This window comes from Ranitomeya imitator, chromosome 2 (genome assembly GCF_032444005.1).
Source record: "Ranitomeya imitator isolate aRanImi1 chromosome 2, aRanImi1.pri, whole genome shotgun sequence".
Classification (NCBI taxonomy): domain Eukaryota; kingdom Metazoa; phylum Chordata; class Amphibia; order Anura; family Dendrobatidae; genus Ranitomeya; species Ranitomeya imitator.
In genome coordinates this window covers 63,070,765-63,210,834 of record NC_091283.1, presented here as the reverse complement: position 1 = coordinate 63,210,834, position 140,070 = coordinate 63,070,765, and the positions used below count along the sequence as shown (strand labels likewise).

General features: G+C 47.1%; 5 protein-coding genes across 8 annotated transcripts; 4 read left to right on the top strand and 1 right to left on the bottom strand.

Moving 5' to 3' along the window:
• Nucleotides 1-1,993: 1,993 nt before the first annotated feature.
• Nucleotides 1,994-36,679, top strand: LOC138661904 (SLAIN motif-containing protein-like). Of its 3 annotated transcripts, none has more exons than XM_069746861.1 (9): nucleotides 2,002-2,169; nucleotides 19,401-20,009; nucleotides 21,252-21,391; nucleotides 22,258-22,407; nucleotides 24,001-24,141; nucleotides 26,655-26,972; nucleotides 27,327-27,464; nucleotides 28,867-29,167; nucleotides 34,470-36,679. In XM_069746861.1, the coding sequence occupies exons 2-9, from the start codon at nucleotides 19,414-19,416 to the stop codon at nucleotides 34,516-34,518; spliced, it is 1,833 nt and encodes a 610-aa protein (XP_069602962.1). In that variant the 5' UTR covers nucleotides 2,002-2,169; nucleotides 19,401-19,413; the 3' UTR covers nucleotides 34,519-36,679. The 3 variants fall into 3 exon arrangements, with proteins under 3 accessions (XP_069602963.1, XP_069602962.1, XP_069602961.1); XM_069746860.1 differs by having other exon boundaries at nucleotides 34,455-36,679; XM_069746862.1 differs by lacking the exon at nucleotides 22,258-22,407 and having other exon boundaries at nucleotides 1,994-2,169; nucleotides 34,455-36,679.
• Nucleotides 36,680-40,229: 3,550 nt separating this feature from the next.
• Nucleotides 40,230-65,006, bottom strand: VAMP7 (vesicle associated membrane protein 7). Of its 2 annotated transcripts, XR_011317981.1 has the most exons (9): nucleotides 64,887-65,006; nucleotides 56,722-56,869; nucleotides 55,231-55,288; nucleotides 53,549-53,686; nucleotides 50,563-50,653; nucleotides 48,570-48,637; nucleotides 47,203-47,295; nucleotides 43,616-44,177; nucleotides 40,230-43,455 (listed from the first exon to the last, which is right to left on the bottom strand). XR_011317981.1 is itself a non-coding variant. In XM_069746863.1 (8 exons), exons 2-8 carry the CDS (start codon nucleotides 56,865-56,867, stop codon nucleotides 44,112-44,114), a joined length of 660 nt encoding a protein of 219 aa, XP_069602964.1. In that variant the 5' UTR covers nucleotides 56,868-56,869; nucleotides 64,887-65,006; the 3' UTR covers nucleotides 43,511-44,111. The 2 variants fall into 2 exon arrangements, 1 of the variants encoding a protein (XP_069602964.1); XM_069746863.1 differs by lacking the exon at nucleotides 40,230-43,455 and having other exon boundaries at nucleotides 43,511-44,177.
• Nucleotides 65,007-78,595: 13,589 nt separating this feature from the next.
• Nucleotides 78,596-81,362, top strand: LOC138661903 (uncharacterized). Its single transcript, XM_069746859.1, has 2 exons — nucleotides 78,596-78,933; nucleotides 79,719-81,362. The coding sequence occupies exons 1-2, from the start codon at nucleotides 78,693-78,695 to the stop codon at nucleotides 81,221-81,223; spliced, it is 1,746 nt and encodes a 581-aa protein (XP_069602960.1). The 5' UTR covers nucleotides 78,596-78,692; the 3' UTR covers nucleotides 81,224-81,362.
• A 13,074-nt stretch (nucleotides 81,363-94,436) lies between these two features.
• LOC138661902 (uncharacterized) lies at nucleotides 94,437-97,204 on the top strand. Its single transcript, XM_069746858.1, has 2 exons — nucleotides 94,437-94,775; nucleotides 95,561-97,204. Exons 1-2 carry the CDS (start codon nucleotides 94,535-94,537, stop codon nucleotides 97,063-97,065), a joined length of 1,746 nt encoding a protein of 581 aa, XP_069602959.1. The 5' UTR covers nucleotides 94,437-94,534; the 3' UTR covers nucleotides 97,066-97,204.
• Nucleotides 97,205-103,057: 5,853 nt separating this feature from the next.
• Nucleotides 103,058-130,336, top strand: LOC138661901 (DNA-directed RNA polymerases I and III subunit RPAC2-like). The gene is made up of 5 exons (XM_069746856.1): nucleotides 103,058-103,146; nucleotides 104,201-104,298; nucleotides 119,060-119,136; nucleotides 121,357-121,439; nucleotides 130,193-130,336. Exons 1-5 carry the CDS (start codon nucleotides 103,108-103,110, stop codon nucleotides 130,238-130,240), a joined length of 345 nt encoding a protein of 114 aa, XP_069602957.1. The 5' UTR covers nucleotides 103,058-103,107; the 3' UTR covers nucleotides 130,241-130,336.
• The last annotated feature ends 9,734 nt before the right edge of the window (nucleotides 130,337-140,070 follow it).

The window sequence follows — 140,070 nt, the reverse complement described above, 5'->3', positions numbered from 1 at the left end:
TCGCTCAGGCCCCCGACACTTGCTATATTCTCCTGTCCCCCGTTCCAGTGCTGCGTGCCGCTCCGTGTTCCGGCTCCTCTGGCTGTGACTGTTCAGTCAGAGGGCGGCGCCGGCGCGCATTAAGCACGTCATCGCGCCCTCTGAACTGTGAACGTCACAGGCAGAGGACCCGGGAGACGGAGCCGCACGCAGCGCTGGAACGGGGGACAGGTGAATATACTTACCCTCCTGGCACGTCCCTGCCTCTCCGGTGGAGATCGCGGTGTGCGTTCAGTGTTTACGCATATCGCGATCTCCTGGGAGCGTTACTCTGTGGGGACCAGACTGCGCCGGCGCTTACTCAGTCTATAAAGGCTTCGGACAGAGTGACGCTCCCAGCGTTATATTATAGATATTTCATACAGCGCTAGATAGCTTAAAAGCCGGTAATTCAATTGTCGGCTTTTGCTTTCTCCTTCACAAACCCGACATGATATGAGACATGGTTTACATACAGTAAACCATCTCATATCCCTTTTTTTTGCATATTCCACACTACTAATGTTAGTAGTGTGTTTGTGCAAAATTTGGGCGCTCTAGCTATTAAATTAAAGGGTTAAATCACGGAAAAAATGGGCGTGGGCTCCCGCACAATTTTCTCCGCCAGAATGGTAAAGCCAGTGACTGAGGGCAGATATTAATAGCCTGGAGAGGGTCCATGGTTATTGTCCCCCCCGGCTAAAAACATCTGCCCCCAGCCACCCCAGAAAAGGCACATCTGGAAGATGCGCCTATTCTGGCACTTGGCCACTCTCTTCCCATTCCCGTGTAGCGGTGGGATATGGGGTAATGAAGGGTTAATGCCACCTTGCTATTGTAAGGTGACATTAAGCCAGATTAATAATGGAGAGGCGTCAATTATGACACCTATCCATTATTAATCCAATAGTATGAAATGGTTAAAAAACACACACACATTATTACAAAGTCTTTTAATGAAATAAATACACAGGTTGTTGTAATATTTTATTAGACTGGTAATCCACCTGAAGACCCTCGTTCTGTAAAAAAGGTAAAATAAAAAAACAACAATATCCCATACCTTCCGTCGTTCTGTCACGTCCAACGATGTAAATCCATCTGAAGGGGGTAACTAATTTTACAAGCAGAAGCTCTGCTAATGCAGCTGTGTTCCTGCCAGTAAAACCCCCGGGAATGATTGGAATGTAGGTCAATGACCTGTAGTTACCTTCAGTTGCAGTGATGCGCCCTCTGCTGGATGTCCCCATATGACCTCGAGCCTGGGAAAATATTCTGAAAAGTTCCCAGGCTCGAGTTCACATGAGGACATCCAGCAGAGGGCGCATCTAGCGCTGTATGATATATTAATATATACATATATGTGTCTCACTATATATATATAGACAGTATATATGTTTTTATGATTTTTTGAGAACATGGATCCATTGTATATCCGTATGTCGGTTTTGCAAGCCTGCGAGAAAATCTCGCAGTACGGATGCCATACGGATTACATACGGAGGCTGCCATGCGCAAAATACGCTGACACACCCTGCCTACGGAGGAGCTACGGACCACTATTTTAGGGACTTTTCTGCGTATTACGGACCGTATTTTTATACGCTGAGTGTGACGCCGGCCTTAGACTTTTCTTCCTCATGGAACGTCCTGTATGCAAATCACCAGTGTGCAGCGCGAGCAGAACGGCGGTCACACTGCACAGCACCGGCGGCCAGGGATCAGCAGCGGGAACCCCCGCCAGGCACCTGCTCCCTGCGCACTGGCCACACCCCAAACACAACGCCCCGCCCCCTCTTGTTTGTGGCTGTGATAACAATCGTCCCCCCTCCCCATTCCTCCAGAGCTCCGCCCAGCTCATTACACATCTAGAGCATTCCTACAAGGCCCGCCCCTCCGCTCCGCTGTGATTGGCGGGTTTCCGGCAGGCCTCGTTGTGTTCCTAGTAACCCCGCCCCCTCAGACCGTTCAGTTCACTGAGGATCCTGCCGCTGTGTGAAGAGGAGTGCGCGGCCCCGAGAGATGCTGCAGCCGTGCTGAGCGCGAGGTGAGAGGGAGCGCGCCCGGTGACAGGTGGAGGCCGGAGCGGCGGCGGCGGCGGCTGCTGCACAGGAGGGGGCCGCCCGGCGGAGATGAGCGGAGCACGGACAGGTAGGATGGAAGAGGGGGGATGTGGAGAGCGCCGCTGGGGGCGGACGGCGGGCTGAGCCGCGAGCTTTTGTTTCCATGTGTAGAGCCGGCAGTGTTATCTTCCGGAGCCAGGCCGCCAGCCCCGCCATTGTCTGCATCCGCCGGCACCGAGAGAGGGAGGCGGCTGTGCTGTTATCTGTCCACCGTATGTATGTGTGTACTGAGCACTGCACCCCCCCCCACCTATATACTGTGTACACTGCACCCCCCACCTATATACACTGTGTACACTGCACCCCCCACCTATATATACTGTGTACACTGCACCCCCCACCTACATACACTGTGTACACTGCACCCCCACTGTGTGCACTGCACCCCCCACCTATATACACTGTGTACACTGCACCCCCCACCTATATACACTGTGTGCACTGCACCCCCCACCTACATACACTGTGTACACTGCACCCCCACTGTGTGCACTGCACCCCCCACCTATATACACTGTGTGCACTGCACCCCCCACCTATATACACTGTGTACACTGCACCCCCCACCTATATATACTGTGTACACTGCACCCCCCACCTATATACACTGTGTGCACTGCACCCCCCACCTACATACACTGTGTACACTGCACCCCCACTGTGTGCACTGCACCCCCCACCTATATACACTGTGTACACTGCACCCCCACCTATATATACTGTGTACACTGCACCCCCACCTATATACACTGTGTACACTGCACCCCCCACCTATATACACTGTGTGCACTGCACCCCCCACCTATATACACTGTGTGCACTGCACCCCCACCTATATACACTGTGTGCACTGCACCCCCACCTATATACACTGTGTGCACTGCACCCCCACCTATATACACTGTGTGCACTGCACCCCCCACCTATATACACTGTGTGCACTGCACCCCCACCTATATACACTGTGTACACTGCACCCCCACCTATATACACTGTGTGCACTGCACCCCCACCTATATACACTGTGTGCACTGCACCCCCCACCTATATACACTGTGTGCACTGCACCCCCCACCTATATACACTGTGTGCACTGCACCCCCCACCTATATACACTGTGTGCACTGCACCCCCCACCTATATACACTGTGTGCACTGCACCCCCCACCTATATACACTGTGTGCACTGCACCCCCCACCTATATACACTGTGTGCACTGCACCCCCCACCTATATACACTGTGTGCACTGCACCCCCCACCTATATACACTGTGTGCACTGCACCCCCCACCTATATATACTGTGTGCACTGCACCCCCCACCTATATACACTGTGTACACTGCACCCCCACCTATATACACTGTGTACACTGCACCCCCACCTATATATACTGTGTACACTGCACCCCCACCTATATACACTGTGTACACTGCACCCCCCACCTATATACACTGTGTGCACTGCACCCCCCACCTATATACACTGTGTGCACTGCACCCCCACCTATATACACTGTGTGCACTGCACCCCCACCTATATACACTGTGTGCACTGCACCCCCCACCTATATACACTGTGTGCACTGCACCCCCCACCTATATACACTGTGTGCACTGCACCCCCCACCTATATACACTGTGTGCACTGCACCCCCCACCTATATACACTGTGTGCACTGCACCCCCCACCTATATACACTGTGTGCACTGCACCCCCCACCTATATACACTGTGTGCACTGCACCCCCCACCTATATACACTGTGTGCACTGCACCCCCCACCTATATACACTGTGTGCACTGCACCCCCCACCTATATACACTGTGTGCACTGCACCCCCCACCTATATACACTGTGTGCACTGCACCCCCACCTATATACACTGTGTGCACTGCACCCCCACCTATATACACTGTGTGCACTGCACCCCCACCTATATACACTGTGTGCACTGCACCCCCCACCTATATACACTGTGTGCACTGCACCCCCCACCTATATACACTGTGTGCACTGCACCCCCCACCTATATACACTGTGTGCACTGCACCCCCCACCTATATACACTGTGTGCACTGCACCCCCCACCTATATACACTGTGTGCACTGCACCCCCCACCTATATACACTGTGTGCACTGCACCCCCCACCTATATACACTGTGTGCACTGCACCCCCCACCTATATACACTGTGTGCACTGCACCCCCCACCTATATACACTGTGTGCACTGCACCCCCCACCTATATACACTGTGTGCACTGCACCCCCCACCTATATACACTGTGTGCACTGCACCCCCCACCTATATACACTGTGTGCACTGCACCCCCCACCTATATACACTGTGTGCACTGCACCCCCCACCTATATACACTGTGTGCACTGCACCCCCCACCTATATACACTGTGTGCACTGCACCCCCACCTATATACACTGTGTGCACTGCACCCCCACCTATATACACTGTGTGCACTGCACCCCCCACCTATATACACTGTGTGCACTGCACCCCCCACCTATATACACTGTGTGCACTGCACCCCCCACCTATATACACTGTGTGCACTGCACCCCCCACCTATATACACTGTGTGCACTGCACCCCCCACCTATATACACTGTGTGCACTGCACCCCCCACCTATATACACTGTGTGCACTGCACCCCCCACCTATATACACTGTGTGCACTGCACCCCCCACCTATATACACTGTGTGCACTGCACCCCCCACCTATATACACTGTGTGCACTGCACCCCCCACCTATATACACTGTGTGCACTGCACCCCCCACCTATATACACTGTGTGCACTGCACCCCCCACCTATATACACTGTGTGCACTGCACCCCCCACCTATATACACTGTGTGCACTGCACCCCCCACCTATATACACTGTGTGCACTGCACCCCCCACCTATATACACTGTGTGCACTGCACCCCCCACCTATATACACTGTGTGCACTGCACCCCCCACCTATATACACTGTGTGCACTGCACCCCCCACCTATATACACTGTGTGCACTGCACCCCCCACCTATATACACTGTGTGCACTGCACCCCCCACCTATATACACTGTGTGCACTGCACCCCCCACCTATATACACTGTGTGCACTGCACCCCCCACCTATATACACTGTGTGCACTGCACCCCCCACCTATATACACTGTGTGCACTGCACCCCCCACCTATATACACTGTGTGCACTGCACCCCCCACCTATATACACTGTGTGCACTGCACCCCCCACCTATATACACTGTGTGCACTGCACCCCCCACCTATATATATATATATATTATTATTATTATTTATTGTTATAGCGCCATTTATTCCATGGCGCTTTACATGTGAGGAGGGGTACACATAATAAAAACAAGTACAATAAAATCTTAAACAATACAAGTCATAACTGGTACAGGAGGAGAGAGGACCCTGCCCGCGAAGGCTCACAATCTACAAGGGATGGGTGAGGATACAGTAGGCGAGGGTAGAGCTGGTCGTGCAGCGGTTTGGTCGATCGGTGGTTACTGCAGGTTGTAGGCTTGTCGGAAGAGATGAGTCTTCAGGTTCTTTTTGAAGGTTTTGATGGTAGGTGAGAGTCTGATGTGTTGTGGTAGAGGGTTCCAGAGTAGGGGGGATGCACGAGAGAAATCTTGTGTGCGATTGTGGGAAGAGGAGATAAGAGGGGAGTAGAGAAGGAGATCTTGTGAGGATCGGAGGTTGCGTGCAGGAAAGTACCGGGAGACGAGGTCACAGATGTATGGAGGAGACAGGTTGTGGATGGCTTTGTATGTCATGGTTAAGCTTTTGTACTGGAGTCTCTGGGTGATGCGGAGCCAGGGAAGGGATTGACAGAGGGGAGAGGCCGGGGAATAGCGGGGGGACAGGTGGATTAGTCGGGCAGCAGAGTTTAGAATAGATTGGAGGGGTGCGAGAGTGTTGGAGGGGAGGGCACAGAGCAGGAGGTTGCAGTAGTCAACGGGAGGGAGATGATGAGGGCATGGACTAGGGTCTTTGCAGATTCTTGGTTGAGGAATGAACGGATTTGTGAAATATTTTTGAGTTGAAGAAGTCGGCAGGAAGTGGAAAGGGCTTGGATATGTGGTTTGAAGGAGGGATCAGCATCAAGGATTACCCCGAGGCAGCGAGCTTGTGGGACTGGGGAGACTGGGCAGCCATTTACTGTAATGGAGAGAGATATATATATATATATATATATATATATATATATATATATATATATATATATATATATATATATATATAGCACAGCACCCCCCACCTATATATACTGTGTACACTGCACCCCCCACCTATATACACTGTACCCCCCACCTATATATACTGTGTACACTGCACCCCCACTGTGCACAGCACCCCCTACCTATATATACTGTGTACACTGCACCCCCACCTATATATACTGTGTACACTGCACCCCCACATATACTGTGTACAGTGCTCCCCCACACCGGCACCAAGAGAGGGAGGCGGCTGTGCTGTTATCTGTCCACCGTATGTATGTGTGTACTGAGCACTGCACCCCCCCCCACCTATATACACTGTGTGCACTGCACCCCCCCACCTATATATACTGTGTACACTGCACCCCCACTGTGTACACTGCACCCCCACCTATATATACTGTGTACAGTGCTCCCCCCACCTATATATACTGTGTACAGTGCTCCCCCACCTATATATACTGTGTACACTGCACCCCCCACCTATATATACTGTGTACAGTGCCCCCCCACCTGTATATACTCTGTACACTGCACCCGCCACATATATATATATATACTGTGTGCACTGCACCCCCCACCTATATATACTGTGTACACTGCACCCCCACCTATATACACTGTGTGCGCGCTGCACCCCCCACCTATATACACTGTGTGCGCGCTGCACCCCCCACCTATATACACTGTGTGCGCGCGCTGCACCCCCCACCTATATACACTGTGTGCGCTGCACCCCCCACCTATATACACTGTGCGCTGCACCCCCCACCTATATACACTGTGTACGCTGCACCCCCCCACCTATATACACTGTGTACGCTGCACCCCCCCACCTATATACACTGTACGCTGCACCCCCCACCTATGTACACTGTGTACGCTGCACCCCCCCACCTATGTACACTGTGTACGCTGCACCCCCCCACCTGTGTACACTGTGTACGCTGCACCCCCCCACCTGTGTACACTGTGTACGCTGCACCCCCCCACCTGTGTACACTGTGTACGCTGCACCCCCCCACCTGTGTACACTGTGTACGCTGCACCCCCCCACCTGTGTACACTGTGTACGCTGCACCCCCCCACCTGTGTACACTGTGTACGCTGCACCCCCCCACCTGTGTACACTGTGTACGCTGCACCCCCCCACCTGTGTACACTGTGTACGCTGCACCCCCCCACCTGTGTACACTGTGTACGCTGCACCCCCCCACCTGTGTACACTGTGTACGCTGCACCCCCCCACCTGTGTACACTGTGTACGCTGCACCCCCCCCACCTGTGTACACTGTGTACGCTGCACCCCCCCACCTGTGTACACTGTGTACGCTGCACCCCCCCACCTGTGTACACTGTGTACGCTGCACCCCCCCACCTGTGTACACTGTGTACGCTGCACCCCCCCACCTGTGTACACTGTGTACGCTGCACCCCCCCACCTGTGTACACTGTGTACGCTGCACCCCCCCACCTGTGTACACTGTGTACGCCGCACCCCCCACTTGTGTACGCCGCACCCCCCACTTGTGCACGCCGCGCCCCCCACCTGTGCACGCTGCGCCCCCCACCTGTGCACGCTGCGCCCCCCACCTGTGCACGCTGCGCCCCCCACCTGTGCACGCTGCGCCCCCCACCTGTGCACGCTGCGCCCCCCACCTGTGCACGCTGCGCCCCCCACCTGTGCACGCTGCGCCCCCCACCTGTGCACGCTGCGCCCCCCACCTGTGCACGCTGCGCCCCCCACCTGTGCACGCTGCGCCCCCCACCTGTGCACGCTGCGCCCCCCACCTGTGCACGCTGCGCCCCCCACCTGTGCACGCTGCGCCCCCCACCTGTGCACGCTGCGCCCCCCACCTGTGCACGCTGCGCCCCCCACCTGTGCACGCTGCGCCCCCCACCTGTGCACGCTGCGCCCCCCACCTGTGCACGCTGCGCCCCCCACCTGTGCACGCTGCGCCCCCCACCTGTGCACGCTGCGCCCCCCACCTGTGCACGCTGCGCCCCCCACCTGTGCACGCTGCGCCCCCCACCTGTGCACGCTGCGCCCCCCACCTGTGCACGCTGCGCCCCCCACCTGTGCACGCTGCGCCCCCCACCTGTGCACGCTGCGCCCCCCACCTGTGCACGCTGCGCCCCCCACCTGTGCACGCTGCGCCCCCCACCTGTGCACGCTGCGCCCCCCACCTGTGCACGCTGCGCCCCCCACCTGTGCACGCTGCGCCCCCCACCTGTGCACGCTGCGCCCCCCACCTGTGCACGCTGCGCCCCCCACCTGTGCACGCTGCGCCCCCCACCTGTGCACGCTGCGCCCCCCACCTGTGCACGCTGCGCCCCCCACCTGTGCACGCTGCGCCCCCCACCTGTGCACGCTGCGCCCCCCACCTGTGCACGCTGCGCCCCCCACCTGTGCACGCTGCGCCCCCCACCTGTGCACGCTGCGCCCCCCACCTGTGCACGCTGCGCCCCCCACCTGTGCACGCTGCGCCCCCCACCTGTGCACGCTGCGCCCCCCACCTGTGCACGCTGCGCCCCCCACCTGTGCACGCTGCGCCCCCCACCTGTGCACGCTGCGCCCCCCACCTGTGCACGCTGCGCCCCCCACCTGTGCACGCTGCGCCCCCCACCTGTGCACGCTGCGCCCCCCACCTGTGCACGCTGCGCCCCCCACCTGTGCACGCTGCGCCCCCCACCTGTGCACGCTGCGCCCCCCACCTGTGCACGCTGCGCCCCCCACCTGTGCACGCTGCGCCCCCCACCTGTGCACGCTGCGCCCCCCACCTGTGCACGCTGCGCCCCCCACCTGTGCACGCTGCGCCCCCCACCTGTGCACGCTGCGCCCCCCACCTGTGCACGCTGCGCCCCCCCACCTGTGCACGCTGCGCCCCCCCACCTGTGCACGCTGCGCCCCCCCACCTGTGCACGCTGCGCCCCCCCACCTGTGCACGCTGCGCCCCCCCACCTGTGCACGCTGCGCCCCCCCACCTGTGCACGCTGCGCCCCCCCACCTGTGCACGCTGCGCCCCCCCACCTGTGCACGCTGCGCCCCCCCACCTGTGCACGCTGCGCCCCCCCACCTGTGCACGCTGCGCCCCCCCACCTGTGCACGCTGCGCCCCCCCACCTGTGCACGCTGCGCCCCCCCACCTGTGCACGCTGCGCCCCCCCCACCTGTGCACGCTGCGCACGCTGCGCCCCCCCCACCTGTGCACGCTGCGCACGCTGCGCCCCCCCCCACCTGTGCACGCTGCGCACGCTGCGCCCCCCCCACCTGTGCACGCTGCGCACGCTGCGCCCCCCCCCACCTGTGCACGCTGCGCACGCTGCGCCCCCCCCACCTGTGCACGCTGCGCACGCTGCGCCCCCCCCCACCTGTGCACGCTGCGCACGCTGCGCCCCCCCCCACCTGTGCACGCTGCGCACGCTGCGCCCCCCCCACCTGTGCACGCTGCGCACGCTGCGCCCCCCCCCCACCTGTGCACGCTGCGCACGCTGCGCCCCCCCCACCTGTGCACGCTGCGCCCCCCACCTGTGCACGCTGCGCCCCCCACCTGTGCACGCTGCGCCCCCCACCTGTGCACGCTGCGCCCCCCACCTGTGTACGCTGCGCCCCCCACCTCCCCAATATATACTATGTACACTGCACCTCCCACTGTGTATACTGTACCCCCCAATATATACTGCGTGCACTGCCCCTCCCACTGTGTATACTACACCCCCCCAATGTATACTGCGTGCACTGCACCCCCACTGTGCATACTGTACACCGCCCCAATGTATACTGTGTGCACTGAATCCCTCACTGTGTATACCGTACACCCGAAATATATACTGTGTGCACCGCCCCCCCCACTGTGTACACTGCACCCCCAGCACCACCTATAGGCACTGCACCCCTGCCTATAAATACACACTGCACCCTGCATATATATTACATGGGCACTATACAGTGTACTGCCTGTGATCTCTGTCCTATACAGACGGTATATGACCAGTTCACTGTGTACTACAAGGGCGCTATACAGTGTACTGCCTGTGATCTCCATCCTATACAGACGGTATATGACCAGTGCACTGCGTACTACATGGGCGCTATACAGTGTACTGCCTGTGATCTCCGTCCAATATAGACGGTATATGACCAGTGCACTGCGTACTACATGGGCGCTATACAGTGTACTGCCTGTGATCTCTGTGCTATACAGACTGTATATGACCAGTGCACTGCGTACTACATGGGCGCTATACAGTGTACTGCCTGTGATCTCCGTCCAATATAGACGGTATATGACCAGTGCACTGCGTACTACATGGGCGCTATACAGTGTACTGCCTGTGATCTTGAGAAGCACTGCTCTAGTGACACTATGCCGCTATGGTAGAACAGTACGTGGGTGATTTCCATGTTTGGGCTCCTTGGTGCCTGAAAATCATAGGAAAGGTCTGGTCCTTGCACATTTCCCTTTCTCTCTCCCCGCTGCTCAGGTGGGCTTGGTTTTCAATATCCGCTACATGAAGTGTCGGTGTTTAGGTGGGCGCTTTGTCTTTTTCCTTTGCTCCAGATTGTGACAGGCATTGTCGCTTCTAGACGCCGTGGGCCGAGGTTTGCGTCACTTTCCGCTGTAGTATTATCGTTGTGCACTTCACGTCTGCAGGGAAGGTTTTCTCTCTGGAGGAAGAAGGCGTTGGTGGCAGCGGGCTGCTCTCCGCTCAGCCTTTCCTCCACTCTCACTTTTCCCTTGTGAGTGTTTATATTGTGCATTGGGCGGTTAGTTTCCGTGCTTGCCGAGGGCTGTGTCCGCCCGGACTGCAAACAATGGCGAGCAGATAGATGGTGACAGCAGGCGGGATCCGCTTCATACCTCCTGCTATCTTACTTTACAGTATAATGGCTCCTTATCTGAGTCTTCTAGGTGAACCTTTACCTTAGGGGGGAGGAAGATAGAAAACCCGACCTGGGCCAGATTACGGATTACCAGACACAACCCCTAGTTATCAGCCCATTTACATCATCACACTACTGCTGGCTATATACCAGGTGATCAGCGGTCATTTAATGACCTGTTCATACCAGCCGACCACAAAGATTAATACCATTGCTCTGTCCATCTAGAATATACTTATTCGACAGCACATTCCCCGTTTACACAAGACAATTGTGCTGCTGAGTGAATATTTTAATGTCGGCGTGAGCAACCCAATTGCTTGACGAATGAGCGTTTTACTTGTGACTGTCGGCGTCTTTACCCAAGCCGATGATCGTCCAACAAGTCTTCTAACGAATGCTGCTCATACCTGATCATCGGCTAGTCATGACTGTTTATGGCCGCCGTCAGACGGCTGTAGAAATCAGACAGAGATCGGACTCCATTCACAGACTAGCTGGCTGCTCTCCACGCCCGGGTCAGGAGAGCCACCGGCCAGTCTGAGCACTGCCGTCTGATCTCTTCCGAGTTACTCTGGGCATCCGTTTTCTCTATCGCCTTTCATTGGGGGACACAGGAACCATGGGTGTATGCTGCTGCCACTAGGAGGCTGACACTATGCAAATAAAAAAGTTAGCTCCTCCTCTGCAGTATACACCCTACCGACAGGAAGTAGGATATTCAGTTTAGCTTAGTGTCAGTAGGAGGTGGACACGGGTCTTTCATTAGACCCTTATCTACCTCAATGTGCGTCGTTCCTTTTCAGGTTTTTCCGGAGGGATACAGGGTGATTAGTCACACCTGTAGTCCCACAAAGCGGACTATGAGTACGGCGTGTACTGCCACCCCGTATCCTCATAGATCCCTCACCAGGACCAAGATCCTAGCACACAAGCGTGCTCAGAAGTCCGGTCCTGGCTCCGTCCCCCACCCACTCGCCTTCCAGAGCCTGTCGGTTGGAGGAGACGAGGACGTCCATCACAGCTCCGTGGACGTCTCAATCCCCTCAGGTTAGTAACTGCGTGGGATGTTTAGGTGAGTATTTCCCCTAAATTTTCAGATCTTCCCCTTACTCTCGCAGTGTGGGGGAGTAGAAGTCCCTAAATGCGCGCTGCACTATCTTCTAGGGCGGCGCTGATCCTATTTTAAAAGGGATCCCTGGGGCACCAAGACGAGCAGTAGCTCTGCACTATTGGCTATCCCCTTCATCAGGGCCGCAGTGTCCTCCCCGCGGCCGCACTGCGCAGCGGCCGCAATGTCACCTTTCTGGCGGCGCCGGCACCGCTCTCCCCTGCGGCCGCCCTGCGGGCTTCGGCGGCGCGTTCCTCTTTCCGGCGGCGCCGGCCTCTAATTTAGGTCCCGGCTTCTGCCGGGGCCTACTTCGGCGTCGCGTCCCTCAGCTCCGCCTCACCCTGCGGCCCTGGCAGGTTGCCGCACTGCTCTGCGGCGCACTGTTCCGGGGCCGCAGTCTCTTTTCCAGCGGCGCCGGACTCTAATTTAGGTCCCGGCTTCCGCAGGGGCCTACTTCCGGTACCGCGCTCCTCCACTTCCGGTTTCTTCGGGCGGGCTTTCTCCCGCCCGACAAACTGCCCTGCAATCTCCGCCCACCGGCGCCATCTGGGCTGACTCCGCCCCTTCCTCCACGTCGCTGCTGAGCACAGGGCAGGAGATTTCACTCGTGCCCGCATTTTCTCCTGGGGGCACAGCACATCGTTGCAACAGAGGCCGCAGGGCAGCAGCTCCATCCTTATGTTCCACTGCTGTTCTTCAGGCCTGCAGAAAGTTCCGGACAAGAGTGCCCCAGATGTGTCTACCTGTTCTCCTAGGGGCTATCATTCCAGAGGAGCATCTTCCAGGCCGTGCAGCCTTCCATCTGGACACTGCAGCGTCTGCTGTGAGTACCTCTGCACCGCAGTTTCACTCAATCCCCTGCCCCTCCCTGTTCCCTAATCTTCTGACATTTCCCTCAGGGGCCCGTTCGGTCTAATTTTAAGGGAGGTCGCTCTCGGCCTCCTACCTTTTCCTGTGTCTTAGTGAAACACTTTCAGGGTTCGCCTTGTACCCACAAGCTCCCCTCAGACAGGCCTGCAGCAACCCACATTATGTTCAGCTCCGCCTCAGAGCGAAGTCGCCACCACAGGCTGGGTCTCCCCTCTGTCTATCAGTAGCGGATCTCACTCCGGTTTCCCAGACCCTTGTGTCCGTGCTCAATCGGTTGCCCCTGCAGACTTCCGTAGTAGCCAGCGGGTCGCAAGAAGCTCTGTCCGAGTCTTCCAATACAGGCCGCGTAAGATCCAGACGGGAACGCCGGTCTGAGTTCTCTTCTCGATCCATCTCACGGTCCTTCTCTGTGGTCGAGCTCCCCCTTATCCTTTTCCCCCCCCCCCCCCCCCCCCCGGAGTCAGGCGAGGCTTTCTCTGCCTTCAGAGGATAATTTGGGACCGGAGTCGAACCATATCTTAACATGAGGGATATGGTTCAAAGCCTCATTGGAGCGTCCAATCTGACCTGTGGCATCAAAGATTCCTCTACGGAACCCGCAGATCAGGCGGTTTCGTTTAGATGGTCTAAACTTCCTCCCAAGGGATTCGCTCCCCATCCTGAATCGAGGAGCTTCTGGCCAGAGAGAGAGAGAATTCGACCAGACGTTCTCAAAGAGAAAAGCGTCTTGGAGTCTCATATCTCTTTCCTCTGGATCTCATCGCCAACCGGAATGAGAGGCGATGGAGAACGACCTCTCCCTCTGTGGATCCGCCGACTGCTAGACTTGCCACTAACACAGTCCTCATGCGGCCCGGTGGGGCGACTCTGACAGATTCCATCGATAGGATCATGGAATCCTTCGTGAATTCGGCTCTCGAACCTGCCGCATCATCCCTATGCCCGGCTTTCGCTTCCACTTGGGTTTCGAAGTCGGTATCCGAAGGGGCTAAAACAACTCCATTGGGGCATTCAAGCCGGAGCTCCACCAGACTGGCTGGCGGAAGTTGCCACCCAGATTACTCACGCCGAGGAATAATTTGTTCCCTGCATGTCGCGTCTTCTGCCGCTCAGACACCCAGTAATGTTGCCAGCCGTCGCACTGCTTGGCACACGAGTCATCAAAGAAGTCCCTTACGAGCCTGCCTTCTTCAAGGATCACGTCTTTTCGGTTCCAAGCTGGACCAAATTATTAAGGACGCCACTGGCGGCACCAATTCTCTTCTTAGGCGGCAACTTCGGTCCTTTCGGCCATTTTTTCGTCGTTTCGCGACATCAGATTCCTTTTCGCAACAGAGGCCACAGGCACGTTAAGGAAAGAAGGTATTCTTCGACTCAATCCTTCCTGGTGTTCCCGCTACTCCTAAGGTGGATTCTCCAGGTCCAGGTCTGGAAGTTCCACCTAGGCAGGACCCACGACTAGACCCCAGCCCGTTTCTCAGGCTGGGCAGCCGTCTCCTGTTCCTCAGGGACGTCTGGGTCTCCTCAGTAGAGGACGCTTGGGCCAGGGCACTTGTATCCTCTAGATACAAAATCTTCATTTCTCGGCCCTGGGATCGTTTTCTTCGAATCCCAACTTCCAAGAGACCCCGCTCTGGTCCCGTGTTTCTTTACAGCCATTGTTTCCCTCCTTAAATCCGGGGTAATCGTTCCCGTCCCAGAACAGGAACGGTTCAACGGTTCACAGTCTTCTCTTAGAATCTTTTTGTACTGACAGAGGATGACAAGGTTCGTCCCAGTCCGGATCTCAAATTGCTGAACAGGAAGTTTTGTCGGAGACACTTCAGGATGATATTCCCTCGTTCAGTAATCGCTTCCATGGAGGCTCAGGAACTTCGGTTTCAGGCTCCCAAAAGTCTATCCATCTTTCCCAACACTCTAGCCGTTGCGGGTGGCTCGTCAACAGGAAGAAGTTCAGTCTTGTTCAGTGCCTCGTATCTCCGGGCATGTTCTTCGACATTTGTCGGACCAGAGTCTTCCTTCCCGAAGACAGGATATCCCTCCTTTGTCAGGAAGTTCGCTTGCTCCAGGGTTTTCGGCTCCCCTCCTTTCCGATGGGCCTTAAAGGTCCTAAGGAGGTTGGTTGCAACATCGGAGGCAATTTTCCCTTTGCCCATTTCATTCAAGACTTCTTCAGCAGGCTATTCTATCACAGGGGGACAGGTCTCTCGTCTCCTGCATCGTCCGATCCGGCTTTCTCCCGGGTCAAACGGTTCCTCGACTGGTGGCCGAGGTCGCTTCTCTTATCCCGGAGTAGATCCTTCACAGCATATCCTTCCTTCCAGTTCCCTGGCAGGTGGTGACGACGGACGCCAGCCCGCTCGGCGGAGACGCGGGACTTTGTCACCTGTTCTTTTCAGGGTTGTTTGATCGGCGCAGGAGTCCTCTTTGCCGATCAATGTCCTCGAGTTCCGGATCTTCTTTCTGTCTTTCCTTCACTGGGCAAGGATTCTCAGCAGCCTGCCAATTCGAATCCAGACAGATAATGACACAGCTGTGGCATATGTCTACCACCAGGGGTGGACTCGGCGTTCTCTGGCATCGGCCGAGATTCCAGGATCCTCCTTTAGACAGAGGCAACGGTCCTGGTGAGCTCTGCAGTGCATGTCCCCGGCGTGGACATTTAGGCCGCCGACTTCCTCGGCCGCGAGGGCCTCGCGGCAGGGGAATAGTACTTCAGGAGGTTTCCTATCGGATTGTTCTTCGATGGGGGACTCCAGAGGTGGACCTCATGGCATCCCGATTGAACAGGAAGGTCCCTCGGGTCGGCCCAAGGTTCCGCGACCCTCTCACAGTGGTGTTGACACTCTGGCCATTCCTTGGTCGCAGTTCGTGCTCCCCTATCATTTCCCTCCCCTTCCCTTGCTTTCCAAGCTTTCGAAAAAGATCAAGGCGGGATGGGTGCCGGTCATTCTGATCGTCCCGGATTGGCCCAGGAGGTCTTGGTTTGCAGACATCGTCAATCTCCTCGCGGACTCCCCTGGTGCCTTCCAAACAGACCCGAGCTGCTGTCTCAGGGTCCGATTTGCCACCCGAATTATCGGTCGCTCTGTTTAACGGCGTGGCTGTGGACTCCACAGTTCTAAGAGCGTCCGGCCTTTCGGCCCGGATGAGTCACACTATAATCCAGGCTAGGAAGCCTTCGTCTTCTTCAAGGATCTTCTATCGTACCTGGAAGGCTTACTTTCGTTGATGCGAGGCCAACCGCTTTTCACCTATGTCCTTTTCCCTGCCTTCCATTTGGGTTTCCTTCAGGCAGGACTGGATTTGGGCTTCGCTCTCAGTTCCCTAAAGTGCCAGGTTCCTGCGCTCTTCTTCCCTTTAAGAAGACGTTTTCTTCTTAGCCACAGGTTAAGACTTTCCTTCAAAGAGTAGCCCACGCTGTCCCTCCGTACAGGGCCTCTGTGGATTCATGGGATTTAAAGTATGTGCTGGTTGTTCTAGGGGTTCCCCCCTTTGAGCCTCTCAGGGAGTTTTTCTCTGTCAGCACTATCTCGGAAGGTGGCTTATCTCAGGTCCATCTCTTCGATCCGCCGCGTTTTTGAGTCGGCGGCCATTTCTTGCTGACCTCCTTTCTTGATTTCCACCAGGACAAGGTGGCCCCAGGTCTCCGCCTTCCTTCCTTTCACGAGGTGGTTTTCATCTTTCCACCTCAACGAGGACATCGTTCTACCTTCCTTTTGTCCAGCTCCGACTCATCCTCTGGAGCGATCGTTGAACAGGCTGGACCTCGTCAGGGCAGTGAGGATCTCCCTGGCTAGCACGGCCGCTTTCCGAAAGATGGATTCTCTTTTCGCCATCCCTGATGGCGTGCGTAGAGGCCTGCCGGCTCCCATGGCGACTATTGCTTGCTCGATTAGAACGGCAATTTTGGAAGCTTACCGGGTCAAGAACAGAGTGCCCCCTCCTGAGATAAAGGCTCACTCTACCCGGGTAGTCGGCGCATCCGGTGTGGTACGTCACAGGGCTTTCGCCGACGGCTTTGCAAAGCGGCAACGTGGTCTTCCATCCACACGTTTCACCGAACTAAAAGGTCCATACCTATGCTTCGGCTGACTCCAGCCTGGGCAGAAGGATCCTGCAGGCGGCAGTGGTGAGTCCTCGGACTTGATGGAAGTATGTTTATCCCACCCCAGGGACTGCTTTGGGACGTCCCATGGTTCCTGTGTCCCCCAATGAAAGGCGATAGAGAAAACAGGATTTTTGGTTGCTTACCGTAAAATCTGTTTCTCGGAGCCTCCATTGGGGGACACAGCACCCTCCCAAGTTGAACAGCTCTGTTTACTGTATACGTTTGAGTTCTTTGAACACTCTTTGAGTGTTTGAAACTGTTAATCTGTGGAGCGCCGTGGAATTTGTTGGCGCTATATAAATAAAGTTTATTATTATTATTATATTATTAATCTTTCTCTTTTACACGTTGCTTCTCCTACTGCTTTCTCACTAACTGAATATCCTACTTCCTGTTGGTAGGGTGTATACTGCAGAGGAGGAGCTAACTTTTTTATTTGCATAGTGTCAGCCTCCTAGTGGCAGCAGCATACACCCATGGTTCCTGTGTCCCCCAATGAAGGCTCCGAGAAACAGATTTTACGGTAAGCAACCAAAAATCCTGTTTTTTTTCCCCCTTTACGTTGTCCTAATTTTTTCACATATTTTACTATGGGCTTTTTTTTGTGGGGATGGAAATAAATAAATGCAACAAAACATGATTTTGAAAAGATTAACGTGGACTCTGAAATGCTGTAACTTAGGCTACTTTCACACTAGCGTCGGAATCTCCCAGTTGCAATGCGTCGGGCAGAGATTCTGACGCTAGCGTTTAACGCACTGTACAACGGAGGCAGCGGATGCATTTCTCCGGCGCATCCGCTGCCCCATTGTGAGGTGCGGGGAGGTGGGGGCGGAGTTCCGGCCGCCCATGCGCGGTCGGAAAAAGCGGTCCGTCAGGAGCAAAAAACGTTACATGTAACGTTTTTGGCTCCCGGCGGTCCGCCACAACACGGCGCAACCGTCGCACGACGGTTGCGACGTGTGGCAAAGCGTCGCAATGCGTCGCTAATGTTAATCTATGGGGCAAAAACGCATCCCGCAAACAACTTTGCAGGATGCGTTTTTTGCCATAAACGACGCATTGCGACGTCTGGCAAAAAATTCCAGTGTGAAAGTAGCCTTACTTAAAATCACAAAAAGAGCAGGTATTCTCTCTGGGTCCAGCACTGGTTCCCTGCCACTGCTCTGGTCTCGTGGTTTGGCTGCAGCGGTGACATTATGTCGACAATGTTCGTCACTGCTGTAGGCAATCGATGAGCTCAGTGGCCTGTGTAGTCACCGATGAGACCAGAGCAACAGCGATGACCCAGGGAGGGTAAGTATCTGCTGTGTTTGGTATTTTACAACATTTCAGAAAGTGGACAAGCCTTTTTAAATTAAATTTGAGCTCCGTATTCTGGTGCCATCAGCCCTGAGCAAGAGATTGGCTGCACTGGTCACCTGATATTCCTGCTGCAGCCACATGAACAAACACTGGGTGCAGCAGCAGTAAGCTGTCACTGGAGCTGCAGGGAGCACGCACAGCTGATCCTGGTATTTTCCGTATAGGAAGCCTATTATTTCAGGAAAATAATGATGGACGGTCCTTCTCATTTTTTTGTCTGATGATTGTTAGGATCCCAGTAGGGCTAGGCAATTTTGCCTAAAATGAAAAAAATACAAATTTTTTAGACTTGGTAGTTTGGCCTCCTCCAATCAAAAAGTGATGACATAACTTTTAATGAAGTAACATCCCCTTTACGTCTGTATTTTCCCTTCTCACACATGCCATCTGTCTACACCCCTGTAGGCAATGAGCTTTTCTGCTGTTTGTTCTGTCACCTCTGTTCAGCCCCGGCCCGCCTTATACAAACATGTCTGCCCTGGCTGCAGTATAATGGGCACATAAACTGCGCTGCTATACGTCTGTATACTATAGAGCAGGACTAGTCTTGTGTTATGACCGATGTCTGACTTTATGGTGGTAGAAGTCCGATATACACTGCAATACTTTAGTTTTCCCTCAACTCGTCCTTTACGCCTAAATCTTGTCTTTGCAGAGTCCATTTGACAATGGTGGTCCCTGAAAGTTCCCCTGGCATTCACCATGACCTCATGAGGAGCGACAGTATGATGGAAGGAGAAGGCAAAGCCGACGCTAGTTCCGACCTAAAAGAAGTCCGCAAACTGCACGAATTGGTCCGAAGGCTGGAAATTCAGAACCAGCAGTTACGGGTGAAGAAGACTCTGCAGAGCACCAGCCACGATCCTGGCGTGGATCCGCACCTCTCCGCTCTGCACTGCTCCGGAGTCATGAACAGTATGAACATTCAGCCGGAGATGGGAGATCTGCAGATCATCCCGAACCTGCACAGCAAACTGGAGCAGATCCACTCCGAGAAGGAGAACATCCCCCGCCTGCGGGCGGACTCGCAGTATGACAAGGTGTGCTCCGACTCCAAGCCAACCGCTAAGGAAGGCAATCACTGTGACGCCGACGACAGCTCCTACTTCAGCCTGGACGTCAGCGGGAGAACAGAGGAAAGCGTGGGCAAGATGACGGGGAGGAGATCCAGCGGAGATCTAGTGGCTTTCTTGGATGAAACTGCACTGGATGAGGTGGAGGTCCTAGAGTTGGGCTCGAGCAGTGAAGATGACGAAGACTGCTGGTACGTCCATGTTTATGGGGGGTGTAAGCACTGTCTGACCCTTTAAATATTACAGGTTAGATTAAAGCTCTGAGCAGACAGACTAATATTGTAGCTGGAAATATCCACTAATGCAGAAGCAATTTGCTTCTCTGAAATATTTAAGCCCGCGCCTGCGTCAGCACGGGGATAAACATCCCTCAACCTAGTTTTTTTTTTTTTTTCCTTAGGCTGCAATACATTATATTTTATTTGCTTGTAAACCAGTATTATTGTAGGTTTTTGCTTTTTTATGTCCCCTCTTGTACAGAAAAACCTTTATAATGATTGACTTACTATAGGAAAGGTAAAGACTTAAAAGTCCCTAAAAGCTTAAGTGGGGGCATAAAAAAATGTCCCATTTGTTAGAGAAACAGCGCCACTCTTGCCCCATGGCCTGTTCGGGGTTATTGCAGCTTATTTCTGTTCTTTCCATTGAGACTAGGTCTTCCTTCCAGATACAGCTCATGGATGAGTGGTGGAGTCAAGGGCCAAAAAACAGGTGTTTGCTCAAATTTCATACAACCCCTTTACAGTGGTTGCACCAAGTAAAAGGGATACCTTATTGATCTCTGGGGGTCTGACTATTGGGACCCCCACCAATCACGAGACCCATCTGAATGGAACAGAGGTGCTCACACTCTATATATGTGACTACATAGGTGAATACTCCTTCCTTAACTGTTTTCCTGACCAAGTGCATTTTTGAGGTTTTTCTATGTGTGCTTTTGGCGGTTCTCAATTTTTTTTCTCTTTCAGATATTTAAATTTCCATATATATTCTGATCACCCCATAAGAGACCTGTGGTGTTGGTGGGGTTATTTTAACATATTAATACTTTATTGCTGGTTCCCCTCTAACTGCGGCTGCTATATTAGCCCTAGTTACAGGGAGAATTCAGCTTCCTGTCTGCTTGGCAGAACTGACTGTTTTTTTTTTTTTCTAGGACCCATCAGTGTATAGAATGATCAGGAAGTCAGACATGACAAACCATGTTTGGCTTCTCTGTGGAGAGTCTGGCTTTGTCTGACAACCAGCTTTCCTCTCCCAAAGTTGCACGGTCTCCAGTAAGTAGTTTACTCTGCACTGACATTTTGGAATGTCAGTGCAAAGTAAAGAGTGGACCATCTGGATATTTAAAAGTCTATGGGCGATCAGAACAGTATCTGATGATTTCTTTATCCTTTGCACATTCATTAGACTCATGCCCATTTTATTTTAAGGCTTTACGTGTCGCCAAACAAGCTAGCGAGTGCAGAGCCGAAGCCGGATTCTCCTCTAAAATGGTGCAGACAAGTGTTGGATCACCACAGCCCTGAGACAGAAGCCGCCTGCAGAACACTGATTGGAAAGCTCGACCAAGGTGGGTAAAGTGAATACATCATTTTAGTATTATTTTTTTCCCCATTACAACCCTGATGTGTAGCCAAGGCGCAGGATTAGGGAAGCCGTTTCAGATGCCAAGCCGAGGTTACATTTTATATAGTCTTCCATGAAGATGTAACAACGTGATCCTCAGTGAACCAAGCCAACATTGCCCTAGATGTTAAAGGTATTGTCCACTACTGGACAGCCCCAGCTTAATCACTTCCTGGGCCTCATTTAAAATAAAAATAATGGATATTTGCTCCATTTCAGTGATGTCAGCTCCGCTGTTCCTGGAGGTTCATCTGACGTTGACCACTGCAGCCTATCGGAGGCCGCTGGTCGGGTGCATTCTCTGTTTTGTCAGAACAGTCGTCCGCTCTTGACGGAATATTGATGACTTGTTGGGAACAGCAACACCAACATTGCAGGAATGGCTCCGTTGCGGGAGGCCAGTATCCATTGTTATTTGTGACCCCAAAACCGTGTCTACAAATCGCGATTTTTGGTTTGACGTTTGCCATGTGGCAAGCCTTGTTATAGAGTGCTACTTCCAATAGGTGGCGTTAGAGTTTAAGTCCTCTTGCATATTTCATTTCCCAGAGGAGCACTGTATGGCCTACAAGTCTCTTACACTGACGTCAGGAATGTCCCTCTCCACAAGGAGAGCCATTAGGTCACTGTACACACATGAACTCCATCTATGTAAACCTTCTCTCTTTGCAGTACTATAAGGCAGCGGCAGGTAAGCCTTTTCCCATCCCTCGCATCCTACATTTTCCCGCAGCTGTCTGTTCTGTATCGTGGCGTTGCATTTGTTCTCTTCTTTTATAATACTGTTATGCTTTCAATCTGTCATTGTAGCAAGTAGATGGAAAAGCCTTTACTGCAGCCCGCTGGCATCGCCGAGTGCATATAACGCCAACCATGAGACCAGCTGTTGTAGCAATACACTAAACTCACCAGGGTGCCTGAAATCCACTAACAAAGCACTACTAACCTGTGGCAGCTCAGGTACGGCATGTTGTGAATGGCACCTTTCCTAACATACACGGCCTCCTTGTGTTTGATGTGTGGACAGATCCGACGGCCATCATTAGACGTGTTCTTCTCCTTAGGCTTCACACCGTACAATGTAGATAATAACACTGGCAGCAAATGTAATAAAAGCAGGCAGCCGTGAGGTCTGTGCTTATGGGGCATGACCTCTGAGGTTCGGTCACATGCTGGTGGGCACCGAAACAAAGCCCACCATAGACGTATGGTAGACAGTGCACTGCCAGTGCTGGGCAGGGGGATCAGCCGGTGAGAATGGTCTCGTCCTGTATGTTATTGCATTTGCTGCATCTTGGGTTGATTCCAGACATCTGTATGATCATGGTCCTAGTACAGCCCGTGACTTCAGGACTAACACTGGGTCTCCTGACCCAAAAATAAAGCCTAAATATGCTTATGAGGCTGTGGCGTTTGGACCAGGAAACCTGCTGTCAATCCTGAAGTCATGGTCCATGATGTTTGGACCGTGATATACAAGAGTCTCAATTTTGCTTCACAAAGCTGAAATGTACAGTAAAGAATACCTTTTAGTTTTTTTGTTTTTTTTTTCCCCTCTCCTTTCCCCCCTCCTTGTTTTCCCCCACTCCCTTTTTGTCCCCCTCTCCTTTTTTTTTTTTTTTTTTTTTCACTTTTGTGCAAAAAATAGTATTTCCTTTTTTGCTCCGATATCACAAGGCTTTTTGTACATATTCATATACGGTACTCGCTCTTCCATTAAATCTGTCAAGCGTAAATGGAGAAGGGGGATGCAGCTGCAGTTTGTTTGTGACGATGCCTACTGTGGCACAGTTGGGAAGGGGGGAGTCAAGGCTGATTGATCTGAGCCTGCAGTGACATTTGAATCACACAATGAAGCCCATAAGATGGAAAACTACACTTGCTAAAACCAGTCGAGGGAGGGAAAAAAAATCTACAAATTGGGGTAAAAAAAAATATGTAAAGGCCAGGGATACATAAAGGCTGTCACGTGAACAGAACACTGCAGACCACCAGAGTATTACACAGGTATATTTTTTACTGCATTCTTTGCCTTTTCAAAAATCATAAACAACTTTTTTTTTTATATTCCTGGCACAAAGTGAGCTTAACCTCAAACCTAAAAAAGGACGGACCCTTGAGGCAGGTTATGTGATTTCAGCTGATCCCGTAGGTGTCACTTGATTTCCCGGTGTGGAGACTTTGGCGTCATCCGGCAGGCACCACCCCCGGCATACCCTGCTCGGCACAGGGTGTCGCAGCCTTTTGTGAGCTGTAGATTGTCAGCAGCTGGAGTGCCCGTGTTTGCCGATCTCTGCTGTACTGTGTATATTCGGTTGTGGTTTATTGCAGTTATCGGATCTAGCGGGCACGTGTTTGTCATTGAGACTTTGATCTCTTCTGGTATCGCAGTAATGGTCACGATTATCATGTCCCGTGGCTGCAGGTGCACTGCGTAGTGATGCCAGCCCTCCTCCGTACAAGCGTCCATCTCTTATGGTGGTCTCTGCCATGTCGGCTCTTACCAGATCCCCTTCCCCAGACTTATGTCCTGACCGTCTTTTTTTCCTCCAGGTTACATGAGCATCCATTCTGCCCTCAGCTCTCAGTCCTCTGTGGACAGTGAATTAAGCACATCCGATGACTCCATATCCATGGGATACAAGCTCCAAGATCTGACTGATGTCCAGGTGATGGCCAGACTTCAGGAGGAAAGTAAGTCCCATAGCCATGGTATGACGCAGTGTGTGGCCTTTAGGCCGCCATGACACATCGGTCAGCCTCGGGATTAATGTCATTGATTGCCCAGAAGCTGAACACTAATCGCACTTTATTCTGCAACGATGCTCCACTAACAATCCGATCACGGCAGGTAAGTATCAGCTCGATATCGTTGTAGGACCTGTATGGTGTGGTCTCCCCCCACCCTGGGGCTCTTCAGCTGTTGCGATGGTCGATGCACGACGGGAGGTGTTGTTTTGTAATAGCTGAACTCACATTTTTTTTATGCATTTTTGCTTTTATTCAAACCTCGTTTTGCAGTGTCTGTCGGAGCTAGACTACAGAAGGATTTCCCCATGTAAACCTCCGATTTCTGCCACTGCCCGGCCATAGAGCAGCATCCATCACCCATAGGCCTCCATTGTCAGAGTTTACTGTATGCCGCCTCATGCAGCAACAGATAGCGCCGTGCCATACAGTAAGAAAGCTCTGCCGATGGCGGCCTAAAGGGACAATAATGTGTATATGCTGATGTGCCCAGGGATCGTGCTGTTCTCACCGCCATCAGTTACTACTTGGTTACAGACGGAAGGTTTTCATAACACTGCGGCCAATTTCCGTTCTTGCGTTTCCATTACCTTCCTAGAGCCATAACTCTTAATATTCTGTCTGCAGACATATGAGAGCTTGTTTTTTGCGGGACGAGTTCTACTCTTGAATGACGCCATTCATTTTGCCACATAGTGTACTCAAAATGGAAAACTGCGGTGAAATTGTGAATAAACAAAACACAATTCTGACACTGTTTTTACAGTGTACAAATTGTGGTAAAAAGAGCCATGTGATACGATTACAGCGATGCCCTACTTTCTCACGATACCCAACATGTCCAAGTTTTTTTTGGGGGGAGGGAGTGGGGGTTTGTGGTGAAAAAAGAAAACGTAAGTTTGCGGAAAACATTTTTCTGGGGGGCTTTGCCGCCATTTTCTGAGACCCGTAACATTTTTATTTTCCCGCCAATAGAGCTGTGTGATGGCTTAATTTTTGCGGGTTTTTATTATACCGTGACTTTTTGATTGCTTCTTACAGCCTTTTTTTTTTTTTGTGGAATTGCAGCAACCAAACAAAACAACCCTCATAATTTTGGAGTTCTTTAATTATTTTTTTTTCCCCTTTTTATAGTGTTTACCGATCAGGCTAATTGTTATATTTTTAGGAGACTTTTCGAAACACGGCGATACCATTTATTTATTTTATATATCTTTATTTTCAATGGGGTGAAAAGGCGGGTGACCGGAGAGAGTTTGTTTTTTCTTTTGAATTTTTTTTTCTGGCTTTTCACGGTTAGCCCCTTTAGGGGCCTTGAAGATGCAGTTGTCTGAATAATTGCAGGTGGAGCATCACTCCATCCGCCATTATTAGCCACAGGTGCTGTCATACACAGCCATCACCTGCCCCATACTCCTGCTTCCGACATGTGCTGTACCTGTACTGCATATGTCGTAAAGGGCCCATCCCAACATGGTGCCCCTCAGTTAGAAAGGGCTAGTGCTTAATTCTAAAACTCTGGGCAAAACAGTCAATGAAAAAGACCTGGGTGTATGGGTGGATGACAAACTCATATTCAGTGGCCAGTGTCAGGCAGCTGCTACAAAGGCAAATAAAATAATGGGATGCATTAAAAGAGGCATAGATGCTCATGAGGAGAACATAATTTTACCTCTATACAAGTCACTAGTGCGACCACACTTAGAATACTGTGCACAGTTCTGGTCTCCGGTGTATAAGAAAGACATAGCTGAACTGGAGCGGGTGCAGAGAAGAGCGACCAAGGTTATTAGAGGACTGGGGGGTCTGCAATACCAAGATAGGTTATTACACTTGGGGCTATTTAGTTTGGAAAAACGAAGACTAAGGGGTGATCTCATTTTAATGTATAAATATATGAGGGGACAGTACAAAGACCTTTCTGATGATCTTTTTAATCATAGACCTGACACAGGGACAAGGGGGCATCCTCTGCGTTTGGAGGAAAGAAGGTTTAGGCATAGTTACAGACGCGGATTCTTTACTGTAAGAGCAGTGAGACTATGGAACTCTCTGCCGTATGATGTTGTAATGAGTGATTCATTACTTAAATTTAAGAGGGGACTGGATACCTTTCTGGAAAAGTATAATGTTGCAGGGTATATACACTAGATTCCTTGATAGGGCGTTGATCCAGGGAACTAGTCTGATTGCCGTATGTGGAGTCGGGAAGGAATTTTTTCCCCAATGTGGAGCTTATTCTTTGCCACATGGTTTTTTTTTGCCTTCCTCTGGATCAACATGTTAGGGCATGTTAGGTTAGGCTATGGGTTGAAATAGATGGACTTATAGTCTTCCTTCAACCTTAATAACTATGTAACTAGTCACCCAGGGATCATACTTTGTCTGAATCGGCAGCAACACAACTGTCCGTATAATAGCAGTACATGGGGCTTTGCTGACGTGCAGATTCTCCGCAGGTCTCCGGCAGGACTACGCTTCCAGCTCGGCCTCGGTTTCCCGCCGCAGTTCTAGCGCCTCCCTCAACTCTCTCAGAAGAGGAACCTTCAGTGACCAAGAATTCGACACCTACAGCCTGGAGGACGACGACGACTGCGATTGTTCTCTGTCCTATCGCAGTGCCCACCGCTATTCCCCATCGCCCCTCAGTTCGCCACGTTGCCAGTCGCCTTCAGCCACAGGTGACGGCAGCAGATCCGCAGTGTCCCGCATCCGACCTCCTCGCAGATCTATGCAAAATCAGGCACAGGAGCGGATGAAATACCCCAGTTATGAAGGTAAGACCATATCGGTTCTTTGCTACATGGGGGGCTGCCTCTTACATAGGGGGTCACAACATTTTGAAACTTTTTTTTTTGAGATTGTACATATCTGTGAGCATCTTTTGACCACCGAATCAGAAATATTGTTTGTCTGCTCAGGTTTGCCAATATATTATCCTGGCCGCTGTAACCAATAATTATAGTGGGGTTGTTATATATGGGTTTAACCTGACCATACTAGATGCACATCGCATGCTCCCCAGCAGCTACAAATCACTACGTGGACACCAATACTACCCCATATGTGTAAGGAATATAAGAATGTTATTTCTATTTCATTAATTAATCATTTTATTACATTTTTTCCAGATGACCTGAGACACAGCATGCCTAATCTTGCAAAAACAAGTCTTCGTTCCTTGGAAGCCGTGAGAAGCAGTCGCAGTTTGGAGTCGGATCTCCAGGGCCCGAGCAGCCGACTAACCAGGATGCAGCCGTCTACAGGCAGTATGTACCGAGAATGGATTGTGTAGGGCGATCGATGTGTATAATGCAGTCACACACCTGCAGGGATCACTAGAGGTAGAGAACAGTGATGAGCAAAGTGTTCGGATATGGCATTCTCTGAGAACACTCGGGTGCTTAGTGTCTACGGCGTGCTCGAAAAATGTATTAGTCCCCACGACTGCATGTCTCACAGCATGTGCATGTGTTTTGCCTGCTGAGACATGCAGCCGCACACACAGAAGACTCGGCACACAAGCATCCTCGGGGAACACCTTATCCGAGCACTTTGCTCATCAGTTTTAAAGAGCAGTTACTGTAGACTCCCTGCAGCAAGGAGTGACTGGCATTTTTCGGGAACAAGAACAGTACCTAGACCCGTTCACATGAATGGGGGGCCCGAACATCCAGTGTTTGCCACGCTGTCTTGTACATCACAGCGTGGCAAACACTGCTTCTGATCGGCGGTAAGATTAATACCCCTGGTCAGAGCCACGGCTCCCACGCTGTCTGACAGCACGAGCCAGCAGCTGTGATCAGAGGTATAGCAAAAGCAGGCAGTGGCTGATGGGGGGAGTACTCATCTGCCTGTGCTATAAATATATTTTGAAAAAAAGTCATGGGTTCTCCTGTATTTTTGATAACCAGCCAAGCAAAACTGACAGCTGTGGGCTGCAACCCTGAGCTGTCAGCTTTAACAAGGCTGGTTATCAAGAACCTTAAGGGTCCCCACGCTGTTTAATTTTAAATAATAAAAAAAAAACAGCATGGAGTCTCCAACCCCCGACCACCTCGTTTTTGACAACCAGCCAAGCTAAAGCAGATACCTGGGGGCTGGTATTCTCAGGCTGGCAATGGAACCATGGATATTGCCCCCTCCCGAGCCTAAAAATAGCAGTCCTCAAATTGAGGACTTTATTCTCGCTGTATGTTTATTTACCATAGAACTCTAGGATGAGTAATGGATAGGTGTCTTATAGACGCCTCTCCATTACTATCCCTTGGGTTTGATGTCACCGGACAATACAAAGCTGACATCAACCCCTCAAATATGAACCCCACTTGCCACCGTGCAATGCGCCAGAACAGATGATAGGGCTGGGTGCTGAACCCAAACTCTAACACTGACTTCCTGGTGAAGTTCAGAATCCGTGCCCGATCAGTAGGTGTTCGGTATGGACCCCAAACTTTACGGTGTGGGTTTGTCCATATCTACTCACAACTGATTCTTTTTTTTTTCTCCTCCATATTTTTAACAAAATGCTCGTGCTGAGCCTTAGGGGGATGATTTATGACAAGCAGCAATTATACTTATTGTAGCCCCTGAAAAAGCTGTTCAAATAGCAAAAGTTTAGCCGTGTGTTGCTTTAGGTTTTAGCACAGATTTGCTTTATTTTCATTGTAGGTGTCGCACAGAATAAGATGCGGTACAGTTCGGGCTCCAGCCATCCTGCTGGTGTCCGTCCGCCCATGAAAACGGGTTTAAGCACAAGCTCCCTCATGAACTCCAGGCAGCCAATGAAATCCTCCGGATATAACGGATCAGGCGGGATCCGTAAGATGTCTTCACCTGGTTTAGCCCCGGTCATTCCTGGGGCCTCAAGAACCAGTAACCTCCCGCCATCTGTGAAACACTCAGGGGTAAAATCTCAGTCAACGTCAGGAAACACTGCTCCGAAAAGCAAGATGGCGCAGCCTTCCAGGAGGTGAGCTTTGGATCAGACGACCTTCTATGTTGGTTGTTGTCCTGTTTGGTGGGCAACATGCCCCTAATACTGAGCTGAGGCACAGAAACTAGACCGCAGCTTACACAGGCCAATGTAAAGATAAATACAGGAATTTAAAGGGTTATTCCCATCTCCCAAGATCCTATCCCAATATGTAGTAGGTGTAATAACATTAGCAAATACCTCCAATTAGGAATGTAGTATAGTTCTTCTGATTTGCTGTCGCTTACTCCATGTGCAGGACATTGCAGTAGCTTGTGTATCCATGGTTACGACCATCTAGTGACTGTTAGTTTTTAGTAGCCATGGATACTCAAGGTACTGCACATGGGGTAAACAGAGAAGGTTATCAGAAGAACTAGACTACATTACTAAATTAAGGTATTTGCTACTATTATTTGTTATATCTACATATTGGGATAGCATCTTGGAGATGGGAATACCCTTTTAAGTGCAGCTTATATAGGCTTTTACACTGACAGCCATACAAGTCTGGCAGTATCTGCTGGAACACTACTACTCCCCCATACTGTTGGGGCATGCTGGGATCTGTAGTGTACTAGAAGAAGAGGGGACGGGAAGAAAAACATTAGACTCGAACAAAGACGACCCAGGAAAACATACTCAGAAGGGAGGTAAGAACATTTCTAAAACAATCCACAGTGAGGAGATTGGAACAAAACAAAATCCTCTAAACTGCATGCTCGCAAACGCCAGAAGCCTGACAAACAAGATGGAAGAACTAGAAGCAGAAATATCTACAGGTAACTTTGACATAGTGGGAATAACCGAGACATGGTTAGATGAAAGCTATGACTGGGCAGTTAACTTACAGGGTTACAGTCTGTTTAGAAAGGATCGTAAAAATCGGAGAGGAGGAGGGGTTTGTCTCTATGTAAAGTCTTGTCTAAAGTCCACTTTAAGGGAGGATATTAGCGAAGGGAATGAGGATGTCGAGTCCATATGGGTTGAAATTCATGGAGGGAAAAATGGTAACAAAATTCTCATTGGGGTCTGTTACAAACCCCCAAATATAACAGAAACCATGGAAAGTCTACTTCTAAAGCAGATAGATGAAGCTGCAACCCATAATGAGGTCCTGGTTATGGGGGACTTTAACTACCCGGATATTAACTGGGAAACAGAAACCTGTGAAACCCATAAAGGCAACAGGTTTCTGCTAATAACCAAGAAAAATTATCTTTCACAATTGGTGCAGAATCCAACCAGAGGAGCAGCACTTTTAGACCTAATACTATCTAATAGACCTGACAGAATAACAAATCTGCAGGTGGTTGGGCATTTAGGAAATAGCGACCACAATATTGTGCAGTTTCACCTGTCTTTCACTAGGGGGACTTGTCAGGGAGTCACAAAAACATTGAACTTTAGGAAGGCAAAGTTTGAACAGCTTAGAGATGCCCTTAATCTGGTAGACTGGGACAATATCCTCAGAAATGAGAATACAGATAATAAATGGGAAATGTTTAAGAACATCCTAAATAGGCAGTGTAAGCGGTTTACAGGTCCTTCTCAAAAAATTAGCATATAGTGTAAAATTTCATTATTTACCATAATGTAATGATTACAATTAAACTTTCATATATTATAGATTCATTATCCACCAACTGAAATTTGTCAGGTCTTTTATTGTTTTAATACTGATGATTTTGGCATACAACTCCTGATAACCCAAAAAACCTGTCTCAATAAATTAGCATATTTCACCCATCCAATCAAATAAAAGTGTTTTTTAATAACAAACAAAAAAACCATCAAATAATAATGTTCAGTTATGCACTCAATACTTGGTCGGGAATCCTTTGGCAGAAATGACTGCTTCAATGCGGCGTGGGATGGAGGCAATCAGCCTGTGACACTGCTGAGATGTTATGGAGGCCCAGGATGCTTCAATAGCGGCCTTAAGCTCATCCAGAGTGTTGGGTCTTGCGTCTCTCAACTTTCTCTTCACAATATTCCACAGATTCTCTATGGGGTTCAGGTCAGGAGAGTTGGCAGGCCAATTGAGCACAGTAATACCATGGTCAGTAAACCATTTACCAGTGGTTTTGGCACTGTGAGCAGGTGCCAGGTCGTGCTGAAAAATGAAATCTTCATCTCCATAAAGCATTTCAGCCGATGGAAGCATGAAGTGCTCCAAAATCTCCTGATAGCTAGCTGCATTGACCCTGCCCTTGATGAAACACAGTGGACCAACACCAGCAGCTGACATGGCACCCCACACCATCACTGACTGTGGGTACTTGACACTGGACTTCAGGCATTTTGGCATTTCCTTCTCCCCAGTCTTCCTCCAGACTCTGGCACCTTGATTTCCGAATGACATGCAAAATTTGCTTTCATCAGAAAAAAGTACTTGGGACCACTTAGCAACAGTCCAGTGCTGCTTCTCTGTAGCTCAAAAGTGGCTTTACCTGGGGAATGCGGCACCTGTAGCCCATTTCCTGCACACGCCTGTGCACGGTGGCTATGGATGTTTCCACACCAGACTTAGTCCACTGCTTCCTCAGGTTCCCCAAGGTCTGGAATCGGTCCTTCTCCACAATCTTCCTCAGGGTCCGGTCTCCTCTTCTCGTTGTACAGCGTTTTCTGCCACATTGTTTCCTTCCAACAGACTTACCATTGAGGTGCCTTGATACAGCACTCTGGGAACAGCCTATTTGTTGAGAAATTTCTTTCTGGGTCTTACCCTCTTGCTTGAGGGTGTCAATGATGGCCTTCTTGACATCTGTCAGGTCGCTAGTCTTACCCATGATGGGGGTTTTGAGTAATGAACCAGGCAGGGAGTTTATAAAAGCCTCAGGTATCTTTTGCATGTGTTTAGAGTTAATTAGTTGATTCAGAAGATTAGGGTAATAGGTCGTTTAGAGAACCTTTTCTTGATATGCTAATTTATTGAGACAGGTTTTTTGGGTTATCAGGAGTTGTATGCCAAAATCATCAGTATTAAAACAATAAAAGACCTGACAAATTTCAGTTGGTGGATAATGATTCTATAATATATGAAAGTTTAATTGTAATCATTACATTATGGGAAATAATGAAATTTAACACTATATGCTAATTTTTTGAGAAGGACCTGTATACCTTGTGGGAATAAAAGGACTAGAAATAGGAAAAACCCAATGTGGCTAAACAAAGAAGTAAGACAGGCAATTAACAGTAAAAAGAAAGCATTTGCACTACTAAAGCAGGATGGCACCATTGAAGCTCTAAAAAACTATAGGGAGAAAAATACTTTATCTAAAAAACTAATTAAAGCTGCCAAAAAGGAAACAGAGAAGCACATTGCTAAGGAGAGTAAAACTAATCCCAAACTGTTCTTCAACTATATCAATAGTAAAAGAATAAAAACTGAAAATGTAGGCCCCTTAAAAAATAGTGAGGAAAGAATGGTTGTAGATGACGAGGAAAAAGCTAACATATTAAACACCTTCTTCTCCACGGTATTCACGGTGGAAAATGAAATGCTAGGTGAAATCCCAAGAAACAATGAAAACCCTATATTAAGGGTCACCAATCTAACCCAAGAAGAGGTGCGAAACCGGCTAAATAAGATTAAAATAGATAAATCTCCGGGTCCGGATGGCATACACCCACGAGTACTAAGAGAACTAAGTAATGTAATAGATAAACCATTATTTCTTATTTTTAGTGACTCTATAGCGACAGGGTCTGTTCCGCAGGACTGGCGCATAGCAAATGTGGTGCCAATATTCAAAAAGGGCTCTAAAAGTGAACCTGGAAATTATAGGCCAGTAAGTCTAACCTCTATTGTTGGTAAAATATTTGAAGGGTTTCTGAGGGATGTTATTCTGGATTATCTCAATGAGAATAACTGTTTAACTCCATATCAGCATGGGTTTATGAGAAATCGCTCCTGTCAAACCAATCTAATCAGTTTTTATGAAGAGGTAAGCTATAGACTGGACCACGGTGAGTCATTGGACGTGGTATATCTCGATTTTTCCAAAGCGTTTGATACCGTGCCGCACAAGAGGTTGGTACACAAAATGAGAATGCTTGGTCTGGGGGAAAATGTGTGTAAATGGGTTAGTAACTGGCTTAGTGATAGAAAGCAGAGGGTGGTTATAAATGGTATAGTCTCTAACTGGGTCGCTGTGACCAGTGGGGTACCGCAGGGGTCAGTATTGGGACCTGTTCTCTTCAACATATTCATTAATGATCTGGTAGAAGGTTTACACAGTAAAATATCGATATTTGCAGATGATACAAAACTATGTAAAGCAGTTAATACAAGAGAAGATAGTATTCTGCTACAGATGGATCTGGATAAGTTGGAAACTTGGGCTGAAAGGTGGCAGATGAGGTTTAACAATGATAAATGTAAGGTTATACACATGGGAAGAGGGAATCAATATCACCATTACACACTGAACGGGAAACCACTGGGTAAATCTGACAGGGAGAAGGACTTGGGGATCCTAGTTAATGATAAACTTACCTGGAGCAGCCAGTGCCAGGCAGCAGCTGCCAAGGCAAACAGGATCATGGGGTGCATTAAAAGAGGTCTGGATACACATGATGAGAGCATTATACTGCCTCTGTACAAATCCCTAGTTAGACCGCACATGGAGTACTGTGTCCAGTTTTGGGCACCGGTGCTCAGGAAGGATATAATGGAACTAGAGAGAGTACAAAGGAGGGCAACAAAATTAATAAAGGGGATGGGAGAACTACAATACCCAGATAGATTAGCGAAATTAGGATTATTTAGTCTAGAAAAAAGACGACTGAGGGGCGATCTAATAACCATGTATAAGTATATAAGGGGACAATACAAATATCTCGCTGAGGATCTGTTTATACCAAGGAAGGTGACGGGCACAAGGGGGCATTCTTTGCGTCTGGAGGAGAGAAGGTTTTTCCACCAACATAGAAGAGGATTCTTTACTGTTAGGGCAGTGAGAATCTGGAATTGCTTGCCTGAGGAGGTGGTGATGGCAAACTCAGTCGAGGGGTTCAAGAGAGGCCTGGATGTCTTCCTGGAGCAGAACAATATTGTATCATACAATTATTAGGTTCTGTAGAAGGACGTAGATCTGGGTATTTATTATGATGGAATATAGGCTGAACTGGATGGACAAATGTCTTTTTTCGGCCTTACTAACTATGTTACTATGTTCCTGAAGTGCCGCAGAGATTGGACATGACAATCCCAAGAACTGATGTAAAGTGAAGGTAAACCTAAACTCCTCAATCCCGTCTTCTCTCGTTAATGCAGATCCCTTAATTCCAGAACGAATCCCCGGGACGATGACGACTCGTGGAAAGAAGGATGCTATTAACTCACCCCAAAGATGAGGCCCCTTTTTTTTGCTTATTCCCGTTCAGACTGGTCCAGCGGGCTGGACCGTAATATTTTAAAGGGGGTGGGGGAGGAAGAATACAAGGGGCGACCCTTGCCTGTTTCCAGGATCTGAAGACCCATTTTGTGTTTTTTGCTGTAGTTTACGTTTCGGATTTTCAGCTCTCGCTCTTCGGACATGCTGCAGGTTTTGTTTGTTGCTTGTTGTAAACTCTGAATTCTGTCACTGTACCGAGCCACTGGGTTTCAGAAGGCCAAAAAAAAAAATAATCTAGGTTTGTGTCATTGGACATTTTTGCACTATTGTTAAAGCTCCGTCTACTCATGTTGAAGGCGCAGACATTTTGAAGAGACGAAATATATATTTTGTGCAAATCTTTCCGGTTGCCCCATAAGTTTATAGTGTACAGGGCTGCACAATACTCGTGCTTCCGGCATGAGCAGAATTTTATTTGGCCACCATTATGTTGGGGGAGATTGGGATCGGACATGTTGAATTTGATCGCCTGGTCCTGTTTGTTCTCCATGGAGATGAGCCTCTGCCAGACCCCCGCTCCTCTGAGAACACATGGCGAGGTGGTCCTGTACATGGGGGTCTGCTGACCATATTTGGGTGACTGTGAGCCCACCTTAAAGGGAATTGGTCATCTGATTTATGGGAAGCATGAATCAGAGACTGGCTGCAGCGCTCCTGGTGATTGACAGGTCAATGCTTGTTACTTTGCATTTGCTCCTAAATAAATGTGGTTTTTTTTTTGGCAACTTAAAAAAACCCCACCACACTATAGATGAAAGGGTGGTCTGGTCTCCCAAGAAAAGTCTACAATTACTATGTGACTGTGTGCCAATCCTCATGATTCTGCACTGTCACAAGTGCCCTGTATTCCCTGTGCAGGTGGGTGGCCATATATATGCAATTTCTATTCTCGCGGTCACATGCTAACTAGTCGTCTGCGCTTCCCCCCACCCCCTCCTCAATGCTTTTCTATTAAATTGATAAGACTAGTCTGCAGGTGACCGCAAGTATGGAAATGGCGATGCATTCAGAAATACTAGGAAATCCTGACCATGTGCACATCCAAAGTCACGGTTTGACAATGAGTCACATAGATTGATGGCAGACCCTTCTTCTGACCCGATGTAAATCCAGTGCCTGAGATCATATGTTGCTGGTGCTTCATTCCCAGTGCCGGTGCCTCGTTCAGACCTCCTGGGGAAAAAAAAGGCAAACTGATTTCCATCATTGATATGGATCCAAATGTCTCCCACTTTTGGTCTTTGTGCCGGTTTTTATTATTGTGGTAAGCAATTTTTTTTTTTTTGCATACATGAGACAGGAAAAAAAATAAAAATTGATCTGGAAATCAAGCCGATAGACTTGAATGGCTGAATTTGGGAAACAGAACACTTATGTGAAACATGGAGGTCTGAATGGCCGCTTCTCACTTGTGGAGCCATGGCTTGGATACATGGTGACTAGAGTTGAGCTATAAGATCCTTGGCTCTGGTGCAGTACCATGGCTGCCCACGACACTGAACTTCCCCGCCGCCTCTTCTGATTAGTGGGCCCATGTGATATAATCAGGAGAGGTGCCGGCAGCCATGGACTGCGGCGGTGGCCGATGCACCGGGGTCCTGCAGATGGTTTTGCCGATCTCGGACAAGCACTGCACTAATTGCAGTCATTTAGTAAGTGCTTTACATTTTAGCTACCCCTTTTAATTTCAGCCCAAAATGGCACCGTTCCCCATGTGTAGACACGGAGCGCACGGTCAGATCCTGCCGTGACTTGGACATTTTCTAATATTTGCTCATTCAAAGGACTTGAAACATTTTGTATTTTTTTTTTTTATAAACTTTTTTTTTTGTTTCATCTGCAAGTTTTTAACGTCGTGGACTTGAAGCGGTTTAAATGTGTGAATATGTGTATATAGATAGATCTATTCCGAGATGAAGAAGCCACTGGATCCCCTTCCCCGCCACAAGGACCGGCCTAGTAATCACAGACGACAATGACGGTGCACAATATTTGTGTGGTTCTATAACGTGGATTTAGTTGCATTGTGTAGAAGAGACTGTTTTGTGGAACGTCACCTTCTGATTTCCTGCTTGACAACCTCTCAGTAAATGGAGAAACGTAACATTGCATTGTGCCCTTATTTCTGACTTGTCATGGCGGCTTTATTTTTTTGGTAGTGGGGGGGTGATTACATGGGATTATCTGCAGACTTATTTTCATTAGCTTAAAGCCTCAGATATGAAGAAATTTGCAGATTGCTAAACTTGGCCCTGCTACATGTACTATTTGGGTTGTAAAAAAAATTGTCAGGACTACATTCCAGTTGATGCTCAATTAAAAAAAAAAAAACTGCATTCACTCCTTGTTCAACCTGGGCCTTTAGTTTTTCTACTGCAGCACTCCAAGTCACCACTAGAGGGAGCATTGTGCATTGAAGGCTCAGTATGCAGTGGCTCTAGAGGAGCAAGAAGCCAAGCTATTAAAGGGGGTGGTCCAGTTATAAAAAAAATGCTGTTTAAGGGTATGTGCACACGTTGCAGATTCTCTGCGGATCCACAGCTTTTTTTTTTTGCAGTGCAGAAACGCTGCAGATCCGCAATTGATTAAGGCTATGTGCACACGTTCAGGATTTCTCGCAGAAAATTCCTGAGGGAAAAAAACGGACATTTTCTGCAAGAAAACTGCATGCGTTTTTGCCGCCTTTTTTTCCGGACACTTTCCAATGCATTTTGTAGTAGGAAATCTGCAAAAAAACCGCAAAATTAATGAACATGCTGCGGTTTTTACCGCGATGCGTTTTTTTTTCACATTAAAAAACGCATCATGTGCACAAAACATGCAGAATTCATTCTAAATGATGGGATGCTTATTGTATGTGGGTTTTTTTTTTTTGCAGTTTGATAGCGTTTTTATCGGGAAAAACCACGAAAAAAACGCAATGTGTGCACACAGCCTTACAGTACAATGTAAATCAGTGAGAAAAATGCTGTGCACACTTTGCGGAAAACCCGCTGCAGTTTAAAAGTAGCATGTCACTTCTTTTTTTGTGAATCTGCAGCCTTTTTGTACCCATTCCATTATAGAAAACCGCAGGAGTAAAAAATGCAGCAAATCCGCACAAAGAAATTGCGGAACCGCACAAAAAAGCGACAAATCCACAGGTGCGTTTTCTGCCAGGAGAGGCAGAATCTGCACCAGAAATTCCTAAGCCTAATCAGCAACGTGTGCACCTAGCCTTAAAGTATCATTAGTGACTGGAGTTGCTGGCTTAGGCTATTTCACACTGTTTTGCTGGGCTGCAGACTTCCTCTGGGAAGCCCTGCCCATGGCCACACCTCTGCTGCTCAGCTCCGCCCACTTCCACATGCAGCCTGGTACCTATCTTCAACATTAGGTACGCAGGTCGTGAGGATGCCTCTACATGCGTCGATTTGACGCTGCAGGAAAAAAAAAATCGAACCAGCTGCGTTTTACGCAGGTCGCCGCATCGTCAAAACGACGCATGCGGAGGCATCCACATACATCCGCATGACCTGCGTACCTAATGTTGAAAATAGGTGCCAGGCTGCATGCAGAAGTGGGTGGAGCTGAACAGCTGTAGGCGGGGCTTCAGAGGAAGTCCGCAGCTCAGCAAAATGCTAGTGTTTTGGCTATTGACTAGTAAGAGATTGGTAGAAACTTGGCTGAATTCTTCCAGCAGATCGGACTGAGCTGTAATATCAGAGTCAGTGCCAGAGTTGGAGTCAGTAAGCCAAATCCACAGCACTGGTACCTACTGAGCATGTACATAACGTGCAGCACAGATTCATCTCATCTACGACTCCACAGCACTGGTCACTACTGAGCATGTACATAAAGTACAGCACAGATTCATCTCATCTACGACTCCACAGTACTGGTCACTACTGAGCATGTCCATAAAGTGCAGCACAGATTCATCTCCACAGCACTGGTCACTACTGAGCATGTACATAAAGTGCAGCACAGATTCATCTCATCTACGACTCCACAGCACTGGTCACTACTGAGCATGTACATAAAGTACAGCACAGATTCATCTCCACAGCACTGGTCACTACTGAGCATGTACATAAAGTACAGCACAGATTCATCTCCACTGACTCCACAGCACTGGTCACTACTGAGCATGTACATAAAGTACAGCACAGATTCATCTCATCTACGACTCCACAGTACTGGTCACTACTGAGCATGTCCATAAAGTACAGCACAGATTCATCTCCACAGCACTGGTCACTACTGAGCATGTACATAAAGTGCAGCACAGATTCATCTCCACAGCACTGGTCACTACTGAGCATGTACATAAAGTGCAGCACAGATTCATCTCCACAGCACTGGTCACTACGGAGCATGTACATAAAGTACAGCACAGATTCATCTCCACAGCACTGGTCACTACTGAGCATGTACATAAAGTGCAGCACAGATTCATCTCCACTGACTCCACAGCACTGGTCACTACTGAGCATGTGCATAAAGTGCAGCACATATTCATGTCAGCTAAAAGCCAAGATCCTTAGATCAGGAAGAGAACATAGGACATTTCATAACTTTCCCAATTGAAAACATTTACAGCACATCCTGCATTGTACCCAATTATATATTTTCGGTCCATTTTATTCTGATCCCAATGTCTCTATTGCTACTTTACTGCAAGTGTCAGTACTTGTCAGAATGCCAGTAAGTTTCCAGCCTGGACAAGCCCCTCACACAAAAACAAAACACAAAAACCTTGTCATGGGGTCCTGATGAGTAACGTGCATCAGTTCGCCATCCATTGGGGATACATCACATGAATAGGTTTCTCCGCTTTGCTTTTGAGAAGAGGTAATTTGTCTTCTTCCAGTGAAAGGATTGTGGGTTGTATGAGAAGAAATAAGGTTGATTGTTTTTGCTCATGGAACAGCGCCACTCCTGGCCATATTTGATATTACAGCTCAGTTGACTATTCATTTTTATGCTTTTAAGAGAGTGCTCTCAGTGGGCAAAACAAAATGGGAGTCTTGGGGGTGTGATACCTTTTAATGGCTAACAAAATATAGTGAACGATGTTACAAAGCAAGCTTTACTTCTCTGCATCAGGCTGATATGAGGAAACCCAGTTATATACAGTAAGGAGCACAGGCAAGGTGCAAGAATATTACTAGATGGACTATTCACTCTATGCCAGGATGTTGTTGGTAAAGCTGCAGAATTGTGATTGCAGCTCTGGAGTGTAATAAAGGCGGTAACTCCAGACCAATACACCGTCATATCCCAGCAGGTCACTGATCATTATAGTTTGAAGCTTCACCTGACTGTCACCATTTTCCATAGTATGCCCCGGTATTACAACGCAGGGGGCATGAGCAGGGTGTGCACCACTGACGGTCAACAGTGTGACTGCACCCTTAGGCTATGTGCACACGTTCAGGATTTCTTGCAGAAATTTCCTGTGCAAAACCGGACAATTTCTGCAAGAAATCCGCATGCTATTTTACCGTGTTTTTTGGCGGATTTTTCCGGAGGTTCCCAAAGCAATAATATAGTGGGAAATCCGCAAAATTAATGACCATGCTGCGTTTACCGCGATGCGTTTTTTTCATGGAAAAAAAAACACATGTGCACAAATTGCAGAATGTATTCTAAATGATGGGATGCATAATGTATGCGTTTTCACGTTTTTATATAAAAAAAAAACCCACGAAAAATCTGCAACGTGTGCACACAGCCTTAATGGGAGTGTTACAAAAAAAAAAAAAAACACAAAACATAATATTGGGGAATTGCCCTACTGTATAGTATACGTATGTAGGGAAAGCGTATACTTTGCTTTTGACCTCAATACTTTTGCCAATTGTCAGGCTATAGAAGGGCTGCAGTGATTTTTTTTTTTTTTTTGTAACTTTATTTTTAGCAATTTAAGATGTTTAACAATTACAAAATGCATACATAAAGCAAACAAACCATGAAAGGAGAGGGCTGTTCTAACAGAGAACATTGTAAAACAATCCAAATAAATCAACATTTCAATCCCAGCGGGGTAATCATCATCTGTAACCGGCCTAGCAGCAAACAAAACGGCCTCCGGGGGACAAAGGAAAGGAGAAAAAAAGAAAAAAAACAAACATTTCCAGCTAGAGTCGTCATCTTGCAGCTCTTTCTGGCACCACTGCCGCCATTACTGCGTCCACAGAGCGTGCATCATGGAGCGACAACTTCTGAAGCTACGAGACCCCTGGTGGTCAGTCAGGGCATTGCAGTCAGTCAATCTATGGGCCATGAAACCTGCAATCACTTGTCAGAATGTCCAAGCGGACGTAGTACCGGGTTTCACAATACAAACTGCCAACATTAAATAGATCTTAGTAATTATACCAGCCTCATAAGGTCCAAGAAAATCCATATCTGAATTGCTGTATAAGAGCGCAATCAGACGGCCGTATTACTCGCACGAAGATTGCGTCGCCGTCCTCCGACTGGCCATCGGCTCTCCTGTCCTGAGAGTGACAGTGTTTTTCTATGCAGGTGAGGTCAGGAGAGCCGATGGCCAGTCCTAGGATTGTGACCAGATCAATATTGACTGCGCCCTTATCCTAATAAGAGGAGCAGATGTGTCGAAATTACACCTGGAGCGCGAGCGAGCTGGCGTCATAAAATGCTCCTCTTATTATCAGGATTATACAAACATTGAGATACTGAGAAAATCAATAAGTACACTAGCCTCATCCAGTCTCAAGAGAGCAACTTAATATATGCGGTTTGGTAAAGTGGATGTGTTACCAGATTACACAACACAACCTGCATACATTATTAAATACATCACACAGTGAGCACAACGGCCTCATCCGGTCTAAGATCTATGTAATATATGCTGTGAAATCTAGTAACACATCCACTTAACCACACTGCATACAATATTAAATCGATCTTTTAAAAGCAGATGAGGCTGGTGTACTTACTAAAACTCCATATCCCACTGGCTGTATAATGCTGACAATAAGATGAACCTAGAGAGTAATTCTCGTCTGATCAGGATGATACAGCCATTCAGATATGGATTCTTAGCAAGTACACCATCCTCATATGGTCTAAACAGATCGATTTCATATTGTACACAGTGGATGTGTTACCAGATTTCACAATACAAACTGTATGCATTAAGACGACCTTAGGCCTGATAAGTTTGTTGTACTTACTAAGATAATCCATAGCTGACTGACCGTACGATCCGGATAATAAGATGAGCATTTTAGGAGTCTGGCTCGCTTACTGTTTAGGTCTAGCCTGGACTCCTGTTATTATCAGGAATACACAGACATTCAGATAAGGTTTTCGTAGTAAGTACACCAGCCTCATCAGATCCAAGAACTGTTTAATAATGTATGAACGTGTTAGAAAAGGTCAAATCTGGTGACATTTGATTTAAAATGTGTTCTCTGACATTTATTGATGTCTGTACCAGGACCCCCAACAATTAGCAGTACGGTGGGGCCTGATGGCTGCTGCGGCCCTTCATAATTTATCCAGGTGGGTACTGCAGCCCCACTTACCGGCATAGGTAACATTGCAGCAGCGGGCACAGACCAGGATACACCATCAATTACAAATCTTCAGATCGGGGGATGGGGGGGGGGGGGGAAGTTTTGTAAACTAGAAAAGTTGAAATGTGCAAAAAAAAAAACAAAACACAACGAGATAAAGCAAGATGGAGGCCGCGTAGTCTATATATCTGTTATATACAGGGTTACTTACAGCGATAAATCGTCTGAATAAAGCAGAACAACATCTGTACAGAATCTGAGGAGAACATGGGACAAGAGGTGAAGTCCGATAGCAACAAACCGGACCAAGAGTGGGAAGGGGGCATTGGGAGGCTTACTGCGGATTTCTAGTAACAAGATTGTGGATGGCCCAACCATGCCAGATTCAGGGCCTGTGACCATGGCACTGCAGACATGGAGGCACCATAATCACCTCAAGAAGAAAGGCCATGGTTTTCCAAAAATCTGTTAATGACGCCTCCCTACCACACAAGGGTCATTATTATAAAATGTGCACTGCATGGTACCCAAGGCGAGCGATTGGCCAACGTCTGCCCCCGTATAGAGGAGGTCTACCCAAGGCGAGCGAACGGCCGACGTCTGCCCCCCGTATAGAGGAGATCTACCCAAGGCGAGCGAACGGCCGATGTCTGCCCCCGTATAGAGGAGGTCTACCCAAGGCGAGCGAACGGCCGACGTCTGCCCCCGTATAGAGGAGGTCTACCCAAGGCGAGCGAACGGCCGACATCTGCCCCCCGTATAGAGGAGGTCTACCCAAGGCGGGCGAACGGCCGACATCTGCCCCCCGTATAGAGGAGGTCTACCCAAGGCGAGCGAACGGCCGACGTCTGCCCCCGTATAGAGGAGGTCTACCCAAGGCGAGCGAACGGCCGACATCTGCCCCCCGTATAGAGGAGGTCTACCCAAGGCGAGCGAACGGCCGACGTCTGCCCCCGTATAGAGGAGGTCTACCCAAGGCGAGCGAACGGCCGACATCTGCCCCCCGTATAGAGGAGGTCTACCCAAGGTGAGTGAATGGCCGACATCTGCCCCCGTATAGAGAAGGTCTACTTGTTGTGAATTGATTTGCAGGGCCCAGTCCATTGGCCATGTTGATCATGGACAGCATCCCTGCGAATCACCTCCTACCTCCCAGCATCCGCGGCTCTTCTTCTGATCATCCAGCAAGGATGACTTGGCAAAAGGTGGGCAGAGATGGGGATGCCATTGCTCCTGCCCGGTGGCCACTGGACCAGGTCCTACAAGTCAATTACCAGCTGCGTGCACGAGTCCTAGAATTTTTGGGTGATAACCAACGTGGAGGGGGTCGTCTTCCAGCGTTCCTGAATTCCTGGGGGGGGGGGGGGGGGAAAAAAAAAAATAAAAAAAAAAATAAAAATAAAAAATCGGTGTACAAACACAGGACTGACCATTTTACTTCTCAGACGTGGGAGGGAAGATGTGGCTGTAATCATTACCGGATGACCCGAGCACATGGACACATCATCCACCTTCACTTCACACTGGAGGCCGGAGGTGAGGAATAACTGGAGATGGAGCAAAGTGATAAGGTCATGGAAACAATAGTGGGTTTGCCCAATGAAGACTGAGGGGTGTGGATGGCATCAATATGGCGTAACAAGCATTGCCAGGGCAGCAAAAATTAAAAATGATGGAAACACTCGGCAAAAGGTTAAAACATGAATCCGTCCTATACATAGTATGCGAGGAAAGAAATGGTGTAATGCCAGAGACGACATGTCTCCCGTCACCACAGGTAGATGCCCGGCTGGACGGGACGGCGGGACCTATAAGGCATAGAGATACATTGTCCGGTATGGATGGAGGGACGACAGATCGAGGAGAACTTCCGACACCTCGGTGTCTGGGGAGGAAAAGGCTTTTCCATCAAGTCTCTTTTCTACAGGACGCTACGTGTGTGAACAGGTCGGACGCTACGTTCCACTTCCTGTTGATGGTCTTCATGCATCAGAGGAGATGGGGGGGTTACTTATTCACACAGGGCCATGTCAGCCCTCCACACACTGCCGACACAATGATATAGATGACGACCTGTGGGCGAGAAATGTGCAACTTACAGGATTAGAGCATCATGGTAGGGAAGAGGACACGTGGCGGCACAAAGTCCCCTAGTCACATTAGGGTACACTGGAGTTTAGCATTTTTTTTTTATCACCGTCTACCTAAAAATATCAGATCACAAGCTCTTATACAGGTCCTTCTCAAAAAATTAGCATATAGTGTTAAATTTCATTATTTACCATAATGTAATGATTACAATTAAACTTTCATATATTATAGATTCATTATCCACCAACTGAAATTTGTCAGGTCTTTTATTGTTTTAATACTGATGATTTTGGCATACAACTCCTGATAACCCAAAAAACCTGTCTCAATAAATTAGCATATTTCACCCATCCAATCAAATAAAAGTGTTTTTTAATAACAAACAAAAAAACCAACAAATAATAATGTTCAGTTATGCACTCAATACTTGGTCGGGAATCCTTTGGCAGAAATGACTGCTTCAATGCGGCGTGGCATGGAGGCAATCAGCCTGTGACACTGCTGAGATGTTATGGAGGCCCAGGATGCTTCAATAGCGGCCTTAAGCTCATCCAGAGTGTTGGGTCTTGCGTCTCTCAACTTTCTCTTCACAATATCCCACAGATTCTCTATGGGGTTCAGGTCAGGAGAGTTGGCAGGCCAATTGAGCACAGTAATACCATGGTCAGTAAACCATTTACCAGTGGTTTTGGCACTGTGAGCAGGTGCCAGGTCGTGCTGAAAAATGAAATCTTCATCTCCATAAAGCATTTCAGCCGATGGAAGCATGAAGTGCTCCAAAATCTCCTGATAGCTAGCTGCATTGACCCTGCCCTTGATGAAACACAGTGGACCAACACCAGCAGCTGACATGGCACCCCACACCATCACTGACTGTGGGTACTTGACACTGGACTTCAGGCATTTTGGCATTTCCTTCTCCCCAGTCTTCCTCCAGACTCTGGCACCTTGATTTCCGAATGACATGCAAAATTTGCTTTCATCAGAAAAAAGTACTTGGGACCACTTAGCAACAGTCCAGTGCTGCTTCTCTGTAGCCCAGGTCAGGCGCCTCTGCCGCTGTTTATGGTTCAAAAGTGGCTTTACCTGGGGAATGCGGCACCTGTAGCCCATTTCCTGCACACGCCTGTGCACGGTGGCTCTGGATGTTTCCACACCAGACTCAGTCCACTGCTTCCTCAGGTTCCCCAAGGTCTGGAATCGGTCCTTCTCCACAATCTTCCTCAGGGTCCGGTCTCCTCTTCTCGTTGTACAGCGTTTTCTGCCACATTGTTTCCTTCCAACAGACTTACCATTGAGGTGCCTTGATACAGCACTCTGGGAACAGCCTATTTGTTGAGAAATTTCTTTCTGGGTCTTACCCTCTTGCTTGAGGGTGTCAATGATGGCCTTCTTGACATCTGTCAGGTCGCTAGTCTTACCCATGATGGGGGTTTTGAGTAATGAACCAGGCAGGGAGTTTATAAAAGCCTCAGGTATCTTTTGCATGTGTTTAGAGTTAATTAGTTGATTCAGAAGATTAGGGTAATAGGTCGTTTAGAGAACCTTTTCTTGATATGCTAATTTATTGAGACAGGTTTTTTGGGTTATCAGGAGTTGTATGCCAAAATCATCAGTATTAAAACAATAAAAGACCTGACAAATTTCAGTTGGTGGATAATGAATCTATAATATATGAAAGTTTAATTGTAATCATTACATTATGGTAAATAATGAAATTTAACACTATATGCTAATTTTTTGAGAAGGACCTGTACTAGACTTCCTGTTCTGCACAGAAGTCTTTTCAGCAGTCATTATCCGCACAGACAGGATTGTACTAAATAAGAAACTTGTATAAACTATAGAGAACTGCGAATCAACCATTACCTATAGGTGATATCACAGCTCACCTCCTCCTGTACAATGACTGATAACACCTCTATATACAGTAGATAACACAGGATCCACCATTCACAATAGGCGATATCACAGCTCACCTCCTCCTCCTGTACAATGACTGATAACACCTCTATGTACAGTAGATATCGCCTATTGTGAATGGTGGATCCAGTGTTATTACAGCTTACCTCCTCCTCAATGCCTGATAACACTGCTATATACAGTAGATAACACAGAATCAACCATTACCTATAGGTGATGTCACAGCTCACCTCCTCCTGTACAATGGCTGATAACAGGATTCACCATAGGTGATGTCACAGCTCACCTCCTCCTGTACAATGACTGATAACACCTCTATATACAGTAGATAACACAGGATTCACAATTCACAATAGGTGATATTACAGCTCACCTCCTCCTCCTGTACAATGGCTGATAACATGATCCATTCATTATAGGATATGTCACAGCTCACCTCCTCCTATACAATGACTGACAACACCTCTATATACAGTAGATAACACAGGATCCACCATTCACAATAGGCGATATCACAGCTCACCTCCTCCTCCTGTACAATAACTGATAACACCTTTATGTACAGTAGATATCACCTATTGTGAATGGTGGATCCAGTGTTATTACAGCTTACCTCCTCCTCAATGCCTGATAACACTGCTATAGACAGTAGATAACACAGAATCCACCATTCACAATAGGTGATGTCACAGCTCACCTCCTCCTCCTGTACAATGACCAATAACACCTATATACAGTAGCTAACACAGTATACACAATGGGTGTTATCAACTCACCTCCTCACTCTCCCTCCACAATGGCTCATATCTGGATTAGAGCATGCTCAGATAACATTTCTACACAAACAAATGGGTTCCAAATCGGTCTATTGCTGCTAATGTCCATGTGAAGAACAGGAAGTAGAGGCCTTAGATCAGGCCTAGTGGTCCGTGTAAAAAATGCCAAATAAAGTTTAAAACTCCCTCCCTCCAAAGGGTCATGTTTTGGGGACATATTCCCTTGAAGGGAGTTTTTTTGGGGATTAGAAAATAACCTAAACATAAAAGGCATTCACAGGATAAAGGGATCGATCCTCGGCACTCACTATTGTCACGATCACAATAATGATGGTCAGCTTCAGATTCTTCATGCACATTGCCCTGGCGAGATTTCTGCTTGTGGTCTTAAAGGTCACAGACTGCAATGATAATTGAAGGGTTAAGAAGCGTGACAGATGGGGGGGGGGAATTTAAAAACAGACATTTTTCTTTACATTGTGCCCCAAGTGCTCTACATACAGATGGATGTGCTACACTACGCTGAGGATTTTTCAGCAGTTTCATTATCACCAGAGGCAGGGTTGCAAGAAAATATAACACTATGTTCACAATAGATCACATAGGATCCACCATTCAGAAAAAGTGGACCCCGACGATCGAACACCACCTATCTTCTGGATAGGCGATTACAGAGTGATTTTATGGATTTCAGTACGGCCACCATCTTGTCATAAATCCACCAGTAAAGTCTGGTGATTACAGACCCTGCCGTCCAATGAGCTCACTGACAGATTCTCTAGACACTCTTTCTGCAGTTCGCTACGTCATGTGATACATAGTCGCTGTAGAATTCTTAAATAGGTTAAAAAAAATGCCATTAAAAAAAAAATGTATCAAATAAAAGGGATTATTCACCTTTGTTTTTTTTTTTATTCTTAAATGTATATTTGGGGCCGAAATCGGTTTTGAAATTAGTTTGATTAAAAACTTAATCACTTGCACCATTACTTGCTGCAAAATAAGGTAACTGAGGACCCGTCAGTGAGCTCCTGCTCAGTCAGACAGGAGTGCTTGTGACTCTTGTCTGTCGTCTTCTGAGCTCCTGTACGGATTTATGACCACAACAAAGTTGAATGTGTAAAGAATCGAGGGGCCTATGAAAGCCAAACAGTGGAACATTTTAATTAAATCAAATAGCAAAAAATGATTTTTTAGCACCAAGCACATAAAAAAAAAATAATAAAATAAAAAAAAGAGAAGTGGATAACCCCCTTTAATAACAAACACCAAAAAGTTGTGGTTAGTGAATCATGTGAAATTATTTGTAAGAGGCTCCAGCAACAATGACTAAAAGAAGCCACTAGATGGCAGCGTTGGGGCACAAAGTGGGCATTTATACCACCATAAGGCCTGGTGTATGCCGTGGTCTGGATGATCTCGGACCGTGGGGTCAGAGGGTACAACATTGGGTGGGGGAGGGGACATGAGCGTATTGCAAAGCTGCTGCGGAGGCGCTGTGATGTCAGGGGTCAATACCTCATTCATTAGAGCAGTAGTTCTGAAGAGGAGGAATAACTACAGGTCCCAGCATGCGCTGAGGGACTGTGGTCTCACATGATGGAAAGCCTCCATGACAGTCACCGTTCCCGCCCCGGGCAGCGCAGACATTCTGGGATTTCCTGGCTGTACTTACCGAGTCCACAAGGTTCTCCGTCTTATCTATCAGTAACTCTAGCCGCTCTCCTCTTTGGGCTACGAGATCTGGAAACCGGAAAGGTGAAATACGTTAATAAGATCGGAGCGGAAAACACATTAAAATGTAATGACACATCCCGGCCACTACTGTTATGGCTGGCAATCAGGCAACACAGCGTGCAGTAATCAGCGCACATACAGAGATCTGGCAATAACCCAAAACAATAGGACGAGCTCTGAGACGTGGAATCTCTGTAGACTGCAGTACCTGATCTATCCTCACACAACTATAAGCAGCAGTGGATTGCGCCTATCAACTACCTATGCAACTCGGCACTGCCTGAGGAGCTGACTAGCCTGAAGATAGAAATACAAGCCTGACTTACCTCAGAGAAATACCCCAAAGGAATAGGCAGCCCCCCACATATAATGACTGTTAGCAAGATGAAAAGACAAACGTAGGAATGAAATAGATTCAGCAAAGTGAGGCCCGATATTCTAGACAGAGCGAGGATAGCAAAGAGAACTATGCAGTCTACAAAAAACCCTAAAACGAAAACCACGCAAAGGGGCAAAAAGACCCACCGTGCCGAACTAACAGCACGGCGGTGCACCCCTCTGCTTCTCAGAGCTTCCAGCAAAAGTTAATAGCAAGCTGGACAGAAAAAACAGAAAACAAACTAGAAGCACTTATCTAGCAGAGCAGCAGGCCCAAGGAAAGATGCAGTAGCTCAGATCCAACACTGGAACATTGACAAGGAGCAAGGAAGACAGACTCAGGTGGAGCTAAATAGCAAGGCAGCCAACGAGCTCACCAAAACACCTGAGGGAGGAAGCCCAGAGACTGCAATACCACTTGTGACCACAGAAGTGAATTCAGCCACAGAATTCACAACACACTACTGCAGAGGCAGCCATTAATCACTGCGGACACGGGCACCCCCTGATGATTACGGGGTGGGGGGGTTACACCTATAGTCCCCATTATCCTCCCCACTATACAGCCCGTATACAGTGCGCCATCGTATAGCGACAGAAGTTATCAGGAAGTGGCCCGTTGTTTAAAGGGAACCTGTCCCCTCCTTTTCCCCTACAGCTGCTGGTAGTCGGAGGCTTCGTGTATGCAGTGAACGCGCACAGATCAGAGCCGACGCCGAGGACGTGCACAGCCTCAGAGTGTGAGCCCCCCGTGGGATTCCCTGGAGAGGGTCGGGGCCATCAGTCGCACTGCGGGGGCACGACTACTGGACATCCAATGCCACCCACACGACTGGAAGCCCGGGATTTACATAGATGACAGTAAAGATTAAAGTCGCCTTTCTCCCCCCCCCCGCTTATATACTGGGAAGATTTTTAAAAAAATTAGCAATCCCCCCCCCATAAAACGATCCTTTTTAAAAAGGAATCTCAAAGGATCAACCCTCCTATTCAGTATATATAGACATGTAGATCAGAGGTTTACAGGTTTAGAACACAGTGGATTTCTCTGGAGTAACATCAAGGTTTCATTTGATTCAGCTTCCTTTGAACTACATGCTCATATAGGCGGCATGGAAAGATTTATCCTACTGACATACAAACACCAAAAAAAAAAAACACATTTAAACACAAACTTAAAGTTATTTTTCTGATGATCGGTTCCTTTGCACTCTGGCAATTTCCCCGTAGCTCTCCCTTAGCCGTCCTCCTGTGCGGAGGGCAGGTAGTAATAGATTTATTGATCGCCGTTCCTCCTGTCCTTTCTCTGGCTAGGAGCCGGACCACCACAAGTCACCTACACAATCGCAGCCTACGAGCCGCACGTGGCCCAGCATTGGGATAGTGACTTGTGGCCGCGCAGAAGACGCGGCTCGGAGAAGGGGAGAAGGACAGACCGAGAAATATAGGACTGCACGCATTTCACACACGACTATGGCAAAGGGATTAGCAGCATTAAAGAGACAACACAACGTTGGCATCATGTACGCCGCTTTCCTGTGCACGGTCTGTACCTATATTCCGGACCATAATGCCCTTCAGCTCGTCCACTTGGGCTTGTGTCTCCGCTACACGGTCTACGCTCTTGGTTTCGGAATGATGTTTCTAAAGAAAAAAGCGACAGGACACATTACACCCCATAACATCCAGCACGGCCATACTGGTCCCCGTCCGGCCGAGCCCCCCGCCTTCCCACTAATTATACATGTAATGTGCAGAAATCAGAAAAGGCAGCAGCCGCACTGTAGAGCTTTAGTAATGGCTCCTGGTGAGGCTTTTTTCCTGCTATGTTTTTTTCTCCAGTAGATCAAATTATTGCATAACCTTTATCTGGGGAACGGGCAGACAACCATTACATGTTCACAACACACACCAATATTTACATCCCGTCCATGTAAGCCCACCTAATCCAACAGAAAATCCCGAAATCCCCCTAAAATTCAATATAACCTGCACCCCTTTCTGGATTGTGGTATTCTCCCATAAACATCAGGACTGTTTGTAGGTATTTAAAGTTAATCTGTCAGTAGGTTTTTGCTATGTAATCTGACAGCAGCCTGATGTAGGGACAGAGACCCCGATTCCAGCGATGTGTCACTTTAAGTTACTGGGTGCAGCAGTTAGGATACAATCACGGTTTTCTTTGCTGCAGATCTAGCAGAGCTCGGAATGCTGAGCTGTGTATAACTCCGCCCACACCGCTGATTGGAGGAATACAAAGCTGCCAATCAGCAGTGGGGACGGGGATGGACCAGGAGGCATGGGACATCTAGTCCTGTAGTGATAATCTCCTGCTGATAAAACACAGATTTTATTGAAACAGCAAAACACAGCCTAGTAAGTGACACATTGCTGGAATCAGGGTCTCTGTCCCTTCATCAGTTTACATAGGAAAAACCTGGAGACAGATTGAGCCTTTGTTAGGTCCCAAGTCCTCCTGTGACTGTGTGCATGTATTAGACTAAGAAATTGCCTGTTAGTTTGCAGCCAGACAATATTCTAGTATGCGTTACTACACTAACACAAATTGTGCCATGGAAAGGAACATTGTTAGGCCATGTTCACACGTTCCTGATTTCCCTGCTGTTTTTTCTGCACTAAAAACCGCAGCTCTTGGTAGAAAACGCAGGTCTTTTTTTTGGTGCGTTTTTTGATGCGTTTTTTTATGCAGTTTTCTATGCAGAGTGTGTGTTTTCTAGGAAGTTTTTTAGGGTTAAAATGGCTGAAAATACCCTACCCCTAACCCTACCCTTAGTGGAAAAAAAAAAAAATTCTTAATTTTTTTATTGTCCCTACCTATGGGGGTGACAATGGGGGGGGGGGGGGGGGGGGAGAAGTCATTTACTATTTTTTTTATTTTGATCACTGAGATATAACCTCTCTCAGTGATCAAAATGCACTTTGGAACGAATCTGCCGGCAGAGTCGGCGGGCGTACTGCGCATGCGCCCGCCATTTTGCAAGATGTCGGCGCCCAGGGAGAAGACGGACGGACGGACACCGGGAGGCCGGGAAAGTATAAGGGGGGGAGATGAGGGCACGGGGGGGGGGGGGGGGGGGGGCATCCACACTGCAGCGATTCTGCACCACAAACCGCAGAGAACCCGCAGATATATTTTTTTCATCTGCGGGTTTTACTGCGGGTTTGACCTCACAATGGAGGTCTATGGGTGCAGAACCGCTGCAGTTCCGCAAAAAGAAGTGACATGGTACTTCTTTTTTACCGCGGCTATTCAGCGCGGCTTTTTTTGCGATTTTCCGCAATGTGGGCACAGCAGTTCCTGTTTTCCATAGGGTACATTGTAATGTACCCTGCATGGAAAACAGCTGCGGACCCACAGCGGGAAAATCGCGGCGGTTCCGCATTAAAAAAAAGGATGGTGTGAACATGGCCTTACAGAAGAGCCACCCTGCCTGATCAGTCGCTCCTCACCCCTTCATCAAAGGGTCTTCCCTGCCCCCACCAGAGCCAGCTGAGCGCCCCCTGTACACAGTGGACTTAGCTCCTGAACCTGCGCCATACACGCACGCCCACCATACATGTATGGGAAAAAAACTAGAGGAATTACTGCACTCCAAAATGGGGGCATTGGAAAATACATCTCCTGCACAAACCCCCCCCCCAAAAAAAAAAAACTAGCCCCTATACAGGTACTGTAAGTTGGCAGAAAAACAAACAAACCACATTATGGCTCTGGAATGCAATGTTGTAAAAACAAATTCCTACAGCTTTTAACCCATTAAATACCTATGGAATAAGGAAGTACAGCCGACAGTTGTCTGTATCATGGTTCTGTACAGAGGAAGTGTTTAATATTGCTTAACTAACAATTCCTAGTTATACATGGGGTATGGTGTCTGCTGAAGGTAACTGCTAGTGATGAGCGAGCTTGCTGGGCTAAGGTGTTATCTAAGCATGCTCGAGTACCAATAGTGTGTTTTATGCTCGAGTCCCCGCGGCTGCATGTCTCATGGCTGTTAGACAGCAGCAACTTATGCAAGGATTGCTCGTTTCTTAAGCAATCCCTGCATGTGCTGCAGCTGCTGAACAGCCATGAGACATTCTGACACAAACATAAAACACACTTAGTACGTGAGCATGCGCAGATAACACCTCATCCGAGAACGTTCACTCATCACTATCAGTATTGCTGCCATTACTGCAGCCAGGAATTAGGCTATATTATGGATTTGCTAGTTAGGAGATTCCCCTCACTACTGTAGAAAACGAGGGGCCTTTTTAGCCCAAAACAGTGAAGTCCTGATTATATATCCAGTGAAAGCAAAGAGCCAGCCTGAGTCTCCAGCGTGGAGCAATGACGGCCGGTGTGTGCAGTGCGGGGTCACACGTGAGTGGCTTCTACAGATTGCGATCATTCAGGCTCCCGTGAGCTCAGAGGTAAAGGCGATAAAGCTCCCCGTAGCCCCAGGTCCACGTTTGCTCATGTCGCAGATTCACCGTTCCACATCCTGCAAGTCTGAACGCGGCCCATTTACTAACCAGCTGTGCAGCGAGGACGCTGGAGAACTCGCTGTTCATGGCGTAGGGGAGCGCGGTCTGCGCCCTGGAGCCGTACGTGGTCTGAAACCTCTTCTTTACTTCATTCAAGAAATTAAAGGCCCGGGAGCGCTCGAAATCCTGAACCGGACAAATATTCATTAAATTATATTATAGCATAGAAATACAATATTTTAACAACCAAATTTTAGTTTTTTTTCCTGTTCGAAAAACCATACCTTTATTTTTTCCACAATTAATATAAATAACCATATATTTATATATCTCCATAAAGGAGGACTTTTTTGCAAAAATTCAAGAATTATATTTTCATAGATCACACGTCTATGGACAAAGATACCAAATGTGCTTATTTTTTTAATTTATTGATGGGAGAAAAAAAAATAATTTGAATTTCAAAACTTAACACTATTATTTACTTCTCCCAGGAGAATTGAACCTGAGAACGTTTGATTGCTTGTACTATATATCGTGATACTTGAGTTCTGCAGCACGTCTCTCCTCCAGACGCACCAGGATGTTGGCAATATGGACCCTTCATCGGGCTCCTGGCTGCCAAAGAAACACATAAGTGTGGGGCTGAAAGGTGTCGGAGCAAATGGCTCCCTTCTGACAGCGGCATTTGAGTGGCGCCGCTTTAATTGACAGGAGCATTTACATGGGCAGTTCAAGCTCTGATCGTTGCTGTAGGAGGCAGGTGCTGGCTGTGTAAGGGTGGTTTCACACTTGCGTTTTTGTCTGCAGCGTTTTTTGCACAAAAAACGCATGCGTTTTTTTCCCTATATTTAACATTGAAAACGCATGCGTTTTTTTGTGTACGCGTTTGGTCGCGTTTTTACTGCATGCGTTCATTTTCAAAAATGCAACTTGTAGTATTTTTGAGAGGCGTTTGGGGGTCAAAAAACACGTTGGAGTCAATGGGAACGCATGCGTTTTTTTGTGCATGCGTTTGCATGCCTTAAAATCACATGCGTTTTTAAAAAAAAAAAAAAAAACACACTGATAAACCACCCCACACCATAAAATTGATAAAGGGATCCTACCCCTAACCCTACCCCTAATCCCTTTAGGGTTAGGGGTAGGATCCCTTTAGGGTTAGGGGTAGGGTTAGGATCCCTTTAGGGTTAGGGGTAGGGTTAGGATCCCTACCCCTAACCCTAGCTCTTTCTGTTTATAGTGGGTTTTTTACTTTATTTTGATGATTGGCAGCTGTCACACATTTATCCGCATGCGTTTAAAAAACGCAAACGCATGAAAAAACGCATGTAAATGTGTCAAAACGCCGCGTTGTTTTCACCACATGCAAAAACGCATGCGTGAAAAAAAACGCAGCGTTTGCACGCGTTTACATGCGTTTTTTCACCATGCGTTTTTTTTTTTTTTTAAAACGCATGCGTTTTGAAACGCAAGTGTGAAACCAGCCTAACACAGCTGTCACCCCACATGTAGACATCAGGCTCAGTTCCTCAGTTCGCTCCTTAAGGCTACATCTGACCATTCCTGTCAGCTCTGGCCGCTGCCATTAGTCACAGGTGCTGGCTGTATAAACACAGCTGGCACCTGTCCCCCCCCCCCCCAGATTTACTATACGGAGCCGCACAGAAGAGGCTCGTCATGCTCACTGTGGATCTAGAAGGTTAACGTCCCTTTTGGAAAGTACTCACGTCATCGGTGATGCAAAGGTAGATAATTCGGTCTTGACAGATGTAATGGAACAGATAACTGTTGGAAAAGGGGAAAAAAAAAAAAAAAAAAGTTTACAAACTTGTCCAAACAAGTAACTATACAAATGGCGCACAGCGCTGAGGACTCCGTCAATCATCCATGAAATCTTCATCTTGTTTTCATTATGGTCGGTTGTATGCTTTATTTTTTTTTATACCCGCATGAACCATGTAATCCATGACTAAAAAAAAATCCCCTCCCCCTCCATTTGTTCTTTGCCTGCAGGGCCAATTACAGAGGGCAATGATCAGGAATCGGATGGGTCTGATGAGGACCACCACATGTATTGAAGCAGCCAAGCATTTGTTTAGGGAGGTAACATTTCCTTGAACATACAAAGGTTGAGCGGCTCTATTCCACAAAAGGTATATAGTGATTGCGCAGATATAAAGTAGTCATCTTCAAGAGGAATTGTCACCATTTTAGACCTGCTGAGGCTGGTGTACTTACTTTGAAAATCCATGTCAGAAAGGCTCTATAATTCTCATAACATGTTCATCCTGATGCAGCTTTTCTGACAGTTTGCAAAGCAAAAGTACACCATCCCATCAGGGCTGAGAGATCTCTAAAATAACTTATGCAGTTTGTATGGTGATAGATTTGCTTATAAATAATGATAAATAATTCAGGCTCCTACGATTCTCTCCCAGTAATATAGGCTGGATGAGAACGGTATCTAGGGTGCTGTGGTGTTCATTAGCTCATATCGGAACAGCTTCTATCCTGCACTTATTTATATCTACATGTGCCTTCCTTCAGGCAGTTTTCTCTGCCCTCACCGAGCCTGTACAGGCTTTCTTCCCTGTCCACTCTTGAGATCTATATACAAGTACATCCTGCTGCCATCTCTAACACAGAAGGGAGCAAGGAGTCATCAGAAGCGCCCACAGATTTATATTATTGAAGACCACTCAGGCGGATAAAGACCCAACAGACCTGCGACAGAAATAACATTGTAGTAAATTTTTTATGAAGCCTACTTCAGGTTACTTAACTTTGCATTTAGGAGGAGGAATAAATAGTAGTAATAATAATAATAATATGAAAGTGCTCAGCAAGCCCAGCTTAGCTGCATTGTCAGTTGGGAGTCTAAGGTGGTCTGAATTCATCCTCACAGGTCATATCCACATAAATTAATGCAATTAATCTGGAATTTGGAGTTTGTAAATTCTTCTGTTCTGAAAGCCACCTACTGCTACCCTCAGAGGTGATGCATAAATGAGCGGCATATATACGGCAGCCCCCTCCTCGGTCACCAGCATCGAGGGGGATTGTACGATAGACTCTGGGACTCAGTCGGTACCAACGTACGCACCACTTGGTGTCCAGTAGATCTCTGCCATTTTGCCAGTGACCGTTCTCCATGTAAAACATAAGTATTGATCACAACATCCATAGGGAATGCCTGGTCACATACTATGGGATCTCACCTGCCATGAGAGTAGGTCAGTTTGTTGTTTTCCGATGGGATCTTGGCCAGGATCTGCTCCGTCACCTCCAGGAAGTTTCCTCCGCACCAGGCATGTTTTGCCAATATGGTGGTTCCCCTCGCAACGACAGCGAACAGGATGGCCATATCTGCAAAGAAGAGAGCGGACATGTCAGAGACCGGTCTGCAGGGGCGGCAAGCTCTGCGCCATGTCACTCGTTACGTAGAGTCGGCTTCTCCAACATCAAGGGCCGATTATCTGCTGGAAGAGGGAAACCGTCAGCTCGGATCCTTCTAGTCTACATCTCCTACCGCTCCTTCATGACAGCGTACAGACGGCAAACCAAGGAACAAAGATCTGAGGGTAACACAAGGGAACATCAGCCATAATATGGTCTCTAATCTTGTCTATGTCACTCACCGCTGATGAGGGTTGGACGATTTGTTGCCCAACATCGATAATTGGGCCCAACCACCAGCTGCCCATATAGTTCACGTTGCTGAACACTCCTTTGGACAACTTGTACCTCTTCTGACCCATTTATACACACTCCTCTAACCAAGAGCCTTCATGTGTTTTTAATGGGGAGAGCAGAGTAATGCGCTGCCAAACGCCTCTGACAGAGGCAAAAAATAAAAATGGTCGGGCATGCAGCTCGATATGCCTGATCCCTCACATCATCTGTTCAGGAGAATCGGAAGGTTCAACTGACCGAACGTATATAGTGACCTTAACGTGTCCATAATTATTATTGCATGCTCCACACACATAAAACTCATTTCTGAAATCCTTGTTAGTGAAAATCAGCAGATGGGACATCTTTGCTTCTGGCCATCAAAGCATGCTGGGAATTGTAGTGTTGGAACAGCTGAAGAGCCACAGGTAGGAGACTACTGAGCTAGAGAAATCTCACACAAATAATGGTCGTCTTTTTCCGTGTATTGTGGTTTCACGTCAGCAAGATTCAGCAGGCGTTCTGATACTTGAGGCACCTTGTACTTTGCCAAGTAAATCTGTAATACCGGGAAACCGTGGGGACGGTGTAAACAGAAGGTGGAAAACCCCTGAAATCATAAAGGGCGACAGAGGGCGGCCCGGCTCCCCCTTTTAGAATGACCTGAATGTTTTTAGCCTAAAGGCACATGGTTGGTGAGGCCTTGTTACAGGTATTAAATTCGGGCCCAAGAGCTTTATATTACAAATCTAACTGAAAAAGATGAAATAACAAAAGAAAAAAATTCCACTTGATAAAGCAAAATAATAGATGGAGGAAGCCCCTAGCGGAGCCCAGACCGCGCCAGAAATAAGGGGTATAGTCAGAGACTCCCTCTGACGCAGAAACCATAGGACTCCCCCGTGTAAAACACAATGGCTTCCCTCCGACAAGATCACGAGTAAATGACTGTTTTGCCTCCAATTCTTCACGGCCCGTTAGACGGCGATTGTTACAAGTCTGTAATCCACTAATGAGTGTAATTACTATGCCAGACGACAGAATATATTACCAGGCCCTGGAACTAGGAATAATCAACTGCTGCTCTGCAGCCAAGATAAGGAGCAGGAGTTCTTATTCAATTTCCGATAATCCAGAACTTCTGATAGTCCGCCACGATTTTTTTTTTTTTTTTTAGAGGATTATTGTCTATTTGGCTCAAATTCACCACCACAACCATGGAGTGCAGTTTATTGTTGCAAATACGGAGACAAAAACACAATGATTTTGTGAAATATTCCAGGTGCTAACCCTACATCCCACATCAGAGGAGAACTTATGAAGACAATCATTTACAATATAGAAGGGGTCCCTTTGAACAAAATCTATATTTTTTTTTTAATACAAATTTTATAGTATATTGATTAAAAAAAATTGGCTCCCGGTTTCTGTATTTCAGCCTTGTACAAAAACCTATCGTTCTGGATTGAAGCTTCTAGAGGGTCTGAACACTTTGGACTAACCCTTCTTCGAAGCCCCACCGAAATAACCCCAGCGTCTCTCGGAGAAGCCCTTTAGACTGATCAGTGGGGGAACCAGTTCTCCAGGAAATCAATATCAAAGCCGCATTTCCTCGCCCCAGATGTAAGACCGTGGATTCGATGAATGCACTTTCCGCGGGCTATGGTTAGAAAGATGATATGATCAGTCTGAGTTCAGAGCTCGCGGATAATTGCCGGCCATTTATCAGGAGAGGAGGGCGCAGAGTTTCCTCGCTGACATTTTGATTTAGGAAAATGCGCTTAATTTCTTCCATTACAGAGGAAGCGAAACGTTACGGCAGGTGGATCAGGAGATCCGATAGTCATTAATAGGAATGATGCCATCATCCGCGTACTGAGGCTCATAAACCCGGTGAGGGAAGGCGAGCGGACGCCACCGGTCCGGGGATCACCCTTATTAATGTGTGGAGTCACCCGGACATTATAGGATAATGGCGGCTCATTATAGGACGTCCGTGCAGGATACAGGGGTGTGCCCTTCGCCTAAACGATCAGTGATCGACTAAAGTCATCTTTAAACAATTTTTCAGGTTTCTTTTCCCTGGCAAAACTTGAAAAATTGCAGAAAACAAAATGTTTTATACAACTTACCACCGATCGGTAGATTTTCCGGTTGGCCGTTATCCTATTTACACAGACAGATGGCGGTATCGATGAACACTGTGTAGTATCGCGTTCTGTGCACACAGGCGGACACTTCTTGGCAGTGAGTCCTGTTTACACAGGACAGTGTGGCACCGAGGACGATGACCCTTCGTGCTCCACAAATGATCATTTCACCAGATGAACGAGCGTTTTGCTTGTTCAGTGGGTGATCAGCGTGAGACAGCCGGGTTAGAAATGCTAAAGAGGGTGCATGCACGAGGGCCAAAGTTCGGTGCAATCTGGATGGTCAGACTCAACCCCCGGCAGAGCCATTTACTATAATGAGGCAGACAGTCGTTTGGTACGACCATGTCAAACTTCTTAGGTGGTCACAAAAGTGTATCTACCATACTATTGTGTTCAACGGCCGTAAGGGGTACAAAGCAACTATCTCTCCTAGCACATGGCCCCGAAGATACACCCAACCTAGTTTTTAAGGGGTTCACACTGAAGCTCTGAAGAGAACCATAAGTGTGATCACCACCATCATGACCACCACCCTATGAGATGACCATACTCAGATGAGCAGCAGTAGTCAAATTTGCCGATTTCTGAAGGACCGGCCAGCCATCCGACTGTATGATGGTGCCCGACCTCCGAACACAAAATGTCCAGGGAAGAAAGGATCGGGAATTTTCATAGGATTATATTTCAATCTGACCGATCCTTTGTTCTACTTGAAGGATCCCATTTACCAAGGCTGCAAGACAATGTTAAATGAGTCATGAGTAAATCTGCCTAGTGCAGTCGGAACGCGTCGACTGGGTCATGTCGACCATGTCAATTTTTCTTCCGCATGCACTATATTTTCTTTGGAAAAAGAAAAATCCAGTCCTGTTGAGCCAGTCTCCAATTTTTTTTCTATTTTCCAAGACAACGTACCATATCGCCAGGGTCATGTCATACAAGGGGTCTGAGAAGATCATGATGATCCCCAGGGCAAAACTGCAAAGTTTCGTTGAGATCTGGAGTCCAATAGGCATTACCACGGTCTTAGGCCATGTTCACATGTACAGTATTTTACATCAGTATTTCTACGCCAAAACCAGGAGCGGGAAAAAAAAACAACAAAAAAACCCCAGGAAATTGAATTTAGAGGTATAATAGAAACACGTCACCACTTCTGCATTTATCACCCACTCCTGGTTTTGGCTTACAAATACTGATGTAAAATACTGACCAAATACTGAACGTGTGAACGTGGCCTGAAGTTCAGTTCCTCCATAAGAAGGCTGCTATCCCAGCCGCTGAGTACAGGGACAGTGGTTCCTCTATCTACTGAGCTAGCTGACAACGCGTTTCACATTTGTGCCGGAACTGCTGATTATTTCAGCTTCCTCCACCAAACCACAGCGTTAGACAGCCCAGAATTCTAGGTTTCAGCCTCCTTTATGGTCGCTGGACTTTCACACAACTTGACCTCATTTGATGGTTAATATTCTACATGGATAATCAGTAAATCACAAAGTGTAAAAAATTACCAGTGACAAATCCCTCCCATCGTCCCTCCACCCCTAACCGTGCCGAGGAGATGCGCGCCTGTCGCCTACTTATGATAATTCACATTTGTTAGAAGAGTCAATAAACCAATCACCGGTGATCTTTTAGTAAAGCTATCATGTAAGTGTACAATTTCTCTACAGCTCCCCCACAGGAGAAATGAGGCATTACACACTGCCAACTCAAAATCAATGTGTTGTGTGCTATGCAGGAGAGGGCTAGTCCTCCAGAACAAGAGACGATCTTTTTTTTAGCTGGGAATAATGTCCTGCTGTATCAATTTAGAACTTTACCAAGCGTGCAGCCACAATCTGATCACTCATGGTGAGCAAATGGTTGCCAGATATTGCCTCATAATTATGAGGCCATGGCCGCAGAATAGCGAGAGGTGACTTTAGCTGCCTCATGACTGAAAGCAGGCGGATCATGGGAGGAAATGAGTTCATTTTCTCCCAGTAGCCGCACTTACAATGCTTCTGGTCACTGTACTTAAACAGTATCTACCTGCAAATTAACCCTATATCTGCAGCTAAAAAGCACATTCCAAGTGTGACAAACAATAATAGACCCCAAAGGTTAACAACCCTTTTAATGATGCAGCTGTATGAATGCAAAACTGATTGCAATAACACATCCCTTTATTATGGGCCATACGGCAGAACACAAGTCTCTATAGAAAACATACAAGTCACCTCACTGCTTTCACTTTTCATTGGACTTTACCATCTGCTATGACCCCGTTGTGCAATGTGTCCCTCTGTGGCTGCCAGACCCTGGCCACAGGCCAAACCTGCAGTATCCCAGCATTGTGCTCCGGGGTGCGACACAATGAGTCCACTAGACGACCACAGCCATCACGTCTACGTCATTCTCCAATATACATCTATTCCTGCTAGCGATAGACGTGCGGAGATCAGCGGCTGTCAAACACGCAATGTGCCGCTCATCTCCCTAGGGATAATGCTCCCCAATAAAACACCCCTCGGGTCTAATGATCACTAAACCAGGGGAAAACAACCTGCAGTACATCCGCCATTATAACACTACAACTCCCAGCATGGAGTAGTCCAAACTGTCATCATACTACAACTCCCAGCATGCCTTAACAGTCTGAGCCGTCCAATCTTTTGGGAAATTACAACTCCCAGAATACCCCGACAGGCTCCTGCTTTAGAGCAATATTAAAAAAAAAAAAAAAAAAAAAAAAGGGTCAGGCGCAACCTTAAAGGAGTTGTCCAAGTTTTAAAGGGTTTTTTCAGCATTGGCTATATCAACACTTTGCTCCCTGCGGCTGCAGCTCGATGCTCCATCTTTCCATGTTTTGTATGAAAGACGACAAACTCTTAAAGAAAATGTCAACCTGTGCAAACAAATCAGATCACATTGTTCCATATCCGGCAGATGCCGAGAATGAAACAATAGACACAGCCGGCATTCAGTGTAACAGCAGCGACCAGAACTTGCTCTGATCGCTGCTGTCAATCACTGCCAGTGGCATTTACATGGACTGGCTGTGATGGTGGGACGCTGACGGGTCACTCCATAGAACAACTCTTCCTCTAAAGACTGCAGTACTGACCAGGCTGAAGTTGGTTTCTTATTTGTTCATATATATATATATATATATATATATATATATATATATATATATATATATATATATATATATATATATATATATATATATATATATATATATATATATACTTAACGAAAAAAAAAAATATAAGCATCACAATAATAACATACAATGCAGCCAGGTGCCCTGATGTGAATACACTTAGCTACAAAAATTATAAAACTGGCACAAAAAAGGGCATCAAAGTGGGCACCGACAGGCGTTAATGAAAAGGTTAAATGACTTTGGGCCACTGATATCACGCTGAAGACATGTAGAACAATGAGCCCCACATCAAAGCAAGGTCTCTCCAGCATGGCCCAAATGCCTTCTGGGCATCAGAACTGGCATCAAAGTGGGCAGACAACTGATGCCAGTTCTGATGCCCAGAACCCATTTGGGCCAGGCTACAGGGACCTGGGTTTGATGCAGAGCATCACTATCTGTGTATTCATAGTGTGAGATCAGTGGCCCAAAGTCATTTAACCCCCTTAAAAACACCAGTTACTTATTCAAATGGCCAAAATCGACTGCCCACTTTGATGCCAGTTCTGATGCCCAGAACCACTTAGGGCCAGGCTGGGGAGACCTTGCTTCTTTGATGTGGGGCGCCCTGTTCTATATGTCTTCAGTGTGATATCAGTGGCCCAAAGTCATTTAACCCTTTCATTAACGCCTTCAGGTGCCCATTTTGATGCCCATTTGTGCCAGTTTTATAATTTTTGTAGCTGTTAAGTGTATTCACACCAGGGCACCTCACTGCATTGTATGTTATTATTGTGATGATTTTTTTTTGTTGAATCTGTAAAAAAAAAAAAAAAAAAGAAAAAATTGCTGAAGAAACCAACTTCAGCCTTGTGCAGTACTGTGGTGTTAGATCGTATAAATGATGAAATGAGAATATTCTCAAGTCCCCCAAGTGGAGTAAAAAAAAAAAAAGAAAAAAGGGGGAGGTGCGCTTTGGGAATAACCAGCTCCATAGCCAGAAAAGTCAAAAAGTGTAATTACGGGTCAGATATATTATGATATGTTTTTACATTTTTTATAAATTATTTTTAACCACTGAAATACAAAACAAAAACCTATAAGGGTATGTGAACACGTAGTTGGAATCTCTGCAGATTTTTACACACCTGTTTTGAGAAATCCGCAGGTAAAAAAAAAAAAACAAAACACTTGTGTTTTACCTGCGGATTTTATGCAGTTTTTGTGCGGATTCCACCTGCGGTTTTACACCTGCCGATTCCTATTATGGAACAGGTGTAAACCGCTGCAGAATAAACAATGCTATGTTTCCGCGCGTTTTTTTCCGCAGCATGTGCACTGCAGATTTTGTTTTCCATAGGTTTATATGGTACTGTAAACTCAGGGAAAACCGCTGCGGATCCGCAGTAAAATCCGCAACATGTGCACATAGCCTCAGAGTTTGGTATCACTGCAGTCAGTCTTATCTGGAGAATCATGTCATCAGGTCATTTGTTACTGCACAATGAATGCTGCTAAAAAACAAACCACAATGATGGAATAGTGTTTTTTTCCCCCACTTGAGGGCCACAGACCGCAGCACGGGGGCCACAGACCGCAGCACGGGGGCCACAGACCGCAGCACGGGGGCCACAGACCGCAGCACGGGGGCCACAGACCGCAGCACGGGGGCACAGCCCAGCAGTACATAATAAAACCCGCCAGCACTGGGGAAATATCACTGATGCAATCTCCTGATTATTTCAAAACTCCCTCCTGAGCAGCGCTCACATGACACAGTGCTGCTGTCCGCACCAACAGAGCCCCCGCCACCACATTCCCACCGTCTGCCCCCCCGCCACATTCCCACCACCTGCCCCCCCACCGCCACCACATTCCCACCGTCTGCCCCCTCACCGCCACCACATTCGCACCGTCTGACCCGCCACCGCATTCCCACCGTCTGCCCCCCCACCGCCACCGCATTCCCACCGTCACCACATTCCCACCGTCTGCCCCCCACCGTCACCACATTCCCACCGTCACCACATTCCCACCGTCACCACATTCCCACCGTCACCACATTCCCACCGTCTGCCCCCCCACCACCTCCACATTCCCACCACCTCCACATTCCCACCGTCTGCCCCCCACCACCTCCACATTCCCACCACCTCCACATTCCCACCGTCTGCCCCCCACCACCTCCACATTCCCACCGTCTTCCCCCCCACCACCACATTCCCACCGTCTGCCCCCCCACCGCCACCACATTCCCACCGTCTGCCCCCCACCACCACATTCCCACCGTCTGCCCCCCACCACCACATTCCCACCGTCTGCCCCCCCACCGCCACCACATTCCCACCGTCTGCCCCCCACCACCACATTCCCACCGTCTGCCCCCCACACAATGGTGTGAGCCGTCCCCCCCGCCCCATACCTGCAATGGCTCAGGCTGTGCGGTGCAGATACACACAGGGCGTTATTACATGCCAGCACTCTCCAGCTGCTTCCGCCTTGCACTGAGCACAGATCACGCTCACTTCCGCAGGTGACTCTTTGTCACAGCGCGGCATCATGGGAAATGTAGTTGCGTCCGCTGATTACGCACAGCGTGCGCGCCCCCTGCCGGTGAGCCGTGTATCTGCAGCGCATTTATACAGCAGCGCTGCACAGAGGAACACAACCTGGACTTAAAGGGGAACTCCTCAGTGACGGAAGGAGCCAAAGATGTGCCCGGGCCTCATGACTGCTGGGTCTGATCATTTTCAGGTCTGGTGATCCTTAGGGTGTGTGCACACAGTGCTTTTTTGCAGAAATTAGTTTTTGCAGGAAAAACGCTGTGTACATTTTCTAGTTTACTCTTTTTTTAATGTATTTTTTGATGCATTCAATAAGGCTACATTCACATTTGCGTTGCGTCAGGCGCAGCCACGGCGACGCATGAGTCATGCGCCCCTATATTTAACATGGGGGGCGCATGGACATGCGTAGTGTTGCGTTTTGTGACGCATGCGTTTTTTTTGCGCAAGCGTCCGGGCGCAGAGGACGCAGCAAGTTGCATTTTTTTTGCGCTATAAAAATGAACGCATGCGTCATAAAACTCGTTTTGCTGCGTTTTGCATGCGTTTTGCGTGCGTTGTGCATTGCGTCGCCGATGCGTCGCCCAACAACGCAAATGTGAACGTAGCCTAAGATGGACAAAAAAGCATCATAGATGTTGAAATAATGGACACGCTGCTGGTTAAAAGAAAAAAGCACCTCGACTCAAAAGACGCGAGGAAAAAAAACCCTCACTGTGTGAAGGAGATTGTGGAACCCTCACTTGTTGCTGTTTGCTTTATTCTGCATGAAAATGCCGGGGACAAAAGCTGCATGTGAACACGGGGAGAGGTGGGAGATCCGGGGAGAGGTGGGAGATCCGGGGAGAGGTGGGAGATCCGGGGAGAGGTGGGAGATCCGACACCGGAAAACACCAATTCTGGAGTCTTCTTGTAATTTTACATCAGCGCTGAATGTGCTCCGGGGTTTTACTTCATTTTGGACGGTGAAAATCAGAGACGGAATCACATTTGTATTTGTAAATGCTTTTATTACATTGCTTTTCATTTTCCTTTCCGTTCTCCTGAGGGTCTGGAGCCGATTATGATCTTTTAATCGCCTGTACTATGTACTGCAGAGCTTCAGTGTCGGGCCCAAGCCGGTGACACAGACTGTCCGCGGGACCCCGACCTCAACCGTCAGTCTCAGGTACGACTGTGAGGCCGCTAAAGGGTTATACAGGGAGAGTATACAGGGATAGTGTACAGGGATAGTATACAGGGATAGTGTACAGGGATAGTGTACAGAGATAGTGTACAGGGATAGTGTACAGGGATAGTGTACAGAGATAGTGTACAGGGATAGTGTACAGGGAGAGTATACAGGGATAGTGTACAGGGAGAGTATACAGGGATAGTATACAGGGAGAGTATACAGGGATAGTGTACAGGGATAGTGTACAGGGATAGTATACAGGGATAGTGTACAGGGAGAGTATACAGGGATAGTGTACAGGGATAGTGTACAGGGATAGTACACAGGGATAGTGTACAGAGATAGTATACAGGGATAGTGTACAGGGAGAGTATACAGGGATAGTGTACAGGGATAGTACACAGGGATAGTGTACGGAGATAGTGTACAGGGATAGTGTACAGGGATAGTGTACAGGGATAGTATACAGGGATAGTACACAGGGATAGTGTACAGGGATAGTGTACAGGGATAGTGTAAAGGGATAGTATACAGGGATAGTGTACAGGGATAGTACACAGTGATAGTGTACAGGGAGAGTATACAGGGATAGTATACAGGGATAGTACACAGGGATGGTGTACAGGGAGGGTATACAGGGATAGTGTACAGGGATAGTGTACAGAGATAGTGTACAGGGATAGTGTACAGGGATAGTACACAGTGATAGTGTACAGGGAGAGTATACAGGGATAGTATACAGGGATAGTGTACAGGGATAGTGTACAGGGATAGTGTACAGGGATAGTATACAGGGATAGTGTACAGGGATAGTATACAGGGATAGTGTGCAGGGATAGTGTACAGGGATAGTGTACAGGGATAGTATACAGGGATAGTGTACAGGGATAGTGTACAGGGATAGTATACAGGGATAGTGTACAGGGATAGTGTACAGGGATAGTGTACAGGGATAGTATACAGGGATAGTGTACAGGGATAGTATACAGGGATAGTGTACAGAGATAGTGTACAGGGATAGTACACAGGGATAGTGTACAGGGATAGTACACAGGGATAGTGTACAGGGATAGTGTACAGGGATAGTGTACAGGGATAGTGTACAGGGATAGTGTACAGGGATAGTATACAGGGATAGTGTACAGGGATAGTGTACAGGGATAGTGTACAGGGATAGTGTACAGGGATAGTATACAGGGATAGTGTACAGGGATAGTATGCAGGGATAGTGTACAGGGATAGTGTACAGGGATAGTGTACAGGGATAGTGTACAGGGATAGTGTACAGGGATAGTGTACAGGGATAGTACACAGGGAGAGTATACAGGTATAGTATTCAGGGATAGTGTACAGAGATAGTGTACAGAGATAGTGTACAGGGTGTTGTGAATTCTGTTGTCGGGCTCCCTCCTTTGGTCATGAATGGTACTTCGGCTGGTTCTGTCCATGGAATTCCTCTGGTGGCTGTGGGTGTTTCTGAGTTTCCTTCCACAGGTGACGAGGTTAATTCGTTAGCTGGCTGCTCTATTTAACTCCACTTAGATCTTTGCTCCATGCCACCTGTCAATGTTCCAGTATTGGTCTTGTTCACTCCTGGATCGTTCTTGTGACCTGTCTTCCCAGCAGAAGCTAAGTTGCCTGCTTGTTTTTCTCTGGTTTACTATTTTTCTGTCCAGCTTGCTATTTTGTTTGTTGTCTTGCTTGATGGAAGCTCTGGGACGCAGAGGGAGCGCCTTTTTGCGCCCTCTGCGTGGTCTTTTGTAGGTTTTTGTGCTGACCGCAAAGCTACCTTTCCTATCCTCGGTCTGTTCAGTAAGTCGGGCCTCACTTTGCTAATTCTATTTCATCTCTGTGTTTGTATTTTCATCTTTACTCACAGTCATTATATGTGGGGGGCTGCCTTTTCCTTTGGGGAATTTCTCTGAGGCAAGGTAGGCTTTATTTTTCTATCTTCAGGGCTAGCTAGTTTCTTAGGCTGTGCCGAGTTGCATAGGGAGCGTTAGGCGCAATCCACGGCTATTTCTAGTGTGCGTGATAGGATTAGGGATTGCGGTCAGCAGAGTTCCCACGTCCCAGAGCTCGTCCTATATTATCAGTAACTATCAGGTCTTTCCGTGTGCTCTTATCCACCAGGTCCATTATTGTCCTGACCACCAGGTCATAACAGTACAGGTGGCCCAAAGTACTAATGCATCTCAATAGAGGGATAAGAGAAGTTCTGAGACCATTTTTTTTTTCTTTGCAGTGTGTTTTGTCTCTCTTTTGCCCTTTACATCTGGGTGGTTCAGAACACAGGTGTTGACATGGACATTCAAGGTCTGTCTTCTTTGATGGATAATCTCACTATAAGTGTACAAAACATTCAAGATTTTGTGGTTCAGAATCCGATGTCAGAGCCTAGGATTCCAATTCCTGATTTGTTTTTTGGTGATAGATCTAAGTTCTTGAATTTCAAAAATAATTGTAAATTGTTTCTTGCCTTGAAACCTCGCTCCTCAGGTGACCCTGTTCAACAAGTGAAAATCATTATTTCTTTGTTACGTGGTGACCCTCAAGACTGGGCATTTTCCCTTGCGCCAGGAGATCCGGCATTGCCTGATGTTGATGCGTTTTTCCTGGCGCTTGGATTGCTTTATGATGAACCTAATTCAGTGGATCAGGCAGAGAAAATCTTGCTGGCTTTGTGTCAGGGTCAGGATGAAGCGGAGGTGTACTGTCAGAAGTTTAGAAAGTGGTCTGTGCTTACTCAGTGGAATGAGTGTGCCCTGGCGGCAATTTTCAGAAAGGGTCTTTCTGAAGCCTTTAAGGATGTCATGGTGGGATTTCCCACGCCTGCTGGTCTGAATGAGTCTATGTCCTTGGCCATTCAGATCGATCGGCGCTTGCGTGAGCGCAAAGCTGTGCACCATCTGGCGGTATTCTCTGAGCATAGGCCTGAGCCTATGCAGTGTGATAGGACTTTGACCAGAGCTGAACGGCAAGAACACAGACGTCTGAATGGACTGTGTTTTTACTGTGGTCAATCCACTCATGCTATCTCCGATTGTCCTAAGCGCACTAAGCGGTTCGCTAGGTCTGCCACCATTGGTACGGTACAGTCTAAATTTCTTTTGTCCGTTACTCTGATTTACTCTCTGTCGTCCTATTCTGTTATGGCATTTGTGGATTCAGGCGCTGCCCTGAATTTGATGGACTTGGAGTTTGCCAGGCGCTGTGGTTTTTTCTTGGAGCCCTTGCAGTATCCTATTCCATTGAGAGGAATTGATGCTACGCCTTTGGCCAAGAATAAGCCTCAGTACTGGACTCAATTTACCATGTGCATGGCTCCTGCACATCAGAAGGATATTCGCTTTTTGGTGTTGCATAATCTGCATGATGTGGTCGTTTTGGAGTTGCCATGGCTACAGGTCCATAATCCAGTGTTGGATTGGAAATCTATGTCTGTGTCCGGCTGGGGTTGTCAGGGGGTACATGGTGATGTTCCATTGTTGTCAATTTCGCCTTCCACTCCTTCTGAAGTCCCTGAGTTTTTATCAGATTACCGGGATGTATTTGAAGAGCCCAAATCCGGTGCCCTACCTCCTCATAGGGATTGCGATAGTGCTATTAATTTGATTCCTGGTAGTAAGTTTCCTAAGGGCCGTCTGTTTAATTTATCTGTGCCAGAGCACGCCGCTATGCGGAGTTATATAAAGGAATCCTTGGAGAAGGGTCATATTCGCCCGTCGTCGTCACCATTGGGAGCGGGGTTCTTTTTTGTGGCCAAGAAGGATGGCTCTTTGAGACCTTGTATTGATTACCGCCTTCTTAATAAGATCACAGTCAAATTTCAGTATCCTTTGCCGCTGCTGTCTGATTTGTTTGCTCGGATTAAGGGGGCTAGTTGGTTCACCAAGATAGATCTTCGAGGGGCGTATAATCTTGTGCGAATTAAACAGGGCGATGAATGGAAAACAGCATTTAATACGCCCGAGGGCCATTTTGAGTACCTGGTTATGCCATTCGGGCTTTCTAATGCTCCATCTGTGTTTCAGTCCTTTATGCATGACATCTTCCGAGAGTACCTGGATAGATTCATGATTGTATATTTGGATGACATTTTGGTCTTTTCGGATGATTGGGAGTCTCATGTGAAGCAGGTCAGAATGGTGTTCCAGGTCCTTCGTGCGAATTCCTTGTTTGTGAAGGGGTCAAAGTGTCTCTTTGGAGTTCAGAAGGTTTCATTTTTGGGTTTCATTTTTTCCCCTTTTACTATCGAGATGGACCCTGTTAAAGTTCAGGCCATTTATGATTGGACTCAGCCGACATCTGTGAATAGCCTGCAGAAGTTCCTGGGCTTTGCTAATTTTTACCGTCGCTTCATCGCTAATTTTTCTAGTATTGCTAAACCGTTGACTGATTTGACCAAGAAAGGTGCTGATGTGGTCAATTGGTCCTCTGCGGCTGTAGAGGCTTTTCAGGAGTTGAAGCGTCGTTTTTCTTCTGCCCCTGTGTTGTGCCAGCCAGATGTTTCGCTCCCGTTTCAGGTTGAGGTTGATGCTTCTGAGATTGGAGCAGGGGCTGTTTTGTCGCAAAGAAGTTCTGATGGCTCAGTGATGAAACCCTGTGCCTTCTTTTCTAGAAAATTCTCGCCTGCTGAGCGCAATTATGATGTTGGCAATCGAGAGTTGTTGGCCATGAAGTGGGCAATCGAGGAGTGGCGACATTGGCTTAAAGAGCTAAACATCGCGTGGTGGTCTTGACGGATCACAAGAATTTGACTTATCTTGAGTCTGCCAAACGGTTGAATCCTAGACAGGCTCGATGGTCGCTCTTTTTCTCCCGTTTTGATTTTGTGGTTTCATACCTTCCGGGATCTAAGAATGTGAAGGCTGATGCCCTGTTAAGGAGTTTTGTGCCTGACTCTCCGAGAGTTCCGGAGCCGGCGGGTATTCTTAAAGAGGGGGTAATTTTGTCTGCCATCTTCCCTGATTTGTGGCGCGTGCTGCAGAAGTTTCAGGCTGATAGACCTGACCGTTGTCCTACGGAGAAACTGTTTGTCCCTGATAGATGGACTAGTAGAGTTATCTCTGAGGTTCATTGTTCGGTGTTGGCTGGTTATCCTGGAATCTTTGGTACCAGAGATTTGGTGGCTAGATCCATTTGGTGGCCTTCTTTGTCACGGGATGTGCGTTCTTTTGTGCAGTCCTGTGGGACTTGTGCTCGGGCTAAGCCCTGCTGTTCTCGTGCCAGTGGGTTGCTTTTGCCCTTGCCGGTCCCGAAGAGGCCCTGGACGCATATTTCCATGGATTTTATTTCTGATCTCCCTGTTTCTCAAAGGATGTCGGTCATTTGGGTGGTTTGTGATCGCTTCTCTAAGATGGTCCATTTGGCACCCTTGTCTAAATTGCCTTCCTCCTCTGATTTGGTGCCATTGTTTTTCCAGCATGTGGTTCTTTTGCATGGCATTCCAGAGAACATCGTCTCGGACAGAGGTTCCCATTTTGTTTCGAGGTTTTGGCGGTCCTTTTGTGCTAAGATGGGCATTGATTTGTCTTTTTCTTCGGCTTTCCATCCTCAGACTAATGGCCAAACCGAACGAACTAATCAGACTTTGGAAACATATCTGAGATGCTTTGTTTCTGCTGATCAGGATGATTGGGTGTCCTTCTTGCCTTTGGCTGAGTTCGCCCTTAATAATCGGGCCAGCTCGGCTACTTTAGTTTCTCCTTTTTTTCTGTAATTCTGGTTTCCATCCTCGTTTCTCTTCAGGGCAGGTTGAGCCTTCGGACTGTCCTGGTGTGGATACGGTGGTGGACAGGTTGCAGCAGATTTGGACTCATGTGGTGGTCAATTTGACATTGTCCCAGGAGAAGGCTCAACGTTTCGCTAACCGCCGGCGCTGTGTTGGTCCCCGACTTCGTGTTGGGGATTTGGTTTGGTTGTCATCTCGTCATGTTCCTATGAAGGTTTCCTCTCCTAAGTTTAAGCCTCGTTTCATTGGTCCGTATAAGATTTCTGAAGTTCTTAATCCTGTGTCATTTCGTTTGGACCTTCCAGCTTCTTTTGCCATCCATAATGTGTTCCATAGGTCGTTGTTGCGGAGATACGTGGCGCCTATGGTTCCCTCCGTTGATCCTCCTGCCCCGGTGTTGGTTGAGGGGGAGTTGGAGTATGTGGTGGAGAAGATTTTGGATTCTCGTGTTTCGAGACGGAAACTCCAGTACCTGGTCAAGTGGAAGGGTTATGGTTAGGAAGATAATTCCTGGGTTTTTGCCTCTGATGTTCATGCTGCCGATCTTGTTCGTGCCTTTCATTTGGCTCATCCTGATCAGCCTGGGGGCTCTGGTGAGGGTTCGGTGACCCCTCCTCAAGGGGGGGGGTACTGTTGTGAATTCTGTTGTCGAACTCCCTCCTGTGGTCGTGAATGGTACTTCGGCGAGTTCTGTCTATGGGCTCCCTCTGGTGGCTGTGAGTGAAGCTGCTGCTTCTGAGGTTCCTTACACAGGTGACGTGGTTTATCCTTTGGTTGGCTGCTCTATTTAACTCCACTCAAATCGTTACTCCATGCCAGCTGTCAATGTTCCTGCATTGGTTCAGTTCGCTCTTGGATCTTTCTGGTGACCTGTCTTCTCCAGCAGAAGCTAAGTTCCTGATAGTTATTATTTGTTCATTGTTTCCTTGTCCAGCTGGTTATCATGATTTTGTCTTGCTAGCTGGAAGCTCTGGGATGCAGAGTGGCACCTCCGCACCGTGAGTCGGTGCGGAGGTCTTTTTGCACACTCTGCGTGGTCTTTTGTAGTTTTTTGTGCTGACCGCAAAGATACCTTTCCTATCCTCTGTCTGTTTAGTAAGTCTGGCCTCCCTTTGCTGAAACGTGTTTCATTTCTGCGTTTGTGACTTTCATCTTTACTCAAAGTCAATATATGTGGGGGGCTGCCTTTTCCTTTGGGGAATTTCTCTGAGGCAAGGTAGGCTTTATTTTCTATCTCTAGGGCTAGCTAACTCTTAGGCTGTGAAGAGGTGTCTAGGGAGAGTCAGGAACGCTCCACAGCTATTTCTAGTTGTTGTGATAGGATTAGGGTCTGCGGTCAGCAGAGCTCCCACATCCCAGAGCTTGTCCTGCGTGAGTTTAACTATCAGGTCGTGCCGGGTGCTCCTAACCACAAGGTCATAACAGATAGTGTACAGGGAGAGTGTACAGGGATAGTATACAGGGATAGTGTACAGGGATAGTATACAGGGATAGTACACAGGGATAGTGTACAGGGATAGTGTACAGGGATAGTATACAGGGATAGTACACAGGGATAGTGTACAGGGATAGTATACAGGGATAGTGTACAGGGATAGTGTACAGGGATAGTATACAGGGAGAGTGTACAGGGATAGTGTACAGGGATAGTGTACAGGGATAGTGTACAGGGATAGTGTACAGGGATAGTGTACAGGGATAGTGTACAGGGATAGTGTACAGGGATAGTACACAGGGATAGTGTACAGGGATAGTGTACAGGGATAGTGTACAGGGAGAGTATACAGGGATAGTGTACAGGGAGAGTGTACAGAGATAGTATACAGGGATAGTGTACAGGGATAGTATACAGGGATAGTACACAGGGGTAGTGTACAGGGATAGTATACAGGGATAGTACACAGGGAGAGTGTAGAGGGATAGTATACAGGGAGAGTATACAGGGAGAGTATACAGGGATAGTGTACAGGGAGAGTGTACAGGGATAGTATACAGGGATAGTATACAGGAATAGTATACAGGGATAGTGTACAGGGATAGTGTACAGAGATAGCGTACAGGGAGAGTATACAGGGATAGTGTACAGGGATAGTGTACAGGGAGAGTATACAGGGAGAGTGTACAGGGATAGTATACAGGGATAGTGTACAGGGATAGTACACAAGGATAGTGTACAGGGATAGTATACAGGGATAGTACACAGGGAGAGTGTACAGGGATAGTATACAGGGAGAGTATACAGGGATAGTGTACAGGGAGAGTGTACAGGGATAGTATACAGGGATAGTGTACAGGGATAGTATACAGGGAGAGTATACAGGGATAGTATACAGGGAGAGTATACAGGGATAGTGTTCAGGGATAGTATACAGGGATAGTACACAGGGATAGTGTACAGGGATAGTGTACAGGGAGAGTATACAGGGATAGTACACAGGGATAGTGTACAGGGATAGTGTACAGGGATAGTACACAGGGATAGGGTACAGGGATAGTACACAGGGATAGTGTACAGGGATAGTGTACAGGGATAGTATACAGGGATAGTATACAGGGATAGGGTACAGGGATAGTACACAGGGATAGTATACAGGGAGAGTATACAGGGATAGTATACAGGGAGAGTATACAGGGATAGTGTTCAGGGATAGTATACAGGGATTGTACACAGGGATAGTATACAGGGATAGTGTACAGGGATAGTGTACAGGGAGAGTATACAGGGATAGTGTACAGGGAGAGTATACAGGGAGAGTGCACAGGGACAGTATACAGGGACAGTATACAGGGATAGTGTACAGGGATAGTATACAGGGATAGTGTACAGGGAGAGTATACAGGGATATTGTACAGGGAGAGTATACAGGGAGAGCGTACAGGGATAGTATACAGGGATAGCGTACAGGGATAGTGTACAGGGATAGTACACAGGGATAGTGTACAGAGATAGTGTACAGGGAGAGTATACAGGGATAGTACACAGGGATAGTGTACAGGGATAGTGTACAGGGATAGTACACAGGGATAGTGTACAGGGATAGTGTACAGGGAGAGTATACAGGGACAGTGTACAGGGATAGTACACAGGGATAGTGTACAGGGATAGTGTACAGGGCGAGTATACAGGGATAGTGTACAGGGATAGTGTACAGGGATAGTGTACAGGGATAGTATACAGGGATAGTACACAGGGAGAGTATACAGGGATAGTATACAGGGATAGTGTACAGGGAGAGTATACAGGGATAGTGTACAGGGATAGTGTACAGGGAGAGTATACAGGGACAGTGTACAGGGATAGTACACAGGGATAGTGTACAGGGATAGTGTACAGGGCGAGTATACAGGGATAGTGTACAGGGATAGTGTACAGGGATAGTGTACAGGGATAGTATACAGGGATAGTACACAGGGAGAGTATACAGGGATAGTATACAGGGATAGTGTACAGGGAGAGTATACAGGGATAGTGTACAGGGATAGTGTACAGGGATAGTGTACAGGGATAGCGTACAGGGAGAGTATACAGGGATAGTGTACAGGGATAGTGTACAGGGAGAGTATACAGGGATAGTGTACAGGGATAGTGTACAGTGAGAGTATACAGGGAGAGTGTACAGGGATAGTGTACAGGGATAGTACACAGGGATAGTGTACAGGGATAGTATACAGGGATAGTACACAGGGAGAGTTTACAGGGATAGTATACAGGGAGAGTATACAGGGATAGTGTACAGGGAGAGTGTACAGGGATAGTATACAGGGATAGTATACAGGGACAGTGTACAGGGATAGGGTACAGGGATAGTACACAGGGATAGTGTACAGGGATAGTGTACAGGGAGAGTATACAGGGATATTGTACAGGGATAGTATACAGGGATAGTATACAGGGATAGTGTACAGGGATAGTGTACAGGGTTAGTGTACAGGGATAGTGTTCAAGGATAGTGTACAGGGATAGTGTACAGGGATAGTATACAGGGATAGTACACAGGGAGAGTATACAGGGAGAGTGTACAGGGATAGTGTACAGGGAGAGTATACAGGGATAGTACACAGGGATAGTGTACAGGGATAGTGTACAGGGATAGTATACAGGGATAGTATACAGGGAGAGTATACAGGGATAGTGTACAGGGATAGTGTACAGTGAGAGTATACAGGGAGAGTGTACAGGGATAGTGTACAGGGATAGTACACAGGGATAGTGTACAGGGATAGTATACAGGGATAGTACACAGGGAGAGTTTACAGGGATAGTATACAGGGAGAGTATACAGGGATAGTGTACAGGGAGAGTGTACAGGGATAGTATACAGGGATAGTATACAGGGACAGTGTACAGGGATAGGGTACAGGGATAGTACACAGGGATAGTGTACAGGGATAGTGTACAGGGAGAGTATACAGGGATATTGTACAGGGATAGTATACAGGGATAGTATACAGGGATAGTGTACAGGGATAGTGTACAGGGTTAGTGTACAGGGATAGTGTTCAAGGATAGTGTACAGGGATAGTGTACAGGGATAGTATACAGGGATAGTACACAGGGAGAGTATACAGGGAGAGTGTACAGGGATAGTGTACAGGGAGAGTATACAGGGATAGTACACAGGGATAGTGTACAGGGATAGTGTACAGGGATAGTATACAGGGATAGTATACAGGGATAGTGTACAGGGATAGTGTACAGGGAGAGTGTAGAGGGATAGTGTACAGGGATCGTGTACAGGGATAGTATACAGGGATAGTGTACAGGGATAGTGTACAGGGATAGTATACAGGGATAGTATACACGGATAGTATACAGAGATAGTGTACAGGGAGAGTATACAGGGAGAGTATACAGGGATAGTATACAGAGATAATGTACAGGGATAGTGTATAGGGATCGTGTACAGGGATAGTGTACAGGGAGAGTATACAGGGATAGTATACAGAGATAGTGTACAGGGATAGTATACAGGGAGAGTATACAGGGATAGTATACAGGGAGAGTATACAGGGATAGTGTTCAGGGATAGTATACAGGGATTGTACACAGGGATAGTATACAGGGATAGTGTACAGGGATAGTGTACAGGGAGAGTGCACAGGGACAGTATACAGGGACAGTATACAGGGATATTGTACAGGGAGAGTATACAGGGAGAGCGTACAGGGATAGTATACAGGGATAGCGTACAGGGATAGTGTACAGGGATAGTACACAGGGATAGTGTACAGAGATAGTGTACAGGGAGAGTATACAGGGATAGTGTACAGGGAGAGTATACAGGGATAGTACACAGGGATAGTGTACAGGGATAGTGTACAGGGATAGTACACAGGGATAGTGTACAGGGATAGTGTACAGGGCGAGTATACAGGGATAGTGTACAGGGATAGTATACAGGGATAGTATACAGGGATAGTATACAGGGAGAGTATACAGGGAGAGTGCACAGGGATAGTATACAGGGACAGTGTACAGGGATAGTACACAGGGATAGTGTACAGGGATAGTGTACAGGGCGAGTATACAGGGATAGTGTACAGGGATAGTATACAGGGATAGTATACAGGGATAGTATACAGGGATAGTGTACAGGGATAGTGTACAGGGTTAGTGTACAGGGATAGTGTACAGGGATAGTGTACAGGGATAGTGTACAGGGATAGTGTACAGGGATAGTACACAGGGAGAGTGTACAGGGATAGTATACAGGGAGAGTGTACAGGGATAGTGTACAGGGATAGTGTACAGGGATAGTGTACAGGGAGAGTATACAGGGATAGTACACAGGGATAGTACACAGGGATAGTGTACAGGGATAGTGTACAGGGATAGTGTACAGGGATAGTGTACAGGGATAGTGTACAGGGATAGTGTACAGGGATAGTATACAGGGATAGTGTACAGGGATAGTGTACAGGGATAGTGTACAGGGATAGTGTACAGGGAGAGTATACAGGGATAGTGTACAGGGATAGTATACAGGGAGAGTATACAGGGATAGTATACAGGGAGAGTATACAGGGATAGTGTTCAGGGATAGTATACAGGGATTGTACACAGGGATAGTATACAGGGATAGTGTACAGGGATAGTATACAGGGATAGTGTACAGGGAGAGTATACAGGGATAGTACACAGGGATAGTGTACAGGGATAGTGTACAGGGATAGTGTACAGGGATAGTGTACAGGGAGAGTGTAGAGGGATAGTGTACAGGGATCGTGTACAGGGATAGTATCAGGGTGGATTGATTTAAATCACGCCGATTTAAATCATGATTTAAATCACGATTTAAATCAAAAGATTTTTTTCTATTTAAATCGGATCGATTTAAATCATGATTTTAATCATGATTTAAATCACTGATTTAAATCAAAAGGTTTTTTTTAATATAAATCACGATTAAAATGAGAAGTGAGAGCAGTGCGCATGTGCGCCCATAGTTACACGGACGAAACTAGGGGCAACGATCTAACGCCAGGGTGAGGGGGGGACCCCAAAGTAAGTAAAAATCTTTTTTGTTTTACTATATGGCAATAGGTAGGTGTTTAAAAGCAGCATGTCTTAATTGTATAAACTATTAATAGCCTCCACATTTTGTTCATACTGCCCCTTTAATTCCACACTTCTAGCCTGGTTTCACTTTTGGTTTAGTTTCTTTTTCCATTCAGTTGACATGCCCAAACTTGTTGGATAGTCAGCAGTACTTGGCTGTAGTAACAATCAAACTTCATAAGTGATCTGTGTGAGCCATGGCAGGTCGTAAGAGAGACCCTATTTGGGTTCATTTTGTTGAGATGCCAGCAGCAGATCTTGGAAAGAAAGGTGCAAGAGCAAAGTGCAAATACTGTCAAAAGGATATCCAAGGACTTGTTTGCCGTTTGAAATCACATTATGAAAACTGCAACCAGAAGGGAAATGAAGATGTTGATAGTGATACAACTAATGTCAATGAACCCCCACAGCTTCTTATGCACCAGGAGCCTAGTACTAGTAAGTCTGGCAATTACAACCTATTTTTTTAACAGACATTTTACTGGGATGGTTAAAGTCTATGAAAAGAGAAATTTCTAGCACTAGTAGTTCTGGAGTATAGAATTTAAATTTATGTTAAGGCAATATTTCACAGAAAATTAACGCTAAAGGACATGTGCACCTTTATTTTTTTAAGGTGCACATGTCCTCCCCCCCCGCAGCGCTCTTACCTCCGATCCCCGCAGCGCTGAGATCCGTGGCTTCGTTTTGACCGTCCGCCTCCCGTCCTCCGGTTGCAGCCTACTCGCAGTGATCCAGCGGCGTGACGTCAGCGGGCCGCACGCTCCATTGAAATGAATGGAGGCGCGCTCGCGGACGGGCAGAACGAAGCCACGGATCCCCGCAGCGCTGACATCGGAGGTAAGAGAGCTGCGGGGGGGAGGACATGTGCACACTGCACCTTAAAAAATAAAGGTGCACATGTCCTTTAAGTAAAAATAAAGTGTGTATACGCTTATTTTTTTTTTATTGTAGGCTGCAATTCACTTTTGAAGTCTGCCAAATTGACCATTTTTAAAAAAAAAACATTTTTAAAACTTTTGTGACATAATTTTTTTCAGTTGCTCTGATATTAGTTACCAGTATTACAGCAACTTCACCGGAAAACTTGAGTAGCATAACTTTTGAGACAGCCCTTATAGGACGAGGACCATTACATTGTTCAAAAAGTTTGTTTCAAAATATTTTCGTTATATTTCTTCAAATACGCAGTCGATTTATATTTTTAATTTCTGTGCTTTCAGGGTCAAATATGGCTTGTGCTGCACGTGACAATCAATATCTGGGTACAACTTCAACAAAGCAGCCCAAAAAAAAACTTTGCGTGCAAAGTGTAGAAAAATTCATCTTAAAGACTACGACGAGCCAGAAAGAACATTTTGATGAATTAATTGCTAAATTCATATTTGCAACCAATTCTTCTTTCCGACTAGTTGAGCACCCATTGTTTGTACAAATGATCGAAGGAATTAGACCAGGCTACAAACCACCAAGTAGATTTGATATCTCAGGAAAACATCTTCAGGCTGTATACGACATAGAAAGAGCGGCTTGTACAAAATATTTGAAAGACAAGGTTGTTAACATGAGCTTGGATGGTTGGAGCAACATCCACAACGACCCCATAATTTGCACTTGTGTCACAACAGAAGATGGTGAAACTTACCTTACAGACACAATCGACACATCTGGAAATTCACATACTGCTGAATATTTACTTGAAATTGCTAAGAACTCAATTCACCAATGCCAAGAACAGTTTGGATGTAAAGTAAGGAGCTTAGTTACTGATAACGCAAGCAATGTGGCAAAAATGCGAGCGGAACTGGCACATGAGGATGACACAAATGTCATTACATACGGTTGTTCTGCCCATTTGTTGCATCTTTTGGCAAAAGACCTGCATATTTCGGGTGTCAAGGAACATGTTGTAGAAATTGTTAAATATTTCCGCAATAATCATTTTGCACATGCAACCTACAAGGAAATGGGAGGACTGAAGTTGGTTCTACCACAAGATGTTAGATGGAATACCTTGGCTGACTGCTTGGAAATGTTTATTAACAACTGGTCAAAATTACTGTCCATTTGCGAAACACATCGGGATAAAATTGATGCTAATATACGAAGCAAAGTATTAAATCTTGGTGTGAAGAGAAATGCCGAGGACCTTTTGGAAAGGTTAAAGCCAATATCGATTGCGTTGGATAAAATGCAGAAAGATACTGCAACCATAGCTGATGCCACAGAAGTTTGGAAAGATTTAGAAGGTTCTCTAGATCGCTTGAACCTCTCAAACAATGTAAAGGTTGCAATACAGCACCGCAAGGACCAAGCATTAAAAGAAGAACTCTATTTAGCCAATATCTTGCATCCCATCTACAGAGGGAAAAAATTATCTGAGGCGGAAATCAACTCTGCAATGGAGTGGCTCGCCAATACTAACCATGACATTGTGGCAACTGTGCTGAAATTGAAGTGTGAATCTGCACCATTTCAAAAATACATGTTTGCAGATAACGTCGTTAATGAACTAAAACCACTGGACTGGTGGAAGTCGCAATCACTTGTTCTTCCAGCAAAGATAATAAATCTAGCTACTCAGCTACTGACTGCATCGGCTTCATCCGCAGGAGTAGAGAGATTGTTTTCTTCATTTGGTTTTGTGGACACAACAGTCCGAAACCGCTTAGGAACTGCTAAAGCAGGACAACTGGTTTTCCTATTAAAAGTCCTAAATAAACAGTAGGCTTAAAGGACTGATGTATTCACTGAAGATGTTTGCTTACTTCAAACGTTAGAGATAGGCTATTGTTAAAAAGTACTTACTCTCTGTAGTTCAATTCTGAGTGTTTAATAGTGCAAATAAAAATTATTAGGTTTCATAATCAACTGTTTTAATATTTTTATTTCTGTAAAACAATTAGATTTGCAAAAAGACAAAGTTTTGCTTGTGTACAACTTGATTAAAAAATCTGATTTAAATCAAATGATTTAAATAAAAAAAATCTGATTTAAATCAAAAAAATCTGATTTTTTTGATTTTTTTAAAAAAAATCAAGATTTTTATCCACCCTGGATAGTATACAGGAATAGTGTACAGGGATAGTGTACAGGGATGGTATACAGGGATAGTATACACGGATAGTATACAGAGATAGTGTACAGGGATAGTGTACAGGGAGAGTATACAGGGAGAGTATACAGGGAGAGTATACAGGGATAGTATACAGAGATAATGTACAGGGATAGTGTATAGGGATCGTGTACAGGGATAGTGTACAGGGAGAGTATACAGGGAGAGTATACAGGGAGAGTGTACAGGGATAGTATACAGGGAGAGTATACAGGGATAGTATACAGAGATAGTGTACAGGGATAGTATACAGGGATAGTATACAGGGAGAGTATACAGGGATAGTGTTCAGGGATAGTATACAGGGATTGTACACAGGGATAGTGTACAGGGATAGTGTACAGGGAGAGTATACAGGGATAATGTACAGGGAGAGTGCACAGGGACAGTATACAGGGACAGTGTACAGGGATAGTATACAGGGATAGTATACAGGGAGAGTATACAGGGATAGTGTACAGGGAGAGTATACAGGGAGAGCGTACAGGGATAGTATACAGGGATAGCGTACAGGGATAGTGTACAGGGATAGTACACAGGGATAGTGTACAGAGATAGTGTACAGGGAGAGTATACAGGGAGAGTGTACAGGGAGAGCGTACAGGGATAGCATACAGGGATAGCGTACAGAGATAGTGTACAGGGAGAGTATACAGGGATAGTGTACAGGGATAGTGTACAGGGATAGTGTACAGGGATAGTATACAGGGATAGTGTACAGGGATAGTGTACAGAGATAGTGTACAGAGATAGTGTACAGGGACAGTGTACAGGGATAGTGTACAGGGATAGTGTACAGGGATAGCGTACAGAGATAGCGTACAGGGATAGCGTACAGGGATAGTACACAGGGAGAGTACACAGGGATAGTATACAGGGATAGTATACAGGGATAGTACACAGGGATAGTGTACAGGGATAGTGTACAGGGATAGTGTAAAGGGATAGTATACAGGGATAGTGTACAGGGATAGTACACAGTGATAGTGTACAGGGAGAGTATACAGGGATAGTATACAGGGATAGTACACAGGGATGGTGTACAGGGAGGGTATACAGGGATAGTGTACAGGGATAGTGTACAGAGATAGTGTACAGGGATAGTGTACAGGGATAGTACACAGTGATAGTGTACAGGGAGAGTATACAGGGATAGTATACAGGGATAGTGTACAGGGATAGTGTACAGGGATAGTGTACAGGGATAGTATACAGGGATAGTGTACAGGGATAGTATACAGGGATAGTGTGCAGGGATAGTGTACAGGGATAGTGTACAGGGATAGTATACAGGGATAGTGTACAGGGATAGTGTACAGGGATAGTATACAGGGATAGTGTACAGGGATAGTGTACAGGGATAGTGTACAGGGATAGTATACAGGGATAGTGTACAGGGATAGTATACAGGGATAGTGTACAGAGATAGTGTACAGGGATAGTGTACAGGGATAGTACACAGGGATAGTGTACAGGGATAGTACACAGGGATAGTGTACAGGGATAGTGTACAGGGATAGTGTACAGGGATAGTGTACAGGGATAGTGTACAGGGATAGTATACAGGGATAGTGTACAGGGATAGTGTACAGGGATAGTGTACAGGGATAGTGTACAGGGATAGTATACAGGGATAGTGTACAGGGATAGTATGCAGGGATAGTGTACAGGGATAGTGTACAGGGATAGTGTACAGGGATAGTGTACAGGGATAGTGTACAGGGATAGTGTACAGGGATAGTACACAGGGAGAGTATACAGGTATAGTATTCAGGGATAGTGTACAGAGATAGTGTACAGAGATAGTGTACAGGGTGTTGTGAATTCTGTTGTCGGGCTCCCTCCTTTGGTCATGAATGGTACTTCGGCTGGTTCTGTCCATGGAATTCCTCTGGTGGCTGTGGGTGTTTCTGAGTTTCCTTCCACAGGTGACGAGGTTAATTCGTTAGCTGGCTGCTCTATTTAACTCCACTTAGATCTTTGCTCCATGCCACCTGTCAATGTTCCAGTATTGGTCTTGTTCACTCCTGGATCGTTCTTGTGACCTGTCTTCCCAGCAGAAGCTAAGTTGCCTGCTTGTTTTTCTCTGGTTTACTATTTTTCTGTCCAGCTTGCTATTTTGTTTGTTGTCTTGCTTGATGGAAGCTCTGGGACGCAGAGGGAGCGCCTTTTTGCGCCCTCTGCGTGGTCTTTTGTAGGTTTTTGTGCTGACCGCAAAGCTACCTTTCCTATCCTCGGTCTGTTCAGTAAGTCGGGCCTCACTTTGCTAATTCTATTTCATCTCTGTGTTTGTATTTTCATCTTTACTCACAGTCATTATATGTGGGGGGCTGCCTTTTCCTTTGGGGAATTTCTCTGAGGCAAGGTAGGCTTTATTTTTCTATCTTCAGGGCTAGCTAGTTTCTTAGGCTGTGCCGAGTTGCATAGGGAGCGTTAGGCGCAATCCACGGCTATTTCTAGTGTGCGTGATAGGATTAGGGATTGCGGTCAGCAGAGTTCCCACGTCCCAGAGCTCGTCCTATATTATCAGTAACTATCAGGTCTTTCCGTGTGCTCTTATCCACCAGGTCCATTATTGTCCTGACCACCAGGTCATAACAGTACAGGTGGCCCAAAGTACTAATGCATCTCAATAGAGGGATAAGAGAAGTTCTGAGACCATTTTTTTTTTCTTTGCAGTGTGTTTTGTCTCTCTTTTGCCCTTTACATCTGGGTGGTTCAGAACACAGGTGTTGACATGGACATTCAAGGTCTGTCTTCTTTGATGGATAATCTCACTATAAGTGTACAAAACATTCAAGATTTTGTGGTTCAGAATCCGATGTCAGAGCCTAGGATTCCAATTCCTGATTTGTTTTTTGGTGATAGATCTAAGTTCTTGAATTTCAAAAATAATTGTAAATTGTTTCTTGCCTTGAAACCTCGCTCCTCAGGTGACCCTGTTCAACAAGTGAAAATCATTATTTCTTTGTTACGTGGTGACCCTCAAGACTGGGCATTTTCCCTTGCGCCAGGAGATCCGGCATTGCCTGATGTTGATGCGTTTTTCCTGGCGCTTGGATTGCTTTATGATGAACCTAATTCAGTGGATCAGGCAGAGAAAATCTTGCTGGCTTTGTGTCAGGGTCAGGATGAAGCGGAGGTGTACTGTCAGAAGTTTAGAAAGTGGTCTGTGCTTACTCAGTGGAATGAGTGTGCCCTGGCGGCAATTTTCAGAAAGGGTCTTTCTGAAGCCTTTAAGGATGTCATGGTGGGATTTCCCACGCCTGCTGGTCTGAATGAGTCTATGTCCTTGGCCATTCAGATCGATCGGCGCTTGCGTGAGCGCAAAGCTGTGCACCATCTGGCGGTATTCTCTGAGCATAGGCCTGAGCCTATGCAGTGTGATAGGACTTTGACCAGAGCTGAACGGCAAGAACACAGACGTCTGAATGGACTGTGTTTTTACTGTGGTCAATCCACTCATGCTATCTCCGATTGTCCTAAGCGCACTAAGCGGTTCGCTAGGTCTGCCACCATTGGTACGGTACAGTCTAAATTTCTTTTGTCCGTTACTCTGATTTACTCTCTGTCGTCCTATTCTGTTATGGCATTTGTGGATTCAGGCGCTGCCCTGAATTTGATGGACTTGGAGTTTGCCAGGCGCTGTGGTTTTTTCTTGGAGCCCTTGCAGTATCCTATTCCATTGAGAGGAATTGATGCTACGCCTTTGGCCAAGAATAAGCCTCAGTACTGGACTCAATTTACCATGTGCATGGCTCCTGCACATCAGAAGGATATTCGCTTTTTGGTGTTGCATAATCTGCATGATGTGGTCGTTTTGGAGTTGCCATGGCTACAGGTCCATAATCCAGTGTTGGATTGGAAATCTATGTCTGTGTCCGGCTGGGGTTGTCAGGGGGTACATGGTGATGTTCCATTGTTGTCAATTTCGCCTTCCACTCCTTCTGAAGTCCCTGAGTTTTTATCAGATTACCGGGATGTATTTGAAGAGCCCAAATCCGGTGCCCTACCTCCTCATAGGGATTGCGATAGTGCTATTAATTTGATTCCTGGTAGTAAGTTTCCTAAGGGCCGTCTGTTTAATTTATCTGTGCCAGAGCACGCCGCTATGCGGAGTTATATAAAGGAATCCTTGGAGAAGGGTCATATTCGCCCGTCGTCGTCACCATTGGGAGCGGGGTTCTTTTTTGTGGCCAAGAAGGATGGCTCTTTGAGACCTTGTATTGATTACCGCCTTCTTAATAAGATCACAGTCAAATTTCAGTATCCTTTGCCGCTGCTGTCTGATTTGTTTGCTCGGATTAAGGGGGCTAGTTGGTTCACCAAGATAGATCTTCGAGGGGCGTATAATCTTGTGCGAATTAAACAGGGCGATGAATGGAAAACAGCATTTAATACGCCCGAGGGCCATTTTGAGTACCTGGTTATGCCATTCGGGCTTTCTAATGCTCCATCTGTGTTTCAGTCCTTTATGCATGACATCTTCCGAGAGTACCTGGATAGATTCATGATTGTATATTTGGATGACATTTTGGTCTTTTCGGATGATTGGGAGTCTCATGTGAAGCAGGTCAGAATGGTGTTCCAGGTCCTTCGTGCGAATTCCTTGTTTGTGAAGGGGTCAAAGTGTCTCTTTGGAGTTCAGAAGGTTTCATTTTTGGGTTTCATTTTTTCCCCTTTTACTATCGAGATGGACCCTGTTAAAGTTCAGGCCATTTATGATTGGACTCAGCCGACATCTGTGAATAGCCTGCAGAAGTTCCTGGGCTTTGCTAATTTTTACCGTCGCTTCATCGCTAATTTTTCTAGTATTGCTAAACCGTTGACTGATTTGACCAAGAAAGGTGCTGATGTGGTCAATTGGTCCTCTGCGGCTGTAGAGGCTTTTCAGGAGTTGAAGCGTCGTTTTTCTTCTGCCCCTGTGTTGTGCCAGCCAGATGTTTCGCTCCCGTTTCAGGTTGAGGTTGATGCTTCTGAGATTGGAGCAGGGGCTGTTTTGTCGCAAAGAAGTTCTGATGGCTCAGTGATGAAACCCTGTGCCTTCTTTTCTAGAAAATTCTCGCCTGCTGAGCGCAATTATGATGTTGGCAATCGAGAGTTGTTGGCCATGAAGTGGGCAATCGAGGAGTGGCGACATTGGCTTAAAGAGCTAAACATCGCGTGGTGGTCTTGACGGATCACAAGAATTTGACTTATCTTGAGTCTGCCAAACGGTTGAATCCTAGACAGGCTCGATGGTCGCTCTTTTTCTCCCGTTTTGATTTTGTGGTTTCATACCTTCCGGGATCTAAGAATGTGAAGGCTGATGCCCTGTTAAGGAGTTTTGTGCCTGACTCTCCGAGAGTTCCGGAGCCGGCGGGTATTCTTAAAGAGGGGGTAATTTTGTCTGCCATCTTCCCTGATTTGTGGCGCGTGCTGCAGAAGTTTCAGGCTGATAGACCTGACCGTTGTCCTACGGAGAAACTGTTTGTCCCTGATAGATGGACTAGTAGAGTTATCTCTGAGGTTCATTGTTCGGTGTTGGCTGGTTATCCTGGAATCTTTGGTACCAGAGATTTGGTGGCTAGATCCATTTGGTGGCCTTCTTTGTCACGGGATGTGCGTTCTTTTGTGCAGTCCTGTGGGACTTGTGCTCGGGCTAAGCCCTGCTGTTCTCGTGCCAGTGGGTTGCTTTTGCCCTTGCCGGTCCCGAAGAGGCCCTGGACGCATATTTCCATGGATTTTATTTCTGATCTCCCTGTTTCTCAAAGGATGTCGGTCATTTGGGTGGTTTGTGATCGCTTCTCTAAGATGGTCCATTTGGCACCCTTGTCTAAATTGCCTTCCTCCTCTGATTTGGTGCCATTGTTTTTCCAGCATGTGGTTCTTTTGCATGGCATTCCAGAGAACATCGTCTCGGACAGAGGTTCCCATTTTGTTTCGAGGTTTTGGCGGTCCTTTTGTGCTAAGATGGGCATTGATTTGTCTTTTTCTTCGGCTTTCCATCCTCAGACTAATGGCCAAACCGAACGAACTAATCAGACTTTGGAAACATATCTGAGATGCTTTGTTTCTGCTGATCAGGATGATTGGGTGTCCTTCTTGCCTTTGGCTGAGTTCGCCCTTAATAATCGGGCCAGCTCGGCTACTTTAGTTTCTCCTTTTTTTCTGTAATTCTGGTTTCCATCCTCGTTTCTCTTCAGGGCAGGTTGAGCCTTCGGACTGTCCTGGTGTGGATACGGTGGTGGACAGGTTGCAGCAGATTTGGACTCATGTGGTGGTCAATTTGACATTGTCCCAGGAGAAGGCTCAACGTTTCGCTAACCGCCGGCGCTGTGTTGGTCCCCGACTTCGTGTTGGGGATTTGGTTTGGTTGTCATCTCGTCATGTTCCTATGAAGGTTTCCTCTCCTAAGTTTAAGCCTCGTTTCATTGGTCCGTATAAGATTTCTGAAGTTCTTAATCCTGTGTCATTTCGTTTGGACCTTCCAGCTTCTTTTGCCATCCATAATGTGTTCCATAGGTCGTTGTTGCGGAGATACGTGGCGCCTATGGTTCCCTCCGTTGATCCTCCTGCCCCGGTGTTGGTTGAGGGGGAGTTGGAGTATGTGGTGGAGAAGATTTTGGATTCTCGTGTTTCGAGACGGAAACTCCAGTACCTGGTCAAGTGGAAGGGTTATGGTTAGGAAGATAATTCCTGGGTTTTTGCCTCTGATGTTCATGCTGCCGATCTTGTTCGTGCCTTTCATTTGGCTCATCCTGATCAGCCTGGGGGCTCTGGTGAGGGTTCGGTGACCCCTCCTCAAGGGGGGGGGTACTGTTGTGAATTCTGTTGTCGAACTCCCTCCTGTGGTCGTGAATGGTACTTCGGCGAGTTCTGTCTATGGGCTCCCTCTGGTGGCTGTGAGTGAAGCTGCTGCTTCTGAGGTTCCTTACACAGGTGACGTGGTTTATCCTTTGGTTGGCTGCTCTATTTAACTCCACTCAAATCGTTACTCCATGCCAGCTGTCAATGTTCCTGCATTGGTTCAGTTCGCTCTTGGATCTTTCTGGTGACCTGTCTTCTCCAGCAGAAGCTAAGTTCCTGATAGTTATTATTTGTTCATTGTTTCCTTGTCCAGCTGGTTATCATGATTTTGTCTTGCTAGCTGGAAGCTCTGGGATGCAGAGTGGCACCTCCGCACCGTGAGTCGGTGCGGAGGTCTTTTTGCACACTCTGCGTGGTCTTTTGTAGTTTTTTGTGCTGACCGCAAAGATACCTTTCCTATCCTCTGTCTGTTTAGTAAGTCTGGCCTCCCTTTGCTGAAACGTGTTTCATTTCTGCGTTTGTGACTTTCATCTTTACTCAAAGTCAATATATGTGGGGGGCTGCCTTTTCCTTTGGGGAATTTCTCTGAGGCAAGGTAGGCTTTATTTTCTATCTCTAGGGCTAGCTAACTCTTAGGCTGTGAAGAGGTGTCTAGGGAGAGTCAGGAACGCTCCACAGCTATTTCTAGTTGTTGTGATAGGATTAGGGTCTGCGGTCAGCAGAGCTCCCACATCCCAGAGCTTGTCCTGCGTGAGTTTAACTATCAGGTCGTGCCGGGTGCTCCTAACCACAAGGTCATAACAGATAGTGTACAGGGAGAGTGTACAGGGATAGTATACAGGGATAGTGTACAGGGATAGTATACAGGGATAGTACACAGGGATAGTGTACAGGGATAGTGTACAGGGATAGTATACAGGGATAGTACACAGGGATAGTGTACAGGGATAGTATACAGGGATAGTGTACAGGGATAGTGTACAGGGATAGTATACAGGGAGAGTGTACAGGGATAGTGTACAGGGATAGTGTACAGGGATAGTGTACAGGGATAGTGTACAGGGATAGTGTACAGGGATAGTGTACAGGGATAGTGTACAGGGATAGTACACAGGGATAGTGTACAGGGATAGTGTACAGGGATAGTGTACAGGGAGAGTATACAGGGATAGTGTACAGGGAGAGTGTACAGAGATAGTATACAGGGATAGTGTACAGGGATAGTATACAGGGATAGTACACAGGGGTAGTGTACAGGGATAGTATACAGGGATAGTACACAGGGAGAGTGTAGAGGGATAGTATACAGGGAGAGTATACAGGGAGAGTATACAGGGATAGTGTACAGGGAGAGTGTACAGGGATAGTATACAGGGATAGTATACAGGAATAGTATACAGGGATAGTGTACAGGGATAGTGTACAGAGATAGCGTACAGGGAGAGTATACAGGGATAGTGTACAGGGATAGTGTACAGGGAGAGTATACAGGGAGAGTGTACAGGGATAGTATACAGGGATAGTGTACAGGGATAGTACACAAGGATAGTGTACAGGGATAGTATACAGGGATAGTACACAGGGAGAGTGTACAGGGATAGTATACAGGGAGAGTATACAGGGATAGTGTACAGGGAGAGTGTACAGGGATAGTATACAGGGATAGTGTACAGGGATAGTATACAGGGAGAGTATACAGGGATAGTATACAGGGAGAGTATACAGGGATAGTGTTCAGGGATAGTATACAGGGATAGTACACAGGGATAGTGTACAGGGATAGTGTACAGGGAGAGTATACAGGGATAGTACACAGGGATAGTGTACAGGGATAGTGTACAGGGATAGTACACAGGGATAGGGTACAGGGATAGTACACAGGGATAGTGTACAGGGATAGTGTACAGGGATAGTATACAGGGATAGTATACAGGGATAGGGTACAGGGATAGTACACAGGGATAGTATACAGGGAGAGTATACAGGGATAGTATACAGGGAGAGTATACAGGGATAGTGTTCAGGGATAGTATACAGGGATTGTACACAGGGATAGTATACAGGGATAGTGTACAGGGATAGTGTACAGGGAGAGTATACAGGGATAGTGTACAGGGAGAGTATACAGGGAGAGTGCACAGGGACAGTATACAGGGACAGTATACAGGGATAGTGTACAGGGATAGTATACAGGGATAGTGTACAGGGAGAGTATACAGGGATATTGTACAGGGAGAGTATACAGGGAGAGCGTACAGGGATAGTATACAGGGATAGCGTACAGGGATAGTGTACAGGGATAGTACACAGGGATAGTGTACAGAGATAGTGTACAGGGAGAGTATACAGGGATAGTACACAGGGATAGTGTACAGGGATAGTGTACAGGGATAGTACACAGGGATAGTGTACAGGGATAGTGTACAGGGAGAGTATACAGGGACAGTGTACAGGGATAGTACACAGGGATAGTGTACAGGGATAGTGTACAGGGCGAGTATACAGGGATAGTGTACAGGGATAGTGTACAGGGATAGTGTACAGGGATAGTATACAGGGATAGTACACAGGGAGAGTATACAGGGATAGTATACAGGGATAGTGTACAGGGAGAGTATACAGGGATAGTGTACAGGGATAGTGTACAGGGAGAGTATACAGGGACAGTGTACAGGGATAGTACACAGGGATAGTGTACAGGGATAGTGTACAGGGCGAGTATACAGGGATAGTGTACAGGGATAGTGTACAGGGATAGTGTACAGGGATAGTATACAGGGATAGTACACAGGGAGAGTATACAGGGATAGTATACAGGGATAGTGTACAGGGAGAGTATACAGGGATAGTGTACAGGGATAGTGTACAGGGATAGTGTACAGGGATAGCGTACAGGGAGAGTATACAGGGATAGTGTACAGGGATAGTGTACAGGGAGAGTATACAGGGATAGTGTACAGGGATAGTGTACAGTGAGAGTATACAGGGAGAGTGTACAGGGATAGTGTACAGGGATAGTACACAGGGATAGTGTACAGGGATAGTATACAGGGATAGTACACAGGGAGAGTTTACAGGGATAGTATACAGGGAGAGTATACAGGGATAGTGTACAGGGAGAGTGTACAGGGATAGTATACAGGGATAGTATACAGGGACAGTGTACAGGGATAGGGTACAGGGATAGTACACAGGGATAGTGTACAGGGATAGTGTACAGGGAGAGTATACAGGGATATTGTACAGGGATAGTATACAGGGATAGTATACAGGGATAGTGTACAGGGATAGTGTACAGGGTTAGTGTACAGGGATAGTGTTCAAGGATAGTGTACAGGGATAGTGTACAGGGATAGTATACAGGGATAGTACACAGGGAGAGTATACAGGGAGAGTGTACAGGGATAGTGTACAGGGAGAGTATACAGGGATAGTACACAGGGATAGTGTACAGGGATAGTGTACAGGGATAGTATACAGGGATAGTATACAGGGAGAGTATACAGGGATAGTGTACAGGGATAGTGTACAGTGAGAGTATACAGGGAGAGTGTACAGGGATAGTGTACAGGGATAGTACACAGGGATAGTGTACAGGGATAGTATACAGGGATAGTACACAGGGAGAGTTTACAGGGATAGTATACAGGGAGAGTATACAGGGATAGTGTACAGGGAGAGTGTACAGGGATAGTATACAGGGATAGTATACAGGGACAGTGTACAGGGATAGGGTACAGGGATAGTACACAGGGATAGTGTACAGGGATAGTGTACAGGGAGAGTATACAGGGATATTGTACAGGGATAGTATACAGGGATAGTATACAGGGATAGTGTACAGGGATAGTGTACAGGGTTAGTGTACAGGGATAGTGTTCAAGGATAGTGTACAGGGATAGTGTACAGGGATAGTATACAGGGATAGTACACAGGGAGAGTATACAGGGAGAGTGTACAGGGATAGTGTACAGGGAGAGTATACAGGGATAGTACACAGGGATAGTGTACAGGGATAGTGTACAGGGATAGTATACAGGGATAGTATACAGGGATAGTGTACAGGGATAGTGTACAGGGAGAGTGTAGAGGGATAGTGTACAGGGATCGTGTACAGGGATAGTATACAGGGATAGTGTACAGGGATAGTGTACAGGGATAGTATACAGGGATAGTATACACGGATAGTATACAGAGATAGTGTACAGGGAGAGTATACAGGGAGAGTATACAGGGATAGTATACAGAGATAATGTACAGGGATAGTGTATAGGGATCGTGTACAGGGATAGTGTACAGGGAGAGTATACAGGGATAGTATACAGAGATAGTGTACAGGGATAGTATACAGGGAGAGTATACAGGGATAGTATACAGGGAGAGTATACAGGGATAGTGTTCAGGGATAGTATACAGGGATTGTACACAGGGATAGTATACAGGGATAGTGTACAGGGATAGTGTACAGGGAGAGTGCACAGGGACAGTATACAGGGACAGTATACAGGGATATTGTACAGGGAGAGTATACAGGGAGAGCGTACAGGGATAGTATACAGGGATAGCGTACAGGGATAGTGTACAGGGATAGTACACAGGGATAGTGTACAGAGATAGTGTACAGGGAGAGTATACAGGGATAGTGTACAGGGAGAGTATACAGGGATAGTACACAGGGATAGTGTACAGGGATAGTGTACAGGGATAGTACACAGGGATAGTGTACAGGGATAGTGTACAGGGCGAGTATACAGGGATAGTGTACAGGGATAGTATACAGGGATAGTATACAGGGATAGTATACAGGGAGAGTATACAGGGAGAGTGCACAGGGATAGTATACAGGGACAGTGTACAGGGATAGTACACAGGGATAGTGTACAGGGATAGTGTACAGGGCGAGTATACAGGGATAGTGTACAGGGATAGTATACAGGGATAGTATACAGGGATAGTATACAGGGATAGTGTACAGGGATAGTGTACAGGGTTAGTGTACAGGGATAGTGTACAGGGATAGTGTACAGGGATAGTGTACAGGGATAGTGTACAGGGATAGTACACAGGGAGAGTGTACAGGGATAGTATACAGGGAGAGTGTACAGGGATAGTGTACAGGGATAGTGTACAGGGATAGTGTACAGGGAGAGTATACAGGGATAGTACACAGGGATAGTACACAGGGATAGTGTACAGGGATAGTGTACAGGGATAGTGTACAGGGATAGTGTACAGGGATAGTGTACAGGGATAGTGTACAGGGATAGTGTACAGGGATAGTGTACAGGGATAGTGTACAGGGATAGTGTACAGGGATAGTGTACAGGGAGAGTATACAGGGATAGTGTACAGGGATAGTATACAGGGAGAGTATACAGGGATAGTATACAGGGAGAGTATACAGGGATAGTGTTCAGGGATAGTATACAGGGATTGTACACAGGGATAGTATACAGGGATAGTGTACAGGGATAGTATACAGGGATAGTGTACAGGGAGAGTATACAGGGATAGTACACAGGGATAGTGTACAGGGATAGTGTACAGGGATAGTGTACAGGGATAGTGTACAGGGAGAGTGTAGAGGGATAGTGTACAGGGATCGTGTACAGGGATAGTATCAGGGTGGATTGATTTAAATCACGCCGATTTAAATCATGATTTAAATCACGATTTAAATCAAAAGATTTTTTTCTATTTAAATCGGATCGATTTAAATCATGATTTTAATCATGATTTAAATCACTGATTTAAATCAAAAGGTTTTTTTTAATATAAATCACGATTAAAATGAGAAGTGAGAGCAGTGCGCATGTGCGCCCATAGTTACACGGACGAAACTAGGGGCAACGATCTAACGCCAGGGTGAGGGGGGGACCCCAAAGTAAGTAAAAATCTTTTTTGTTTTACTATATGGCAATAGGTAGGTGTTTAAAAGCAGCATGTCTTAATTGTATAAACTATTAATAGCCTCCACATTTTGTTCATACTGCCCCTTTAATTCCACACTTCTAGCCTGGTTTCACTTTTGGTTTAGTTTCTTTTTCCATTCAGTTGACATGCCCAAACTTGTTGGATAGTCAGCAGTACTTGGCTGTAGTAACAATCAAACTTCATAAGTGATCTGTGTGAGCCATGGCAGGTCGTAAGAGAGACCCTATTTGGGTTCATTTTGTTGAGATGCCAGCAGCAGATCTTGGAAAGAAAGGTGCAAGAGCAAAGTGCAAATACTGTCAAAAGGATATCCAAGGACTTGTTTGCCGTTTGAAATCACATTATGAAAACTGCAACCAGAAGGGAAATGAAGATGTTGATAGTGATACAACTAATGTCAATGAACCCCCACAGCTTCTTATGCACCAGGAGCCTAGTACTAGTAAGTCTGGCAATTACAACCTATTTTTTTAACAGACATTTTACTGGGATGGTTAAAGTCTATGAAAAGAGAAATTTCTAGCACTAGTAGTTCTGGAGTATAGAATTTAAATTTATGTTAAGGCAATATTTCACAGAAAATTAACGCTAAAGGACATGTGCACCTTTATTTTTTTAAGGTGCACATGTCCTCCCCCCCCGCAGCGCTCTTACCTCCGATCCCCGCAGCGCTGAGATCCGTGGCTTCGTTTTGACCGTCCGCCTCCCGTCCTCCGGTTGCAGCCTACTCGCAGTGATCCAGCGGCGTGACGTCAGCGGGCCGCACGCTCCATTGAAATGAATGGAGGCGCGCTCGCGGACGGGCAGAACGAAGCCACGGATCCCCGCAGCGCTGACATCGGAGGTAAGAGAGCTGCGGGGGGGAGGACATGTGCACACTGCACCTTAAAAAATAAAGGTGCACATGTCCTTTAAGTAAAAATAAAGTGTGTATACGCTTATTTTTTTTTTATTGTAGGCTGCAATTCACTTTTGAAGTCTGCCAAATTGACCATTTTTAAAAAAAAAACATTTTTAAAACTTTTGTGACATAATTTTTTTCAGTTGCTCTGATATTAGTTACCAGTATTACAGCAACTTCACCGGAAAACTTGAGTAGCATAACTTTTGAGACAGCCCTTATAGGACGAGGACCATTACATTGTTCAAAAAGTTTGTTTCAAAATATTTTCGTTATATTTCTTCAAATACGCAGTCGATTTATATTTTTAATTTCTGTGCTTTCAGGGTCAAATATGGCTTGTGCTGCACGTGACAATCAATATCTGGGTACAACTTCAACAAAGCAGCCCAAAAAAAAACTTTGCGTGCAAAGTGTAGAAAAATTCATCTTAAAGACTACGACGAGCCAGAAAGAACATTTTGATGAATTAATTGCTAAATTCATATTTGCAACCAATTCTTCTTTCCGACTAGTTGAGCACCCATTGTTTGTACAAATGATCGAAGGAATTAGACCAGGCTACAAACCACCAAGTAGATTTGATATCTCAGGAAAACATCTTCAGGCTGTATACGACATAGAAAGAGCGGCTTGTACAAAATATTTGAAAGACAAGGTTGTTAACATGAGCTTGGATGGTTGGAGCAACATCCACAACGACCCCATAATTTGCACTTGTGTCACAACAGAAGATGGTGAAACTTACCTTACAGACACAATCGACACATCTGGAAATTCACATACTGCTGAATATTTACTTGAAATTGCTAAGAACTCAATTCACCAATGCCAAGAACAGTTTGGATGTAAAGTAAGGAGCTTAGTTACTGATAACGCAAGCAATGTGGCAAAAATGCGAGCGGAACTGGCACATGAGGATGACACAAATGTCATTACATACGGTTGTTCTGCCCATTTGTTGCATCTTTTGGCAAAAGACCTGCATATTTCGGGTGTCAAGGAACATGTTGTAGAAATTGTTAAATATTTCCGCAATAATCATTTTGCACATGCAACCTACAAGGAAATGGGAGGACTGAAGTTGGTTCTACCACAAGATGTTAGATGGAATACCTTGGCTGACTGCTTGGAAATGTTTATTAACAACTGGTCAAAATTACTGTCCATTTGCGAAACACATCGGGATAAAATTGATGCTAATATACGAAGCAAAGTATTAAATCTTGGTGTGAAGAGAAATGCCGAGGACCTTTTGGAAAGGTTAAAGCCAATATCGATTGCGTTGGATAAAATGCAGAAAGATACTGCAACCATAGCTGATGCCACAGAAGTTTGGAAAGATTTAGAAGGTTCTCTAGATCGCTTGAACCTCTCAAACAATGTAAAGGTTGCAATACAGCACCGCAAGGACCAAGCATTAAAAGAAGAACTCTATTTAGCCAATATCTTGCATCCCATCTACAGAGGGAAAAAATTATCTGAGGCGGAAATCAACTCTGCAATGGAGTGGCTCGCCAATACTAACCATGACATTGTGGCAACTGTGCTGAAATTGAAGTGTGAATCTGCACCATTTCAAAAATACATGTTTGCAGATAACGTCGTTAATGAACTAAAACCACTGGACTGGTGGAAGTCGCAATCACTTGTTCTTCCAGCAAAGATAATAAATCTAGCTACTCAGCTACTGACTGCATCGGCTTCATCCGCAGGAGTAGAGAGATTGTTTTCTTCATTTGGTTTTGTGGACACAACAGTCCGAAACCGCTTAGGAACTGCTAAAGCAGGACAACTGGTTTTCCTATTAAAAGTCCTAAATAAACAGTAGGCTTAAAGGACTGATGTATTCACTGAAGATGTTTGCTTACTTCAAACGTTAGAGATAGGCTATTGTTAAAAAGTACTTACTCTCTGTAGTTCAATTCTGAGTGTTTAATAGTGCAAATAAAAATTATTAGGTTTCATAATCAACTGTTTTAATATTTTTATTTCTGTAAAACAATTAGATTTGCAAAAAGACAAAGTTTTGCTTGTGTACAACTTGATTAAAAAATCTGATTTAAATCAAATGATTTAAATAAAAAAAATCTGATTTAAATCAAAAAAATCTGATTTTTTTGATTTTTTTAAAAAAAATCAAGATTTTTATCCACCCTGGATAGTATACAGGAATAGTGTACAGGGATAGTGTACAGGGATGGTATACAGGGATAGTATACACGGATAGTATACAGAGATAGTGTACAGGGATAGTGTACAGGGAGAGTATACAGGGAGAGTATACAGGGAGAGTATACAGGGATAGTATACAGAGATAATGTACAGGGATAGTGTATAGGGATCGTGTACAGGGATAGTGTACAGGGAGAGTATACAGGGAGAGTATACAGGGAGAGTGTACAGGGATAGTATACAGGGAGAGTATACAGGGATAGTATACAGAGATAGTGTACAGGGATAGTATACAGGGATAGTATACAGGGAGAGTATACAGGGATAGTGTTCAGGGATAGTATACAGGGATTGTACACAGGGATAGTGTACAGGGATAGTGTACAGGGAGAGTATACAGGGATAATGTACAGGGAGAGTGCACAGGGACAGTATACAGGGACAGTGTACAGGGATAGTATACAGGGATAGTATACAGGGAGAGTATACAGGGATAGTGTACAGGGAGAGTATACAGGGAGAGCGTACAGGGATAGTATACAGGGATAGCGTACAGGGATAGTGTACAGGGATAGTACACAGGGATAGTGTACAGAGATAGTGTACAGGGAGAGTATACAGGGAGAGTGTACAGGGAGAGCGTACAGGGATAGCATACAGGGATAGCGTACAGAGATAGTGTACAGGGAGAGTATACAGGGATAGTGTACAGGGATAGTGTACAGGGATAGTGTACAGGGATAGTATACAGGGATAGTGTACAGGGATAGTGTACAGAGATAGTGTACAGAGATAGTGTACAGGGACAGTGTACAGGGATAGTGTACAGGGATAGTGTACAGGGATAGCGTACAGAGATAGCGTACAGGGATAGCGTACAGGGATAGTACACAGGGAGAGTACACAGGGATAGTATACAGGGATAGTATACAGGGATAGTACACAGGGATAGTGTACAGGGATAGTGTACAGGGATAGCGTACACAGATAGCGTACAGGGATAACGTACAGGGATAGCATACAGGGATACTACACAGGGATAGTGTACAGGGATAGTGTACAGGGATAGCGTACAGAGATAGCGTACAGTGATAGTACACAGGGATAGTGTACAGGGATAGTGTACAGGGATAGCGTACACAGATAGCGTACAGGGATAACGTACAGGGATAGCATACAGGGATACTACACAGGGATAGTGTACAGAAATAGTGTACAGGGATAGCGTACAGAGATAGCGTACAGGGATAGCGTACAGGGATAGCGTACGGGGATAGCGTACGGGGATAGCATACGGGGATAGTACACGGGGATAGTACACGGGGATAGTGTACGGGGATAGTGTACAGGGATAGTGTACAGGGATAGCGTACAGAGATAGCGTACAGGGATAGCATACAGGGATAGTACACAGGGAGAGTACACAGGGATAGTATACAGGGATAGTATACAGGGATAGTACACAGGGATAGTGTACAGGGATAGTGTACAGGGATAGTGTACAGGGATAGCGTACACAGATAGCGTACAGGGATAACGTACAGGGATAGCATACAGGGATACTACACAGGGATAGTGTACAGGGATAGTGTACAGGGATAGCGTACAGAGATAGCGTACAGTGATAGTACACAGGGATAGTGTACAGGGATAGCGTACACAGATAGCGTACAGGGATAACGTACAGGGATAGCATACAGGGATACTACACAGGGATAGTGTACAGAGATAGTGTACAGGGATAGTGTACAGGGATAGCGTACAGAGATAGCGTACAGGGATAGCGTACAGGGATAGCGTACAGGGATAGCGTACAAAGATAGCGTACAGGGATAGCGTACGGGGATAGCGTACGGGGATAGTATACGGGGATAGTACACGGGGATAGTACACGGGGATAGTGTACGGGGATAGTGTACAGGGATAGTGTACAGGGATAGTGTACAGGGATAGTGTACAGGGATAGTGTACAGGGATAGTGGGGTTTGTAGGTTTTTTACAATGGGCCTAAAAACTAATGATGCCTGCTCTACAGAGAGGTCACCGGCCGATTCTGCCAGCGATTCAGCTGATCCACGTCAGCAGAGCAGATCTTCTTCTTCCACTCTGCTAACAGGGCGTCACTGCCGATGTCTCGCTGATTGTCAGTCACGGCCCGTCAGCATAGCAGAGGGGAAGAGAAGATGCCGCTCTGCCGACTTGAAAACAGCGGACGCTGCAGAATCACTGGCAGGAGCGGTCTGTGACCACTGTGGACCAGCAGAGATCGGCACCAAACACAGCAGGCAGGTAGAGAGCTGCGACCTATCAGTCAGCTCTTAGGCCCATAGTAAAATAAATAGTCCTGGCTTACCGCTCCAAGTTTGTGTCAGGAGACCCATGGTCGGACTTTGTATTGTGGGCCATATAATGTACACTGTGGTCCGTGCATTGTGGTCTGTGCATTGTGATCAATCTGTGCATTGTGCCTTGTGGTCCGTGCATTGTGGTCCATACACTGTGGTCCGTGCATTGTGATCTGTGCATTGTGGTCTGTGCATTGTGGTCCGCACACTGTGGTCCATACACTGTGGTCTGTGCATTGTGGTCTGGGCATTGTGGTCCGTGCATTAAGGTCCGTGCATTGTGGTCTGTATACCGTAGTCTGTGCATTGTGGTTTGTGCATTTTGATCGATCTGTGCATTGTGCCTTGTGGTCCGTGGATTGTAGTCCGTGCATTGTGGTCCATACACTGTGGTCCGTGCATTGTGGTCAGTGCATTGTGGTCCGTGCATTGTGGTCCATACACTGTGGTCCGTGCATTGTGGTCAGTGCATTGTGGTCCGTGCATTGTGGTCCATACACTGTGATCCGTGCATTGTGGTCCGTGCATTGTGGTCCATACACTGTGGTCCGTGCATTGTGGTCAGTGCATTGTGGTCCGTGCATTGTGGTCAGTGCATTGTGATTGATCTGTGCATTGTGCCTTGTGGTCCGTGCATTAAGGTCCATACATTGTGGTCCGTGCATTAAGGTCCATGCACTGTGGTCTGTACACTGTGGTCTGTGCATTGTGGTCTCTACACTGTGGTCTGTGCATTGTGGTCCGTGCACTATGGTCCGTGCATTGTGGTCCGTACACTGTGGTCCATACACTGTGGTCCATGCATTGCCGTGGTTTGTGCATTGTGATCGATATGTGCATTGTGCCTTGTGGTCCATGCATTGTGGTCCATGTATTATGGTCCATGCATTGCCGTGGTTTGTGCATTGTGATCGATATGTGCATTGTGCCTTGTGGTCCATGCATTGTGGTCCATGTATTATGGTCCATGCATTGTGGTCTGTGCATTGTGGTCCGTGCATTGTGGTCCGTGCTTTGTGGTCTGTACACTGTGGTCCGTGCATTGTGGTCCGTGCTTTGTGGTCTGTACACTGTGGTCCGTGCATTGTGGTCTGTGCATTGTGGTCCGTGCATTGTGGTCCGTGCATTGTGGTCTGTATACTGTGGTCTGTGTATTGTGATCGATCTGTGCATTGTGCCTTGTGGTCCGTGCATTATGGTCCATGCATTGTGGTCTGTGCATTGTGGTCTGTGCATTGTGGTCCTTGCATTGTGGTCTGTGCATTGTGGTCCGTGCTTTGTGGTCTGTACACTGTGGTCCATGCATTGTGGTCTGTGCATTGTGGTCTGTGCGTTGTGGTCTGTGCATTGTGGTCTGTACACTGTGGTCTGTGCATTGTGCCTAGTGGTCCGTGCATTGTGGTCTTTGCACTATGGTCCGTGCATGGTGGTCCGTGCACTATGGACTGTGCATTGTGGTCCGTACACTGTGGTCCTTGCATGGTGGTCTGTGCATTGTGATCGATCTGTGCTTTGTGCCTTGTGGTCCGTGCATTGTGGTCAGTGGATTGTGGTCTGTGCATTGTGATCGATCTGTGCTTTGTGCCTTGTGGTTCCTGCATTGTGGTCTGTGCATTGCAGTCTGTGCATTGTGGTCCGTGCATTGTGGTCTTTATACCGTGGTCCATGCATTGTGGTCTTTACACCGTGGTCCATGCATTGTGGTCCGTGCATTGTGGTCTGTACACTGTGGTCTGTGCATTGTGGTCAGTGCATTGTGCCTTGTGGTCTTTGCACTATGGTCCGTGCATTGTGGTCCGTACACTGTGGTCCGTGCATTATGGTCCGTGCATTGTGGTCCATGCATTGTGGTCTGTGCATTGTGGTCCTTGCATTGTGGTCCGTGCATTGTGATCCGTACAGTGTGGTCCGTGCATAGTGGTCTGAGCAATGTGGTCCGTGCACTGCGGTCTGTACATTGTGATCTGTACATTATGGTCTGTGCAATGTGGTCTGTGCATTGTGGTCCTTGCATTGTGGTCCGTGCATTGTGATCCGTACACTGTGGTCCGTGCATAGTGGTCTGTGCAATGTGGTCCGTGCATTGTGGTCGGTGCATTGTGATCTGTACATTATCGTCTGTGCAATGTGGTCTGTACATTGTGGTCTGTGCATTGTGGTCGGTGCATTGTGGTCCGTGCACTGCGGTCTGTACATTGTGGTCTGTGCAATGTGGTCTGTACTTGGACCAATATAAATGGATGCCCGAATTTGATCTTGCGGTATATAGTTCCAGTAATGAAGAATGGTGGAGATGAAGGCCTTCAGAAGGCCTCCAACTGCCACAGTGGACACCCATCACTCCATCAGCACCCCTAGATTGCATTGAAGGGGGCCGTAGGCCGCTGGAACGGACAGCCCATGCCAGTGACTGACAGCTGCAGATTATCTGTGCCATGTAGTACAGTGTGGCTTTGGAAGCGTCCCCCCTTAGGCTACGTTCACATTAGCGTAGCGTCGGGTGCAGCCGCGGTGACGCATGCGTCATGCGCTCCTATATTTAACATGGGGGGCGCATGGACATGCGTTGCACTTGCGTTATGTGACGCATGCGTCACTGTGGCGCATGTGTCAGGCTGCAGAGGACGCTGCATGATGCAGTTTTTCTGCGCCAAAAACCATGCAAAAGTGGACGCATGCGTCACAAAACGCTGCGTTGTGCATGCGTTCACATTTGCGTTGTGCTCTGCACCGCAAAACGCAAATGTGAACGTAGCCTTACCCCTGACTGCTCAGTGTCTGCTCTGGACAGGTTTCCTGCATTGTCCTCATCAATGATGTGACGTGCACTTTATTTTTTCCCGCCAGGCGTTTTTCAAAACCTTTTCAGGTAAAAAAAAAAATGTCACCTGAACCGGGAATTTTTCATACAAATACATTGAAAGAGCAGAGCTTGCCAAACGTTGTTTTTTTAAAGACGTTTTTGGAGAGGATCCGCTCACACTAGTAGCTGCACACAGGGTATTGGTGGCAATATCGCGGCCTACCCTTATGGTCACACAGACTTTTTCAACATAATCTGCACCAAAATTCACATAAAAATCGCTTTAAAGTGAACCTGACACGTGAAAAAAACCGCTCTGGGAAAAGGGGAAGCAATGAAAGCGAAACAATGAAAACAGGTTGCGCCGTTAAGGAACCAGATTCCCCATAAGGTTTCTGTTCACCGATTGCAAGAAGAGATCTTGAAAATGAAGACGCGCTAGCAATGTTAGGCGTTAAACTACAACTCCCGTCACCCCCTGCGTCAAGCTGACGTCACCACCTCGCGACGCAGCGATGACGCGTCCACGAGGCGCCGACGTTCGGACGGCATGGCTGCGGGAGAGGAGAAGAAGCCGGTGCTGGAGATGGTAACGATGGCTGACGACGGCTGCGTTAGCGCCGGACATACAACAACTGCTGTGCGCGATTACATGGAGTGAACTGTGAGACCGGGGGCAGAACACGTGATCTTCCCACGTGCTTTTAAAGGGGGTTCTCCAGTGTCGCGCATGCGCAGCGTGTTTCTAGCACATTGTATGCGCTCACAGGTCAGATTAGCATGGCGGTAATCTCATCGAGCTCCTTAAAGAACAGCGATCTCTGCTATGTGCAGACTCCATTGAGGTCTATGGGGCCGATGTGTAAGTGCATCTTAGGGGGTTATGCGGTATCGTGCCCTAATGTGTATATGGCGCAGGGAAGCGTTGGCGCAGGCGCGTGTTCACGGGAAGGTGAATATGCAAATTGGCTCTTCTGAGAAAAAGAGGACTTAAACTCTATAGCGCCACCTATTGGAAGTAGCGATCCTACAAGTCACAATCAACCCTTTAACGAGTCGTGCAATATGACTTAGGATAAAAGCCAAATCAATATCTCAATTTGCAGACACGGTGTTTCGGGCTGTTGTCCCTCGTCAGTGCGAAGCATGAGAACTAATTTGGCTAGGTGAGAGGCTCTGGACTGGGGTCTAAGGGGTAACGTTTCTCCTTATCAGTTCTCATGCTTCGCACTGACGAGGGCCAACAGCCCGAAACACCGTGTCTGCGAATTGAGATACTGATTTGGCTTTTATCCCAAGTCATATTGCACGACTCGTTAAAGGGTTGATTGTGACTTGTAGGATCGCTACTTCCAACAGATGGCGCTATAGAGTTTAAGTCCTCTTTTTCTCAGAAGAGGCAATTTGCATATTATATTTCCCAGAGGAGCATTGCACAGCGAATAAGCCTCCTTACCTTGACAAGCCAGAGATGGTATGTCACTCTCCATAAGGAGAAACGATACCTCTTAGACCCTACACGGGAAGGTGAGTGACTGTCAATGCTTAGAAGCAGCACTGTGCGATTACATAACACAGGCACCAGGTGGCGGCAGAGAGCAGGAAATCCCTGATAAGTGCTTTTTATTTTGTCCCCTTTTTAGGTGCAGGGTAACGGGACAGACGAGTCCTGCGTCACTTTTGTGCTACATGAGGAAGATCACACGTTGGGAAATGCTTTACGCTACATGATCATGAAGAAGTAGGTGAACGAGTGATAAAACACCTAGAGGATTTTTTTTTCCACTTACATTAGGATCTTAAAGAGGATCTGTCACTTGACGCCACAATTCAAACTGCATATTATTATTTATTGTTCTAGAGCCATTTATTCCATGGCGCTTTACATGTGAGGAGGGGTATACATAATAAAAACAAGTACAATAATATTAAACATTACAAGTCATAACAGGTACAGGAGAAGAGGACCCTGCCCGCGAGGGCTCACAATCTACAAGGGATGGGTGGGGATACAGTAGGTGAGGGTAGAGATGGCCGTGCAGCGGATTGGTCGATCGGTGGTTACTGCAGGTTGTAGGCTTGTCGGAAGAGGTGGGTCTTCAGGTTCTTTTTGAAGGTTTTGATGGTAGGTGAGAGTCTGATATGTTGTGGTAGAGAATTCCAGAGTAGGGGGGAAGCACGAGAGAAATCTTGTGTGCGATTGTGGAAAGAGGAGATAAGAGGGGAGTAGAGAAGGAGATCTTGTGAGGATCGGAGGTTGCGTGTAGGTAAGTACCGGGAGACGAGGTCACAGATATACGGAGGACATTTGCTGTGGATGGCTTTGTATGTCATGGTTAGGGTTTTGTACTGGAGTCTCTGGGCGATAGGAAGCCAGTGAAGGGATTGACAGAGGGGAGAGGCCGGGAAATATCGGGGAGACAGGTGGATTAGTCGGGCAGCAGAGTTTAGAATAGATTGGAGGGGTGCGAGAGTGTTGGAGGGGAGGCCACAGAGCAGGAGGTTACAGTAGTCAAGGCGGGAGATGATGAGGGCATGGACTAGGGTCTTTGCAGATTCTTGGTTTAGGAATGTACGGATCCGTGAAATATTTTTGAGTTGAAGTCAGCAGGAAGTGGAAAGGGCTTGGATATATGGTTTGAAGGAGAGATCAGTGCCGAGTATTACCCCGAGACAGCGGGCTTGTGGGACTGGGGAGAGTGGGCAGCCGTTTATTGAATCTCAACCCAACTAGTCTAATTGACAGCTCCTCAGTGTCCCTCCTCCCTGCTGCTGCTATCATCTTGCGCTGCTCATTACAATTATTCAACACAGTCTTGAAAAAATCCCTTGCAAAAACGTCAGGTACAATATTAAACACACACTACCACTTCAATAAAGTGTAGAAAAGACGATACAAGCAAATATTAAAATATAATGCATTTTATTAAATATGATTTAAAATGAAATGTAAAAAATACCAAACAAAGCTATAAGAGCCACACAAAAGAAGAACACACTGAAGAGGAGACCTCTGGACGATGCCAAAAAATATCTGTATCACAGGTATGGTTAAAGAATTGTGCAAAAATTCATGAGACATTCATGCGCACCTGTGCCTAGATAACATAATCAGCCTGACATAATAAATGATAATAATAACGACAATGCGACCTATGTGCAAATAATGCTACAAAGGTAACGGCTAGCAAAATGCTATAAAAAGTGCCTGGTGCGTCGTGCAAACAAAGAACTGCATATATGTATATGAAGAAGGTGCTACAAAAACTGTCAAACACAAAGAACAGATAAATAACAGGGAAGTTACAAAAAAATCATATGTGCACAAAAAATAATAATCAGTCTGACATAGCAGATCTCTACAGAAATAAAAAAGCGCTCTCCATTTACTCGGACTCCCATGACAGCACGACGAGAGAGGGGATCCGCCCATTAGGAACAGGAAACCTACAGATACAAAAGGGCGGCACCTCTCCCTTGCCTCAGTTGGTTTCCTGTTCCTGAAGGGGACGGATACCTACAGAAGGAGCCCAGGCCGGCCGGCCGAATACGGTAGCGGGGGGGTCTCATACCTCGGCTGGTGCGGAGATTCCTGGAGACGCCACGGTGGTCCTTGCTGGATTTCACGGCAGTGGCGTTCGCAGCAGGGAGCGGAGTCCGGAGGATTTCCTGCCTCCATCAGCGTCGGCGCAGGTAAATATTCCCATTGGTGGTGCAGCGGTATGGTGTGGCTGCGGGTGCCGGGCTCAGGCGTGTGGGTGAGCTCCCGGAGCGCTGCGCTCCATCCCCGGCGTCCTGCACCGCTCTCAGCGCGTGCTGGAGCGTTTCCGGGTGCAGTGACGTAAGGGGGCGGGGTTAGTAGCCGCTTCCGGGTCGCCGGACGTCTGCGCATGCGCAGTCGTTCCAAGATGGCGGCGCCCATCGCGTCTGAGCGGCGGTTTTGACCGCAAGATCTCCTGCCCTCTGCTGTATCCTGGACCAATAGGGACAGCGCTGGCCCATCTGCTGACCAGATCCAAGGGGTATTTAAGCAGGTGGAGATGTTAGATCCCTGCTTTTGGTCGCATTTCGTCATGGATGGTGAGCAGCAGCAGCTGCCAGACGAGGTACGTCAGAAGCCCAAACAGAAAGATAGAGGCGACCAGCCCAGTCGTAAGAGCTCTTCCGAACAAGGATCCAGAGCTTCGACTAGGAAAGAACCCCCTCGGATTCCGGTACTTTACTTTGGCGCACGGGTAAGTGATCTACGTGAAAGTTCACTCTGTGACGCGGGCCCCTTATACTTTATCATTCCAGGGGAAGAAGAGTACGGGAAAGTCTAAACATAAGGAGTGTGCCCTCTGTGGAGTCCCTCTACCTGACTCTTGTTCAAAAAAATTATGTGCCCCCTGTATAACAGCAGACGGTGAGGTCTACAGGAGTGGGTTGGTGGTAGTGACATTAGGTCAGATATTAGTTATCTCCTATATTGTCCTCCCCTAGGTAGCAGAAGAGTCCGTAACTCCGGCAAACCTGAGGGAAATGATCCGGCTGGAAGTAAGGGAATCTCTACGGTCCCTATCCCAAGCGGAAGGCTCAAAGCATAGGACTCTCTTGGACTCTAATTCTTCAGAGGAAGAAAGAGAGGAAAATACCTATCTCTCCAGTCCTCTCTCCTCTTCATCAGATGAGGAGTCTGGACGATTTTGTCTACCCTTGGATAAAATTGACAAGGTTGTCAAATCAGTTAGAGGCACGATGGGTATAGAGGAACCTAAATCACAACCCTCGAAACAGGAGTTGATGTTTAGCGGACTTGATCGTAAAAAACAGAGATCTTTCCCGGTAAACGAGAAGATTCAGGACTTGATCCTTAGAGAATGGAAGAAACCGGAAAAAAAGGGGGCCTTACCACCGGCATTAAAACGCAGGTATCCCTTTGACGATCCGGTTGTGGATACATGGGATAAAGCTCCTAAATTGGACACGGCTGTAGCAAAAGCGTCAAAGAAAGCCTCATTACCCTTTGAGGATATGGGGACCCTTAAGGATCCTCTGGACAGGAAGGCAGATATCTTCCTTAAAGGTACCTGGGAGATGGCGGCTGGATCTCTCAGACCAGCCGTGGCGGCAACATGTACGGCCAGATCATTAATGGTCTGGCTAGATCAGTTAGTCTCAGCTTAAGGATGGTGCATCTAGGGACACTATTCTGACGGCTCTACCGACCATCCAGAATGCTGCAGCCTTCCTATCGGACACATCGGTGGACTCAGTCAGAATGGCGGCTAGAGCGGCAGGACTATCCAACGCGGCTCGCAGGGCCTTGTGGCTGAAATGCTGGTCAGGTGACATTCAGTCTAGAACTAAGCTCTGCGCCATTCCGTGTGAAGGACAATACCTCTTCGTCCAACTCTGGACGAGTTGTTGGAAAAAGCAGGGGATGACAAAAAGAAATTCCCCAATCTATATTCATCTTACCGCCGGCCCTTCAATGGAAGGAGATTTGGTCGCGGGAAGAAACGCGGGTCCTCTCCCACTAGAGAAAGTTTCAGATGGGAAGACAGACGCGGTAGAGGTACGGGCTATATGTTTCGCCGTTCCTCAAAGGATCAGAAAAAAACGGACCAATGACTAGCGATCCCTGTGGGGGGTAGACTGTCAGCATTCTCCTCAGCATGGCTTGACATTACGAACAGTAAATGGGTCAGAGGCATTATTACTGAAGGTCTAAAACTGGACTTCAATCACTGGCCTCGTGAAAAATTTAAATTAACCCCTTTACGTTCCTCCCCCCTTGAGCAGGCAGCTTTGGAAGCAGAGGTTATGAACTTATGTTCCAAGAACGTGCTGATTGAAATTCCGGAATCAGAAAGAGGAAGGGGATTTTATTCTCCTCTTTTTCTGATTAAGAAGCCAGACGGATCTTTTAGAACGATCATTAATCTCAAATGCCTTAATGAGTTCCTGGTCAATGAATCATTTAAAATGGAAACAATCAATTCAGCAATAAAAATGTTGTTTAATCACTGTTTCGTGGTAGTTGTAGATCTAAAAGATGCATACTATCATGTTCCGATACATAAACACTTCCAGAGATTCCTGAGAGTAGCTGTGTCAATGGGGGGCCAGATTCGCCATTTCCAGTTCAGAGCTCTTCCCTTTGGCTTATCAGCAGCTCCTAGGGTATTTACAAAGTTAGTGGCCGAAGTCATGGCGCACTTACGAGAGTCCGACATCCTGATTGTCCCCTACTTGGATGATTTCCTTATAGTAGGGAGCTCTGCAGACCATTGCCTTTCTCAGCTAGAGACAGCCACATCCAAACTTGAGCATCTGGGGTGGATCGTAAATTATGAAAAATCTCGTTTACAGCCCCAGAAAATACAAAGATTTTTGGGACTATTGTTAAACTCAGAATCCCAAAAGTGTTGTCTTCCACCCGACAAGTTGTTACATATCCAACAACAGGTGTCTAGGGCAATTGATAAACCATCCATGACCCTTAGACAGGCTGTCACTTTTAGGATCCCTAACCTCTTGCATTCCCGCTGTCCGTTGGGCCCAGTTCCACACCAGACCGTTACAATCCGAGGTGCTGATTAATGATAGAATCTTACAGGGGTCCCTGCAGAGTCAGATTACCTTGAGTCTAAAAGCACTCTCATCTTTTAAGTGGTGGCTAGTCAGTGAAAATTTATCGGCGGGGGTTCCCTGGGTGTCTCAGGTAACACGTGTGGTAACAACTGATGCTAGCCCTGCGGGTTGGGGAGCACACATGGATGACATGATGGTTCAGGGTCTATGGCCCCCTCCCCTAACATCAGCCTCCTCCAACCAGAAAGAATTAATGGCAGTAGAGCTTTCAGTGAAAAAATTCCTCATATATCTGCAGGGTCATCATGTCAAGATCCTATCGGACAACCGGGTGACGGTCGCGTACATAAATCATCAGGGTGGAACTCATTCCGAGTCACTGATGAGAGTGGCGGATCGTCTGTTCCAGACAGCGGAAAATCACTTCTTATCCCTATCCGCTCTACACATAAGAGGAAAAGAAAATGTCAAAGCGGACTTTCTAAGCCGCAACACCTTGAGACAAGGGGAGTGGTCCCTAAACAATTGCGTGTTCGATCAGATTGTCCACAAATGGGGACATCCAGAAGTAGATTTATTTGCTACCAGGGACAACCGGAAGACAACAAAATTCTGTTCCCTAAATCCCAGGGAAAATCCTCTGACGGTAGACGCCTTTCTGATCAATTGGGATTTTCAGCTGGCATATGCATTTCCTCCACTAGGCCTGTTACCCTTAGTAGTCAGGAAGATAAGAGAAGATCGGGCCAGAGTTATATTGATTGCCCCATTCTGGCCCAGAAGGGCCTGGTTCACTTGGCTCAGGATCATGTCAGTGGAGGACCGGACATTCCAGATCTGCTCTACCAGGGTCCGATCAGCCATCCTCAAGTAAAGAATCTCCATTTAACGGCATGGATTTTGAAAGGGCGTTACTAAAAAGCAAAGGGTTCTCCCCGAGTCTAATTGAGACCCTTATGAAAAGTAGAAAGCAAATAACCACAACAATTTACGCTAGAACCTGGCGGAAATTTCTGGCCTCTTCTGATTTTAATTTAGAAGAGGGATTACCTATAAAACAAATCTTAGAATTTCTGCAAAGAGTGTTAGAGCTAGGTCTATCTACTAGTACTCTAAGGGTACAGGTCTCGGCCCTAGGGGCTCTATTTTCATGTAACATCGCCAATAATTATTGGATCTCGAGGTTCATTAAAGCATCTATTAGATCTAGACCCATACATAAAGATAGATCTATGCCTTGGGATCTCAACCTAGTACTGTCAGCATTGACTAGAGAGCCGTTTGAACCTTTACAATCAGCTTCAATTAAGGCACTATCCCTTAAGACAGCTTTTCTTGTGGCAATTACATCTGCCCGTAGAGTTGGGGACATACAAGCTCTCTCCAGGGTATCCCCTTATACAGAGTTTCTACCAGACAGAGTAATCCTCAGACCGGACCCAGCCTATTTACCAAAAGTGTCATCACGGTTTCACAGGACACAGGAGATAGTTTTACCATCCTTCCTTCCCAATCCCTCCAACCCTAAAGAAGAACTACTCCATACATTAGATGTTAGGAGATGCCTGCTAGAATACATCTCTATTACTGACACATGGAAGAAAGATGATGCGTTATTTTTATCTTTCCAAAACCCTAGAAAGGGACTCAGGGTATCAAAGTACACACTAGCAAAGTGGATTAGGGAGGCTATCTCTTTGGCTTATACTGCAGGTGGGGGTCCGGCTCCGCAGAATCTGAGGGCGCATTCCACCAGGGCCATGGCTACATCCTGGGCGGAAAAGTCTGGAGTATCAATCGACCAGATATGTAAGGCGGCCACATGGTCATCCCCGTCCACCTTCTTTAAACACTATAGGTTGGATTTGGGGGCTTCCTCTGATCTCACATTCGGGTTAAGGGCCATAGTCCCTCCCTAAGGAAGCTTACATCTCTGTAATTCTCTCGTCGTGCTGTCATGGGAGTCCGAGTAAAGCATTAAGCTACTTACTGGTAGCGGCATTTCTCGGAGGCCCATGACAGCACCCTTAGTTCCCTCCCTATTCACGTGGGGGTTGCACTCCCTATAAATGTATATATTTCACAATATGATACCAGTTCCAATAGATGTCTGATATTTTGTATATAATCTGTATATAGTGTATATTTGTGTAGCACTAACCGCGGTAGTCCTCTCAAGACTGAGACAAGGGAGAGGTGCCGCCCTTTTGTATCTGTAGGTTTCCTGTTCCTAATGGGCGGATCCCCTCTCTCGTCGTGCTGTCATGGGCCTCCAAGAAATTCCGCTACCAGTAAGTAGCTTAATGCTTTATCAATAGTTATGTGATAAAGCGCCCTCCGTTTATCAATAGTTATGTAATAAAGCGCCCTCCATTTATCAATAGTTATGTAATAAAGCGCCCTCCATTTATCAATAGTTATGTAATAAAGCGCCCTCCATTTATCAATAGTTATGTAATAAAGCGCTCTCCATTTAATAGATAACGTACCATGATCAAATAAATCAGAAAAGATACATGTAACAAACTGGCAAGTGTTAATATTATTATTATTATTATTATACATTTTTATAGCGCCATTTATTCCATGGCGCTTTACATGTGAATACGGGGCAAATATAGACAAATACATTAAACATGAGCAGATAACAAGGCACACGAGTACATAAGGAGGGAGGACCCTGCCCGCGAGGGCTCACAGTCTGCAGGGGGTGGGTGAGGATACACTAGGAGAGGGAAGAGCTGGCTGTACGGCTGTTCAGTAGGTTGAGGATCACTGCAGGCTGTAGGCTTGTCGGAAGAGATGAGTCTTCAGGTTCTTTTTGAAGGTTTCTATGGTAGGCGCAAGTCTGATGTGTTGGGGTAGAGAGTTCCAGAGTATGGGGGAAGCACGGGAGAAGTCTTGGATGCGGTTATGGGAAGAAGAGATGAGAGGGGAGTAGAGAAGGAGGTCTTGGGAGGATCGGAGGTCGCGTGTAGGTAGGTACCGGGAGACCATGTCACAGATGTATGGAGGAGACAGGTTGTGGATGGCTTTGTATGTCAGTGTGAGGGTTTTGAACTGGAGTCTCTGGGCGATAGGAAGCCAGTGAAGGGCTTGACACAGGGGAGAGGCTGGGGAATAGCGGGGGGACAGGTGGATTAGTCGGGCAGCAGAGTGTAGGATGGATTGGAGTGGTGCCAGAGTGCTAGAGGGGAGTCCAGAGCGTAGGAGGTTGCAGTAGTCGAGGCGGGAGATGATAAGGGCATGCACTAGCGTTTTTGCAGTGTTGCGGTCAAGGAAAGCACGGATCCGGGAAATATTTTTGAGTTTGAGACGACAGGAGGAGGCAAGGGCTTGGATATGTGGCTTGAAAGAGAGGGCAGAGTCGAGGATCACCCCGAGGCACCGGGCGTGTGGGACTGGGGATAGTGAGCAGCCATTGACATTGATGGATAGGTCTGGTGGAGGGGTAGAGTGAGATGGGGGAAAGATGATGAATTCTGTTTTGTCCATGTTCAGTTGTAGAAAGCGAGCAGAAAAGAAGGCTGAAATGGCAGACAGACAGTGCGGGATTTTGGTAAGCAAGGAGGAGAGGTCAGGTCCGGAGAGGTAGATCTGCGTGTCGTCAGCGTAGAGATGGTACTGCATACCGTGGGATTCTATGAGCTGTCCCAGGCCGAAAGTGTAGATGGAGAAGAGTAGGGGTCCTAGAACAGAGCCTTGAGGAACACCGACTGACAAGGGGCGAAGTGAGGAGGTGGTGTGGGGGAGGGAGACACTGAATGTTCGGTCTGTCAGATATGACGAGATCCAGGAAAGGGCCAAGTCTGTGATGCCAAGGGATGAGAGGATTTGTAGCAAAAGGGAGTGGTCTACAGTGTCAAAGGCAGAAGACAAGTCCAGGAGAAGGAGGACAGAGTAGTGTCGCTTGCTCCTGGCAGTTAGTAGGTCATTGGTGACTTTAGTTAGGGCAGTTTCAGTTGAGTGATGGGAACGGAAGCCTGATTGTAACCGATCAAAGAGGGAGCAGGAGGAGAAGTGGGAGGACAGTTCAAGATGGACGTGTTGCTCCAGCAATTTGGAGGCATAAGGGAGAAGAGATATCGGGCGATAGCTAGACACAGAGGATGGGTCGAGGGAGGGCTTTTTGAGGATGGGTGTGATCTTGGCATGCTTGAAGGATGAGGGAAAGACACCTGTTGTGAGTGAGAGGTTGAAGAGGTGTGTTAGGGTTGGGATGAAGACCGTGGAAAGGTTAGGGATGAGGTGGGATGGGAGCGGGTCAAGCGTGCAGGTGGTGAGGTGTGATCTTGACAGGAGGGTGGAGAGCTGATCTTCTGTCATGGTGGAGAAGCTGGTTTTGGAGGAGCAGGGTTGAGCAGCTAAGAGGGGCAGTGGGCGCTGTGGGCCAAAGCTTTCTCTGATCGTATCGATCTTCTGTTTAAAGAAAGAGGCGAAGTCATCAGCAGAAATGAGGGGGGAGGGAGGAGGTGCGGGGGGACGGAGTAGAGAATTGAAAGTGTTGAAAAGCTGTTTAGGGTTGTGGGACAGGGAGGATATGAGGGATGAGAAGTAAGTTTGTTTTGCGGCAGTGAGCGCAGACTTGAAGCTGGCGAGGGACTGCTTGTATGCAGTGAAGTGGTCGGCAGAGTGGGATCGCTTCCATCTCCGCTCAGCAATCCTGGAAGCCCGTCTCAATTCTTTGGTCAGGCTGGTCAGCCAGGGCTGCCTGTTAATTGTACGAGTTTTACTATGCATGAGTGGGGTGGCCGAATCGAGTGTTGTTGTTATTGTGGTGTTATAAAAAGTGGCAGCAGCATCTGTGTCATGAAGGGAGGCTATGTCTGTGAGAGGGAGAAGGGACTCAGAGAGTGATTGTAAGTTGAGATGTTTGAGATTTCTGCGAGGGTGAGTGAGTTTGTGGAGTGGGGGTTGCACACTAGGAGAGGAGAGGGACGAGAATGTCAGTAGGTTGTATATATAAAGTGCTTAGTGCTCTGTACAAAAACCGTATAGCACATATATGCCAATACAAAAAGTGAAGGTCACCCTATAATCTGAAAATACCGGTCCAGAGATCTTTACACAAAATGTGTTAAATGTAACAAAGACCGCAGATATGGTTACTGAATGGAGTACTGGCGCAAAAAATATAATCATACCTGAATGTGAGTAAGGCTACTTTCACACTAGCGTTTTCTGCAATCCGTCACAATGCGTCGTTTTGCAGAAAAAGCGCATCCTGCAAAAGTTCTTGCAGGATGCGTTTTTTCCCCATAGACTTGTATTGACGACGCATTTGCGACGGATTGCCACACGTCGCATCCGTCGAGCGACGGATGCGTCGTGCTTTGGCGGACCATCGGGAGCAAAAAACGCTACATGTAACGTTTTTTGCTCCTGACGGACCGCTTTTTCCGACCGCGCATGCGCGGCCGGAACTCCGCCCCCACCTCCCCGCACCTTACAATGGGGCAGCGGATGCGCCGGAGAAATGCATCCGCTGCCTCCGTTGTGCAGTACGTTAAACGCTAGCGTCGGAATCTCTGCCCGACGCATTGCGACGGGGAGATTCCGACGCTAGTGTGAAAGTAGCCTAAGTATGAAAGGTCCCAAACTGCACGTGTGCTCTCACCCCGACAGCGCTGTTTCGCTAATGCTTCCCCATGTCGTTATTATTATCATTTATTATGTCAGGCTGATTATGTTATCTAGGCACAGGTGCGCATGAATGTCTCATGAATTTTGGCACAATTCTTTAACCATACCTGTGATACAGATATTTTTTGGCATCGTCCATAGGTCTCCTCTTCAGTGTGTTGTTCTTTTGTGTGGCTCTTACGGCTTTGTTTGGTATTTTTTACATTTCATTTTAAATCATATTTAATAAAATTCATTATATTTTAATATTTGCTTGTATCGTCTTTTCTACACTTTATTGAAGTGGTAGCGTGTGTTTAATGCTGCTCATTACAAGCTGCAGTTGTCAGTCAGCCGGTCAGAGATTGATTAGACATATGAGGTTTTCTTCGTTTTCTAGTATACTAATCTTAATATCACAACGATGCATCCATTTAGAGTTGGATTTCCAAAAGTAAGCACACCAGCTTCATCTGGTCTGAGATCTATTCTATGATGTGTACAGTTTATATTGTGGAATGCAGATCCACTTTAATGAGCTGTCATGTAGACAGACACTACAGGGAAGAAATAGCCACATTTCTAATTGTCACAACCATAAAAGTAAGTAACATAGTAACATAGTTAGTAAGGCCGAAAAAAGACATTTGTCCATCCAGTTCAGCCTATATTCCATCATAATAAATCCCCAGATCTACGTCCTTCTACAGAACCTAATAATTGTATGATACAATATTGTTCTGCTCCAGGAAGACATCCAGGCCTCTCTTGAACCCCTCGACTGAGTTCGCCATCACCACCTCCTCAGGCAAGCAATTCCAGATTCTCACTGCCCTAACAGTAAAGAATCCTCTTCTATTTTGGTGGAAAAACCTTCTCTCCTCCAGACGCAAAGAATGCCCCCTTGTGCCCGTCACCTTCCTTGGTATAAACAGATCCTCAGCGAGATATTTGTATTGTCCCCTTATATACTTATACATGGTTATTAGATTGCCCCTCAGTCGTCTTTTTTCTAGACTAAATAATCCTAATTTCGCTAATCTATCTGGGTATTGTAGTTCTCCCATCCCCTTTATTAATTTTGTTGCCCTCCTTTGTACTCTCTCTAGTTCCATTATATCCTTCCTGAGCACCGGTGCCCAAAACTGGACACAGTACTCCATGTGCGGTCTAACTAGGGATTTGTACAGAGGCAGTATAATGCTCTCATCATGTGTATCCAGACCTCTTTTAATGCACCCCATGATCCTGTTTGCCTTGGCAGCTGCTGCCTGGCACTGGCTGCTCCAGGTAAGTTTATCATTAACTAGGATCCCCAAGTCCTTCTCCCTGTCAGATTTACCCAGTGGTTTCCCGTTCAGTGTGTAATGGTGATATTGATTCCCTCTTCCCATGTGTATAACCTTACATTTATCATTGTTAAACCTCATCTGCCACCTTTCAGCCCAAGTTTCCAACTTATCCAGATCCATCTGTAGCAGAATACTATCTTCTCTTGTATTAACTGCTTTACATAGTTTTGTATCATCTGCAAATATCGATATTTTACTGTGTAAACCTTCTACCAGATCATTAATGAATAAGTTGAAGAGAACAGGTCCCAATACTGACCCCTGCGGTACCCCACTGGTCACAGCGACCCAGTTAGAGACTATACCATTTATAACCACCCTCTGCTTTCTATCACTAAGCCAGTTACTAACCCATTTACACACATTTTCCCCCAGACCAAGCATTCTCATTTTGTGTACCAACCTCTTGTGCGGCACGGTATCAAACGCTTTGGAAAAATCGAGATATACCACGTCCAATGACTCACCGTGGTCCAGTCTATAGCTTACCTCTTCATAAAAACTGATTAGATTGGTTTGACAGGAGCGATTTCTCATAAACCCATGCTGATATGGAGTTAAACAGTTATTCTCATTGAGATAATCCAGAATAACATCCCTCAGAAACCCTTCAAATATTTTACCAACAATAGAGGTTAGACTTACTGGCCTATAATTTCCAGGTTCACTTTTAGAGCCCTTTTTGAATATTGGCACCACATTTGCTATGCGCCAGTCCTGCGGAACAGACCCTGTCGCTATAGAGTCACTAAAAATAAGAAATAATGGTTTATCTATTACATTACTTAGTTCTCTTAGTACTCGTGGGTGTATGCCATCCGGACCCGGAGATTTATCTATTTTAATCTTATTTAGCCGGTTTCGCACCTCTTCTTGGGTTAGATTGGTGACCCTTAATATAGGGTTTTCATTGTTTCTTGGGATTTCACCTAGCATTTCATTTTCCACCGTGAATACCGTGGAGAAGAAGGTGTTTAATATGTTAGCTTTTTCCTCGTCATCTACAACCATTCTTTCCTCACTATTTTTTAAGGGGCCTACATTTTCAGTTTTTATTCTTTTACTATTGATATAGTTGAAGAACAGTTTGGGATTAGTTTTACTCTCCTTAGCAATGTGCTTCTCTGTTTCCTTTTTGGCAGCTTTAATTAGTTTTTTAGATAAAGTATTTTTCTCCCTATAGTTTTTTAGAGCTTCAATTGTGCCATCCTGCTTTAGTAGTGCAAATGCTTTCTTTTTACTGTTAATTGCCTGTCTTACTTCTTTGTTTAGCCACATTGGGTTTTTCCTATTTCTAGTCCTTTTATTCCCACAAGGTATAAACCGCTTACACTGCCTATTTAGGATGTTCTTAAACATTTCCCATTTATTATCTGTATTCTCATTTCTGAGGATATTGTCCCAGTCTACCAGATTAAGGGCATCTCTAAGCTGTTCAAACTTTGCCTTCCTAAAGTTCAATGTTTTTGTGACTCCCTGACAAGTCCCCCTAGTGAAAGACAGGTGAAACTGCACAATATTGTGGTCGCTATTTCCTAAATGCCCAACCACCTGCAGATTTGTTATTCTGTCAGGTCTATTAGATAGTATTAGGTCTAAAAGTGCTGCTCCTCTGGTTGGATTCTGCACCAATTGTGAAAGATAATTTTTCTTGGTTATTAGCAGAAACCTGTTGCCTTTATGGGTTTCACAGGTTTCTGTTTCCCAGTTAATATCCGGGTAGTTAAAGTCCCCCATAACCAGGACCTCATTATGGGTTGCAGCTTCATCTATCTGCTTTAGAAGTAGACTTTCCATGGTTTCTGTTATATTTGGGGGTTTGTAACAGACCCCAATGAGAATTTTGTTACCATTTTTCCCTCCATGAATTTCGACCCATATGGACTCGACATCCTCATTTCCTTCGCTAATATCCTCCCTTAAAGTGGACTTTAGACAAGACTTTACATAGAGACAAACCCCTCCTCCTCTCCGATTTTTACGATCCTTTCTAAACAGACTGTAACCCTGTAAGTTAACTGCCCAGTCATAGCTTTCATCTAACCATGTCTCGGTTATTCCCACTATGTCAAAGTTACCTGTAGATATTTCTGCTTCTAGTTCTTCCATCTTGTTTGTCAGGCTTCTGGCGTTTGCGAGCATGCAGTTTAGAGGATTTTGTTTTGTTCCAATCTCCTCACTGTGGATTGTTTTAGAAATGTTCTTACCTCCCTTCTGAGTACAATTAGTGTAACCCATCCCTTATAATTGGTGGATAATCCTAAAGAAAAAAATAAGAATGAATTGCATTTTTGCAAAAATAATTCATATAAATGCAATGGTAATGTACAGTACGCGTCCCCAAAGTGCGTTTGAGTGGATTTTTTTAAGTCCCTTTATTTTTAATCTTGTAGATGTATTTTGCGCCAAAAATGCAAAGTTCTCTTTATTTTTGTCTTTAAGCTTTATTTGCTCTTTGTTTCTTAGAAAATTTTAAGTCCCTCTGAAATGACAAAAAAAGTTTTGCTCAAATAATTCCAGGGGTACATAAAAGGAATCCCCAAGTGGGGACTGGAGAACATTTAAGCAAAAAAAAAAAAAAAAAAAGGCGGCTTTTTAAAAAGTTGCAATTGGCTGAAAACATCTGGAAACCCCAAACTGCGTCTACAATGGCATAAAAGACATAAAAAAAAATCAGGTGAAGACTTGTAAACCCATACTGTGTATAAGACAGACTTAAAAAAAAAAGTTGGAAATTGAATGAAGAATTGGGCTCAAATGAAAAACAGCAAAAAAAACCCAATTGGTGCGCATGCAATAATGAATCGGGCCCAAAAAGTGCAAAAAAAAAAAAAAGTACATGTAGAGGTAAACCGTGGGTGGGCTTCTCATGACACTTCCGGAACGCCATATTGCCAGTGTTATGGGGTTAGTCTATGTGTGTATATATAATATATCTATTCTTTTCTGCAGCCCAGAAGTCGACTTTTGTGGATACAGCATCACGCATCCTTCAGAAACCAAAATCAATTTTCGCATTCAGGCGCGAAGTACGTACATACGGGTACAGTATGGGGCTCGGAGAGGTGAGGGAGGAGAGGCACCGAGAACCTGCACAGAGCCTAGAAAATGAGAGGTGGAAATGGTTTCGCCCCACTTATTCCATCCTCTGGGGTTCGTTTATTTGATATGCGATGAAGGGAAATATTTTGCAGAGGTTGTATGTAAAGAGACTTCCCTCGTGCAGCAATAAATGTGTGATTGGGGGCTTCCTCCCGATGAGACCCCTACCAATCACAAGAACAAGGGTCCAGCGAATAAGGGCCAGGGTGCAGCCGACAAGTAATGTGAGATCTTCAGCTGTTATGTAGGTTTCATTTAAAGGGCTTGTTCTATCCTCAGGAGAGCTCCAATCCCCTGCCTCCCGGATTCTTGCTTACCGGGGTGCTCGGTGAATTCTTGACATTTTGGACCAGTTCCATGGTGGCTCCATTGTTTCTAACTGTCCCATGGTGTAGAAGCATAGGATCTCTTTAGCTGGCCAGATCCAGCTTACTATAGAAGAGATAGAGAGAGAGTGCAAATGTGTGCTTGTTGCCTAGGAGACCAGCCACCTCTGACAAACTGCTGAAGTGGCCTTTAACTTAGGCAATGAGCAGTAAACAAATAAATTAAATACCCTTCTGTTTATATCAAATTGCAAGTTGTGTACGTGCTCTGCAATTTTGCCCTGTTAAGACGAGACATCCTCTTTAAAGGGGTCGTCCTGTCCAAACCGATAAGTCTGCAGTCACTCTGTGTGACTGCAGACTTATGAATCCCCCCTCCCCCCAGAGCATGCACTGTTCACTGCGGGGGTTCACCGGATTCAGACCCGGGATCAGTGTATGTATGCATTATACAGACCCCCGGCCAGTGGATGCGGCCTCGCTCCATACATTTGTATAGAGTGAGGCTGCGGCCTCAGCTAAGCAAAGGTGTATGGAATGAGGCCGCGGCCACTGGCCGGGGGTCTGTACAATTCATACATACACTGATCCCGGGTCTGAATCCGGCGAATCCCCGCAGTGCTCAGTGTGTACACTGGGGGGGAATCATAAGTTTGCAGACTTACTGGTTTTGACAGGACAACCCCTTTAAGCCTCGTATCGACATTGGAAATGTTGTACATTACTTTAGTTCTTGCAGCTGTTTAGCTCTGCTCTGTTAGGACAGACTATGATTGTTCATCCCAGGTTATCGCCATTGGTATTACAGAGAACCTGTTGTCAGAATCAGGTCTCACATAAAAAAAAACTATCGCCTTAATCAGCGCCTGTGCTACATTCCCTACAGGGATATATAACCCCCCCCCACCCGTATGCCCCCAAAAACCTTAATAAATTCTCCCGCACTCTATTAAATTGTGTCTGTCCGGTCTGATAGGCGTCCTTACTGAGGGGTCTATCCCTCCTGCCGTCCTCCTTAACTGATTGGCATGGATGATGGCTTCTGTGTCATGCACAAAGGTGAGCGACATCTCGTGCCTGCGCAGAAACATGGCCGGCTCACTCGTATGTACTTTGCTCTACCCCACAAAGCCTTAAACATAAGGGCACACTCACACTTATGTTATTGGCTCTGCACAGGCGTGAGCTGGTGATGTCGCTGCGCCGGCGCGAGCTGGTGATGTCTCTGCGCAGGCGCTAGCTGGTGATGTCGCTGCGCAGGCGCGAGCTGGGGATGTCTCTGCGCAGGCGCGAGCTGGTGATGTCTCTGCGCAGGCGCGAGCTGGTGATGTCTCTGCGCAGGCGCGAGCTGGTTGTGTCTCTGCGCAGGCGCGAGCTGGTGATGTCTCTGCGCAGGCGCGAGCTGGTGATGTCTCTGCGCAGGCGCGAGCTGTCGCCCGGCTATTTGGATGACACAGAAGGCGTCAATCAGAAGGAGGAAGGATAGAGAACGTATAAAGGACGCCTATCAGTCCTGGCAGGCACAACTTACATAGAGCGATGGCGAATTTAAGGTTTTTTAGGGGGATATACAGGGGAGTTAGGGGGTTACTTATACCCCTTTATGGAATGCAGCCCAGGCGCTGGTTAAGGTGATGGTTTTAGGTCACACATGAGAAAACTGGTGACAGGTTCCCTTTAAATATAATGCTGTGGCTCACAAGTCTGACGTCTGCTGACTTTTGCAGACAACCCCAAGCTAATACACAATCCTGACTCCCTCCATTTCTTTTTACCATGCTTCTACTGAGAACATGAGTTACCCAAATTCTCCCCTTCCAGATGGACTGCCAGCGGTGGAGCCATTTAGGAAAGGACTTAATGACCTGATGGACGCCTGCCAGCATGTTCTCAACACATTTGAGGTATGGGACAGATGGACATTACAGGGGTCTGCTCCTCTTGGGTCTTCCCAGGGGGTCCCGTACCTTCCTCATAGACCATGGTCTGTACCCGGGGCACACATTCAGTTGGGACAATGCTGGTCCTTGACCCTCATTTTCACATTTTCCTGTTGAGCTCGATGTAGTGAATTGACGGGAAGCTGCAGATGATCGGGCTCACTGTCCGCTGTAGTTGATGTGAATTATCCAGGTTCTGGCCCGTTCTGCAGCAGAAATGTCTCACGTATGAACACAGATGAAGGAGCATTGTCATCTACGGGTGCATTTGTTCATGGGCCTGTAAGCTCCGAGGGTTAGTGGCCCGGACCTGGTCTCCCCACCGGTCTCTGTATTAGTAATGCTATTTAACTAGTGAAAATCTTTTTGATGATTCCACATCCTAAACCAGTGTGGTTGGGGAACTTATTAGGTTAACATTGAAATTGGGACAATAAATCTGTGAGTATTCCCATCTCCAAGATCCTATCCCAATATGTGGTAGGTGTAATAATAATAATATTAGCAGCAAATGCCTCCGATTAGAAATGTAGTATAGTTTTTCTGAGTTCCTATATCTCTTTTCTCATGTGCAGATGTTGCAGGACCTTGGGTATCCATGGTTACCACCACCGATATAGTGACCGTTGGCTAATTGCTAGTGGTCGTAACCATGGATACCCAAGGTCCTGCAGTGTTTGTACATGAGAAAAGAGATCTAGCGAATCAGAAGAGCTATACTACATGTCTAATTGGAGATATTTGCTAATATTATTATTATTACTACACCTACTACATATTGGGGAAGGATCTTGTAGATAGGAATACCTCTTTTAAGGAGTTTAGTGTTGTTAGCATGAAAATGTCTTTTTGATGCTCCGTGTCAGTAATTGGTTAATTTATTTTAGTTAAGCAAAAAAAAAAGAAGGTAAAACGATCGTACGAGACTAGAAAACATGGTTGCTTCTTTTAACCCCTTCATGACCGGAGGTATTTTTGTTTTCATTTTTTTGCTCCCTTTCTTCCCAGAGCCATAAATTTTTTTTTAACTTTTCCGTCAATATGGCCATGTGAGGGCTTGTTTTATGCGAGACGAGTTGTACTTTTAAACATCACCATTGGTTTCAACATACCGTGTCCTGGAAAACAAATCCCAATTGCGGTGAAACTGCAAAAAAAAAGTGCCATCCCACAGTTTTTTGTCTGGCTTTTTTACTAGGTTCGCTAAATTCTTAAACTGACCTGCCATTATGATTCTCCAGGTCATTAGGAGTTCATAGACACCAAATATGTCTAGGTTGTTTTTTACCTAAATGGTGAAAAAAAATTCTAAACTTTGTTAAAAAAAAAAAAAAAATTAAATTAAAAATTGCACCATTTTCCGATACCCGTAGCATTTCCATTTTTTTGTGATCTCTGGTTGGGTGAGGGCCTATTTTTTTTTTTTTTTTTGCTCGCCATGCTGACTGTTTTAATGATACCATTTCGGTGCAGATACGTTCTTTTGATTGTCTGTTATTGCATTTTAATGCAATGTCGCAGTGACCAAAAAAACGTAATTATGACGTTTTGACTTTTTTTTTTTTTATTGCTACGCCGTTTAGTGATCAGGTTAATACTTTATATTTATTGAGAGATCGGGTGATTCTGAACGTGGCAATATCAAATATGTGTAGGTGTGATTTCTTTCTCGCCTCATTGGGGGACACAGGAACCATGGGTGTATGCTGCTGTCGCTCGGAGGCTGACACTATGGAAATAAAGAAGTAACTCCTCCCCGGCAGTATACACCCTCCGACAGGCACCAGGCAACTCAGTTTTTGCTTAGTGTCTGTAAGAGGCGGACCTGGATCTAACCCCAGATCCGCATTTCTTTTACAGGGATTTGTTGTTTGTTATTAATCATTTCCTCTTTCTTTTTCAGACTCTTTTCTTCAGGGTAACAGGGTGCAGTTTTCTCACCCTGTTTTCCCCACTTTGAGCGACTGAGAGAGCAGTGTGGTATCACCCACATCGCACCCTCGGACCCGCTGGGCAGGACTTAGTCCCCTGTCACCCATCCGGGTGTTCAGGGTAACCTTCTTCTCGGTGGCCAGTCCTGTCCTGTCCATTTTCCCCTCCTCATCCCTCTCCTCGGAGCACATGGCGCGGGAAGGAGGACTTCTTCCAGGACCCTCTACTCCACCAGGGATCCTGATGTTTCCTCATCTTCACGTAGGGGATCTTCAATCAACAAACCCCCTCCCCCCCCCCCCCTCCACCACCTGCCCAGCAGTGATCGCCTCTTACCAGACCTCCTTTCTGATAAGGGGACCGAGGAGGGAGAGGGCCGCATTCTCAGCGCCGGGACGCGCTATCGCCGCAGGAAGGGAAGCAGAAACACTAGCATCTTTTTCCCCCTCTTTATTCAAACTTGCAGGCACGCGCCCGCCATTTCTCCCTGTCTCCCGGTCTTTTTCTTTCTTTTTGGCGCTTGAGCCCCCTCTTGTGGCAGCCGGCGTTATTTGCGGCCGGGACGTTTCAGCGTGTCTCTCCCAGCTTTTTCTTTCTTTTTGGCGCTTGAACGCCCTCTTGTGGCGGCCGGCGTTATTGCGGCCGGGACGTTCTCAGCGTCTTAGGGGGGCGTTCCTTTCTATCCCCCCCTTCGGTGTCTGTGCACGCCCACGGCGTCGCACTGTCCCCGCGCTCTTTTCTCCTGCTTCCTGCTCCCTGTCAGCGTCTGCTCACCGCGTGGGACACAGGATTTTCTCTGGGAACACAGGCACCTGCGGCTACCGCTGTTGCTGTCCGTCAGCAGGCTCAGCACTACTAGTACTCCACCTGGCAGTATTTCTCCATGGAGAAGGTAATATCCACCTATGTCCGACCCCACCCCGGCCTTTGCCCCCTCGGCCATCCATTACGCCTGTGCTCACTGTAAGAAAAAGTGGGCCTCAGGTCAGCCTTCACCCTTCTGCCCATCCTGCGTTCCTCCCACCATGTCCATCCCTCAGGAAGCTCCTAGGTCCCGTGATGAGTGCACCGCCCCTCCCCCGGAGTGGGCTGTTGCTATGTCTCAATCAGTGTCCGACCTGACTAAGGTTTCTCAGTCCCTGGTCCAGGCACTTGAACGTATCCCGCTTCTCTCTAATGCCACCAGTGCCACGAACGCCTCACACGGCAATTCGCTCGCACCTGTCCTAGACCCTCACAGAGGCAGACCGGACAAAAGAGACAGAAAAAGGACCTTATCTAGATCCTCTTCCAGTTCCCTGGACGGGATTCCCCTATCTGCCCATTCCCCCTCCTCGCAGGCGGACGTCGGGTCTGATCTATCCTCTCAGTCGGAATCTGACTCTGGTGCAGATCAGACTTCCGGAATGCAGGAGATGATTGATAGCCTTATTTCAGCTATCGTTCAGACGCTTGATCTTAAGGAAGATGAGGCAAGCTCTCAGGACGTCTCCGTTGCGTTTAAACGGATTAAACGTCCCTCTAGGTTTTTTCCTAATAACAAGGAGTTTGATAACACTACCTCTACACACTGGGAAAACCCTGGCAAGCGTTTCCCTGGCAGGAAACGGCTTGACGTATTATACCCTTTTCACTCCGACCTTGTCTCCAAATTGTCCGAGTCTCCTAAGGTCGACCCTCCCGTCTCCAGGCTATCCTCGCAGACGGTTCTGTCTATCCTGGACGCGGCTTCCCTTAAGGACCCCGCGGACAGACAGATCGAGGCACTAGCAAAATCGGCATTTGAGGCTTCCGGAGCCTCCCTTTGCCCTAGTTTCGCCTCGTCATGGGTAGCCAAGGCTGTATCAGCCTGGGCCAAGACCCTGCGCAGGGGCATTTTAGCTTCTGCTCCTGCTGAGGAACTGTCCGAATTAGCGGATCAGATTTCGCTGGCAGGAAAATACCTCATGAATGCCTCCCTTGATGCAGGGCTAACGGCAATATTGTCGCCATTCGCCGGATTCTTTGGCTAAAGGCGTGGAACGCTGACCCCGCTTCTAAGAAATCGCTCACTGGTGTACCTTTCCAGGGTTCCAGACTCTTCGGCACCCAACTAGATCAAATGATCTCGGACGCTACGGGTGGTAAGAGTACCTCTTTACCCCAGTCCAAGCCGAAACGTCCCTTCAACAGGAGGGGCCCTCAGTCCTTTCGTCCCTTTCGGTCCTTTGCCTCTTCAGGAAATCCCACCCAGGACCGTTCCTCGTCACAAGGGGACAGAAGAAAACCTTCTTTCAGGCCTCCACCGCGTTGGAGAGCCAAGAGCCACCCCGCAAAACAATCTGGATCTCGGGGCCACAGGTTTTCTAATAAATGATGGGTCGCCTCCACCTGGAACTCCTTCCAGGGTTGGAGGCTGCCTTCTTCTGTTCTCAGAAGTTTGGCTTTCAGTAGTTGACGACGCCTGGGTCAGGGAGATCGTCACGTCAGGCTACAAAATAGAATCTTCTTCGCCCCCAGGAAGCCGTTTCATGCTCTCTCGTCCTCCCATACAGCCCTCTCATCTCCAAGGGGTTCTCCAGGCCGTCGAGTCACTCCTCACCTCAGGAGTCGTAGTACCTGTGCCTTTTTGCAAACGATTTTCGGGTTTTTACTCAAACCTGTTCGTGGTTCCAAAAAAGGACGGCTCTCTACGTCCGATTTTGGATCTCAAGCGATTGAACTGCCATCTTCGGATTCGGCACTTCAAAATGGAATCTCTGCGCTCAGTCATCGCGTCCATGGAGCCGGAAGAGTTTCTGTGCTCAGTGGACATTCGGGATGCATACCTTCACGTTCCGATTTGCGTACAGCATCAGAGGTTCCTCCGGTTCGCGATCCACAAGCATCATTACCAGTTCACGGCCCTCCCTTTCGGGCTGGCGTCTGCTCCCAGGGTCTTCACGAAGGTCATGGCAGCTGTCATGGCCATTCTGCGCTCAAAGGGGATCCTAGTAATCTCATACCTCGACGACCTCTTGATCAAGGGCTCGTCTCATCGGGATTGCAGCCAGAGCCTCCAGTTTACTCTGGACTTGCTAGTTCACCTCGGCTGGTTAATCAACTACCAGAAGTCTTCCTTGATTCCAACCCAGCGTCTGGAGTTCCTGGGCATGGAATTCGACACCTCTCAGGCTCAGGTCTTCCTCCCCAAGGGGAAGTTCCTTTTTCTTCGTCGGGGTGTCAGAGCACTAAAGGGCCCGAATCCTCCGTCTCTCCGCCTCGCTATGAGGGTTCTGGGGAAAATGGTTGCTTCTATCGAGGCGGTCCCCTATGCCCAGTTCCACTCTCGTCCCCTCCAGCTGGCCCTTTCTCTTTCTCCACCTCACAGCCCAGGGCCGCTGGATGGCTCGGGAGGCGTGCCTCCCTATCAACCTCTTGGAAATCAGAGCCATCTTCCTAGTCCTCATCCGCTGGGAGCCCCTCCTCTCTGGAAAGCTGGTCCGCATTCAGTCGGACAACGCCACGGCCGTGGCATACATAAACCACCAGGGAGGGACTCGCAGCAGTCAAGTCATGACGGAAGTGGCAAAAATTCTCAGATGGGCGGAGGTTCACGTCCCCTCTCTGTCAGCCGTCCACATTCCAGGGGTGGACAATTGGGAGGCCGACTTTCTAAGTCGCCAGGGCATCGTTGCGGGCGAGTGGTCTCTTCTTCCCGCAATCTTCAGCCAGATTTGCCCCCGGTGGGGCGTTCCAGATGTAGACTTGATGGCCTCCCGGGCAAACCACAAGGTTCCCCAGTACGTCTCCAGATCTCGGGATCCGAGGGCCGTCTGATGCGACGCTCTCGTGATCTCATGGGCCCAGTTCCGGATGCCCTATCTGTTCCCGCCTCTCCCCTTGATCCCAAGGGTAGTAAAAAAGATCAAGACAGAAGGAGTCCCCGTACTCTTGGTAGAGCCAGATTGGCCTCGCAGGGCCTGGTATGCGGAACTGGTGAACATGCTATCTGACGTTCCGTGGAGGCTTCCGGATCTTCCGGACCTTCTTTCGCAGGGGCCCCTCTCCCACCCGAATTCTCGGTCTCTGAATTTAACGGTATGGCCGTTGAGGCCGCGGTCCTGAAGAACGCGGGTTTTTCGCATAGCGTCATCCAGACTATGATAAGGGCGAGGAAACCGGCTTCCTCGCGTATCTACCACAGATGTTGGAAGGCCTTTTTCCGGTGGTACCAGGAAAACAATCTGTTTCCTATGACCTTTTCCCTTCCTTCCCTTCTCAGCTTCCTTCAAGCGGGTCTAGATTCGGGTCTTTCCCTTAGCACCTTGAAGGGTCAGATTTCCGCTCTATCCATTCTTTTTCAAAGAGACCTAGCTTCCCTACCTCAGGTGAGGACCTTCATCCAGGGGGTTGCTCATATTGCTCCCCCTTATCGTCCTCCTGTCGAGCCTTGGGATCTCAATCTCGTCTTAGACGCCCTCCAGCGGGCGCCCATTGAACCGCTTCAGGACGTTTCCTTCTCGCTTCTATCCTGGAAGGTAACCTTTTTGGTCGGGTCGCCATCACCTCCATCAGAAGGGTGTCAGAACTGGCGGCATTATCCTGTCGTTCTCCCTTTCTAGTCCTGCATCAGGACAAGGTGGTTCTTCGTCCGGTTCCTTCCTTCTTACCGAAGGTAGTCTCATCCTTTCACATCAACGAGGACATTGTCCTCCCTTCCTTTTGCCCTTCCCCGGTTCATCCCTTGGAGAAATCGCTTCACAAGTTAAATGTGGTCAGGGCTATCCGGATTTACCTCGCCAGAAACGCCTCCTTTCGTCAGGCTGATTCTCTGTTCATCGTCTCGGATGGGCGTCGAAAGGGACTTCCCGCCTCCAAGTCCACGATTGCTCGTTGGATCCGTTCGGCGGTTCTGGAGGCATACCGTGTCCAGGACAAACGACCTGTGGGAGCTTCCTGGGCAGTTCGTCACCAAGCTTCGGCCTCGCAGGTTTGCAAGGCTGCTACGTGGTCATCCATTCACACCTTTAAGTTCTACGGGGTGCACACTCAGGCTTCTGCGGACGCGAGCCTGGGTAGGAGGATACTGCAGGCGGCGGTTTCTGACCGGCCTACCTAACTCCTCCTTTTTGCAGAATATCCCGCCCTAGGGACTGCTTTTGGACGTCTCATGGTTACCTGTGTCCCCCAATGAGGCGAGAAAGAAAGAAAGGCATTTTTGGTTCTTACCGTAAAATCTCTTTCTTGGAGCCTTCATTGGGGGACACAGCACTCTCCCTTGAAGTTGTACCGTGTTGGCCAACGTGCCGCTGTTGTGGGTTGGTACATAGGTTGAGTTTTATATTACCTGTTCCTACTACTGCTTTTGCACCAACTGAGTTGCCTGGTGCCTGTCGGAGGGTGTATACTGCCGGGGAGGAGTTACTTCTTTATTTGCATAGTGTCAGCCTCCTAGTGGCAGCAGCATACACCCCATGGTTACCTGTGTCCCCCAATGAAGGCTCCGAGAAAGAGATTTTACGGTAAGAACCAAAAATCCCTCTTTTTTTTAATTTACCATATATATATATATATATATATATATATATATATATATATATATATATATATATATATTTAATGGTTTTATTTTGAATGCAGCAAAAGGGGGGTGATTTGAACTTTTTATATTTTTTGTTCTGTTTTTAAAACTTTTTTTTTTTACTTTTGGCATGCTTCATGGGAGACTAGAAGCTGCCATAACCCGATCGGCTCAGCTACATTCAGGCAATGATCAGTTCGCCTCTATGTAGCCAAATTACTCACTTGCTAGGAGCGCCAACCACTGGGCGGGGCTCACAGCAAGCTGGCAGTGACAACCACAGAGGTCTCCAGGAGACCTCTGGTTGTCATACCAACCCACCGTTGACCCACGATCACATGACTGGGTTCACTGGTGGGCGGATTTCTGGCACGATTGCAGGAAATGCATGTTAAATGCCGCTGTCAGCATTTGACAGCAGCATTTAACAGGTTAATAGCCGCGGGTGGATCGCGATTCCACCCATGGCTGTTCCGGGCACATGTCAGCTGTTCAAAACAGCTGACGTGCCGGAAAAGGTGCAGGCTCTGGTGGAGAGGCATCCAATGATGGATAAATCCGTCATTGGTTGTTACGGGGTTAATAATGGCGCCTCTCGCAACCAAGGGCCATATTTAGTCTTGCATCTTTGTAACAACGACACTAAAGTCCATGACCCATTTCAGGAAGAAATCCACGTGTTTCCAGGTCACATGCAGGGCACATTTAGGCTACGTTCCCACAATTAGTTTTTGGTGAGGTTTTTTTTTTTTATGCTGCATCTTTTCGTGAAAAAAAATTCAAGTGATGTATTTTACTTAATGGGGCAGAAAATCATCAAAAGCTCATTGCGGGAACGTAGCCTTGCACATTTTGGCTTTGCTGCGGAAATTTTCAACTGCAAATCTAACAAAATCTGCAGAGAGAAATGTAGATATTGGCATCAATTCTTATATCTTTGTTACTTAGAATGGGCTAAAATAAATTCTATATACAAGTCTTGGCAAGAAATAAACTCCCCTCTTCCACGTCTCCTGCCACTGTGGAGGCCAGAAAACAGAGACTGGCGGGGACCTAGGGCAAGTATGTCGGCATGATGCAGAGACCGGCGGGGTGCCAGGCGCAGGAGGTTTGGAAGGGGGTTTACTTTTTTTTTTTTTAGTTCAGCAGATTCTTACCCAGCGTTCACACTTGCAGATCACATCCACAGATAATGGTTTCTTTTTTGTTTCTAACGTCACAACCCCCATTTTTGTTTTCACAGACCAGTATGAAACGATACAACGACCAAAAGGAGACTGGGATGGAGTGATCGTCCTGGAGTAGTGTGTACAGCGTCCTGTAATATACGTTTTTTTGTTGTTGTTTTTTTTGTTTTGTAAGTCTAAATATACCTGCACCATCCCCATCCGTGGGCTCCGTGTCGTGTGTATGAGGGGCTCGGCTTGTGCTCCGTGTCGTGTGTATGAGGGGCTCGGCTTGTGCTGCGTGTCGTGGGTATGAGGGGCTCGGCTTGTGCTCCGTGTCGTGTGTATGAGGGGCTCGGCTTGTGCTGCGTGTCGTGTGTATGAGGGGCTCGGCTTGTGCTCCGTGTCGTGTGTATGAGGGGCTCGGCTTGTGCTCCGTGTCGTGTGTATGAGGGGCTCGGCTTGTGCTCCGTGTCGTGTGTATGAGGGACTCGGCTTGTGCTCCGTGTCGTGTGTATGAGGGGCTCGGCTTGTGCTCCGTGTCGTGTGTATGAGGGACTCGGCTTGTGCTCCGTGTCGTGTGTATGAGGGGCTCGGCTTGTGCTCCGTGTCGTGTGTATGAGGGGCTCGGCTTGTGCTCCGTGTCGTGTGTATGAGGGGCTCGGCTTGTGCTCCGTGTCGTGTGTATGAGGGACTCGGCTTGTGCTCCGTGTCGTGTGTATGAGGGGCTCGGCTTGTGCTCCGTGTCGTGTGTATGAGGGGCTCGGCTTGTGCTTCGTGTCGTGTGTATGAGGGACTCGGCTTGTGCTCCGTGTCGTGTGTATGAGGGGCTCGGCTTGTGCTCCGTGTCGTGTGTATGAGGGACTCGGCTTGTGCTCCGTGTCGTGTGTATGAGGGGCTCGGCTTGTGCTCCGTGTCGTGTGTATGAGGGGCTCGGCTTGTGCTCCGTGTCGTGTGTATGAGGGGCTCGGCTTGTGCTTCGTGTCGTGTGTATGAGGGACTCGGCTTGTGCTCCGTGTCGTGTGTATGAGGGGCTCGGCTTGTGCTCCGTGTCGTGTGTATGAGGGGCTCGGCTTGTGCTCCGTGTCGTGTGTATGAGGGGCTCGGCTTGTGCTCCGTGTCGTGTGTATGAGGGGCTCGGCTTGTGCTCCGTGTCGTGTGTATGAGGGGCTCGGCTTGTGCTTCGTGTCGTGTGTATGAGGGGCTCGGCTTCTGCTCCGTGTCGTGTGTGTGAGGGGCTCGGCTTGTGCTCCGTGTCGTGTGTGTGAGGGACTCGGCTTGTGCTCCGTGTCGTGTGTGTGAGGGGCTCGGCTTGTGCTCCGTGTCGTGTGTATGAGGGGCTCGGCTTGTGCTCCGTGTCGTGTGTATGAGGGGCTCGGCTTGTGCTCCGTGTCGTGTGTGTGAGGGGCTCGGCTTGTGCTCCGTGTCGTGTGTGTGAGGGGCTCGGCTTGTGCTCCGTGTCGTGTGTATGAGGGGCTCGGCTTGTTCTTCGTGTCGTGTGTATGAGGGGCTCGGCTTGTTCTTCGTGTCGTGTGTATGAGGGGCTCGGCTTGTGCTCCGTGTCGTGTGTATGACGGGCTCGGCTTGTGCTCCGTGTCGTGTGTATGAGGGGCTCGGCTTGTGCTCTGTGTCGTGTGTATGAGGGGCTCGGCTTGTGCTCATGTAATTGAGCTGTAAGAATGACAAAATCTGCAGCAGATGACTTGATCTCTCCATGTTCGCTGTGGTTGAGCTCATGCGGGGAACGTTGGCTTTGCCGTGTATTTTTGGCAAAATCTGAGGGTCTTTTCTGAACCTAGCCTGATGCGCGGTGGAGGCTCGGTTGCAGTTTCCCGCAATTTTATCAGAATAAATGGCACAGTATGATGCAGTATTATTTTCCGGTAATAAGCATTACCCCATAAAGGGATCCTCATGTGCCCATTGCAATCAATAGTGTCCATCTATCGTGCCATGGATTCATCCTCAGCGTGTTATGCTTTTCGCTTCCTACAATAGAACAAAAACACAGAATTCCTAATGCAGATGTGAACATACCGTAAGCCGGCCTCTAAAAGCCCCCACACTGCTGTGTACAGTAATTAGAAGACCTTCATTGTCAGGCATGTGAGGACAAAATTGCTGTGCCCCCTCCACGTCACACCTACAGGTTTTCTAATATAAAATTTGGCACTCAACTAATTTTTTTTTAAATCCGGTGATATAATAATAATAATCTTTATTTATATAGCGCCAACATATTCCGCAGCGCAACGTTAACAATACAATAATTAAAGCGAAATGAGACGACCCTGCTCGTGAGAGCTTACAATCTACAATGAGGAGGGGGAGATACAAAGTACAGGTGTGTATTTACAATGATGGTCCAGCCATCTTCAGGGGGTGGGGGATGGAGGGAAGTAGTGATTGGGCTACACACACACACAAACATAAAATGACTTTGATTACTGAATGTGATAGGCCGGTGATATTTTAATGCAGTCCTGTCACAGTAACATGAAGGTCCATACCGGACCGAAACGTCTCATGTTACTGTGACAGGACTGCATTAAAATATCACTGGATTACAAAAAGCTAAGTTGAGTGCCAAGTTTTATATTTCTACACTTTGGGCCTGGGAACCTACTTGTGACCTTCACAGTAGTGCTACGATATACTCTGTACCTACAGGAGGTCTTCTCACCTCCCATCCTGATCCACAGACATTAATATGGAGTCGGCCTCTTTGCAGATATAATGGCTCCCGCTCTCCTGGGAAAGTTTTCTACAAGATTTTGGAGGCGTCTGTGGAATTTTTGCCCTTTTCTTCAGAAGTACATTTGTGAGGTCAGACACTGATATTGGGGAGACGCCGGGATCACAATCTCCGTTTTAGTTCATCCCTTACCTGTTGGATGGGCCGATGTCCGGGCTCAGTACGGCCGATTATATTCTTCCATCACACTCCCCCAACCATGTCTGTATGGACCTTGTGCACTGGGCACAGTCGTGGGGAACAGAAAAGGGCCTTCCCCAAACTGTTCCACAAAGCTGGATTCTACAGTTGTCCACAGTGTCTTGTGCTGAAGTATTAACAGTTTCCTTCACTTGAACTAAAGTGTTGTGGCCAAGGCCTGATAACAAGCCCATAGTATTATCCCTCCACCACCATCTCTACAGGCGCACAGTGCAGTCAGGCGGGTAACATTCTCCTGACATTCACCAAACCCAAACTCATCCATCAAATGCCTGATACACAAGTGTGATCAGTCGCTGCACAGAACACGTTTCTTCCGGAGTCCGGTGGCGGCTTTACACCACTCCATCCGACGCTCGGCATTGTGCTTGGTGATGTAAGGCTGCATGCAGTTGCTCGGCCATGAAGCTCCCGGCAGGGGCGCGGTGTTTGTGCTGATAATACCGGAGGAAGTCTGTACTCTTCAGTCAGCAGATTGGTAGAGACTTTTTCCCCTCTTCTCCTCTGCACTTGGTGACCCCACTGTATAATGTTTCTGGGTCTCCACTCCATGGCTGAGTTGCTGCGGTTCCTTCCTCGTCTTGATAATATCACAGGTAATGAAGGAAGATTTAGGAGGGAAGAAATGTCATGAACGGACTTGTTACCCCGGCGGCTCCTATTACAGGACCGCGCTGGTATCAGTGAGCTCCGCACCACCGGCCATTATGTCACATGTTAGTAGTAGCAGGCAGCATGATGGGGGGCTGGAGGTTATACACCGGGGGTGCAAATAATACACTGGGGAGGGATGAGGCCAGATGTTATAAGTTGCGGAGAGCAAGATGTTACATACCGGGAGTCAATGGGGCAGAATGATAAACCTGATGAATCCAATGATTTACGAGGTGGAACCAAATACTTTTTTCCATCTAGTGTATGGTTCTGGTAACATCTATATTAAAGATTTGCCACTTCAAAGGAAACTTTCTTTTTGAACAACAATTCTTATAAAGTTGAGTCCCATTCTGGAGAAGCAGGGAAATGTCTCCATAATGATGTCCGTATGTCCTGATATACAGAAGAATGGGAAGACAAGCCCTTTAGAGGACCGCCATCATCAGAAAATTACCTATTGTTATCAGATTTCTGTTACTTTTATGTTTGTTTTTTTGCATATCATGATCTTTATTAAACAAATATAAAATTAGTAACTGTCATTCTCACATTGGCCACTTGGGCTTTTTTAGACTCTTACACCATGTACAGCGTGGGCCATTTCTATGGATACACCTGGGTGGGCCATTACTAAAGATGCACTCCAAAATGTCTGACTTCAAAATGGCCACCATGGTCACCACCCATCTTGAAGTTTTCCCCCTCCCATAAACTAATGTGCCACAAACAGGAAGTTGATATCACCAACCATTCCCATTTTGTTTAGGTTTATCCATATACATGACCCACCCTGTACTTTCAGGAAGAGCTTTCCAGAGGCTCATTATCATCAAAGGCAGGATTATAATGGCGGGTAACACCTCGCTACACAGCTGATAACATGGGATCCACCAATCATAATAAGTGCTTATTTATTATTACAGCGCCATTCCATGGCGCTTTACATGTGAGGAGGGGTATATATAATAAAAAGTACAATATTCTTAAACCATACAAGTCATGACTGGTACAGGAGGAGAGAGGACCCTGCCCGCGAGGGCTCACAATCTACAAGGGATGGGTGAGGATACAGTAGGTGAGGGTAGAGCTGGTCGTGCAGTGGTTTGGTCGATCGGTGGTTACTGCAGGTTGTAGGCTTGTCGGTAGAGGTGGTTCTTCAGGTTCTTTTTGAAGGTTTCGACGGCAGGTGAGAGACTGATATGTTGTGGTAGAGGGTTCCAGTGTAGGGGTGATGCGCAAGAGAAATCTTGTATACGATTGTGGGAAGAGGTAAGGGGAGTAGAGAAGGAGATCTTGTGAGGATCAGAGGTTGCGTGTAGGTGAGTACCGGGAGACGAGGTCACAGATCTATGGAGGAGACAGGTTGTGGATGGCTTTGTACGTCATGGTTAGGGTTTTGTACTGGAGTCTCTGGGTGATGCGGAGCCAGTGAAGGGATTGACAGAGGGGAGAGGCCAGGGAATAGCGGGGGGACAGGTGGATTAGTCGCGCAGCAGAGTTTAGAATAGATTGGAGGGGTGCGAGAGTGTTCGAGGGGAGGCCACAGAGCAGGAGGTTGCAGTAGTCAAGGCGAGAGATGATGAGGGCATGGACTAGGGTTTTTGCAGACTCTTCATTTAGGAATGTACGGATCCGTGAAATATTTTTGAGTTGAAGTCGGCAGGAAGTGGAAAGGGCTTGGATATGTGGTTTGAAGGAGAGATCAGCGTCAAGGATTACCCCGAGGCAGCGAGCTTGTGGGACTGGGGAGAGTGGGCAGCCATTTACTGTAATGGATAGGTTCGTTGGGGGGGTCGTGTGAGATGGGGGAAAGATGATGAATTCTGTTTTGCCCATGTTAAGTTTCAGAAATCTAGGGGAGAAGGATGAAATAGTGGACAGAGATTGAGGGATTCTGGTTAGTAGGGAGGTGATATCGGGTCCAGAGATGTAGATCTGTGTGTCGTCAGCATAGAGGTGATACTGAAAGCCGTGAGATTCTATGAGCTGTCCCAGGCCAAAGGTGTAAATGGAGAAGAGCAGGGGCCCCAGGACTGAACCTTGCAGGACTCCGACAGATAGGGGGCGAGGTGAGGAGGTGGTGTGTGAGTGGGAGACGCTGAATGTCCGGTCTGTTAGGTATGATGGGATCAAGGATAGGGCCAAGTCTGTGATGCCAAGGGATGAGAGGGTCTGTAATAATAGGGAATGGTCCACTGTGTCAAAGGCTGCCGACAGGTCCAGGAGGAGGAGGACAGAGTAGTGTTGCTTGCTCTTGGCGGTTAATAAGTCATTGGTGACCTTAGTTAGGGCAGTTTCAGTGGAGTGGTGTGACCGGAAGCCAGATTGTCAGTCGTCGAAAAGGGAGCAGGAAGAGATGGGAGGACAGTTCAAGATGGACATGTTCCAGTAATTTTGAGGCAAATGGGAGAAGTGATATGGGGCGATAGCTAGATACAGAAGATGGGTCAAGAGAGGGCTTTTTTGAGGATAGGTGTGATGGAGGCATGTTTCAAACTTGAGGGGAAAACACCAGATGTTATTGATAGGTTGAAGAGATGGGTTAGGATGAAGACTGTGGTGAGGTTTTCACATCTCCTTCCTTTACAGTGACTTTTGCACACGCTCATTAAATGTTTCAGTGTCAAAGATAGTTACAATGGTCCCTGAGCCTATGTACATGTGTTGTTTCCTGAAACTAAAGGAAGTATGAGTCTAAAAAAGCCTCAGTGGTCAGTGTGAAAATTGCAAGGTTTTTTTTTTTTTTTTTGTAGATTTGGAAAAACAAATACCAACATTTTTTTTTTATTATTAAAAACCCCCTATGATTTAATAGGTCATTTTTTGATGAGGCTTCCCTGTAAACAGCTGCCGCCGCATTGGTCTCTTTAATTCTCCCATAGACATGGCCTTCTGTCTCCGCATCATTTTCTCCACACAGTAATAAGGCTGTGTGCACATGATGTGGAATTGGTGCGGATCCGCAGTGGATTTTCCCACACAGAAACGCTGCAGTTCCGCACAGTGATTTACAGTACAATGTAAATCAAAAGAAAAAAAAAAGCTGTGCCAATGGTGCGGAAAAATCCGCATGAAAACCGCTGCGGAACAAACGAAGTAACATTCTACTTTTGTGGGGAACTGCAGCGTTTCTGACCCCTTCCGTAATAGAAATCCGCAGGGGTAAAAACCGCAGAAAATCCGGACAAAATCTGCATCAATTCCGCACCTGCGGTTTCTGCTAGGAGATGCAGATTTTTTGCGGAATATTCTGCACCCCAATCTGCAACGTGTGCACATAGCCTAAATCTCTTTCTTCAGTTAGGACGCAGTCTGAAGCTTTGAGGTCCAATAACCTTGGATTCTAACTTGTGTCCGAGCCACAAAGATGCTTTTGAAAAGTTTTCCAGACGGTTGTGAAGATGCTTATGCTTTCAATCCGTGGAGCATTTCCTCCCAGGTAATAGATTAAAGCGCGCGCATAGTGGTGAGTCAGCAGCTCGTGTCTGATCAGATGGAAAGCAATCCGATAGAAGAGGGCTGTGAACTGAGGCCCCGGGTAAACAGGTGGAGTAAAAATAAGCATCTGATCAATTAGAAAACCCAGTGCTTAATACTGCTCAGAACTTCTAATTCACAGGAGACATTGAAAACATTTCTGGCTATTAGAGATCAGTCATATCCATGCATGATACATACGCCACGGTTTTATTGGGAATTGTAATACTGCCTTTATCCTGTGGGGGCGCTATAGGAATATTTATACTGTTGCATTTTAGTCCGGATACCTCTATGGCTGACTTATCATTAGACACTTCTAACCACTAAAAAGGGATAAGTGGATAATCCATTTAAAGGGAAACTGTCAGCAAGTGTTTAAATATGGAAATAATGGCTCTATGGGCCACCAATAAAAATGACTTTAAAAAAAAAATGATTGCAGAGATCTGATGTGCCAGCCATGATAAAAGAAAGCCATATGCAAATATACGGGAGATGTGTCGATGCACTTGATTCCAAGTGCAGTGACACGCCCCCAGTGCACTTTCAGCCTGATTTGCATGTTACTTTTACATTTAGATTTCTCTTCGCTCGCACAGCAGATCTCTGCAGGATAAATAGATCCATGCACCACCCACAGCTTTTCAACAGCTTTCCAAGTCCAGTTTTATAACACCTGGAGTGTTGAACCCTTCATTATTGTGTGAATAGAGCCCAATGCATATGTTTAACATATTCGCTAGTCCTAGAGCTATGATGTAGCATTATGTGTGTGCAATCTTTTGGCATAGGGGAATTTCAGGGATAAGGATATATGGAAGGTAGAGTTAAGAAAAAAAATTGCGCTGGCCGGTTCTCTGTGGCAGCAGTAAATGAACTTCCCAGGTTCCTCTTGCACTTAATAGGTGATATGCTGTCGAGGATGGCAGGCACAGAAGTGAAAACTGCCCAGATCCAACTACGAAGGGCTGGACGGTGGACTAGGGCTGCACACATTTTTTTTGCTCAACTAATGGAAACATCCTCCAGCGCCCCAGGACAGCCTTCCCTGTCACTGTACTAGATAGTTATTGAAGACTCCCTGCTCGGTAGCTAGCATTGTTGTTTGTAGCACCTGGGGTCCTGGATTCATATCCCACCAAGGACAACATCTGCGAGAAGTTTGTTCTCCCCGTGTTTGTGTGGGTTTCCCCAGGTTCTCCGGCTTCCTCCCGCATTCCAAAAACATACTGATAGGGAATTTAGATTGTGAGCTCATATAGGGACAGTGCCGAACGCTGTGGAATTAATGGCGCTGCATACCGTATTTTTCGGACTATAAGATACACCAGACCAGAAGACGCACCCCAAATATTGGGGTGAAAATAGCAGAAAAAAAGATGTTTATAAGATGGGGGTCCGTCTTATTGTCCGAATTTAAGGTATCTTACCTGAGGGCTGGCGGTGGTACAGCAGGGTCACAGGAGGCATGGTCCATTCCTCAGGATAAGTTCGGTGTCGGTGCTGATGTTCGCTGTGGGGTGAGGAGTGCACCTTAGCAGGGTCCCTTCCTGCTAAGTTGGGCGACGCCGCGGCCTCGTGTCCACAGAGGCTTGCGGCAGTGGTGTGGCGGCGGCAGAGGTGCGGTGATGCTGAGGCGCGGTGGGCGGTAAGGCGTGCACCTGAGCAGGGTCCCTTCCTCAGGTGTGGACGCTGCAGCCCGGTGTCCAAGGCGAGCAGCAGAGCCGGGTTAATCACTGGTTTCTTGGCCATCTTCCTGAGGCCACACGTGCGCAGATTGAGTACTCTGCTTCCCGGGGCTTCAGGAAAATGGCAGCGCGTGCACAGATGGAGATCGCGGCAGCCATTTTCCTGAAACCGAGATCTCAATGTGCGGCCTCCCGTGGCCATTTTCCTGAAGCTCCGGGAAGCGGAGAACTTAATCTGCGCATGCACGGCCTCAGGAAGATGGCCGCCGCCACCGAGAAACTCGTGATTCACCTGGCTCTGCTCTCTGTGGACACTGGGCAGCGGCATCACCTCACATGAGGAAGGGACCCTGCTCAGGTGCACGCCGTACCACCCACCGCGCCTCAGCATCGCCGCACCTTTGCCGCCACACCACTGCCGTAACCAACCGCTAAGCCTGCGTTTGCACGATAAGACGCACCCCCCATTTTCCTCACAATTTTTTGGGGAAAAAGTGCGTCTTTTAGTCTGAAAAATGTGGTAAATAAAATAAGTAAAATAAACTATGAAAAAAAAATCTTACATAGTCAGAAGTCTTTGTATTTTGTTTGTTTTTTTACAAAAAAAACTTATATTTAATATAATAGTATTAAAACATACACACACCCATCACGGGCCAGACAGTATTATGATACTATAATATATGAACTATTGCTTGCTGGTCTTTACATCATACTAGATAAAAAAGGTAAAAATTAGATTAACTACATGTCAGCGGCCAAGGTTGGTTGATGGAATGGTTGAGTAAGTTCTCCTTTATTTCGGGGTCAGCAAATTATGTACTCGTTTACCAGAACTATATATTGCAGTAGTTTAAGAAAAGTTCTGAACTTTGTAAAAAGAAAAAAACAAGTTTTCTGAGATGCAATGGGTTTTTTTCCCTTCAGTTGGGCTTTGTTTTGTGTGACCAGCTGACTTTTATTGTTTCCATTTTGGGGTACACATGTGAGCACTTTTATTCCATTTTGGGGGATGCTAAATTACTGAAAAAACCCACCTTTTTTCTTTTTAGCATTTATTAAGTTAATTTATTTTAGATTTTCATAGATGAGACTTTTTGCCAAACATGAATATTTATTTATTTTTAAGTTGGGTAAATGAGTAGGGGCGATTCAAACTTATATATATATATAT

Bases quoted from the DNA above. Each gene is read 5' to 3' on its own strand.
- LOC138661904 (XM_069746860.1), top strand. From the start codon at position 19,414: ATGGTGGTCCCTGAAAGTTCCCCTGGCATTCACCATGACCTCATGAGG. The intron at 21,392-22,257 runs GTGGGTAAAGTG...CTGTCATTGTAG, and splicing joins GATTGGAAAGCTCGACCAAG to CAAGTAGATGGAAAAGCCTT. The intron at 22,408-24,000 runs GTACGGCATGTT...TTTTTCCTCCAG, and splicing joins ACTAACCTGTGGCAGCTCAG to GTTACATGAGCATCCATTCT.
- VAMP7 (XM_069746863.1), bottom strand. From the start codon at position 56,867: ATGGCCATCCTGTTCGCTGTCGTTGCGAGGGGAACCACCATATTGGCA. The intron at 48,638-50,562 runs GTACAGACCGTG...TCCGGTTTCCAG, and splicing joins CATTATGGTCCGGAATATAG to ATCTCGTAGCCCAAAGAGGA. The intron at 44,178-47,202 runs GTGAGTGCCGAG...TCTCGCCCACAG, and splicing joins TTATTGTGATCGTGACAATA to GTCGTCATCTATATCATTGT.
- LOC138661903 (XM_069746859.1), top strand. From the start codon at position 78,693: ATGGCAGGTCGTAAGAGAGACCCTATTTGGGTTCATTTTGTTGAGATG. The intron at 78,934-79,718 runs GTAAGTCTGGCA...CTGTGCTTTCAG, and splicing joins GCACCAGGAGCCTAGTACTA to GGTCAAATATGGCTTGTGCT.
- LOC138661902 (XM_069746858.1), top strand. From the start codon at position 94,535: ATGGCAGGTCGTAAGAGAGACCCTATTTGGGTTCATTTTGTTGAGATG. The intron at 94,776-95,560 runs GTAAGTCTGGCA...CTGTGCTTTCAG, and splicing joins GCACCAGGAGCCTAGTACTA to GGTCAAATATGGCTTGTGCT.
- LOC138661901 (XM_069746856.1), top strand. From the start codon at position 103,108: ATGGCTGCGGGAGAGGAGAAGAAGCCGGTGCTGGAGATG. The intron at 104,299-119,059 runs GTAGGTGAACGA...TCTTTTCTGCAG, and splicing joins CGCTACATGATCATGAAGAA to CCCAGAAGTCGACTTTTGTG. The intron at 121,440-130,192 runs GTATGGGACAGA...TTGTTTTCACAG, and splicing joins ATGTTCTCAACACATTTGAG to ACCAGTATGAAACGATACAA.